The sequence below is a fragment of the Leptosomus discolor genome, chromosome 11 (genome assembly GCF_034619465.1).
Source record: "Leptosomus discolor isolate bLepDis1 chromosome 11, bLepDis1.hap2, whole genome shotgun sequence".
NCBI lineage: Eukaryota > Metazoa > Chordata > Aves > Leptosomiformes > Leptosomidae > Leptosomus > Leptosomus discolor.
The window spans coordinates 14,323,948-14,468,126 of record NC_141401.1 but is presented as its reverse complement, the minus strand read 5'-3'; the positions used below and the strand labels follow the sequence as shown (position 1 = coordinate 14,468,126).

At 40.5% G+C, this 144,179-nt stretch overlaps 3 protein-coding genes across 8 annotated transcripts; 1 reads left to right on the top strand and 2 right to left on the bottom strand.

Moving 5' to 3' along the window:
• Positions 1-28,187: 28,187 nt before the first annotated feature.
• On the top strand, positions 28,188-45,098 carry NRG4 (neuregulin 4). The gene is made up of 4 exons (XM_009955102.1): positions 28,188-28,197; positions 32,145-32,238; positions 40,079-40,228; positions 45,005-45,098. The coding sequence occupies exons 1-4, from the start codon at positions 28,188-28,190 to the stop codon at positions 45,096-45,098; spliced, it is 348 nt and encodes a 115-aa protein (XP_009953404.1).
• Positions 45,099-53,769: 8,671 nt separating this feature from the next.
• On the bottom strand, positions 53,770-58,736 carry FBXO22 (F-box protein 22). Its single transcript, XM_086471514.1, has 7 exons — positions 58,633-58,736; positions 58,381-58,513; positions 58,162-58,249; positions 57,700-57,795; positions 56,496-56,660; positions 55,340-55,505; positions 53,770-54,746 (listed from the first exon to the last, which is right to left on the bottom strand). The coding sequence occupies exons 1-7, from the start codon at positions 58,734-58,736 to the stop codon at positions 54,317-54,319; spliced, it is 1,182 nt and encodes a 393-aa protein (XP_086327640.1). The 3' UTR covers positions 53,770-54,316.
• A 779-nt stretch (positions 58,737-59,515) lies between these two features.
• UBE2Q2 (ubiquitin conjugating enzyme E2 Q2) lies at positions 59,516-110,486 on the bottom strand. Of its 6 annotated transcripts, XM_086471409.1 has the most exons (14): positions 110,267-110,486; positions 91,993-92,097; positions 85,205-85,309; positions 83,449-83,505; positions 83,165-83,251; positions 81,170-81,310; positions 73,517-73,601; positions 68,190-68,250; positions 66,052-66,142; positions 65,667-65,725; positions 64,624-64,672; positions 63,612-63,707; positions 62,527-62,593; positions 59,516-60,534 (listed from the first exon to the last, which is right to left on the bottom strand). In XM_086471409.1, exons 1-14 carry the CDS (start codon positions 110,450-110,452, stop codon positions 60,503-60,505), a joined length of 1,221 nt encoding a protein of 406 aa, XP_086327535.1. In that variant the 5' UTR covers positions 110,453-110,486; the 3' UTR covers positions 59,516-60,502. The 6 variants fall into 6 exon arrangements, 4 of the variants coding, with proteins under 4 accessions (XP_086327535.1, XP_086327536.1, XP_086327537.1 ...); XM_086471410.1 differs by lacking the exon at positions 83,165-83,251; XM_086471411.1 differs by lacking the exons at positions 83,165-83,251; positions 85,205-85,309.
• Positions 110,487-144,179: the final 33,693 nt, after the last annotated feature.

Genomic DNA, 144,179 nt, shown 5'->3' with positions numbered 1-144,179 from the left:
TCCTGTGACAGACTGGGGCTTTTATATACTGAATCTAGTACATAATAGGAAATGGAATTTTGTTTCCTTTCAGCAAAAAGAGTTATGTTCTTATTTCAGTCTGTAAGTTAAAATTCTAATACAGTCTAAAGCTCAAATGCAAGTGACAGCTTTTAAGGTTCCTACTGGGCAATCCTAAAGAGGTCATGGAGTTATCCAGAAAAACAGAAAGGGAAAGGGAGTAATTTGAAATAGGAGTAGGGGAAACACCTAACCAGACATGACCCCATAAGGTTTCAAAGAGAAAGGGGAAGTGCAATTTAGGTGTAGCTATATTTAGCTCTTGTGAATTAGACTACCCAAATTTCTTTCGTGACTGACACCATTGACATCACCCTGAGGATCAGCATGAACATGATGCGATCATTCATCTCTACTAACGCAAGTCACATTCCTCCAAGAACTGAAACTAGGCTCCCCGAGATCATTCAGAATTCACGTATTCAGAAATCAGTAAACAGCAGATTTGAACTTGCTCATGCAGCCATAATTCTATTCCCTTGTGGGATCATCCAGTATGCTGAAATTAAGCAGAATGTTCAGGGAAAAAGAGCATGTAATCACGTAACTAAAGATTGTCTCATTATTCATAAGTATAGTTCATACTTTCCAGAGAGAAATGCCAAAAAAGAAAAATCATAATAATCTCTCCACAAATAAATCATTATCATTGGTTGAACTTTGAACTTTTCAGTACTGCAAATTTGGACTCCAGGACAAATAACACCAGCTGGAAGGAAGTCTTTAGAGAAGGACTAGACCAATACAAACTCCCAGGAGAGCCCAGTCAAGCCCACCCTCTTCCAAGGAGCTCGCAGATGTGCGGCACATGATACTTCCAGACAGAAAGTAACAGGAGGAACCGCTTTGCTTGGGATGGTTATGAAAAGACTTCACTCATGCTCCTTCCCTCTGCTATCTCTTCACCTAGAAACTGGGCAGAGAGGGCAGGGGCTATGTAGCAGGTCTACAAACATGCAAGCGTTCCAGCATGAATGTGCTTTCTACACATACCAGTGCTGCCCTGACAGCTCCTTTGGGCTCTCATTCCAGTTCATGCTACACAGTGCATGCTGGCACTGTTGAAATTCAGCAGTTCTGATCAACTACCAACATTTTCCAGAAAAGGCACATGTCCAGCAGGTACTGCAGCAATCCACAATGTAGCTAATTCTGAAGATGTCATGGGGCAAAGAAAAGGTACTTCTCTGGACTGAGGGCCTCCTGCTTGCCAAATTTTAAACACACTGGCAATCAACAGGAGCAATATGGCATCTCAAAAATCTGAAATAATGAAGAACTGAGTAAGTAGCTAGGCTACCCAATAGAAAGTTTTCTCCTAGCTTCTTATTAAGGAACATGCCTTCATTCAGCAAGATTACTCATTTGATCTCTTACTCTGGAGTAACTCCAAGCTTACCGTTTTAGAAACTGTCCCCCATTTAACTGTAATAAATTGGTGAATGCAACAGTTAGCTGTTCTCTCCAGTTTCCTCATGTTGAAGTGGAAGAAAAAAAACCCCACAGTATAGAGCTTTCAAGTCCAGAGAACTAACAGAAGAGAGCAATCACACATTTGAAAGGTCCCTTTACAGATCTGTCTCATCTTCAAAGTTTAGGCACGCTTAATAAGCATGGAAACCACAAAAGCACACTTGGTGTTTCACATGAGCATTAGGCACAAGGCTGCCAGCTTACACTATTTGTTGCATATCTCAACATCTCCTGCTCTGCTTATGGCTTCAACTGCTGGAGACAGTTCTTTCATTTGAGAAAAAATGAAGTCCTATCTACACACACAAACATAGCACCACTTCAAGCAGACATGGCTCCTAGTGAGATGATCTCTCTTTACAACCCAGCACAGGGACCACAGGCTTGGGTAAATAGCTCTGGCAGAAAGCTGGGTTGATACGGCTTCTGGGCTCACAGTTGGAAAGCTCAGTATTAGTTAGCTTTTGCTATGTGCCACTGCATTGATAGGAATGAGCCTGACATCAACAGCTCCACTGGACTGAAAACATCTGGGTTTTTTTTCCAGTCTGGGAAACCAAATACCTCTGGGCTCAGCCAGCACATGGCAAGAAGATCATTTGGATAAATTTCATAACACAGGCACTCCCCTCCCAACCAGGATTTTTTTTGTGCCACAAATTCTGGTTCTCAAAAGAAAAAAAAAAACCCTCCAATCTCCCTTGGGTTAAATATTAAAATATTAAATTTGAAACCCAAAGTTGGGTTTATATTTTCTTGGCTAACAATTCCGTCTCTGAATTTCAAATGTTTGGGGATGACACTAACCTAGCTGAGTCATATTAAGTCAAATCATTACTGTTGGAAGCAAATCAAGTACCAATGTAGTTTTAAAGAAGTTTGGTTTGCTTGTGTCAAGAGTCAACTCTTGGATTTTGCTTCTAGCTCTTTCTTCCTCCCTGGAACTGCAGCGAAAAGCCACTAACCAGAGACCTGCAGCTGTGTCTTCTGTTTTCAAGCCAAACAAGATAGGTCCAGCCGATCTTTAGAATCATAAAGAAAAAAAATACATACACTTTACAACATGCTTGAATGAGTGTTTTTAGTTCTATATAAATACCTGGCAGGTCTTCTCTGATTAGATTGAGCTAATCACACATGCAATTAATTTGTGCAGTCTGCTAATGGTTTTTGGAAAGTACAAGTCCATTTGAATCGAACAGCAAAATTTATTCGGACAGAGCTGGAATTTCACTCAGACTTTTAACACTGGCAACAGAAACATAAATACTTGAGTCAACCTGCTTTGAGACATCCCTCAGTATGACGTATGTCTCAGTTCAGGGGGACTGACACTGTCAATCTGTCTCAGGGGTCACTTAGTCATGTGAAAGTACTAGACTTTCACTGTCTGCCGTGAAAATGGGTAAAACTCACTACATTTTAATTTCCATCCACAATATCTGCTGCTCATCTTATTTGGAGGTTAACCTTCTAAAATACAAGCTTGAATATCTGCCCACACCCTCAGATTAATGTAACTCGAAGATTGCCTTTCGGCCATTAGAATTCAGCCTTAAGACTCTTCCTCAAGCTATTAATTTTTATTTTCTTCACAGTCCTAGGCCTAACAGATTCTAGATGAGACTCCTTTAGAAAATATTAGAAGTATTCTCTGATTTTCTAGAGGACCTAATGTCAACCAAAATACAAAAGATTGACAACACTACAATACAAATGGGGGAAGTACAGAATAAACCTCATGAGAAATTCTTGGCATTTATTTAATCTCTTGGAGCTGAGGATTTCAGTGCATCTTACCAATTATATCTCTGAGAGTCCTGTAAATATTATATTTCTATATAAGAAGGAGACTGAGAAGAAAGTTCTTTAGACCAATTCTGTCTCTCACAATCAGCAGTACAGAATCAAAACAAACCTAAGTATACCGGTATTAAATCCGGTCAAGCTATTAAACAAGTCACAAACAGCATCTATAAGTAAAGATTCCATTCTAAGAATCAACTATACTACAATATATTTGAGAAATATCTATGTTCTGTTATTCCTGAGAAGTATTATGGGCAACCTTACAGTCAAAATGCAATAAATTTATACGAATTTACAGCTTTACTGTGTACCCTAAAAGCAAGTATACAATAATTAGCAGTATTTCATCCTGATGATGCATACACAGTAAACCTCACTCTGCAATAGCAGACAGATAATAAAATTCTTGAATTCACATCCTGTCCGGTACTTCAGACAAAAGTTATTTCACACAAGTGCATGTGGACACAACAGTTGTACTGTCTGTGGCTAGGAAAAGGTTTCCTGACCACCGGGAGCCTAAAAGACAAGGCTTAACTGCCTTACAGAATGCAGCACACTGATAGTCATTATTTCAATATACAGCTGGCACATTTAACTGTATAACCCTGGCTCCCTCAACAGGCGATGGAATGCACTTTCTACATATTGCAGGCCAGGTTTCTGCCACAAAATACTGATCTCAAGGGACTCAGTCCCAGCTGTGAGTAAGCAGGCCTAGCCCTGACAGTCGTACATACACTCTGAAGGAAGCAGCCCACCCACCACAGTCATGGCAACTGGCCAGTAATTTCCATATTGAGTAGCCAAGCAAGCACCTTCCCTCCACACTTCTAATTGAGGTCTGGAAGACAACATCAGAAAGACAACACACATGGCCAGTGTATGTTTGGAGTCTGCCTAGACTGTCTGGTATGAACTGCATGGTTAAGAGAATTCTTTCCACTGGACCTGCAAACAGGATGGGAAGTGCTTACTCTGTCCTGCAGCAAAAAGTATCTACGGTGCAAGTGTTAGTACAATTATTTTTTTTTTTAGTTAAAAAAGATTTATAGAAGGGTATAAAGGGGAAAGCAAAAGTGGAAACTTGAACAGTTTCTGCAAAAGTCCATCCAGTTGAAGATATCCCTACTCTTTGCAGGAGGGTTGGACTAGACGACATTTAAAAGTTCCCTTCCAACTCAAACCATTCTATGATTGATTCTATGAAAAGCAGTGCAGCAACAAAACACATGCAGAGAGAAGGGACAGCATCTAGTTTGACACCTGTTGCAGCCAAAACCCAGGACATGGCCTGGTGAAGAATTCATACAGCAAAAAGCCAACACTCTCAAGGTCTGGTTCAATATATGACTACAAATGATACACCTCACCAACACTTTTACTTCCACCTTACATTGTGCATTTAAAGTGCATATTTTTGAACCTAGAAAAATCGTATGTTCCTTCAAAAAGAAAAATTTCAGGCACTATCTGTACCTAAATATGTGTTGGAACTTTGAAGCTCTAGTTTCTCTACTTAGGGAGAGAAAAACAAAACAAAAACACATTTTATTGAGCTTTTTTGTTTTAACTTTAGCATAAGCATTAGATTTTCAGAAGTTTTTTAGTAGAGGTAATTGATTCATTAGTTATTTTGTATAGAATACAAGAAGGATCACTGAAGTAAGCAAGAGCAGTAGTTTCTGAAAATGTTGAATAGCATTTGCTTTGCACAGGCATGCAGAATTTTTCCTGCAGGATGAAGCTATTTGCTTATTCATATAAATACATATTAAAATGCATTCAGCTACTGGTCATGCAATACACCACACATGGACAGTAAAAATACTAAACTGATCTTTTCCCCCCTTCAAAAATATATAACTAACATCATCCCCTGCCCAGCCCTCATCTCTTAAACTCTGCAAGAACAGAGAGGCCTGATACTCGTCACTTGAGTAAACGGAGTGCACCACAAGCTACTGAATAAATTCCAACAAAGAGCACAGGAACACCCACCCATGAACTCCCTTTTGTTTTAAAGTGGAGAACTGTCAGCTTGTGCTTTTCCACCGATAGCATCAGTGTGACAGAGAAACTTGAAATTAAATTCTCAATTGCTAAGGGCTCACAAAGTTTACTCTTCACTAGGAAATTAATCTTACTGTGACTTAACACTGTGAGTACAGAAACAGTTCTCCCTGTGGCACACTCATTTGGTGCTACTGCTAACACACTAAGAAATCCATGTTGTAAAACAATGAGGATGGTACTCTGGGATTCAGCAGAACATTAGTGTGAGAGGCCTGAACAATAACAGCAATCCTTCAATATGTTAGAGGCAGATAAAATTCATGCTACGGTTCAAACAGAAGTGTTAATGCTGTGATGCTGCTTCAGCTGTTTGGACTTCAATGCCTGCATGCCACTTCAGGTGCCCAGGTGCTTCCATAGAACTGGACCATGACTTCTTGGACCACAGTTCTCCCTTAAAGAGGGCGGTGGCAGTGCAGAGGGGAACAGTACTTCCCTAAGAGAAGTTTTGATCAAAGATAGCATAGCGATAAGATAAACCAGTAAGGTAAAGAAACCTATGAATCTAACAAAAATGCAGAGGACTCTCACCTCAGAGCTGGTCTTCCTGAAGTGGCACCAAGAACCCCAGAGGTGCTGCACAGCCAACGAGGCTTCTGCTGTCACTGACAATGCAGCAAGAAAGTACAGGAAACATTGCACAGACAGGGACCAGGCACCAGCTTCTCTAACAATGCCAAAAGTAAACTTTTCAGGAATTGTTCTACTCTATATTTACCAAATCATAGCAAAATGGGAAGGAAGAAATAAATAGCATATAAAAACCTCACATGTATAACTAAAAGTCATGTACATAAATTCCTAGGCTGCTCTTAGAGCCATAGTTGTTTATTTACAGACGAAAAAAGTTGGGCAGATTATCTGACCGAGAAAAGTTATTCTCATTTAAAATGCCTGAGACTAACTCTGAATCAGACCACAGTTGCTTGTGCCTGTGTATTAAATAACAAACATTTATTAAAGGAGATAAAAATGTTTCTTGTATCACACATGACAGTGTCTGCTGGAGAAATGTAGCACAATGGACAAGTTTATGCAACACTCTGCTACCCTGGAGTTCAGTCCAGGGAATATATAAAGCAGAAGACCATAAAGAAACAAAACAACTAAACCATACTGGCCCACAGAATTTCTGTTATCCTTCAACAGTCTGTGCTGTTGCTCCTAAGCATCCACCAGAGCAAGTCAGAGGCATTTCTACCTCTTTTGGCACCACACAGACAGTGAAGCTTTGGCCGCTACTGTGTGACCCAACATAGCAGTCATCCTGCCACCCTCCACAGCTCTATTTTAGCAGTATCTTATTTAGCACTTCAAGTCCCATGACCCATATCCAATAAGGAGGTTCTAATACACTGATCAGATAAAAGGATGCTTTTTAAGCAATGGTTATGCAAGGGGTCCATACTGCAATGCAAGCCCCAAAACATTTCAACAAATGCTAAGTTATAAATAAAACACATTCTTGCTCTTAAACCCGTAACACATACCAGCCACCTGCTTGAAACCTAACTGTGTGTTACAGCTGCAAACACAGACTTTTATTAAGATTTATCAATTCACCTTTATTAAAATGTAAAGAACTTTACCAGGATAGTCACTGACATTCCTAGGAAGTAAGGAACTCAGAAAAACGTGTCCAAAGACAGATGACAGCAAGGAAGCTCTATCTGTATTAGCTTCTGGATTAAAACCGTGAAAAAGCTGGTCAAACTGTTCAAAATTTTTCAGAAATATTTTTACATCAACACTGCACTAATCCCTCCAACACAATTACTAACTGCCAAATAATTTATCAATCTCCAACCAAAGACTCACTAGCACTTATCAATTTAATTTTAAGTAAACTAATGAGAACATACTCCCTAACTAAACCCAAAGTCCAAGATGACATAGCAAATAGGGGCCAGAGTCTGAATCAGAACTCACGTTTCTGACTTTTGGTCTGTCTCTCAGTCAATGAAAAATACCACCTCCTAACAGAAAGAAAAGCCTCCAGTATTAGAAGTGTTGGTTGCTGTTCTTGTTGGGGTTTTTTAAATACATATATAATATCTTCCAAAAATAAAATTAATTTTGTTTTAAAGTCTTGTTTGAATCAGAAATATAAAAATGCAAAATCAATAGTCTCCAATCAAACAAGAATATCTGCAAGGAATTAAGATTATACTGGCCTCAGGTCAGAGATTTACTGCACTTGAGACTGTAAACACAAGCAGCAGAAATGAGAGAAACTGTTTGCTGCAAAGACCAATAAGGGGTTTAAAGAGGCAATATCTTGTGACCATTCATTTTTAATATTCATAGCTCCAAAACACTGGTCCTTAATAAAACTGTTATTCTCTTGTATTATTCTCCTCGCTCTCAATACACTGATTCCAAACATGATGTTGACAATTGACAGTTCATGACCAGTTGAGTCTACATCTGAAAAACACAGGATAGAAAGCTTTCAGATGGTATCAAGCATCTGTTCTCAGTGAGAGTTGTCAAAGGCATCCACTGTAAACCTCACTGCAAGACTGAGATGGGAAAGATATCAAGATTACAATCAGAATTCTATGATTTTAAGGATCTAGAAATGAAGAGTCTTTCAGGACAAGAAAAATTGGCCCATACTTATTGTTATTCACATGCTACTTAGAGACAACATTAGGTACTTTAGAAGGTGGATTTCTTTTAAAGTGACATAAACCCTGCTCCAAAGTACTTAATCTAATTTGAGACAATGTTTGCAGTAATAAGATCACACAGTTTTGAACAAGCATATACTAAATAATTTATAAATACAGGTTGGTTTAACAGACCTATTATACTTACTGTGACACTGAACATTTTAGGAAAAATTGAAAGATAGATAACATGAGAAACAGGGAGTGCTTCAGGACAGAACTGTCTTGAACTAAAGATGAACAAGTTTCTGAAAAAAATTTCGTTAACAAGTAATTTTTTTTAAAATGCACATTACCCTTTAACAGCTGGCAATACAGAAACACTCTTCCAGTAAGCACAAAACAGACAGGTGTCCAAACCACGTGTAATGACCTTCAGAGAATACTCTGACAGAAGAAGCATTAGACAGCATCCAAAGGCTAGAAAAAAAATCTGCCAAGTACAGGCAGGCCAAATCACAGTGCAGCCTCATCCAAGAGCAGAACACTTCTGACTCCTATGGGACTAAGAGAATCAATGAGTTTGGATCAGTTAAGGCAGCTGTACACTTTTAAAGCATTTTACCAGTAATTTGTGTACTGCTGCAGATGGCAGACAGAGCACACATTCATAATTTCTCCTCATTTCAACAAGAGCATGCCCCATTTCAAAAGTCCCAAGGAATACCCGTGCTATAGAGTGATATGTAATTGTAGCACGCATCCGACTTTCACCCATATAAGGGGTCAACCCATCCACTCTCCATCACATCACTATGCCTCCCTTTCTTCTTGTAAAAAAAAAGGTAAAACATAAGCCATAAAAATTAAAAACACACACATATTTTTCCCTTCTCTGCCTGTAGCGGAAATGGCTTATGGAAAGAAAAGATTGCTCTGTGTCCAGGCCAATAGTTTTCCTCTTTGGATTAGAGAAGGATTATAGCAGCTCATGCTGAGCTAGCACTGCTGCAGCTGGACTTTGATACTAGTTGCCAGGCTGCCTAGTTTAAAGCTAACTCAGGTACAGCTGTACAAACTGCAGTCTGCAATGCAGCAGCTAACTATTCAACTCAAACCAAAATCCTTTTTCCCTACTTACTGAAAAACAGCAGCTGACAAACTACGGATTTGGCATTCTTTCACATGCAATAAGATTTGCTGCATGTATCTAAAAATATATTTCATGGCTGACAGCCCAAGGAACTGATCAATGGAAGTTCAAGAGGTACATTTTACAGTCCAGATGTTCTCAAACTGTGCTCCAACAACAAGTTACAGAGATGGCTGGTCAACATTATGCTGACTTTTCAGTACCAGTACCTTTGCTGTACCAGTTTGTGTCAAAGAGATGTGAAGTACATCTACAATTCTTAAAATTTTTTTCCTTAAACATTTTCTCCTTTTGCTACGGTTAGCATAAAAATATCACAGCAAATCAATGGGATGAGAGGTTATCCCAGAGACTTTGGTGTAAAGTATGACTCAAACGTGAATCTCTGCAGCAGGATGACTTTAATGAGAGCTCTGAAGGCACAAAAATTATACAGGATCCACATGTACATACATCCACTGTAGATAATGACAAAAATTCCACAAGGCAAACCCACTTTTCCTAACCAGACCCACACACTATTTCATTGGATACGGTGTCAAAACTTTTATAACACTGGGGAGGAGAAAGAGATCTTACTGGTTTATGTAAGGAAAAATCTGTAGGATTTTCTAGGCAAACAGTTTGCAACAGTGTTACTACATCTTAATTTATTAAATACTCATGTGTGAAAGGTTTCCTTCAACACTTAAGTTATAAACGATTATAAAAATGCAAAACTATACCTTGGGGAAAACATGAGAACTAGTTTAAACATGCATTTATCCATGCACTAAACCAAACAAAACTATCCCAAACCTCACAAAAATCTAAGCTTGGAAACAACACTATCATACTCCTTGTATAGGGAATACACATACTCTGGCTATGGACATATCCATATCTTTAGCCATCTTCTCATTTGGCTGTTAAATTAACCATTAGCAACTTGAATGCCAGTGACACAAAACGTCATGATAGGCAAGAAGGGGAGAAGCTAGGTCCAGCACATCGATTCAGTAGCTGTTGCTACATATATCTGTCCTTGCTCAAATCACAAGAATCCTTATAGTTCAGTCCTTTGCAGGTAAAAGGAAGAGAATGCTTAGCCTGATATGAGGAAAGTCATTAGAAATTAAGCACCATGTAGCTTCATTGCCCATAGCAGAGAATTGAAAAACAGGTCATGTACAGCATCTTTATATAGCATGTTTTATTTTGATCTTGGCTTGCAAGTCCTTTCGTTCTCCTTCCCTTGCAAAGGCACATACTTCTCATAGGAGCAAAAAACTGTAAGCATCCCCAGAGCAGCCTCTGAGGCCATTTTGCTGCATTTCCCAGAAGGCAGCCTTAATTTTGCTAAGTCAGAAGAATCACCGATCCATCATCTTTGCTACACGTTGTAAAGCAGACAACTAAAGCAAAGTTCAAGTGTTCAGTGTTTTTCCTTGGAAAAGTGCTCTGCCACTTCAGTATGCTTCATCCTTCCTTCCCTAACCAGGAAAACTTTGACCTTGTTTTCCTGTCTCAGCTCCAGTCACAGGACTGCTTGATGGTAGCAGAACACACATTACATTCTGGGCTTTTTTCTATCCTAAATAATCCAACCAAACTCCCTGCTTTTATTAAAACACTGATATGCATTTGGATTTTTCATTGAATACCAACAACTCAAACTCTTGCCCATCATTTCACTTCATTTTCAAGTAACCATTTTTAATGTAAGCCACACCATTCTATCCCTGTACTCAGTTTCTGGAGTGCACAAGAATTTGTTTTCATCTAGAGGTTCATGTTTTTGCAGCAAAAGTCCACAGCTTCACGCACAGACCACTACACCAGCATTTCAGACAATATTCCGCTAGCAGATTCCTTTACAGACATGCTACCAAATCAGCTCAAATCATAAGTACTGCTGTGAATAAATATGGGGTTTGGGTGAGAAGTAGGAAGTGATTTCCTTAGCTCACCATCAGTTTTGTTGTCTGAGGGGTTACTCAGACCATGGACACTGCCTTCTTTATCCCTATTTTTCACACATCTTTTGACAGCTATATACAGCAAGACAGATTCCTTTATGTATGATAAATGCTACAATCACTGCCATCTCCTTAGGGAAGGCACAGAGTGCTGATCACAGCTCAAATGGGTATATAGCTCACACTGAAAATACAACTTCTCTACTGCAAGGCAGACTGTTCTTCTGCAGGCTAAACAGTCACAGATATAGAACACATGTTTTGATTAACTGAGTATGCTGCAGTTGATAGAATAAAACTACTACTTTGAGTGGGTTTCATCACTTTTGTTGTCCTTTAAAGCAATAATTTTATCATGTTATTGCTTTTCTTTTCAACCCCAGCTTGGGAAAAGGAAAACATGATGCTTGTCTTAAGCAGAATGAAATCTAGAGGAAAAAGGTCTGGTCATCATCACCCATTCCCCAGCCCTTCTAAAACAGAGTACTGAAGCAAGTGGGCATTTTACCAGGCTAATAGGTTACCTTCAAGCATGAGCTTACGTAAGTGAGTGCCCAGAGGAACCTGCAAACTTACCTTAGATCATACTCTGAGATACTTTCAAAACTTGTCGTATCTGTTGACACTGCAGATTTTCTATTCCACCTTGGGATATTAAAGCATTAAAAAGCCTAAGTAATTATTCATAAGGTAGAAATACCTTCTCTTCTATAGATAAGTTAAATAAGGTACAGTGTGTGACAGAGAAAGACGTGCTATTTCTCTTGTAACTCCTACTTGCATATCTTAATCATACACTTGTTCTCCTTCACTACTTATTTTCCTCCCTTTCTGCCCTCAAGCAGTTTGGGAAGCTTCTGAAGTGGGGTTTTTTTCCTTCAGGGCATTTTTTGTTTGTTTTGTTTTTTAATACAGTCTATGTTTAAACAGCCTGTATGGTCCTAAGTGTTGCTGCAGACAACACCCATACAAAATTAAAATCAATAAACCAAAAAAATCTTAGACTTTCAGAACTGCTTGTAGCATACAGTAAGTACAAGTGTGACATGCATGGCAGAATAGACAGTCTTTGCTGTTGTAAAAGCTTTTACTGAACTCTGTTCTATTTAGTTCTTACATCAGTTGGATAACAGATGATTTAAAATATAAATATTCTATGTCATATACTTCAAACCTAGGCTCTGAATGCAAACAGTGCCATTATCTGCTTAACAAAGACCAATTATTCAATGAATAATCAAGCTACTGTGCAAGTTCTGAATGCCTATAATATGTTATTTGATAATATGGTGTCTTCTGACCTAGACAGAGCTGCCTACAGCATATAATTAAAGGTTTCAGATACATTATGTACCTCTCCTGCCAAATGCTGTTCATGCAGTATTCTTTATATACCCAGTGAAACTAATAGGAAAAAGTCTATTTCAGACTGAAGTGCTTTGTTAAACCATTTAAACAAAACAAGTATACACACCCAAGATCAGATGTCCTTCTAGTGAAGAAAAGTATCACCACCACCTGCTTTTCCTCTGATACCAAATTCTCCATTTTATAATTTAATATTTTGAACATTGGCCTTCCCTTTTTCTATCTTCATTCTATGATAAAACACTCTGCATTGCTTTATGATAGCATCATAATCAAGATCAGTATTTCATTACATTAGACACTACCTGGAGAAAAAGCTCCTGTCCCACACAGCCAACAAAAAGCGAGTATGTTTTAAAGTGATTTTTAAAGTCTGAAATACACAGGCACTAGGGCATGTCCCTCCTGACAAAAATTGTGCAAGCCTGTATTTCCCAGTCGCTTTGTCCCATGTACCTTATTTGAAGGTGTGAAGCAGAAGAAAGCTCACTTCACATGTTCACTCAGTCTATGAAATCTCTCCACCAAAGCAATCTGTGAAACTCCTAGTTAACAGTGTTTTAAGATCAAGATGTGGGCCATTTCTCACTAGATGATATACTTATTTCATTTAACCCAGCAAATACCCATCAGATACTAGCTGATGCCAGTCACCTAGGCACTCACAAGAACTGGACTCATTTCCAGACGTGTCAAACAACCAATTAGTCTTTGTCTGCTAGCTCACTGTATCCAGTGCTTTCGTATTCAGGCCTTGGCAGGCTACCAGCTACTTTGACTGCAGTCCCTTCCCTTCCCCCCTAAAAAGGGAAATCATCTTAGACTGAAAGAAGTTCTTCAAAAGCAAGAAGCCTATCTAATCTTCAGACTGAAACAGTGCTTTCAGATTGGGTGCAACGTCCAATCACTAAAGGAAAAAAGATGTTTCTTTCCATAACTCCCAAATTTCAGAAGAGTACAAGGAAGCTGCTGACGAGCATTCTTAAGCAAAAGAGAATGTAATTTAAAAAACCCACATCCTTACAACTGGGTTGTACGTAGCTCAATATGCAAAAAGCTGTAAGAGTCCCTGAGCTTCTGTTCCTCAGGCTGTTGAGGGAATCCTTTGCCTGGCACTCCAGGCCTTCCCAGCGTTTCAAAGAATAACTTCATTTACACATCAAAACTCCTCTACTTTCTGGCAAGATATGAAGCCTAAAAGCAGCACATCAGGATAACCGTTACAGTCTCCTGCTTAGCCAGAACCATGTTATTTTACCATAGCAATCACTTCTTTTTCTATAGCAGAATAATAGATGCAGAAAGAAGGTCAGTATCTTTAAACTAAAGATCTTTAGTATCTTTAACTAAATCTAAACTTTTCCTAATGTTAGTCTCAAGAGTCACTATGGTGACCTGATCCTGACTTCTAAGACCATACAGAAACTGCCTTATCAGTTATTTCTGTCTCACAAGAAGCAGACTACTAAAGGAATTCTTCCTCATTTTCACATTAGAAAACAATAGCAGGGAGCCAAGTTTGGTGAAGATATCCATGACTCTGAGTATGTCACACTTACATCCATCACAGACTCATTCTTCAACAAACTCCTGAATATTTAAATAATATCTTTCAGAAGACTTCAATACAAGTCATACAACACTGTGCATTTGAAAAAACCCAACCACTACACACTAACTAGTCTCTGAAGTTCTCAGATTTCAGGGCTAAAAGCAAACCTTTGGGTTTTCTGTGACCTCCCCCCCCCCCCCCCCCCCCCTTTTGTATTGGTAAAAAATTCCACAGAACACAAGCCTTTCAACAAAGTACTGCAAGATGCAGCTCAGCAGTGATTTAACAGACCCTACCATTCAGTTGCAGAGAGCAGAGCTGGCTGTCCTCAGTGATAGTACTGCTACAGATACTCAGCTATAGATCACCAATAGATAGGCCACAGCTGTCATGAGACTAATAGAAGCCATCAAATATTTCCTTCTCCCAAAAACTACTCAGTATGCCCATTGTCAGCCTAGTTTCCCAGCTGTGTACTGAAGGTTGGCTTTCCATTTTAAAATACTTAGAAGATATACTAATGTACAGAACATCTGTTTAAAAGCAGTTTGTCCAGAGTAAGTCTCAAACTTGGGTTTTCTTGGAAAACTTACAATGACCTTCTCATTGCCTGTTTCAGGACAGGACAAAAGCTTTCTAGAAAGCTATCTACAGTCTTTTAAATTGACTTTTGCAGGAAAAAGAAAGGCAACAAAATCACAGTGCTGTGTTAAAAACTTGACTGCAATTTTGTTCAAAACAAAATAAAAAAGTTAAAGAATGCAGAAAACAAACTCTAGCCAGTCTTCTCCCCAAAGCCAAAACTATTCTTACCAGTCCACAAGCATTTTCATATCACAGCAGGGTCACTGCAGCACTGTACTACATAATAAATACACATGTAACAATCAAGAGTGAGGATCTCTGATCTAAACAGAGAGGAAGACTGTTTCAGGTTCTTGCTTCCAACCCTCCCGCCTATTTTCTCGTTTTATAACCACTTCTTCCAGTTTAAAAAAATACAGGCTTTTCAGTGTGGCTAAATGAAAAACAAACTACCTACTGACAAAGACAATGTACAGAAGTTAGCTATTATATGTCTAAAACGCATTTAAAAATTACTTCTGGAGGTACTCTTATCTTCAGGTACATTCTCAGAATATTACAGTATAAATATAGCCTAATTGGTTTTTTCACTGGTACGCCTTCAAATAACTAGAAGAAAGTTACAATTTCAACATTAGTAATGTGAAATCTGATGACAAAAATGTACATGTGCTCATGCTGCCAAAGGCAATAAGACTTCTCTTTGGCAGTGTTGATCCTTGACACACAGACAAACAGAAATATCTGGATATACCCAAAACACGCAAGACCTAAATTAGCAAAGATTCTTAAAAGTCTCACACTTAACCACTTTAAAAAAAGCAACTACTACTGAACAATGAATTCACTATCTGCTATGCATTTAAAGAGACTATGTTACAAGCTTGAGCCTGGATACAAAAATGTCAACAGAATTTTTAATGATTTATATACAGTATTACCTATATAACTAAGGTTTTCTGCAGCATCTATTACCATTCACAATATTCTCATTAAAATGTATTTAGATTGCAAATCATCTGGGACAGAACTTGTCTCTTACCTGTACTAGAACAGTCTGCAGCATAATAAGGGTCCCAGTCTTTTCAAGTACTAGTGTAGCACAACTATTTTTTTAACATAGAACACTGAAAATACTTAGGAAGCACCCTTTGTGCTCACTCTCTGTGCTTAATTCCCATTTACAGTTCAGAATAAACACTTCAGCTATCATTCTATTAACAGTTTTACCTACTAAGAAATTCAAGATGGGGCCAAATTTGCCTGCATAATGATTTCACAGTAAGTGGCAACCAGATGGACAGTACGCTGCCATATGCTCCCCTTTGCTGAAAGGTGGATAAGTGAGCAAATATAAATCAGAAACAAAGGAAGGAGAGTGGGGAGACAAATATCTCTGCAGTATGCCCATTAATTCAGGCACACACCCTTTCCTACCAAACTTCTCTGTTCCTTGTACCCTAGGATCTGGATTGCAGGGAAGCAGTAACAATGATTAGAGGGGAATCAATGGCTGCTGTCTCCAGCATAATCTTCGCTAGGCAGGTACATACCTGTGCTACATCCAACAGTGCTGCACTCCTAAGAAGGGCCATTGTACAAGCATGGGGAAAAGAACCAGCATCACCATGGCCCTAATAAAGTGAAGGGACAGGAACAAAGACATCACTCCATAGGGTCAGCCTCTCTGGAAGCTGACACTTTTTCCAATGCAGCACCCAGAGCTGAGAGGCTCAGGGGCTGTGCCCACTCTGCAGCCTCCCCTGAACTCCTTTTTGCCCAGAGATAACACGTGTCAAAAACTTTTAAGTAAACCTTGATGCTACTTAAGTCTTGCATTGCTCTTTCAGCTGGAGCAGATAATCTGGCCATATGATAATGTCTCCAAGGAGTACCTGCCCTTTCGAGCCAGTCCTAAAAATAACACCTTTCAAAGTTAAACATATCTATTTAATTACACTACTGCTCCCTGCTCAGAAAGTGCTTCTTAAGATCAAACGGGAGCGGGGGAGAGAGCATTCAGATGTCCAAAGGTGGCAGCTGGTAACAGAAGAAAAAAAAAAACAGTCAATATGAGCAAGAAAAATCTTTGAAGTTGGATTGGATTTTTTTGAGACACTTGTGCAAGTTAACATGTGAACCTTGATCCATATCTCACTTTCCTGTTAAAAAGTTGTTTTCAAAGCTATCTAACTTTATAATACCAAATAAGACTGTAATTATTTAATAATGGTGGATGTAAAATCCAGGCAGCTATTATATACAGAGAAAAACTATGGACTGCTTGCTAGCTGAGACACACCACACGCGTCATATTTACTTCCTGGATGTTTGTCGATTTAATTATTACAGACAGGAGCTCTTTAGCTCACTTTAAGAGCTTTCTTTAAATTTTTACCATCAGATAAATCAACTGATAGTCCAAATGGTGTACTTTTGTATACAAAATTATTTGATAGACTTGAACAAAAGTATTTAAGGCAAAATACTAAAATAATTCAACAGCAAAAGTCTCACCAACTTCAATAAAATTTGTATTTTGCTATTTTTATACATGAATTTTCATTTTCTATTAGTGGAAAAAGCTGGTAGGCATACTTAAATACCAGATACATAACACTTTCCACTACAAAGACTTTTGCAACTTTTTTGAGAAGCTCTGACACTTTCCTCACTTGCAGACAGCCTTTGAAGTTCCCTGGAATAGCAGGGATGCTCTTTGTCTCATAGCAATCCATTCAAGTTAAACTGAACTGTTTTCCTTTGCCTGCTTGCTTTCTTTAATCAAGTATCTGGTGGCCTCAAAAAAAAAAAAAAAATCAAACGGACATGAACTCCATGTACACAATGGCTGGGCAGTTTGCACCTCTGACAGAGCGCTATGGAGCACTTGCAGGTTGCCGAAGCAAAAAAGCAGAATGCCAGGACAGACAGCAGGAAGGAGGATGAAATAGGTCAGACTTTACCCATTGTTTCCCTAGATAAAGCACAGAGGTCCTTCCTCATTCACCAAACAGCAACCTTGCCAAGTAAGGCAATTACCTGAATTAGAAATCACTACTGAAGGCTCAAATCCCACTTAGGGATTTAAGGTCAACAAGGGAAGTTCATACCTCCATATAGTGGCGGTTTGTTTTGTTTTTTAAAAAGCTACAAACCACAACACTAGGAGGCTCCATATTAGAAACTAATTTGCAAGAAGTTTATTTGGGTTGAAAGTTAAGCTCTTGAAAATTAGGAAGCATCATATTTAAAACAGCATATGACTTAAGCTCCATTTGCATTAATCCTCTTTTTAACTGTTAAGATCACATACTATTTTTCCTGCAAATCACTGGCTCATTCAGTGAGCAGGTTGGTTCACAACATAGGGCCCATCTGCGCAACCCTAAATCAAGACATTTTCTGACTTACAGGTCTGACCTTGCAACAAAAATATTCGAACATACATTTTAAAAATGTAGTTTCACTTGTGTGTAGTGCTATAGGTGCACATTATGCTTATATGATGCAAGGAAAGATACAGTAATTGCCAAAAAAAAAAATCTTAAGAGTTGAAATACATCAAAGCAACACTGAACCCTAGATAAGATAAAGTGAAAAAGCAAGACAGACTGAGAACCTCTTTATGCTGAAAATACTATGATTCTGAATAAAGCAAGAAATAAGCCAATATTGTATTTTATAATGCCTAGTTAGTGACAAAAGTATCATTAGCAAACCTTCATTGCTACTTGAGTTTACAAGAAGGCCTGTCTTTCATTACACTCATGCAAAACTAGCAATTTCAACAGGATTACATCGATGTAACAGAGCTCATTGTGACTTTACAACTAAATTAAGAATTAAACCCTAATACACCACTCTTGTCAAGGCAAATGCTAAGCCCAGCAAATAGGTGGACTGAAATATTACAGAGACTGAAGCAAGCCTTCCGCCATCTTTCACCCAGTCTCTGCCTCCAATGCACCATTGAAGAATTTGGGGGGGGGATCTTTCAATTCACTTTGGGCAGGAGCTTCTAGAGTCAAGGAATGCACAACAGCCAAGCTCTCCCCTACAGTGATAACAAATCAACTTTTATTATTTTTCTCCTGAGGATGGGATTTCACCAAGTATCCTCATGTCCACCTACTCTACAAAAATACTCCCAAAATTACTGACAGAGTTCAGAATTTTTTTCAAGTCAAAAAATCCCATTTTCCAACACCACAGATTGCAGACTTACCCTGCGTATTATTAAACCTAACAAGAGCGTGGCAAACAAGTTTCAACAGCACACAGTATCAGCCTAGAACCAGTGAGGAAAGGAAAAGGACAAGTCAAATGACAGTCTTCCTCTCACATAACAACTAGCAATGAAGATTCTGCAAATAGCACTTAGTTGACACTTTTGATGGTAACACACGAGGCAGAACGGACTCCAGCTCGCTCTCCTATGTCAATATTGGTTCTGCAGTGTTCGTAAGGATAAAGTATTTTGCCTGTTAAGTAATCCCATTGTCCAGCAAGCAGATTAATTGAGCACCACTACACCAACGTAACACCCCATTTGTTGCTCTTTCAGAGTATGCAGACAGTTTAACACTACATAACACAATTCAGTTAGTTGTTCCATTGCCACACAAGGCAATCAACACTGATGATATATTACACAGGTAAATTTTAGTTATATCAGGATCTCATAGGGCAATGCAGTTTCTCCTCCTAATTTGGCTGTAATCACACATGAAACCACGCTCTTCATCACGCTGAGGTTTTGCTAGTTCTGTACTTCTGTGCTAGAAGTAATCTGTGATGCAATATTACTGCAGAGTCAGAAACTGCAGTGTATAGACCATCAGAGACAAAACAGCAAGCTGCCAGGTAGCCAGGTTTCAGGGAGTCACCACTGAACCCAAGCTGGAGTTACAGCATAACAGTACCCGGGGCCAGGAGAGGGGAGGTATAATGAGCTGTACACATCTTTTACAGGGCACCTTCAGAATTGTAATTATGCGTACGCCTAACTAACCTTTGGGAACAGACACAGCAATAGGGAAAACAGCTATACTGTGCATTATGTTCTGCACTTATGCTGTCAGTCACCATCTGAAAACACTTCAGCTGAGCAGCAGCCTTGCTCTAGTACTCACACCGCAAGCATACACGGCTCACATCTTAATTTTCTTACTGACCTTTTCATAAACTGCTTGGAGTTAAGATCTTCATCTCACCTACTACTCCAGTTTTGAAGCTAGAATAGCTGATGCCTACTCTTGCTACATGTTCTCTTTGCCCACTGTTGTCTTTGGCACAGTTACTACCTGCTAACCACATCGAACTCTTCGTACAACTTGCACCTCTTTTCATGCTTCAGGCAAAACCCCCACCTCGCACTAAACAGAAGCAAGTCAGTTTTGCAACTCAAATCAAGACAGCCGCAAAAACCCCACTTTGTTCAGAAACACACAGGAATGAGGGCTCTTCACTCATACAGTCACTTCACCGACCTTAAGCATACTCTTCATGGTGTTTAGGAATCATAACCCATCTGAAGCAGTACACACTTGCTTCTTATTCAGCACCCTCTAAATCAGAAGTTTTCCTTCGCTTCTCTGCACAGAGCACACTGCCTCGCAATACCAACGTTGCTCACAAGATCAAGTAACAGCTCGTCCCATACAAGGTAACTGCCGCATAACGTTAATCACAATACCTCGTTGCAGTGCACTTACGTGCTACTATTGTATGGTCTAATTTATAATCCTCCCCTAACATGACCATGCTATTAATAACCCTTTTACAAGTGTCCTGCAGGAACTTGCAGCATCTTCACAGGAGCCACCAGAAAACCATTGAGTATCATCTCACTCGATTCATGCTCGGGTAACAACATTTTACAGCACATTGAAAATATGCAGATTGCTTACCCTTCTTCACTTGTGCAAGTCTTCCGAAAACCTAGGATTCCTGACAGTCCCATCACTAAACAGCAATTTCTCACTGGGTGCCTGTAACATGACAGGTGCCCTGCGTTCAGACAAATGAGCCTTCTCTGCTGGTTGCATCCACAGCTGTAAATACCCCTACATCATTACTCATTTTACTCCTTTTATAAATACAAGCTTTGGCAGCTGTTGCAATGGTGTCAGGTGCATGCTCTATTTAATACAGAGCTTGTAAGTCAGCTTGCTCTCAAATCTACAGGTAAGAACCAAGAAATTCTGCTGGAGACACATTTAGCAGATCCTCTCCATAACTTTGGCACGCTAACACACTTGGAAACCATGCACATCCATGTACAGTTTTCCTTAACTAAAGTTACTGTGACATGCTATCCTGTTACAGCACACCAATCCTCACATCTACAGATTTCACCTCTATAGGCATAACAAAAAAGGCCTATTAAGTTTATAACACGTTTTTGGAAAGCAAAACAAAAACTTCCCGGTTAAGAGCAGTTTAAATGGTTTTCAACTTCAAAAAAGAAACTACTGTTCCTTTTCTTGTAGCAAGCAATGATGCCACTCTAGGACAGAGGGTTCCCAAACAGAGCTGCAGTATCTTACACGTTCACAGCACTCGCACTGAAGAAATCGCTCAAGTGGCCGTACCACAGAGGTACGACACGCTGGGTGGGTTGTCAAGCACAGAGGGAATAAAAGCGACTTTCATGCCAAGGCATTATCGGGGTTATCTGTATTCGGGAACCGCACGCCAGAAGTTGGCAACCCGCGCCCGTCCTGGGGCGCGGGACCCGCAGGGGTCTGGCAGCGGGGGACGCCGCCGAGAAGCGGTGGCAGTGGGCTGCGGGACGGGAGGTGCCCGCCGGCTCCCGGAGCACCCCGCAGTCCCCCCCCCCCCCCCCCCCCACGCCCCCTCCCCTGAGGGAGCGACGCCGCACCGGCGCGCGCCAACGCGGCCGCGGCCCCGCACCACAGGCGGGCACGGCCCGCAGAGCCCCCCTGCCGCCTGCCCGCCCCGCCCGCAGCCTGATGACCCCGCGGGAAGGTGCTCCGGCCCCGCCGCCCCCCGCCGCAGGCCGGCCCGCGGCTGGGCGCCCCAAGACACCCCCCCCGCCCCCCGGCCCAGCCGCCGGGAAGTTAGCAGGAGGCGGCGCCCGCCGCCAAACTTTGTGCGCCGCGGAGAGGCTCTCCGCGCCCCGTCCGCCAGCGCGGCCCCGCCAGCGCGGCGCGGGGACCCCGCAGGGCCGCCCTGCCCGCCGCCGGTGGGGGCCCGCCGCGGCGGCAGGGCGTACGGCGGCACCAGGAGGCGGAGGGGGGTCCCCAGCGCCGCGCACGGCCGCGCCGGGGCACGGCACATACCTGCTGCCCGCCACGGCGGCACCCGCGCAGCCCCGCTCTGCCGACGGTCCGGCGCGCGCCTCGCGCGGAACCGGCGGCGGCAGGGGGAGGGGGAATGCCTGCGCGCGAGCCCGCGCGCGCCCTCCCTTCCTCCCGGGTCGCCTAGGAAACAGCGGGCCGTCGCTCAGGTCGGTTAGCGGGAGGGAAAGGGGAGGGGGAGGCGGTTTAAAGGGGGCGCGCGCGCGTGCTCGCCCCGCATCACGTGGGCACGGCCGACCCAATGGTGGCGTCGAACGGCGGGCGCCGTAGTACTACGGGCTGGGGAAGGTGAGGCGCGAGAGGGCGGGGCGGGGCGGGTCCCTCGCCACAGCCACCGCCCCCCTCCCCCGGTAGGTCCCCTCACGGCGGGAGCCGCTGTGTCGCGGTAGCCGAGCCCCCGGGAGAGGGCGGGCAGGTGGTAGCCCCCGTGTGAGGGGGCCCCGGGGCGAGGGCCCGCTCCAGCCCGGTGGCGGCGGGGCTGGTTTCTGTCGGGGCGGCCCCCTGCGGGGCGCGCCGGGGCCGGGGCTGGGGCATAACGTTATTGTTAAAGTTCTGCCTGTGCTTTTTGTGCTTTGTTTTGTTTTTATAGACACCAGGATTACATAACTGCGTACGGAGAGAGCAGCTGCAAGATTACACGATGCAGATTAGAGATTACGTTGATTCAGCAGATTGTCCTGTGCATGTCTGAGAAAGATTACACCGGCAGAGTTAAGAACACCCATTTGCTGTGGTAAGCTGTGGTTTAAGTAGAACAAATTAACTCAATACAAAATAAATGAAAAAAAAAAAAAAGTTAAAAACCCCCAAAGTTAAGAATGTGCTTTAAATTAAAAAAAAAAAAAAATTGAAATTCAAGTTTTAACAGTTCTCTCTATGGCTTAGCTGCCATGGAATAGCTGGCCTTGACAGCAATCAGTTACTACTGTCTGGATGGTGTTTAGCTCTAAAAAATCAAAATCAGCATGATGAAGACTAGTTATGTTAGCTTCCTGATGACTGCCATGTAAAAGGAAACATTTAAACTCTTATGATATATATATTTTTAGTACCTCAAAATTATTTAAGTGATACTGGCCTGTTTCATTAGATGTCCACGTGCTAAACTGTCTCCTTGTATGCCTCTTTGTAATAGTGATTGTTTGAGTTCTGATTTTTGGATCTGAGTTTGCTGAGATTCAAGAGCTGACATCCTGATGAACACTATGTCTACCACTGAGATATGAATAAAAATTCATCATGCAGCGAGAACCTTTACATTCCAGTTGATTTCTTAGGGAGTTTAGGGGTGAAACTTGAGAGCAAAAGTGCCATAGAAGGAATCAGTAAGCACACAGAATGAAAGAATAGTGTTGTGGGTTTTTTTCCCAAGCTTGATAGTGTTTTTTTTAATGCAAGTGTCTTCTAAAATTAATTCCTCCCCACATAAGCACACACAAGCTTGAGACTGGAATCACTATCTCAATTACAAATACATAGTAGGACTGCAGTAGTTACATTTGACAGAAGCCTCAACTGAAATGTAGCTTTGCCAACTTCTGTATGATTATCTCATACAGTAGAACTAGGGTTTCAGATGGGAATTTGCAGTTGCTTGCAAACTACTTAGGAAGTTTTAGGAATGGAAAGTTTTCCCTTAAATTTACTGTAATGTCTCAAATTGCAATCTCAACATCATGACAACAGTTTTACCAGCTATTTTAGTGTATAATTAATCCTAGACATACTTCAGCAGGTAAAATCAAAATATGACCTAAATTTTTGCTCTAGGCATTCCTAAGACAAGAGGACTCAGTCATTTGTTGTCATTTCAGAAACCTGTAATGGAAAGAATTTTGAACAACTGTATTCAAAAAATTCACCTGTCAATGACAAGCATGTTGAGACTTGCGAACTATTTGGCATCTGCCTTTGCTTCTGTCTTTTGTTAGTGTTCCTTCACATTGTGGCCATCCCATCTTAAAAGAAACTTTCAGTCTGTAAATCAGAGTAACACATTGTCCACATACAAATGTGTTGTAATACGTCATCTCGAATTCTTCCTTATTGAGATCTCCATTTGTTTCAGACAGTTGGTTGGCTTTTTTCTGACGCCTGATGATTTTCTGTGCTAAAATCAGTTATAAGCTTCATATGGTAAGGGTATTAGAAGTTATCAGCTAGGTAAGAAAATAAACTCCTTGTAACAAGACTTCAGGACAGTTCCTGGCTCTTGGAGAAAGTAAGAGGCATAGACTACTAACTGCTTGATAGATACCAAGGACACATCTCAGATGGAAATTTATGTTTAATTAGCCTACTAAGCAGATAGTGCAATGTTTAAAATTTTTTCCCTTCATTGTTTCACAACACAAATATTTGAGCTCAGTATTAGTGCAGAATGAGATTTTACCTCTTGGATTTTAAAAAAGCATCCATAATGCAGTAAAATCCCATTCTTGAAGAGAGCGGTAAGGTGCAACTTAATCTAAATGAACAAACAATGTATATTTGAAATAGCCCTGTGACTGAAATGATCTTCTTTAATTTGGGGGAGAGTTTATATAGAGATTAATTTTAAGAATGTTTGAATAGCAAAGAACCATAAAACAAAACCCAAATCATTATTCAGAGTTTTCTTTTTTTATGGCTGTGCTCATTAAGACTTCCAGTTATCATCTTTTGGGGATACTGCATCTCATGGATGCTTCGAATAGTTAGCCACTAAAAATACACCAAAAAAAAGTGGCAATAAGGATTCTGTTTTAAGTATGTTGGGAGTGAAGCACACAGGTTCCATTTAAAGACAAATCCAATGAGTTCAAAAGACTTGTTTCAGCCAGCCTCCAGTATGGCCAGATATTAGCACATATTTTTGCTAAAGAGCTGAACCCATTGCACTTTTGTGTCCAAGTGCTCAGTTTGCCCAGAAATCCAATAGCAGTTCCCCAAAAGAAAAAACTATATTCTTTCCCCTAGTGTTTTAGTGCTCAAGAAGCACAAGGGTGTATGAATTTTCTTTCTAAACCACTTTAATCTGTGGTTTCTCTGCTACAGAATAGTAACCCAGCATTTCCATCACATTTGCAGCGTTCAGTATGACACACACACACACAGAGTTCATGCTTCATTCAGCAAAGTACTTGAACATGCTTTAACTTAGTGATTTAGGATATGGTTAACTCTTAAACTTGTGATTTAAATCCTTTCCTAAACTGAAAGCCTTGCTAACAGATTCAGACTATGAAAATAAAGATGCCCAGGACTTCTAAGTAATTGAAGAGGCTGAAATATAATCAGTTTATATCAGTATACACGGGTGACCTAACTTTGATGCATAAACTGTAATCTTTCAAACAATGTATTGTCATTATTAATATCAATTTAGATGACAAAGATGTGGGGGAAAGCGTAGAACTGATCTGAAGGTTTTTTTCAACAAGCTGTCACAGAGCAAAATAGGCCGTATTTTAAATTTCAGATTAAAATACTCTAACTTGATACACAGAGTAATCTTTCACAAACTCCCAAGACGCATGCAGGATAAACATTTGAGCATTCATTGAATTGGATTCCTAGTTTCTGTGAGCATAGACTACGTCTGTGTCTTAAAGGAAGACATCAAGTTTGGAAAGTCTTAGGTAGATGCACAAATGGTCTCCTGTGTTTCTAGTACCAAATACACAGATAGATGTAGTAAATTTAGAATCGAGTTTAGCAACAATTTCTGCTATAGCATTTAATTTTCTTTACAATATATCAGCTTACTTTTCTAATGAGATAGAGAGTCAATTTATTCTTTTTAGGACACTGATGTATACTTGAACTTCTGTTCAGAGTGCAACGAGCACCCCAGAGAAAAACATTTACTGATAAATACATGACTACCTAATAATTTACTTTTCAGTCTTTAAAAAAAAAAAAAAAAGCAACTGTGAATGCTGTCAGCAACATCTCTTTTGAAAGTGATCTTTAGACCTTATTCAGAACTTAAAAGAACAGAATTATGCATACACACATATTGTTTAGGAAGGATTTTCACACCTTTCCTTCACCACCCCGTTTCCTTGAATATGCAGGCAACAAGGTTGAAAATAAGCAATTATTAGTCCCATAGCCTCCTTCAAATTGTCTTGTTCTCTGTAGTCAGCTTATAAACAATTTGTAGTACCTGTAAAAATTAGTCCTAGTCCAAACAGCTGATAAGGTGCATAGCACATCCATTTAATACACTGATGCAGTAGAAAACTGTCAGCTCCCTCTAACAAATTTTCTGCTGGATCCCTGGATTTAAGCATCTCCTGAAAAAGTTCAACTTATACCAGTAGCAGTACCAGAGAGATAGTGAGATGCACACTGACAATAAGATGAAGGAAAGGAGATGCAAGATATCCTTTTTGCAGTAGCAAAATCAAGTTATTTTGTCTGTTCAAGGACCTATATCCTAATTAAATCTAGTAAAGGAGCTAGTCTGAAATTTAGGTTATATATCCTATTTATATTTTCTGTTATGAGAGCTATTGGATATTATACAATTTTGTGGAACATTCTGAGAAAAGGGAAAGTAAATGAAAAAGGACTGCTTGCTCCAATAAAATATAAATTTAAATCAGATTTTTGTCTGCTGCATATAGTATTTTTATGATGCAATTTCTATATACTACATTATGTGAATGTTTTTAATTCAGCAATAAATTGTAGTACTGGTAACCCTAGAAAAATATGCAAGTGATTCTGTGAGCATAACGGGGTGTTACCTCATTCTGTACTTGGCCTCTGTATGCATATTTGTCTTTGTTGTAACCTCACCCACATTGCACTATATGTAAATTTGAAGCCTTTTTAACAGCACATACAGAATCCAGATCTTGACTGCTAAAAGTAACCATCTCCAGGATGATTTATTTCTTCTAAAACCAGGATTTTAGTTCTGAAGTGAATCACATTGGTTTCTTTGTGCCACATGCTATGTTAATTGCACTGAGTTGTGTACACAAAGTAGGCAAAAGTTGCGTATCTGTGGGACAGCCCAAGAAGACGGCCTCTGGGTGGGGACCTTGCTGTTACAGCCTAGTATCACAGGGAACTGCCATTTCAGATTTTCTTGTATGGACAGGATACTTGAAGAGCTAGAGAAGTCACCCATGAAAAACAGAACTGTCTGCTTATTAGAGTAAGTACCAATGCATTATACCTTTTGAAGTGGGCCTCTGCAGACAGTTACCTGTCTCTTACTAAAAGCTGAAGTATAAGGCAATTATTTCTGGTAAAGTTGATAATTTATTTTATTTGATCATTTAATGGGAAAAAAAATCTTTCTTCCCATATAGGACAATTTCCTTAAATATTTGCTTTATGTACACTAAAGTATAATTAAGAAAAGAAGAGCAAATGTTAAAAAGTAAGATCTATCACCTTAGGCTTGTTCAGTAACCTCTTTGGCCTGGTAAACCTTGACTATACCTTACAAGAAAGCAGAATATAGCAACCTTAGATGGTTATAGAGTTGGCATGTCTACAGAGTAAGTTTCTTTTTAGCAATGTCAAGTGAAGATTGGTTTCTGTCCAGGCAGAGAGTTTCTATTCCATATTTTAAAAATAACTGTACAAGTCATGACCTTGCTGAGTTCTGCTAAATTCATGGCCTATAATACTAATTTCACCTGACATCCAGCTATGAGAAACACTCCAGTGAAACACACACATTCTCTGAGAAATTACAAATTGTGAAGTTGTTGTTTGCAAAATGCAAGAATTCTACCACTGAGATCTTACCTGACTGAATAATTACCAGTCTGAGGACTGGTTCAGTTGTATGCACTTTTTCAAGGTACAAATGTCAGTTTAATTAGCGAGCCAGAAACAATAGTTTAGATTGCCTAAAAGCATCAGATATTACAATTCTGAGTAAGCATGGCAGTTTGAAAAAAGTATTCCTTGATTAAACGTGCTGTAGTGTGAATTTGGTTTTACTCTGTAATACTGCCCTTAGGAGTTCACTGAACTTGACAGTAGATTTGAATGTTTGCCATTAACTGGAATTAATGGAACTTACATATAATATAACAGTCTACGACTGTCAAAGTACAACACTGAAAGATGCATTCCAACAGTTATTTCTTCAGGGAAGAAAGTCACCAGGATTAAAAATGACATGCTAAATTTACATGTTTGTCTTTAGGTGCCGTTTTAGAAGAATAGCCTCTGACCAAGAATAAAAATTGTTGTCGGAATAATATGCGAACAGGTAATTTCTTCCAAGTCTTTACTTGGATGTGTATACATATATAATTACAATTCATGGAAATTGCATTGATTTTGACAGCTGCCTTTGGGATTGTCACAACTGCTCCGCAGGGCTGTCATCAGTTACTAGTTAGCAAACTAGACTCCACCAGTCAGTGGTACAAATTCTCTAAGGAGATGTTTGCTTTGGTCAATCCTAGTACTTCACAGTGTGAGACTGATTAGCATACAGTTCAAAGTTGCTTATAAGTGAGGAAGCAAGCAAGCATCAGCCCCGTTATCTTCTGTCAACATTTCCCATTCCTCCCCCTTTTTTGTTTTAGCAGACTTCAGATTAGACAGTCTATAGTATTTTAGCCTCTGAACTAGACAAAACAGCAGAGTCAACATGTGGTTTATCAAGGTTGGCTTGGTTTTTGGGGGATTAAGGTGGTGTTGAGACTTTGTGTTTTTTTTAAATAGATAGGACAGTCAGGTTACAAAAGTTTAAATGCAGACAGACAAGATAGTTTAGGGACAGGTTTTCAAAAGAATAATTGAGAATCAGTGTATTTAGAGGCTGCTATTACCTCTGCCAGTTTTAAGTATTCAGAGTCTAGCGTTAGAAAGAACACTCTTGCTTCATTCCTCTTCACTTCTCTTCCCACCAAGAACTAACTTTTTTTAAAAGTAACTTTTTTGTCCTACTTCTCTTTATTTAATCTCTCACATAGAAGGATATATCAAAATACATATATAGATTATGTAGAGCATATGTTGATAGAGTTTCTACAGTTGTATTAGCTGAAAAGATACATCTTTTGTATTTTTTTTAAATGCTCATCGTCACTTGACTTCTTAAACTTTCCTATCTTGATTATGGCGGTCTGAATGTAGTATACATTTGACTTTCAAAGCATACAATTTGCATTTTTAGATTAATATAATGTATTGACTTACCTCATGAAAAATCATAACACATTCACCAATGCTAATGTAATTCGGTTTTGGCTTGTACTGAACCCCTTCTGATTCTCCAGTATACTCTTTTGCATCGTTGACTATAAATTTAAAGGGATAAACTATTGCTTTCATACTTTCCTGTCTATAAATAATAGAGCTGTAGCTTTCAAATTTGATCCAAACTCAGTAAAGCGGGTATGGAGTACAATAATATATGGTTTTGTATGGGGTTTTTTTAAGTATTAGAGCTTTTTTTTTTTTTAATATTAGAGCATCCTGAGTTTTCTTTTATTCTCTTTTATAATTCTGTCATCTCCTTTATACTGTGTTACTCTGGTACCTTCAATTAGTAGTAGTAAAGTATTAATACACAAAGTAGAACTAATGAAAAGCACAACTGGATGGAAAATGGGGCACCTGATTTACATGGAAGAGGTTACTTCAGATATCTCATTGCTGGTAAAATTAAGGTTACCATTTTTCCTTTAGCACTGGAAAGAAGATTAGGTCTAGAAAGAAACAGCTTATAGAGAAATTGTCTATAATTACAATCAAAAAGGTTTTGAAGGCTTCCTAGGCACTTTTTGCTCTCTCTCTCTCCACCCCCTCTCATTTTTCTCCAACAGGCCTAACACAGAGTGCCTGAGGTATTTTGCCGGAACAGAAGTGTCTAGTTGGGCTGCAGAGCTGGTCCTTAATACACAGATCACACCGTAACAGTGAGAGAATCATTCTTCCAAGTGTTCTGAGACCTGAATGACTTCAGGCATTTAGTTTTCTTCAGTACTTTACCACTATGCCAATGTGAGACAGGCCTATTTCTGCATAAAGATGAAGAAAAGAAATAGAACCATAAGGCAGGATTTTAAGGAGGTTAACAAGTTCTCATTAATTCTCATGAGAATTTCTTTGAAGGCTTTCCATGAGCTGTCTAAAGGGATTTTTCTGTGCGGCCTACCTTCTATCATCCCACTTTTCCATCTAGTAGAATTTCAACAACACTTAACTCCCTCAGATGCTTAATAGAGTTGAGAACAGGTCAAAGTTGAGAGTTTTGCTTTTTCTTTCTCGATTCTTAAAATTTTAGAGATATCCTGATACACTGTATTCAAAACCCTCTCTTCATTTAAGGAAGGATGTAGCCTTCGATTTAATTACACTGTCACAGAAGTTCCACTGTTATGCTTGAATAGAATAAAATAAAGTAATTTATAGTTCTTGTTTAAAAACCTCCTAGGTTTTTTTCCTGTTACCATTTTATTCCTATTGCAATTATACTGTTACCCATGCAAAATAATTTTAAGTCTTTTAATAGTGACCATGCAGTAAATGAATTGCCAGTAGACAAGCACAGAAAGCTTCAGAGTTAAAAAAAAATCCATTTAACATCTAACAAGGTAGGGCAGAACACACATTTCTGTTATGCCACATCCTGAGCTAATGCAACAAGGTCAAACATGAACAATCTTTCCAGCCTTATCTCCCCCGTCCTCCAGCTCCCTAATTTATCTGCACACGTGCTAAAAGGTCCATCTACCATTTGGATGGTAGCACTTTGATAACATGAACATGAAACTGAGTTCCTGTTGAGCTCTGTGGTATAACTGCCTTTGTCTTAAAATACTACAAGGACTTTACTCACACTTGTATGTCAATATGCTGTCATAGAAATAGAAGACTGTATGAAAAGACGGGAGAAGAGTGGAATTACAAGAGGTGGTCCAGAGCATAGCAGGATGCATGATATTTTTGTTGCACAGGGTTAGAAGTAGCCAAGGTTTTCTGCTACTCTTAGAAAAGTCAGGTTTATTTTATATACAAAGCTGTAGAAGCTCCCCCTAGGGTAGTATGTCTTATGGCCACACTTCTCACGTTTTTTTCTACAGGAATAAAGGGGAACCCTAACTCTTTTTCCTGAAGGACAAATAAGAAAATTTAGATCTTGATTTCTCTTATACAACACTATATTTTGTATATAACATGTCTTCTATACATACATAGTGAGACAGCAGAATTCTTATTTTCAGAACTTCTGGGAGAAATAACAGCAAAAACAACACCTAGGGTGCGAGGTAACACAGCATTCTCATGCTTGTGATGTCAGAAGACTGCTCTATTTTTCTTTAAATTGAGATATTGTGGTTTCGTAAGATTGAAGAAATATATAAAAATATTTGCATATATATAAAATGAGTTACTGATGCATTAAATGTATCACAAAAATATGCAGTCCAACTTCCAAATTTAGACTGCTTTCAAAAAGAATGAAATAGTACAGTTAGATAGCGAGTTAGGAAAAAGCCTTTTTGAGATCTGTGGAAATTACATTGTAACAGGCAGTCTTCCACATAAGTGACACTGCATAGGCGAGCTCCTCCACTGGCTGTCAAAAATTGGGGTGGGAAAACCTGGGGGTGTCCAACTGCACTATGATTCAGCTCTTAATACAGCCTGAAGCAGTCTTAGAAAGTCCTCGTCCACACCTGAGACTACGCTGGGTTTATTGGTACTGACTCCGATTCTCTCACAGGAGCTAGTTAAGTTAAAGACAGTTTGTGCCACTGGAACCTGACAAACCAGACTTCATACAGGTCATGGTGGGAATCACTGTACTCAGTATGGTTTGTGGTCATGAAAGGCAAATGAAGTAACAGAGAATTCAAAAGTTCCCTTCACTGCAAGAGAAATTTATTCATATAATTTAGGTGCTTCACGTCTGATACGGTGATAAATCTGTGATCTTTTTGCATATTGTTACATGAAACAATTCTGCAAGATAGATGGTGGTATATGTTGCTGGCCTGGAAGGCAAGACTGATACCTTATTTGTTCATAAGGTGTTGTTTGTTTGTGTGTGATGGTTTGTTTTGGTGTGTTTTGGTTTTATTTTTGTTTTTTAAGGAAGCCACCCCCAGTCCCCCAAAATATAATTAAGATCTCCTTTTATTGATAAAAATACAGAAGTCTCTATTTTTCCTCTGTGTTGTTTTTGGTCTTATTTTCAAGATCATGAAGAACTCTGTGGCACCAGTTATGGATCTTTTTGTCTAAATGGAGGGATTTGTTATATGATTCCTACTGTATCCAGTCCATTCTGCAGGTCAGTGAAACTAAAGTTTGTGTGTTTTAAGTATTGGACAGTAGCTGTCCAAAGCCCACTTTGCTTCTTTAAGAAATTACTGTTAAGGCGTTATATAAAAGAAAATACCTATTACCTATGACTGTTCCTCATTCAGTAATTCATGCTCAGATTACTTACTTAGCTTGCAGAGACAGGACAATATGAGAAAAATAAACGTGTGTACTTGTTTGACAGGTGCAACAGTACTCAGTTACGTGTGCATTCAGGATATCTATATTTAGAGCCCTATTTCCTCCCCTCGTTACAATACAGAAAGGAACAAAGTACCCTTTGCCTCATGGAATACACACTGTAGGAAAGGCATTCAGAAAGGCAAAGTACATTCCCAGTTTTTCTTCCAGATGAATTATATTGCAAAAATTCTTATAATATAAAATGGCCTGACCCGAACACAATGAGGAGGTGCAGAAAGGAATATAATCTTTTCAGGGAAAAAAAGAATGTAATTCAAGACTTAGTATGTTCTCTGAATCTAACTGACATACTCCAAGGGCAGCTTTACAGTGACAGCCAAAGACCACTTGATAATGATACTTCTTACACCATTTGTTTATATGACCATTCAGCTCTCTGAAGCCCATGTAGCACACTGGAAAAGAAGCTCTTCCTGGTTTTGCATGTGGATAAGTTTCCTGCATAAATAATGCCCCATCCTTTTATTTTCTGGTTTACCAAGACATAAGATGATGCTAACTTAAATTCTAACTTTTCACGGTTCTGCATTTACTAATTCTGAGCTACTGTTTATCAAAATAAATTACGGTTAATTTAATGGGTTTCCTTGACACAGTAACAGGCATTCAGACATGTATTACATACCTTTTTTTTTCAGTGGCAACTTCTGTTCCCCCTTCAATCTTGAGCTATAACTAATGATAACTGGATGAAACAGTTGAAGAAGGAAATAAAATCTTTTCTAAGATGCCTATCTAAAGTATTTCTTTCTTTTGTTTGGGACAGTTCAATTTAAACATTTAAACTCAAGCATGTAAACTCATCTAGTAGATGAGGAGAGAAGCAGGAATTCTGTGGTAAATGCTCATTGAAAAAGTATACACAGCATAACCCTGTCGTTAAGCATACTGCCCAATGTCATACAATGAGTGAGATCCAGAAGTGAGGATAAAGCTCGGAAGTGCTGTATGATGATGATTTATTCTAACTGCTAAACCTTGCAGGCTTATGCAATGTGAAATGAATACTGCACACACAAAAAGTAAAATGTTGAAGTGTTTTTTTCTAGAAGGAATCCCATATTATTGATATTAAAATACTTAAATGAAAAAAGAATGGTTAGACTAAACAGCATCACTTACACAATTTCAAAGCATCCTCTCAACTACTGCTAGACTGTGTAATGAGGAAGGTGTATTTGATGCAATAACTATAAATATGAAGTAACAAATACTCAGAACAATTCATTCTTCAGGAGCACAAGGTAGCCAGCATAGATAATTTCCACTTTAAAAGGGCTCCAAATGAAGCCATTTGTAATTCACATTCTAGAGGATTTTATAATCTGCTGAAGCAGAAAAGTAACATCTTAAGAGCATTTCTGTTATACTCAGGCGATCTTATTGCATTTAAATTATCAAGTATTTTTCTTCTGTATCTAGTGGTTGATTATGAAGTTATATGGGTTTAAATAGCCGCATTCTATTTAAGCATGTCCTCATTCTAAGCATGTTCCTTAATCAGTCAGAGAAGGCTAATTATAGATGAGAAAGGTGTTGTTTACACACAGATATCTTGGTAATCAGCAGTGATGTGAATAGAAACAACAGAAAAAATGCATCGCTATTCAGCAGAATTCAGAAAAATATTTGGTGCTTTGGAACTTCCAAGACTGGCATCATCACACAGTTGCACAAAGTTTCTTTGATGCAGGTTTCTGCCAAATCCCATGTAAAGCTTCCAAGTGTTCTCAAATGATCGTCTCCCACCAACAGAAAAATTGATTCAATTTCAGAATCAAAGGCTGAATGATCGTTAGTACAGCATTGATTAAAAGGGGGAAATGGAGCAAGAGCAGACTAACAAACTGTAAAAATACCTTAAAACACATTTGCCTTGACATGCTACTTATTTACACAAATGTGTTGTGCTGAACAGAGTCCAGATTACCTGATGCAACATCACTGGAAGTAATTTCACAATGTAACTAGGAAAACTGCATCATTCTTCAGAAATATTTTATAGCATGTGAACAAATTAAAAGCCACTGTTTACTTTTCAGTTTCAGTTACTTTTAACTCTCAGAAATGGATATGGATACAAGGTAGAGATTAAACAGAAACAAAACATTAGTTGAACCCCTGTGCAACATTAGCAGATTTTAAATACAGCTGATGTGTGTTAAAACATGAAGTTGCTCAGCTGCCATCTTCCCTCATTCCTTTCCTAACAAGGAGTTAATGTTCTCAGCAGCAAAAGGTGCACCTGTCACCATAAACAAGATGAACTTCAAACCCAGGAATGCTCAAATGCACTAAATAAATATGCAGCAGAATGCAGAAGGATGGAAAAGCGGCTGCCTCAGGTGTGTCATAAAACATGAGGCTGAAAGCTGTTTGCCTCAGCACCTGATGCACAGCTGTCCCATAATCATTAATTAATGCAGAATTAAGTGAAAATTTTGTTGTCTGAGGGGAAGCTCTGGTACTTCCATTTTGTCTTACACATGGCAGATTTCTGAGAGCCTTCTTTCAGTATTTCAGACGAAAACACAGATGGTGTAAGATCACACAAACACAGCTCCTCTGCTTCTGAGGGCAGTACACCCAGAAATTAATAGTAAATGCTCTGCTTTTGAGGAAAGGATCATCCTCTGCAGAAGGCAGTGCATTCAGGCTAAGTACTGCCAGGGGCAGAGGAAGACCTTGGAAATCTCCTCCCTGAAATTCCTGTGATGGTTAAAGGATATCTCTACTTTCCCCTCCCTTTGCTTCTACCCTAATCCAATCTCTCCTCTACCTGTCCTATACTAATCCAATAAATCCCATGTAAATTCCTTCTATCACTTTCGGTATACCCCATCCTTGTCTGGCTCTTTCCCTGAGATGGGTCCTTCATTCTTGTTTTCAAATGTCCCCGCGACTGATAGACTTGCTGTGCCATAAGCCTTCAGAATATACAGACTGCAAGTTGCCACTGAAGGGCTTCCCACTCACCTGGGCTTTTCTTCTTTCTCTGCCTCCAAAACTATACTTTCACGTAGCCCAGGCTTTTCTGAAAACAGAGCGTCCAATTAGTATTTTTCAATTCTGCTTTGAGCTTGAAAGGTAGGAGCGAAAGCTAGAATACACACCAGAAATATAGCCAAAAAATGTCAATAATTAAGATTTCTTTTTAATGGGACATAAAATATAAAATGCAACATTATGTTACGTGTTTGAAAAGTATTAGTGATCAGAATTAGTATCGCTGCCAAATATGGTAAAGCTTGCCATATAAACACATAGCTAACAGAGTTCTAGGGGAAAATAACCCCTTCAACTTCTCTCCAGTAGTAGCATGAGTTTTGTTTTACTCTCTATCTATATGAATACAGCTTCAGAGTAACAGCTTTGAAACTCGTCTGAATACAAAACCTTTTAAAGCGCTGCTTAGGGCTTCCAATTAACTTTGCCATTGCTTATTCACTTTGGCTTCAAATTCTTTTTCATACTTACTAGATGCCCTTATAGCATATGGATTAGGACAACTTCTTGGAGCCTGTTGCAGACCAAAGCTATCAGCCATGTAATCTGAATTGCATTGACAAGCAGCTAATTTTTCAGCTCTCTTTTTCTGAGAGCTTTGTATATACATGCAAGTAATTTTTATACCAAGAAGCATCTACGTTTTTCCTGACTAAAGGAAGACTACATGAAAACTAAAGTCAAGATTCTTATAGTATAATACTAAAGCAATGGGAGTCCGTGGGCATATTTGACTCAAATCCTACTTCCATTTTTAAAGTTTGTCAGATACTTGCTTATTAAACCCACCTTAATGGTGGTGGAAGAGAAAGAAACCTTACCTTCTTACCTAAATCAGGCAGTAATCACTTGCATTGTCTCACTAACTGCACCTGCAAACAAGACAGCAGTAATGCTTTGTGTTATTGGAGGGCTGTTATGCTTATATTTTAGTTACTGATCAGATTGTAAAGGATTAATATAATTGCAGACCCACTGGTTATCTCCTGACATCTTATCCAGTGCAATCTATTTCCTTCCACCTTGTATTGATGCTGATATGGGTAGTTTTGATTAATATCCTACGTTGAAAGATTCTGTGGATTTCTTTACATGTATTATGTTAGTGTTTTGTCTCCAGCACAGCTCCTATAGTAAGTTTGATTACAACAGTTAAGGCTGGCTCATCTCCTCTGACAGGAGGTGTGGGTGTGTGTGCATGCGTGTGCAGGCATCTAGGAAAACAGAAATCTGGATGCTATCTGAAAATGTGAGTTTCTAGTCTCACAGCTTTTCCTCAGATGTCTGAAGGCTGTTGTCTTTCAACTCTGATTGAATTAGAAATTCTGATTTCTTAGAAGAGGAATGACCTTTTTTCCATTTTAAAAATCAACTTTGGAATGCTACATACTAGGACCATTTAAAGCCAATAGACAGCATGTGCTGAAACAGCAGGCTAACGGCATGCAGCCGATGTTGTGCAACAGCAACACCTGGCCTAGTGACCACAAGGCTTAATTAGTGTAACTCCCTCTTAGTATAGCCTAGAAGCAGGCTTCTCGCTTTTGCACTCATTCATTCAAGTGCAGAAACACAGTTGCCTGCTGTATTAACAACTGCAAGTGTGTCATGCTTCACTTGTGCACTACTTTTAGGCGTCTGTTACAAACAAGATAAACTATGAGTTGCTACTGACTTTTCAGGCTGTGTATAGTAAGACTGCCTACCTCTAGGAGACACTATATAGATACCATCGGTCTGGATTATGTTCATAGCCCACATGCTTGTCAGGGACCACTCTTCTGACTTGCTTGCAGTCACCATGTATTTAACTCCACTGAAATTATTAGAGCTCTGCTAATGCAACAGGATAAGCAGATCTTCTGAGTGAGTTCCACTGCTAATTATTGAAGTCTGCTTAGTTTCTTTCCCACCAGTTTTAGGAAAGTATTTAGAGTAGAAACCTTTCCCTCTCTTGGTCGTCTTAAAGCGTCAGTTGCTTCTATATTTAACATAGTCCTTCACCTGTTTGTACAGCAGCTCTGATGACTTCATAAAAGCTTGTGCAAGCCAATATTTGAACATATATACCCTAACTGTAGCAGAGCCTGTTGGTAGGGTCACATTAGCTATAATTTTGTTTATTTAAATGTAACCAACAGATACCTCATCTCAATTTTCCTGATTCTATGAAAACCTCCATAATTTTTAGGTTATATGACAGTATTTTCTACATAGCATGGAATCACTTTCAGCGAGTGTGTCATCAAGTGTGTCAATAAGATCAGCCTAGAGAAAGTAGATGGGTAGCTTTGTAATCCCTAATCCATTGCACACAGTTAAACAGATATTATCAAAGTGGCGAGTCACGGAAAACACATTTCTAAAACTTGTTTTTGTTACATCCAGGAAGAATTAATAGGTTCAGCATCCAGGATGTTTAAGTTTTGTTTGTGCTTTTTTTTTAGTGTAGGCCTTTTTCCCTTTGCTATAAACTTCGATTCATATTGGCTATAGTTTTCCCCTTACAGCCAGGCCTTCTGGCTCCTTTCGCTCTTGAAGACTTGTGACTACCTTAAGCATCTGGTTCTGTTTTCTATTTAGTAGCAAGTGGCTACAGTCTCAGTGACCTTTTTGCTATAGTGTCATCACATTCCAAATTTTTTTCCATGGTCTTTCGCAGAGCATGAATATGGCTTCCATGCACCGTTCATGCCAACTCACTCTGCTGTATCACGACAGTTCTCTAACCCTAGCCTTTTACCTAATCCCACATGCAACTCTCTTCAGGTAGAAGGACTGTCTTTTCTTCTTCCTGCTTAATTTTTCTCTTTAGGCTACTGACTTGCTCCCTTTATGCTCATTCTCTAGAACTCTTCCATGAGCCTTAATTTGATGCCAAAACCTATTTATTTTTTCTTCCTGTATCATTTTAGCCTTGCATTATTCTCCAGTTTTCACTGGTATTCAAGAATACTTCTATGAATTTTGTATTCCATTTTCTATCCCTGTTACTCTATTCAGCTCTCCAAAGCATTTCTCCCTCACTTGCTAGAGAACAATGGTCCATTCAAACTACACTTCTATTCTTGAAGTATTCTACAGTATTTCAGAAATAGGCCACTGAAATGCCACTATACTTACAGTAAATATCTGGAACATTATCTCAAGCAATCAGAGCAGTCTGCCTAGCCTTCCTTCTCCCAGCAGTCAAACATAGTAACTTTGAAAAGTCTCACATTGTCCTTAGTAAATGGTGGCTGTTTGATCAGTTGCACAGCTTTAATATATGATGGTAATTCAATCTTTTTGCTAGTGTCTAAAGCTTCCATTTTATTTCCAAAGGTAAAGAATTAAAAGAAATAGTAGTAATTCTTTATGCAATAGTTTAGACCAGTAGTGCTGGAATAGCAGTCCATAATCCACAGAAAGCAGTGCTGGGAGTCACATCAAGCATACACGTTGGTATGCTCACGGTGATCCATTTGTCTTGTTTAGCTATGCTAGACATCTTTCTTTTTTGGCAGTTCCTCCCCACTCCGCCTTCTTATCCCTCATCTGAAATTATACCTTGCAGCTGCCAATGACAGTTGAGAACTTCAAGTATGTTACAGAGTTCAGCCCATTTTTCTCAGCTGGAGTCTGAAATTGCTTATGTCACAGATTATTATGACTTCAGGGCCAGAAATAGCAAGAAGGAGCAAGATCTTTAGCAATACAAATAGAGAGAAGCAAATTTACATACATAAAAGATACATGCAGAATGTAGTTATTGAAGTGCATTCCATTTTCTCTAACGCAATAAATTCTTTAAGAAAACTATCAGAATAAGTGCAAAATATGACAAATGAAGATTAGTTTAGCTTCGACCTATCTATTTTTTACTCAATATGAATTACTAAGCCATTTATTTTATTTATTTTTAATAAAATATCATACCATTTTACCATGGTAAAATACCATATTAATTTTAATCCTTTCTTAAGAAGATATGAAAATAGGCATAGTAGAGAAGCCTTTTAGCTAGGTCTCTTCAAGAGAGGGTCATTCACCAAGCATGTAACATGTTCTGGCATGAATTATTACACTGCATAAACTACTTTTGCATTTTAAGGTGTACAGTATGTCAGTGAATTCCCATTTCCTTGATCTATTTAGCTGACAGTACTAACTCTTCAGCAAAGCAAGCCAGAAAGTTACATGGTAGGGGGAAAAGAAAGCATGACTACTGTTGAGAACCAGTGGGATGATGCAGTTAAATGACCCACTGAAGAGGTGGATTTAATTAAATCTGCCAGTGGAGGAGGCAGATTTAACTGCAACGTACACCACTGTGAAGTATATTGCTAATCCAATGAATGCATTATGAAAGGTATGTTTTAATATATAAAAGCAGTGTGGATCAGAATGTAAACTTGATGCCCAACATGCCAAATTCTCTTTGTTCCAGAAATACGAGGTGAGTGGAAATTCTGTAAGAAAACTTGCTGTGAAGCAAATATACACCTTGAATTATGCCGTAACAAGTTCTCTCCCCACCCAAGACCAAAAGAAGCCTTTGTGCTTTTCATATTAGATGACAAGTTACCATCTAATCTGAAGAAAACTTGGTTTCCCAGGTGTATTGAGAATTACACAGGAGCCCGCTGTGAGGAAGTTTTGCTGCCCAGCATCAAGTCCCAAACAAAAGGTGACCTGTTTGCAGCTTTCTTGGCTTCATTACTTCTTCTAGGAGTTCTCATAATTGGAGCATTCTACTTCCTTTGCAGGTAAAAGTGCTTCAGATTGCTGAAGCTATTTAATCAAGTAGAAATTTCTTCTGGTAATCATGTACTAATTATTTGAATGTAAAAGTATGTAATGAATTATCCATAAGGTTGGTATGGTTATTCAGCATAATTAATGTGGATGTCTCAACTTGTTGCTTGTAATATTTTATTTCTTGGCTTGTAGTTTTCTCAATGTCTTTTCTGAGCTGTTACTTGTAGTTGCTTTGTAAAAAATACATGTAGTACACTCATTTCTGAGAGATTTTACAGTCTACCTAGAGTTAGTGCTAACATTTTAAAACATTAGTCAACCCTTATGTTGTTGAAAGATTGAGAAGTAGAAGCAAATTACCAAAGTGCTTAGGGATCAGAAACTGTTCCACTGCATTGAACTGGCAGCCACACCAACTGGTGCCATTAGCTCCCAATTCTTTACAGCTCCTGGTTTAAAAAGGAAAACTAAGGAAAGAATCAAATTCAAGAATAATCCCAGGTAGATGCTTATTAACTAACTAACATCTAGAACAAATCAGAGGGCTAAGCCGTTTATTCAGGATGATCCATGTTTGAGTAGTATGAAAATGTCCGTGCTAGAACACAGGTGCTGCAGGTTTGGTTTTAGTAGCATATTAGGACTTCAAATGAAAACACGTAAGCAGTTACGGGGATCAAGTCAGCTATTTGATGCTGTACATGTATCAGTAAAGCGTATCAGTACACTGACACCTAACCAAAACAAACTTACTGTCCACTTACTCTCTGCATTTATGTACGCAAGTCAACTTCCTACGCCCCTTCTTGTTTTTAAGAGTACAGCACTTTTTGTAAGAGCTCATTTTGTCATATACTGTTAATATGTATTTATGCCTTTATGAGGCAACTTACTAGCCCCTGTAATTCTTAGCCATCACAGACTTGCAGCCTCTTCCTCTTCCTCCTATGCTGCATTTCTCCTTGGCTATGATAACCTAAGGTTCTTGCGATTCTGTTCTTTGCTCTCCCAGAATCACATTGCCAAATCAGCCTCTCTGATCAGTGCCTTTCAATGAGCAACCTTTGGAATAGCTGGTCTAGTTTTACCTCGGCTGCTGTCATGGAAACCCACTGAATGCCAGTTTTTCCCAGAGTTTGTATCAAAAAAAAACTTGTTGTAGAGGATACCCCCTGCCTTAGTCATTTAGGTAAATTAATCCTGTCTTAGCAGTGGAATGCCACAGCAGTTGCTCACTAAAGAACATTTACAGATTGCTCTAAAGTTATTAGAATAGAATACAGCTTTAACTAACTAAAGAAAAATTCATTCAAGTCTCACAGAGGTAGGGAGAGTATTTCTTTAGAAGTCAAGCTTGTCTCCGAGAAGAGAAAAAAGTCTTCAGAGAGCAGAGAATTCAGAGGGTAGGCTGTGAAACGATCCCTTTCCTCTTGCATACAGTAAAATTAGGGGAAGGCTGGAGACACAATCTACTGAGTTTTATGGTCAAAGAGCCTTGCATTGCAAAGTACAGAAGCTTAGAATAACAGCAACGACAGGTCTGTGCAAGTCTTTCATTAGACAGTTGGAAGATGAACCTCAACTACTCGTATTTCTTTATAGGAAATCAATTTACTGAAGCTTTACCTAACTGGCAGAACAAGTAGGAGGGCCTCTTTATTAGAAAAGAAACAAGGGCAGCAACTCTGTCTTAACATAGATGCCCTTGAACCTATCTTATATACCTGACTAGCTTGGGAAATCTCATAAAATCATGATCAACTTCTTTAGTATAAAGAAAAGAACGTAACTGGCTAAAAATTGTCTTGTCTTACGTTTACACTTCGGAAGCTGAGGTAGCACAATCATCTTCTGCTAGAGAACTAATCAGTGAAAGAAACACTTTTCATCTAAAAGTCCTTATCTCTTGCCTGAAGTGACCAACATGTAAGAGGAGTCTCAAGTGGATACTTCAATCTACTCCCCTCTTTTCAGCTGTATAAACAAGCATTATTGCTAGCAGCTGTCATTAATACGATTCTAATTTTTTCCCAGATTTGATCTACCACCCATATCATAACTTACTGGAAGAAGGTGGAACTGGGGCTTGTAAGGGTTAGCTGAGAGTTTGTGTCATCCTTGACTTGTCCTTTTAACGGGATATATTAAATTTAAAATGTAAAGAGAAATATTGTGCTATCAAGTTTCCACTATTACACTTAATATGTTTGATCCAGAATCAGAAAGCAGAAAGTTTTCTCCCCCATATTGTGTGTTAGTAAGCATTTCTGTGGCACTTTCGGCAGAGGATTCTAGTGTGGTTTTAGTTTAAACAGTAATGCAATATGGAGGGATGCTGAAGAGATGATATTAATTGCAATTTAGGATACGGAAATGGAATCCCTAAAATTATACATCAAATCTTTTAGAATTTAGCAAATCAGTGCTCTATTTTCTTGTCCCTGTTGTCACTTGTACCCCCCTTCCTTTCCAAGTTTTCTTCCTCTCAGGCTGCTTGGGGCAGATTTCCCTACCAACAAATCTATTCAGGATACAAGGGTGGAGAGAAAGGATTTCATTGCTCTGCTTATAAAACCAAATCATAAGTAACAGTGAAAGTAACCCGTAAAAGAAAGGCGCTGCATAGGAAAAGCTCTGGCTGAACAGCGGGAAAAAAATTCTCCTTTTATATTTAGATGAGTCATCAAATTTTTATCAGCTGAGGATTTATTTTTTCCAATCTGCCAGCAATCTGCTGTTAAGCTGATTTCATGCTGTATTTGATTATTTACTACGATTCATCAAGATGGTATGGTTTGGGAAAGCAAACCTACAAGGAGAAGGAGGAGAAAGAATCAAAGATGATTAAGAAGCAGGCAGTGTTTGAAATGGCTAGAGGGCGAGAATGATGGAAAGTAGAACAAAATAAAGATAGAGGAAAGGAACTGAAGGTCTGAGTGAAAGGAACAGCAGAGAATGGAGGGAGGAAAGAGGGAGAAGTGGGCAAGGACTGGGATGAAAAAAAAACAGCTTAAAACTGGAAAAGATAAACAGTAGTCTAGGGTTAAACCTCCCACTGTTGCTGGAACCTGCTGGAGGAAAGGCTACTGTAGAGCTATCTTAGTCAGTCTCAGGTTGATACATAGCAAAGTGAGTAGCTTTAATTTATTTTCTGAAAAAAATTATGAGGAATGTTGTTGCAAAGAAAAGACTGCGCTTTTATGTCTCCTCAAAGATGAGTGTTATAAAACAATTTTACATCATGTTGTAGGAATTCATAAGAACAGTACTGTCCTCACCCAAAATTAATGTGAAAACCAGTTCAGTACGTTAACTCCCTATGTTATTTTATCAAGTTTTGTCCAGGAATGTGTAGTTTCATAGTCAATAAACGTTGCTTCTCTGGCAAAGGGGGAGTCCCGATCTTTGAAGAGCATGCTCAGTTCTGTTCACTACATTCCTGTAAAAGCTCAGCACATAAAACTATTGCTATTTCTAACTACTGGGATTCACTGGAAGATATGGCATCATGCCAACAACTATTTTAGCAAAGATAGTAAAATATTTACATTGTGAATGTAAAACTAACCTATCAATATATTTTTTAAATCAGAACTGGTTTTATGAGAGTGATTTGCTATTTAACACTGAAAAAATGCCTTGGATTAGAGTAGGCTTCTGTGTGGCTTTATGCCCAGGAGCTGCATAACCTGTTAGCAGAGCAGAGTGTATGCAGGTAGAGCGAATCCAGATCTAACCGCTTCCCACCTTGAAACAAACACCACCACCACCACCCCCCCCCCCCGCAACAAACGGTACTGATAAAGCCTGTTGTTTTGACCTGGGGGAAACAGGAAAGTATGCAAAAATCCTTGCTGTTACATAGTTACTGAGGTAACGAATGGCATGTTTTGCTACAAGCAATTCACCTTTCACTACAGGTCCATCTGGCCTTCTTTCTCCAGAAACATATCGTACAAGGGTTACTGTAAGAAGGTAGCTGATTAGAATAGATTCCACATAATCCAGCTTTTATTTAAAAACAATGTAGAGACCTGAATGCCACACATACAGCTTAGAGGAACAGAGAAAACCGTAGGGAAAACTAAAATAAATCTGCAATTCATTTGTATACTTCATTGTAATTCCATGTTGAAATGCCAAATTACCTGTAAGTAAGTGCATCTTGATGGACAGGAACTCAGCCAGCCAAAACAACAGGGTCTAGGAACAAAGCCATTTAAGCTGTCCAAGACAACAGACTTTGTGGAGGCGTTCTATCACCGCAGGACACAAACTGGACAGAAAGGAGAATAGCTCATGACTCTTCTCAAGAGAGCAGATGTCCAATTACTATTAAAAGAAAAGGAAAAAGACAAGAGATCAGCTCTATTTAAAAGATCTGTTTCTCTTCAAGAAAGTGTGGAAAATATCACATTATTGATATTTCACTTCCAGATGCTAAGAGAGTTAATGATAAATTAAATAATTTTGTGATATCTACTAATTGCTTAAATAAAGACTTGACAAATCAGACAAACAGGAACATTGACTTCAGGGGAGAAGCCATGTAGTTCTGAATGCTGTTCCTGCCTCTGATCTCTGTTCTTCTCCCTCAAATATGTGCTTCTCAAAAATGTTTTGTATTAATTAGAAAGTTATTGCAGAAGATCCATGTCACTTTTTTCAGTGGAAGCGTCATTGAATTAATTTGTCTTTTCACTGATAACTTTTTTCACTCTATGTGTGTGTGTGTTTGTTTTTTTTTTCTCTCCCCGTGTCTGTCTGTGGTTTCCTATGGTCAGGAAGGCTTCCATTCCAAGAACAAGTTCTTCAGAGTGTGGTGCCAACCTCGTTGAAACTACAAACAGCAATGGCTGCAACAGTGAGTACATTTAGAGTTACATGACTGGAGTCCATAAGGCAGGCAGGGGAGGAAGCTTTCTTTAATTAAAGTGTGTTTTGTTTCTTTTTCAGAAATAATAACAGAGTAAAGCATTAGAGTGGAAGAATGGTGGGAAAACAACATGCAGAGCAACCCTAAGAATACAATAGTTGTAGAGAATGATGTGGTAAGCAAGATGAGAGAAGAAAGTAGACTGAAATAGGAGGCTTACTTATGTGTTGGAGAAGACTGCAACTAAGACATAAAGAGAAGCAGTTGCACTTATTAGAGTTTCTATGTATTTTTAAAGGTGTATCAAATTATACAGAAATCACTATAATCACTATAATTTATGTTTGAATCCTGTGAGATTTTTCATGACAAGTTACTGTTTTCAGTAATGCACAGCTAGAAGCATGAGATAATGTTGGGTTTTACTGCATGGGAAATATGAAATAATCCTTTTTTCACTACACAGAGAATATGAGACAATCACAGGGTTTTTAGCATGAGGTAATACTATGAAATTTTGATAGGATTGTCCTTTTTCACAGGATCGCCCCAGAGCAGTTAAGGAGTGTCTTGATTCAATAGTTTCAAAATTTATACCTGTGATACGTGTCCAGAATTTGGCTTGTTTCAGATACACTTTCCAGATGTAGGGAACCAAAAAAACCACCCCAAAAACAACCTACATCAACAAAAAAAGTACCTTTCTCCAGGTAATACTTTTTTTTTTTTAATAGTAAGACAACATGAGGATGAGGTGATAATACCGCTGCTAGTGTATTGGCCAGCTTCCTGGCACAAAGTTTTAATTCAAATTAAAAGAAAATATTAAGAAAAGAGATTGGTGATGGTTAAAATAAGTTTACTAGGCAGAGTATTTACCCTTTGTTTGGTGTACATCCCTACTATTAAGCAAGACACCTCCCTTGATAGTTTCATTTTTTTCTTGCTTTCTTCTGAAAATCTCACTACTGAGGGAGATTTAAACCTTACCTTACATTTTCCAGTTGATATTTCAGATACTAGAAGTCAGGAATTCTATTCATCAGGTCCACTCCTGACACAAAATATTATCCAGGCAGGTGTCTTGGCTGAACAAGTGCTGCACTCACTAAAGATTTATTTGTTTTATTCACATAACCATTTGCTGATCACACCAGTATATTATATATCACTATCTGGTTCCTTACAGGATTCTTTTACTCAGACGAAGAGAGGCCAAATGACATGGTCCATCTCTCTTTCTGCCTTGACAACACAAAGAGACTGTCTGGTTAGTCAGAGGCACAGAAAATGTGAACTGAACCATTTCCTTTTCAACCCATTTCTAGCACTGGAGGTTGAAAACAGCAAAAATCAGATATGTTTCCATAATGGCACATTACCTAGCAGCTCATTATATGGGATTTATAAGGTTGCATTAAAGAGAAAATTCATTGAGACAACTTCAGGAATTGAAAGGGAAGAAAACACAGAATGCAGATTTCTTACCTCTGAAATAAACAATCTGGAGGTGTGTAAAAATATAGGTGCAATGTTGAATAAGCTTCTATTCCTAGGGTGTCTACTACATGCTCTAGTTTCAGAAAAAATAGTGTGTATTTTATATCAATGTAGACAAAAGTACAGCAAGACAGAGAAGAAAAGACATGCTGTTACAGTGTGTAAGGTAAGAAGTCAAAGAGAAGACCGTATTATAATAGCTACTAGAAAACGAAACAGAAAAATACATCACCTTCTGAGGACTCATGTCAGAGAAGTTAGAGTCCAAGTTAAAGCTCAGCATCTGAAGGGAGAATCTGAGGGCACCAAATCACGTAGAGGACCTGACCCAGAGATTAAGTTATATAAATCACTAAAAGATCACTTTCTCCCCAAATTAATTGATCTTATGTATTCTTTTCTGGTTTTCAAACCTTCAGCAAATACTGTGAAGGAAGCTGATACTGTTTTAAAGGCTAGGAAAGATGAAAGTGATTTTTCATCACAGAGGGACATAGCACTGTTAAATACAGAGTGTAACAGATTTGTAGCAGTACTGACAGCTACATCAGCATCAGTATTACCTGAAGTACTTCGCACAGCCTCACTGAAAATTAGTCAGAGACGACTGCTGTTAGATAACTTCCGTATGTTATCGATCATGAGATATTCGGACTTCATAATGTTAATGATTGGTATACTGTTTCCATTGAAGAAGGAAAAGGCTTGTGGTCATCGTAAGTGGAAATTCGGGAAGGAAATATTGATAAAAGATGTCAGAAATAAATGGACTGAAGTTGTACTCTATAAACTCTTAGAATCCTCTGAGCTTTCTAGACAGACATGGAATAGTTATTCACTGTTACCAATCTTGTTTGCATTATTCGGGAAACAATTTGTACAAAAAGTGAGGATGAATAAACCAACATCATGTTTAAATGCAAACAAGTTGATTTATGAAACAATGTTATCTCTGAAGGAAATCCTATTAGCGATTCAGACTGCTTCAAACCCATTGCGTTTGAGAACACCTCAGCTTCTAAAATTAATTATTCTTTCAATTCACAAGCTTTGTGAATATGATGTTCAGGTCAAAATGAGATCAAGCTACAAATTTATTTTAAGGTGGTCAAATGCCACAGAAAGTACAGGATAGACAACATTATGTATAATTTAATAAAACAGTATAACAGTCTCTAAGCAAGTAAGTCCTGTGAGCAATAAAGCGAAAGAAACACCGGCTCCAATGGATCAGATCTTGTGGTTGGAGTCACTGGAGTCTAACAAAAGCGTTATATGCAGGGATGACTAATAAGGTCTCCCTTCTCTGCTTGACTCCTGCTTTTGTGAAACATAAGATCTCATGTCTTTAAAATTACCCCTCCCACCAGTGGAAAGGTTATGGAGGGAAGGAGAAGAGTGATTTCCTAGGAACCTCCACTAATATGATTACACAACAACTTATTATAGTGTTATGGCAAAAATTATTTTGTACCTGAGGATCGTATTTTCCTTCCAGAATCTTGTAGTAAAGGTTTCTTCATAATGTGTTGCAAAGACCTTTTGATCACCTGCAGAAAGAAATGCCAGCCATTAGCAGGAAATCTATAGACCTAAGTAAGAGGTTGCTTACATGTTACTCGGTATATATTATTTTTTCATTAGCCCAAAAAAACTGGGGCAAAGTACAATGAAAGGAGAAGGAGAAGTGGCTGTTCAAAGGAAACAAGAGGATTTCTCTCTGCTGCATTGTCTTTTGATTCATATTGTTAAATATTAAGCAGGAAGACCAACGGGAAGTCCATTTATTTGGTAGCACTTCCCATTTTAAAGGTACCTTCAATGTTGTGCAAGCCCTTCACAATTTACTACACTAAAAAAATTATTTTCCTCCTGGCCCTGCATTTTTCAAGACCAGTAGAGGGGCTCGGATAGTACGACTCTGTTATGTGAAAATGGAAAGCAGAGAAGAAATGGGAGAGAGAACTCACCATGACAGAAATGGTGTCTGTGCCATTGCGTTCTGTTGTGAGTGTTCTGAGTAGGAGCTACGGAACTGACCAGAGTCCAGGCAGGAAGGGAAAGCAGTGAGCTTCCCTGAAATCCTAAAAACCCCTGTTACCTGTTCAGCAAATTCTGTAGCAGGAGGTACAGCCCTAGAAGGGACTGCCCAGGGGGAGGGAGAGCTTTGGCCAAAGGTTATAGATTTGACATGGGACACCCAACTCTTCTCCATTAAAAAACAAAACAACCCCCTCAGTTATGTTCCTTTAGTATTTAGCATCCTTTCAGATTTAAAGGACATCAAGCTATTTGCAGTAAAAACTGAAAAGACTTTGGATTGGTTTGGGTAAGACTTTTCACTTGTACTATGACCGTATTCAAACCCAGGGATATTAATGAAGACATATCTGTATGTTTGGGGAAAAAAAACCCTCAAACTAAACTGTGTTATGATTCTCTGCCAATGTTATTTAGATTACCAGGATGTGTGTGTTCACTGTACTTCTCTCAGTTATAATGCCTTTTGTTGACATCTGTATACTTTAAATGAAGAGACAGAATATTCCTATATCTCAGATTATAAGGAATAATCAAAAGAATCCAGACAAATGATTTGCTTTTTGTGGTTAAGATTAGTGCAAAAAGTGCTTCTTTCAAGAAATCACTGCAGATTTCCTGCACTGTGGGGGAAAATGAGCAAACAAAAATGCTTTGAGACGTGTAAAAAAAAACCACAAACCTTTTTTATTATTGTGTGTAACAATATCTGCTTGTGCTTATCCAAGGTCTGTTCTTGCTCTTCTTGTCATTGTAACCTGTTCAAAATAATCTGTAGGTAATACAAGAGATCAATTTTTTGATAGCAGAGTACCAAATACAAATTTTATGAACTACTGATAGTCAGGTTGCCACTCAGTTCCATGTTTGGGACTGATACTCCACAAAAGCTTTCACCAGAATTATTTCTTTAGCAAGCTAAAGGCACGTAGACAGAACCTGCACTGTAGAACCTGAAGTAACAAGATATTGCTGGTTTCATCCCCCAAATTAAAACTACAACCAATTTCTAACACTTCTAAATGCACCTCTATGTCAGTGTGTGTAACATTTGAACATTCTTTTTGAGTGTACCTTAACAGAGACCATTTTCAAATTATCCTCTCAATATAAGTAATGATATTTTGACTACAACTTTTGCACAAGCAAATGATGGGCTGTAAAAATGTAGCTGAGCATCCACTGGTGGCATTTTCAAACAGGGCTCTAATTTGAATCTGTTATATGTTCTCCATCACAGAATTTGCTGCTGTTTCAAACTATTAATTTTCACCAGTTCTGGAGATTCTAGGAGGGTTCTTATTTTGAGGGGCTTAGTGTTTGCTCTCACTGTTGCCATACTGACAGCTCAGCTAAAACGAGCTTATTTTTAAAAAGCTGTTTCTAATTCCTATAGCTGTGAAAATTTATCTTGAAAAGGTGACACGACTGACACTGATTCAGTGATGTGAATCACTGAAACATTTATTTTGAGAAGTTTGTGCTACCTGCTAATCTCAGTGGGGTTTCTAGCTGTGAAATGTAATGATGGCCATTTATAAATTGTTTTTTAAAAGCATTTAGAAGCACTGATCCCATTGATTTGGGAATAAAATTTTTGCTCCTAAATTATCAAAGCACTTGAAAAAAAATTCCTATTAGCTATTTCTCTGCTAATAATTCTAACGTAACTATCCAGGTAATATAATTTCCAAGTAACTCAAACCCATCTTATGCCTTTCCTTTGGAAAAAAAAAGTTTCCAGTTTTTCACTATAGCTATATGTTGTCTGTTTAGAAAAATACCCTGCGTTGTTATGAAATGCTGGTAGGCATAAAATAATCACTGCGAGGGTCCTGCTACATTTGAACGCGTATTTGTTTGACCTAAAACTGTGGTACAGGACCAAGGCACGCCCCCACCCCCCCCCCGAAGGGAGCTCAGGTCACCTCGCTGCACACCTTGAGCCTGTAGTTCAGGAGACACTCCTAGACAGAACACCCTCAAGGCTAATCTGGAGCCCCTGGGAAACAGCCTCTTCTGGAGCCTGTCTGGCTGAGAAATGGTCTTAGGAACAGGAAAACCTTCCCCACAATCTAATCATGAAAAATAATCAGACAGTGGGGGGAAATAATTATTTTCTTAATGTTTGCAGAGTGCTCAGAGATTATAATAGAAAAGACCCTATAAAAGACCATTTAAATTTACGTTTGCTATCTTTGTAACTTCTAACTATGCAAACTTCCAAATAACTAAAATGTTATTTTCTTGTATCATTCCACTGAGTAAAACAGAAGTAGGCATCTGAATAGAAAATGGTTTTTTAACTTGTTCTCTCACTTGGCCAGACACTAGGGTTTCAGAAAACTTAGGTCGATACCAAAGTTAGTGTTGTATATGAAAGCTAATGAACACCAGTCCAGAGTCACTTCCAGTAGAAAAAAGTTCTCAATTTTTAGAAAGACAAAAATAAACTAAGAGGGGCAATGACACCGAGTGAATTTTGAGGTAGACTTTTATCAAAGAATTAAGAATCGTATGAAACCAAACTCAATAATTCAGTCTGGGGTTTAACGTCCTTGTCAGCCTTCTCTGCCGCATGCTGCAAGTCGAAGTTTGGCAGCACCATTTACATATCTTGGTCTACCGTTCCCTGCCAAGGGGGCGTGATTCAGTATGACTCATTCCTCCGTTAAAAAAAGGCTTGTTCCAATAGTAAGCTGGGCCAAAACAAATCTGACACAGAGTAACAAACCCCAAGTTCACTGTCTTTGCAGTTTTCTGCAGTTTTTAACCAAAAGTGCTTTCTGGCAGTACAGTTGTGACAATTTAGCATAATCTAGCTCTTCTTTATCAAATTATCCCCACCGTCTTAGAATGTTATAGAAACATCCTATAAGGGGATCTTCGGATTAGTAATTTTAAAATTAAAATGACAGCAATAGTACCAAACATAAAACTATCATACACATCATACCGCGTGCCTATTACTTTTTGTACTTTTGAAACCTACAGTCCACTTAATTGAAAGATGTATTAAGAAAAAATGTGCAAGGAAACATTATTCATATTCAAAACATGGGGAAAAAGAATGTCTTTTACCTTTTGTCAGCAAAACCATCACTCCTCCCTGCAGGGCTTGGGACTTTGAAGGTTTTCTTTTTTCCTTAACGAAAACAAAATCTTGTTGTGGTCACTTAGGGATTATATTCTCTGGCTGAAAACACGTTACCATCAGCACTGTAACTGCAGATAATTATCTTTAGAGCAGTCCTGTTATTCACATTGGCCTCAATTCCTGAAAAGTCATTTAACTTTGTCTACTTTAAAACCTCATGGTTATTTTTTGAGTCATAGAGGTATAGATCATTGCACTGCAAAACTTCCTGTAAATTAAGAACCAGCTCTGCCTTTTGGTAGGTGCATCTTTTAAGCAGATATATTTTGGTTTCACTCGGTTGTGGTTGAAGAGCAAATGAGCATGGAGGGAAAATTAATTTGGGTAGCAAAACACTTTAATCACAGATGTTGCAATTTTATCAACTAAACCACTTCCACATCACTTGGACGACACGACACAGTCTGGGAGAGACAGCGTAACGGTTCCAGCCATGCAGGGCATGCTTCTGGGGTCCCCTGGGCTCATCCCCGCTCCCCGAGGTTGGCCATGATTGATCCTGGACTCTGGTGCAGGCTCTCGGGGTTCCCCCCCCAGCACCTTTTCTGTGCTATGTTTACCTCTCAAGTGTCCTCAGCTACAGGACCTCGCTGATGATTAGCCCCTTCAAACCACACTCTCATTTCCCGTTTTGCTGTGCCATCACTGGAGCTCTCACTGCCTCTTCGGACACTTCTGGACGTGCTTGCACAGTCAGGACACGTGGTTGGCCATACTCCATCTACTTCTACTGCAGCAAAAAGTTAAAAAGTTCATGGGCTTATGCTAGTAGCCATGCTGACTAGCCCTAACTCGTGCTAACAGCTATGGGAATTCTGTCTGTGTTACAGAAATTAACCATTTTCTTTGCCTCCTGGTTAAATACGTAGCTTATGCAGACAGAAAGGGACAAACATGACATTCCAGTTATGCTGAAAAACATGTATCCACCTCCCACTGAGAGGCTTCTCTTAAAATACAAGCACACTCCAGTTCCAAAGAGCTTTCCTTCCAAACGCAGCAACTAAACGTTTCCCAAGTCACACCCACTCTCGCTAATCTCCTATCCCTAGAAGGCCACTGGGAGTTCACAGCTCATCCCGTCTTCCCATTAAAAAACCCATCACCAACACAGCCACGAGCAAGTGCTGTCTGTGCTCAGCACCAACTGAAACCAACAGTTAACTCTCGGGACAGATATGCTGCTATTGTAACAGGTCCAGGAAAAGTTTTAACTAGATGTGGGCAAAAAGTTGCCAACTGTACTCTCGGTTGGTACATTCGAAGCAAAGTTACCGTTATTCGGTCGTACAACAGACAGCTAAGCTAAGCATTTTCTTTTTCCCCACACTGAAAACAGGCCAGCTGCCTGACTGGGCATTTAGAAGTGTGGTGAAATGGTGCAAAATTAATCTCATTTCTTGTCATTCTATTACTAAGTTAAAGTAAAAGGGATGAAAGAATTTAAAAGGGAGTAAATATATTATTAGCTGTACTGAGACTATGCTGAATTTACCTTCGTGAGCTTTGCAATACCGCACTCCAGCTGCAGCAACCAAACCCGGCGACTGCATGAAAAACAGGCGACCGCGGGCGACTGCATGAAAAACATGCAAAAGCAGAAGTCTGGTTTGAAGGCTCTATATAAAGACACAGCCAGGGCTTGCGTGGCCCACAATTTCAAATTAAGAAGAAAACCACTTTTTTAAAGGAACTTAAAGATACGAGGTAGTCTTAATTTTTAACACTCTAGATTTAGAAGTTTGTAATAGCATCATGCTACAAGAGAATCTAAAAGAAAAGGCAGCCAGTGCATTTTGATTGTGTAAACTTAAACACACAAAGATGAAACTGCTGGTACACCCAAAGTATCAGGTATTACTCTAAACCAGGTATTTCTGACAACTGAAATTCAGTTCAGGATGGTGAGACAAGTTGAGCTTGTAGCTGGACACCTCTTTAAATGGGAGCTTTTTCTCCAAGAACAGAAGGCAAGGTACTTTTACATATTTTCATCTTTATTTAATGAGCACTTTGTTATTTTTCTCTAAAGATTTTCATTCATTTTACCTAGTAAAACCATTCAGTTCGGTAAATAGGACTAGAGTCTGGGAAGATTGTGCATCTCTCTTGAAATAAAATCCAGGAAATGGTGGATTTTATGCATCAGTGGTTTTTCTAGACCATTCTACATACATAAATAGAGCACATCAAAGTAGTGTTTCCTTCTGCGTGTTGATACTTGGGACTCCAACTGCCGTTTGTGCAAACCATTCTCGTTTTGGAAAAAAGAGGCCTTCTTCAATCGTAGAATCCCATCAAATATCATTTACCTGCAATTCTGATGTGCACAGGGGATTACACAAAACGCAAAGCTTTCTCGCAGCTATGATATTAAACTCTATTCCGGCTACAAGATCGGTAATGTTACCAAAAATGGTGTTTACATTTTGGAAGGGGCTTTGATTGCAAGATGTCCACTCTTCCAGACTCCTCAGCTTTCTGGAATGAGACAAACAGCTTGCTGAAGCAATAAAAACGTATTTACACTTGGTTTGCTTTAGCTGAACCAAGATGAATGAGAGTCATAACGGTAGTATAACCATGAAGCAGGTCATCCTTTATGTCGTTACATTCTCTTAATACGAAATTCCCAGTAACTATTCGATCGCATCCTATTTCCCCATGTCCAAAAAAGCCAAAGAGGGGAACGTTTGGAAAAAACTTCCTAAATGCATCTGCTTCCATATTCCTCTTGGTTTTATAATGCCGATATCCTCTGCCAACACACGCAAACATGAAGCCAATGGTGTTATGCTCGGGGATGTTTGCTGCTTTGAGACGCTGCATGGCGGCTTCTGCTGTCCTCTCATCAGCTACGTCCTGGTCTAACAGAACGGTGGCACTCTGGATCTGGGGACCGCTGAAGGCCAGCCCAACCACGCCGCAGGCATCGCCGGGCTGGGCATTGTTGCTGAAAGGCAACAGGCACCGAGTTAGAGAACGTTCCAGGGAGACCGCCTCCAACCTGAATTAACTTCTGCTCTGGCAGAAGTAGGTTTTGAAGCAGATCAACATCCCAGTGACGAGATCCAGCCCTGTCCTGTGAGTGCCGCGTCCTTCAGCAGCGGCAGCACACGGGCGCGCTCCTGGGGCACGCTCCTGCTGGCGCCTTCAGCTACCGCTCTGCAACGCGAACCAAAATGAGGCCGATAGAGAAACACAATGTTCACATATATGGTCTGTGTCTCAACAAGTGACAATTTATCTGCAAGACAGAGAGTAAACACAGACTGCGATAAACACCCATAGGGTATCTGAAGCCGGAAATCTCCTCCGCAGTGGGCTTCTCCTAGCTGCGTTTCCAGAATCCGATTTGTAACACTGTCATAGAAAGCTTCCAGCTTTTCTGGCTAGATCACACTGTAGCAGTTGGACTTTATTCTGTTAAAAAGATTTATCATTTTACTACTGCTAATGGGCATTTCTAATATGACGTCACTAAAAGAGCCAGTGTTTCTTCCATCTTAAATCTTCTTTACAATTTACCTTGAAAAAGATACCTACTTCTCAGAGGTCAGTGATGTAAAGCTCTCCACTTGTCCCCCAGCCAGGATGATACTTTTCTCATTCAAAGGATTGACTATTTGATGAAGAAAACGAGTCGCTCCAGACTTCCAGGAATTGTAGCCAAACAGAAGAACCACCCGAAGATCTGGGTTATTCTTCAGACCTACAAACAAAACCAGAAACACCAATCCTCTGATTTTTAAGTCCTGACCCCTGAAGACCAACCACTGTAGCCTCTCCTCAAAGAACACATCACACCTTTAGTAATGGCTTTCCATTGCTGCAAGTGGAAAAAGAAGACGCAAGTTGCCCAGGCATTCGGGAGCTGGGCTGCATTCCCCATGTAAGCAAGAATTTCTGAAAAGAATCTAACAAGAAAAGCAGATTGACATCTGATTCCTCCAGCTTTCCACTTCTTTAGCAGAGCATTTGAGTTTTACCACAGCCTCCAAAGGCACAGCTCTTCAGTTTTCCTTGGCAGCCTTAATTGTCCATTTACAGATAAGAACCGAGCATATAGGTTATTCAACAAGAACCACAACGCAGTAAATACCTTTACCTGAAAATTAAATAAACTACATGCATCAGCCAGTTGCTTACCCCAAGGCAGAAAACCCCCAGGTTCCTAGAAGACTCAAGAAACCCTCATTAGGTTACTCTTCATAAATGATCGACCCTGCTGAGGACACAACGTGAGGAATGTAAACTGTATTTACCGAAATATGCTGCCTTCTGTTCTACCTTTCCTTGTACAACACCTGACTTAGGATCTAAATGCAAAGTCATTTTGAAGACAGGCAGCTCCTCTCCATTCCTTTCTGAACTGTAGTGACAGGAATCATTCCCAATGGCACAACTGAGAGTTTCATTTAACCCATCAGGGGCTGCTCGAAACCCAACAGCTCCCTCTGAACAGCTCCGCTTGGAACCTGAGGTAACCCAAGATCAACACTCAGGAAGACTCAACCTTAACACTCGCAGAAAACAGCAAGAACAGATGCAGTTACCGGCTGCAGCCCCACGGAGCCGCAGCGCGCTCTACGAGAGGGGTCAGCACAGAAGCTGTTGCTTCCACGCTGACACCTAGAAGAGCAACGCAACACTTTGCAAATGCAAAAGCAACTTGCAAATAAAGGGGAGAACAAGGACATACCTGCTTCAGCAAATTTACTTTCATCGAAGACCCTGTTCTTCAAGTCTTTTGAAAAATGGAAGGTGTGAATTTTCACCCCATCGATTTTGGGAAACAACAGAGCAAACCCAGCTTCGCCCTCTTCAATTTCTTGAGGCTGATTGCTGCTTGAACCCATAGGGGTAACTACAAAGACACAAAACCAGACATCTTGTATCCAGTGGTTCTAAGGCTTTCGTCTACGCTGTAACACAGATGAGAAGAGGCAGGATAGCTTAGGTGATGTAAAACGCGACAGCTCATTTCCGTAACAACGTATCTAATTGACAACTGGCTTTTTTTTTTTTGTTGATGTTTTGGAAGGATGAAGCCCACAGGAGCCCTGCTGGCTATAGAGCACGCTGAGGTCACTTTGGACAAGGAGACATGGATATATTTGGACACTTGCCCCCTGCCACACCAAATACAAATCAGCTGGAAAACAAGCCCAGTGCAACACCGCCATCTCAAGCCCCCCTGCCAAATTCTGCAGGCGCGCAAACACACTCAGATTTTTAAGGCCCACAAGTAAAATGGGGAAATGTGTTATACAAGCTCATGATGACAGCATAAAGCAAACTGACACAAACATTGGGAGTGTATTATTGAATCATGCTAGTGACAACAAGCAAATACCCTACTTATGCTGAAGAGAATTTTAGGCATGAAACTAGGAAAAACTTTCTAATGATTAAAAAATGAAGCACTAGAAAAAGGCTGCCAAGGGAGGCTGTGAATTTCCCATAGTTACTGCACATGCCTGCTGCTCGACCAGAACAAACAGGTACACACTGAGGATACCCTGTACAATTAATCACACTGTGACTCTAAAAAATATAGATAAACCCAAGAAACATTAAATAATTGCATTAAGGTACCAGGAAGACCTGCAATATGCTGCCTGCTCAATTAAATCAACCCTTTTAATTATATCTGTGTCACACAAAGTAAGAATTTAAGCTCCACATGACTTAGCAATAACACTGTGAACTCCTTAAAATTGAAGCTAGCAGTGACCAAGGTGGGAGCAGAACATGTGATCACTGTGTGGGAACTTTCCCATCAGTGTGCAGGACTATGCTTTCAAAACCGTATGAAAGGGTGATAAACAAGAGCTGGAGTAGATGTGTGATACACTGGACACCTTCAAGCTGATCCCTCACAAAATCACACGTCTTCCTCCTACCTACAATCCCTGGGGTTACCAGTCCAAGAACCTGACATCGCTTTGGCAACAATTTTTCGAGTGCAATGGCTGTTTCTTTACTGTTTCTTTTCCTGGCTGTTGAAAAAAAAAAAAAGAAAAAAAGAAAAAGCAAAGACGTAAAAGCGAGTTGTTCTGAACCAGCCCCGCCGTTCACTCCCATCCTGGTTCGCCGCGGCTGCCCAGCTAACAGCGGCACAGGACTACCGGCCCGCAGACGGAACCAGCGCCCTCCGGCCAGCGGGAAGCAGCCCGTCTTCCCGCAACAGCGGGCGGCTGCGGGCCGCGCTCCGCACCGCGAACGTGCCCCCTGCGGTCAGGGCTGCAGCGAAGGCCCCGCCTTCCCCTGAACCCACCTTCAGAGCCCCCCGCCAGCCGCCCCTGCCCCCCGCGGCCCTCACTGCCCGGCGCTTCTGCAGGCGGGCGGGGCAGCCCCGGCCTTACCCTTCTTCTGCTCGTGGCACTCCTCGTGCCCGCTGAACGTCTCCGCGTCAGCGATGTACAGCACCGTCTGCGGCAGCACGTGCACCTTCTGCGGAGAGACCGGAGAAGCGCCGCGCTGCCGAACCGCCCCGCCGACCCCCGCGCCCGGGAGGAGGCGCCGAGGCAGCCCGCTCCGCTCCGCTCCGCTCCGCGCTCCCGCCCGGCGCCGCGCGCACCCACCTCCAGCTCGCGGGCCAGCGCGCGCACCAGCGCGTGGCTCTCGGCGGGGCCCGGCTCCAGCGCCGACACCCAAGCGACGCGCTGCCGCGCCCGCAGGATCCGCCGGGCGCACTCCCTCCACAGCCGGCACACGCTGCAACGCAACACGGACACACCGCGTCGGCGGGGCCGCCCCGGGCCTCGGCCTCAGCCCCGGCCCCGCCGCCGTCCCGCCATCGGAATGGGAGCCGACCCCCGCGGTCCCCCCCTTACCAGGCGGCGCGCAGGAGCGCCTTGGTGGGCAGGAAGCCGAGGACGCGCTCCACCACCTCGGCCAGGTTACTGAGCACGAAGCCGCCCTTGGCTGCGGCCTCCATGGCCCCGCCGCCGCGCCCCCCCCCCCGCCGCGGCCTCCCCTTCCCCGCCGCCGCAACGGCGCGCTGCGTCACCCGCGCGCCGACGCGCCCGCGGCGGGCTTCCTGTCACGCGGGGGCGTGGACAGCAAGAGCGACCGCACTCCCGCCGCCTGCCGGCGGGGAGGACCCGCCCCGCTCTCCTGTGTGTCTGTGTGTCCCCCGCCCCCCGCGCCCCAGCACGGACACAGCGCACTTCTCAAAACGGTTTTTATTCATAAACTTGATGCAAGTTTACAAATCACTGTACATTGCCGAGGAGCTGCGGCCGGGGGAGCCCGGCCCAGCGCCCCGCCCCGGGGCCGGGCGGGCGGGAGCCGCCGGGGCCGGTCCGGACACGGTACAAGCGCGCAAGCAGGAGGGCGGGAGTCGCCCCCCGAGGGGAGCAGGGCGGGGCGCGGCCGCAGCCCCCCTCCGCTTCTTCCGAGCGAAAGCCTGGGGAGCGAACGGCGAAGGGCCCGCGGGCGCCCGAGCGGCAGCCGAGCACCGCGGCGGGGACACGCTGCGGCGCTCCCACGGTGCTACCATCCACGGGGCCTCAGCTCGGCCCCGGAGGGGGGAGAAGGCCTGATGAGGGGGATACAACCAAAACAGAGTCGGTTTAGGTAAGGCAATGAAAGAGAGTGAAATTACACAGACCCAGATTCATTTGCTAATAAAGAACGAACCTCGGTTCCCATCAGCCTTTCGATAACAAAACCACCATGACTATGGCCACCTTTCTTAAACCTCTGAAGCGGACGACGTGCTTTTGTACTTTATTGTAGCTTTTATATAAAAATTTTTCATTCAAGGACTTTCATCTCGATTTGTGCCAATCACTTTACAAGTTCATTAGTTTACAAATGATTGCAACAACCCGTTAATAAAATGGAACACCTAAAAAGGTTTTTAGTATTTTAAATAACTTCAAGCTTCATACTGCGGCTCTTCTTGTTAAGGAGGTGGAGCCAACAAGTAGCAGGAACAGCCCAGCAAGTTCTGATGCCCCAGTGGAAGTGACTAGTTACAAGGTTTCATTGGCACAGCCTTGCTCTGCTGAAAAAACAAAACAAGAACAAAAAACCAAACCAAAACAAAAAATTAACATAATCTAAACAAAGAGCATCTTTTCCAAGAAACAGTTCATATTCTCATACAGCCATGAAAAATGTTTAATGACTTAACATACATGTGTTTCTCCTATATCATTAATTTGGAAATACTACAAATGCTGTCATTTTAGACCAGAAAAAACTACTGTGATTTGCAAGACCTGACATTTCCTAAAACAGTATTAAACAATGTATTAAACTTCTTGGCTTTAAATGAAACGATACAACGCAAGTCTCTGCAGCCTGCATTTTGCAAAAGGTAAGAAATACACAAAAGTGTGTGAACAACTCACTCCTATCGAACGATCTTTAGTAGCTCGGTAGCCTGCTGTGAGGAGCTTACACTTCAAATAAAAAAGGGAGGAGGGAGGGCGTGGCCCAAATATGCTTAATCCATAAGAACAAATACGGTAAAGGCCCAAACTGCTCAGTCCAGGTACCTAAGAAGAGCGGAATGGTAAGGCTGTAACTTATACTTTACTTGTCAGTTGGCAGATTATCCACTAACTTATCTAATAGCTAAAGTCTTCAGTACAGCTGTTACAGGGGCACTCATAGCTTCAGTCTGTGTGTTGGAAAACATAAAAAAGAGCTTGTTTTGTTGACATTGGTCCAGGTATACAACAGCCCTCAACGTTAGCCGTCTTCTTTCGGAGGAGTGTACCAGCCTACGGAGAACGGAGAAACGCGTTAGGTACCGGCACTGCTACGTCAAGACGATCTTACCGCCTCACTCCCAGTCTGCAGGAGGCGGAAGCCGAATCTGGCTCCTTCCTTCCCTCTCAAAGTAGCCCAGCTCGGCCAGACCCGGTGCCCTAAACACTGCAGGGGTGTGCAGTGGGAGATAAAGCATGCGGCCGATTCCAGGACCAGACACAGTATTTGGGTGTGAAAATTCACTACTTCCAAGTCTGGTGGGTTTTTTGTTTTGTTTTGTTTTTTTTTGGTGGCAGCAGCTATCCTGAGCTGGACAAGCTGGGCAGAGGAAGCTGTTGAAGGAGGAACGTTGCTGGAACAAAACCAAACAGAACAGAGGTAAAACTCCCAAGCCTTCATGCCACTTAATGGACAGACATACAAACATGACTCCACAGGGATACGGAGATATAAATCCCGTCTTGCATAGTGAAGTTAGGCACGCACAAGCATTCGAACCGTTTATCCTACTCCTGAAATCTTGCTGTAGAAATAGGCTCAGAAATGTCAGTTGAATAACTTGTCTCCTGATAGGATTTGGCATGTTTAGCAGTTGAATCATACTTGATCAAGCGTGCATGGTTTTTTCTAGCCACCTCCAGATCTCCAATCATATTCTCCCAGCCACTATTGTAAAAATTCCTCTGAATTTCCGTACAGTGAACACAGGGCCTATTTATGCTGTCCCAGAGAACAGGCAGCAGCTCTAAGCCAAAGACGCCTTTTGCAGCAGCAGTAAGTGCTGTGAATGCTTTGTGCGCGGCTCCTGACGCAGCAGCAATCGCTGAGTCAAGGCTAGCACGTCGCTAGCAGCGAACAGCCAGCCGTGCTGGCTTTTGTAGCCAACTAAAAAAGCAAAAGACTCGGTTAATGGCAAGATCAAAATTTCATAAAACTAGAAAGCATTTTATAGTCGTTATCTTTGATCTTCCTGGAACAGGCTGCCCAGAGAGGCTGTGGAGTCTCCTCCTCTGCAGACATTCAAAACCCGCCTGGACATGATCCTGTGTGACCTGCTCTAGGTGGTCCTGCTCTGGCAGGGGGGTTGGACTGGGTGATCTCCAGAGGTCCCTTCCAACCCCTGTTGTTCTGTGATTCCTCCCATTAGCCGAGAGGGCATTATGCCAAATTTTAGCGGTAGGGAAACTGAGGTGCTCGCTACAGTCACGATGGAATACGCTCTCATGTTGTCAGCAACAGGAACTCCCAGGGGACACTGTGTCCAACCTGGATCAAAGAACACCACAGACACGGCCACTGGGACCAGCTCCCTCATCACAAGACCAATTCTGCTGACTGCTTTTACATAACACCTAAGCCACTTAAACCTTTTAAAGTCTCAGGTCATTTGTTGTCTTCTCATCCTGGCACAATGAATGCAATTAATACTGGAAGCACTTGAATACTTGTTTTTTGCAGCTGAGAGACCATTAACTGGCTGTAAATAAGGTAAAAAAAAAAAAAAAGTCTCCCATTTCTATTGCAGAGTTTTCCAGCCAGCACACTTCACTTGGACTTTTCGTATTTTTTAGTCTCTGGTCTTTCTTTCCACTTTATCTCTTCCTAAATGACTACTACTACTAAGGTCTTGCCACACTGAAACAAAGCCTTTCAGGGAAAGAGGCAAACTTCCAGCAGGTACTTCGCTAACAAGTAAGACACTTCAAAAGCTACAGTATCAATGAAGTTCCTAGATCAACTGGCTGGAAATGAAATGGCACCACCTCTCAACAGACAGCGGGAACACGTGGAACACTGATGCAAGCTGAAAAAATTGCAACGATTGTTAGTCACGTTACTTTAAGCGCTATTGCCTTCCTAGTGCAAGATGAGAAAAAGGAAACAGCATTTATGGCCTTCCCAAGCCTGTATGAGACACTCTGGCACTTCAAGTTGTACTGTGGCCAAATACCAATTCCCAGGTTGCTGTGCAGACAAGAACAAAGCCACAAGAAAATACATACCATTCTTCTCGTGTATTTGTACTAGGGACTTGTACGACTGCTGTGCTCTTGCTAGATTATATTGATTCTGAAAGGAGGAAAAAAATAGCATAAACCCCCCTGCATCTAGACACCCGAGACTTAGAAACAGTTTTACAAAGAAACCCTACAGAGGGCTTACAAACAAAAACCATGCAAAACGTTACAACACTCCTGGCTTTAAAGTACAAGATTTTCAGACAAGTACCCTTATTTTCTCATTTCTCATCCATCACAACAACAATAATTTGCATACCCCTGCTGCTGGAAAGGCCCCTCTACCAGAAGGTTCAGAACCTGAGGTACATCAGAAGCGTGTGCGACCGGAACAGTGGGCTTCAGGCCATCCCCCCACTGTAACTCTCTCTTGCTCAGCTGACCAGCTACCGGGTCAGACAGAACTGGGATCATAAACCGCTACACCTTACCTAGGCTCACTGTCCTTGAATCAGTACTTAAAAACTGGCATCTAAGCGACAATTTCAGTGACTTTAATATTTAAACTTCCTCTGAAAACAGCATTTAGTACTTCAAAGTCTTTTAAGTTATGGTCTGTTACCAGCATGCACACTTGAACGGAGTTATGATTTCGATTACTGCTGAATGGCTCGCTCAGCAGTACTTCCATGGTATTATTTCTCACTCTCTCATGACACTTTGCAGGTGTCCAGCAAAAGGAGGAGGACTTCCTAACATCAGTGTGTGTGATCCTGGCAGTCAGGCTGTTATCTACAGCCCTTCTCAGAGCCAGAATTTCCAAATCCTCCCGATTCCCAAATCGGAATTCTCCTTCCCTCCCCCCCTTGCCAATACGGGGATAGTACAAGTCCAACCACGTACACACCCTGCCCATCCCAAGGTTTTATCCTCCTCATACATTCATCATTTCTTAAGAAACTCATAGTTAACTGCCAATAAAATGCTCATGCATGCACCAGACAACAAGGTAAATCAATCCACAAATATATCTGCAATGACAATTCCGTCATCAAGCACCTTCTACGCACATCAGCAAAGAAACGGAAGCCTCGCAGTAATCTGTGGGATTGATATAACAGTGCGTTTACCTTATTGGCTCCAAACTGTACTCTGGCTTTTCCTTTGACTAAAGTGGCATTGATCTGCATGATGACTGATTCTATTGAATAGGCACTGCTCCAGCCCTGGAGGAGGAAGGAAATATTGCCATGTAACAGGTACTTGCTTCTTGTGCTCACCTTGCGAATCTAATTGGCAATGTGTCCTTGGGGATTTTTTTTTTCTGCATTCCAGTTTTAGTTTTAACTACTTGTTTTCAGTTAAGAACTTCTATTTTCCAGAAAAAATCTGGAAAAGTATATACAGTATTAGTACTAGGAACTCGTCGGAAACACAAAAAGGCTGAATCACACATTTCCAAAATTCAGCAAGACAGAAATAAGAAAAGCTCCATTATTATAGAATTTACACATTTTCAGCCATGTCACAACAGAAATTTCAGCTTCTTGTTGTAAGAAGCAGAAGAGACTGCTATCTAGTGAAGCCATTGAGTGCACTATGACAATTTTGCTCCCATGAAAATTAGTGCTCATCTCTGGCACTGCTTTACCTTCCAGGGTTCACCAAAGTTTCTGCCAGAGCTTGGAAATAGTTACTTGTTGTATATCTACTTATTTTAAGGAGAAAACCAATCACTCTGTCTACACAAGACACATCTATGCTTAGAATCTTCTGCATTCCTCACTGTTCCAGAGCGGACTTCATGCAGTAGCAGAAGCTTCTGGAAAAGACAACCGTGCCTTGCTCCTCAGAACTCACTCTTTACACTGGCTCCCTCCCAGAAATTCTGAGAATTCAAGGTTGACGTGCTCTCAGTTCTTGCCTCTTCCTCAGACCTCTTGTAAGCCATCCAAGGCAGAAAAGAAGATCTCACACAAGATCAGCAAGACAAATCTTGTGGGACTGAGGTTTATTCCACCACGTTCCCTTTGGAGTGTGTAACTTATTCCACACAAGGATTCTTCAGCTGAGGGGAAACATCTATTTTCATTATTTTAAAGCATGCTTTGTTATTATCCAGATAACAGAGCCCATGTTCACCTGTTTAGTAAGAAGTTCCATGCATAATGCACCTCCACCTAGGACATACCTAGAAACAAACATGAAAGAAAATGTATTGGACATCAGCAGTTAGCAAAACGATGAAAACTGTTCAGAGCACTTCTAAGATTTTGCAGGCTAGTTTCTTAAATTTTTCTTGGCATAAAGCTGAAAAGCCTTTTAACCAGTAATATATTGTAACTAGTTAGCCACATTATACTTGTGCAAAGATTGGCATTGTGAGAACAACAACAAAAAAATTCCTTTGCTAACTACACTGAAAATCAGTGACTGAGCCAGTCTGCACAACTGCTTGCACAGCCCATGAAAAAACGAAGGTTGCTTTTTATGGCTACACTATGTATACACAGTACTGATGGGTAGTTGTAAAAAACCAAACAAATTCACTTCTGTAAAGAACTTTAACACTATTCCAAACAATGTGGGTGCACCTATAAATTCAAGATGTAGACAAATGGGATAAAGCAGACCCTCACTTGCTCTTTTCCTACAAACCACCTTCAAATTTCAGTAACCCTTCATCATGCACTGTGCTGACGGACTCAGCAGTCAGGACTGGTCTGGTCACCACAAAACCTGGAATGAGGGAGTAGAATTTACCACTCCAAAAACGCAGTCTCCTCTACGATCAAGACATTCAAGAAACATGGATCTGCACGACATTCACAGGGAAAACGATCACCGAAAACCTTCTGGGCCATTCTTTCTTTTCATTCTACAAAGAAGTCCCAAGTACAACAAAACAAGAATCCAAATGAGTTTTTTTGGTGTCTGGCACTGCTTGTTTACTTTTTTGGTAGCATTAACCCTCATGAGCACTGTTTAACTGTACTAACCATTTCCTGAATGCAAAAAAGACACACAGCAATTAAAATCAAATCAGAATCAGCACCAGCTCTGACAGACTGCATTTTTGAATGTGCAGGTAGTCTCAAAATGCTCCCCGCAAACCCAGTCAACCAATCTCAAGCCGTAGTATTTTTACCATGAAGTAAAATTTCTGTAAGGCAACTCAAACCTACCCTCCTGTGAGCACAGGAGATACCACTCGCACAAAGGGAGGATCAAAAGGGAAGTTATCCTGAAAAGCATAATAAAAAACAGGTTAAGAAACATACTGTGACACTCTTTTCCTAACCAGGAAGTATTTTGATAGCCTTATTTGGCAAATCAGATCTAAAGCAGTACAATTTTTCATTTTTGTAAAAATCACTTTTCCACAGCACTAGCTAAAAAGCAAGTTTTGGGAAGCTTTAGCACCGAACTTAAAAGTTGCAATTTTTTTTCTAATTGTTATTTTTTTAATGCTACAGCTCCATCTTTACCCAAGTAACAGCTGAGGGTCATTTCAGTCACTTGCTAGAAGCTACAAATTTCAGCCCAGCATTTCTTCTAATAGACACATACCTTAAAAGAGAAGTTGAGTAAAATGTATTCTACACCTTCTTTTTCTTTTAAGACCTGAAGATCACTATGCAGTGGGCTATCAGGATCAACCCTATAAAAGAAGCAGGGGGGGAGATCCTAGATGAAGTTAATATTTTCACCACGTGTAATGTAATGTAAAAAAACCAACCCTAAATAATAGTAATTACTCTTAAAGAGCTCCTTTATGGTTTGTGGTTTACAAACTGTAATTTAAGGTGAACTGTAGAAAACTCTTGCTCCCTTTACAAAGTAAACACTTCGCTGCGAGATCAGCATGAAAGCTTGCTGCAACACACTACATTCCCAATGCTATCAAGTTGAACATAGGTAGCACAAAATAATCTGTTTATTAGAAAACAGCAATTGTAGTTCTCTTCAGTTCACCAGAAATGCATGTTCCACAAAGGCAGGCGGGGTGTGTGTGCAGAATTTAACAGGATGATTGTAGTGATCTATTTTTCAGTGCACAGTGAATCCTTTATGGACTATGATCGTAGTTCTGTATCAGCTGTTAAAAGTAATCTGCATCAGCAGAAGTACTAAAGCCAGTAGCTTCTACTCAGCAGAATTTCAACAACTGTTTGTTGCAAAACACTGGTGGTGAGCAGCCTAGACATTGATTCAGACACGACTGGGTTAATCCCATCCAGGCTGTGACAACCCCAGCAGCTTTTAAAAGAGACTAGTCAAAAACTGCCTGCAGCAAGCCAAAATCGTATGTTAAAGGGACTGGTAGCCGATTAAATCCAATCCTCTGCTAGAGGTGAAACCACAGACTTACTAGATCCTATTTCAGAATTACTTGGGCAGCCTGTCCCCATCCTACCAACAAGAAGCTGTTTCAGAAGAAAATCTCCCAATGCTTAGAAACCTATCATTTCCAGCCATAGCTTGTGCTAGGCCAGTTCAGAGTTACTTGTTCTAGTAACAATACTGTTCCTTAGTCAAATGGGCTCTTTTCTCCCTGACGTTTACCCCCTCAACTAGTCCAAACACAGTTCATTTGTTTTCGTTTACCCCCTCAACTAGTCCACACACAGTTCATTTGTTTTCAGACACTTTTTGCTGGGATAAACACAGTACTTCCTATACTCTCTTAGCCATTCTGGAAGCCGTTTGCTGCATGCACCCCATTTCCTCCTTTTTGGAGGCAGAAAATCAGACCTGCTCACAGCACTTTGGAAGAGGTTTCATATCACTGCACAGTGGTTCGAGTACTTTGTTACAGAAACGCTCAACAGACAAGGTCTCCTGTAATATGGCACAGATTTTTATGACAGACATCACTCCTGCCACTTTCAGCTTCAAAACATTCATGTGCCCATGATTACACTAAGAAGGAAACAAAACAGTATTTCGGCCACTAGGATGAGGCAACAAATCCTACAGGCAGGTCAACTGTTGTGCTGAAACCGCTTATGTCCTTATACACATGCACCACGACATATCTGAACTAATGGAAGTGCTTTCATCCATTGCCATCTTTTGCAGCCACCCAGCATAGTTGAGATAACCTGTAGGAAGGAAAAGCCTATCTTGTAGGACGATGGCAGATGATCCTGTTAGCAGGAATGATTTCAATATCATACCTCTAGAACTAAAGTTACCGGAAAAGCAGTACGTAAGAGAAGCCAAGTAATATAAGTCATAATTATGTTACACCTAAAAGTTTCAGTCCTATCTGTCTGCTCAACTGCAAAAATAAAGAGCTAATGACACTAACGCCGTTCTGTTCTTTCTTACATCTTGAATGAAACTGGAAGTTGCATTTTCTTGAAGTTAAACAAAACTAAAATAAAACTATCTAGACAAAAACGCTAGACAAAAAAAATTTCATGGTTTAAGGTTTCATATTTTGCAGTAGTTTTGGCAAGAGAATTGAACAGCAATGAAAGCTACAGTAATACACACTGTGTTGGCTGTGCAGAGGGATTGGGTTTTTTTTTGCCAACTCAGTTACTGCAGTTCGATCTCTGTACACACTTCTGTAAACCACAATTGTAGCCACCACACACTATTTTATATGCTCTCGCTAGAGATTCTCATTTATCAAAACTAAGAATCTCTGCAGCAATAAAATAGATTCTTCAGAACATGAAAAAACATTAATAACTTACTTTAGAAGCTTAACGTGCCATTCATACAAGCTGTCATTTACCAGTTCCACTGAGTATATCCCTGTAGAAATATTAGGTAGAATTAATTATGCACTAAAAGTTTAACAAAGTAAAATTTAGCAAAGACATTCTTTGCTTTTAAGTACAAATACTGTCAGTACATGTAGCAATAGATAAGATACTGAGGCACATTCTTCCTCCAATAGTAGAAGCACCTCGGAGCAACTACAAGGGAAAAAAGTTCTTTCGCTTTATTTAAAAAAACACTCCACAAGAATCAAGATGTTTTTCTGACACTTAACCATTTCCCCCCACCTTCCCAGTTTTCCTTCAAACTTACCACAGCTACAACTCCGGCTTGCTTAGTACTCAGTATACTTCACACCCAGTACACGACCATCAGGCTTTTAAAACACTTAACACATAGCCTGAGTATGCAGCACTGTATTTCACAGGTTCTCGTCAGTATTGGTAGACCAGGACAGGACACTGGATAGTGTATGGAGTAGAAACCCCAAAAAAAGAAGATACTGCATTGCATGAAGCACATTCCCAACAGCTGACCAAGAGAGGTAGAAGATGCAGCAAAAGAATATTAGTCTCTGGAAGCCATCTGGTGATTTTCAGTGGTCTATTTGTTTCAAGCATGTGAAACAACAGTTATGCATTTCACTTCAAGGGAAGGATGAAAGGTTATCTGCCATTTTCTTGTATATTCAAGCTTCCTCTCTGTAGAAGTTCACAAGCAGCCCAAGAAAAAGCAATACATCTTTAACCATAAGATCAAATATAGAAACTGGTATCAGTAATCTTCAAAAGTCTAATCTCTTCCCCCACAGACTATTCACGAATATAAACTAAACAACTATGATTAAACTTGCTACCTGGGCTAATGTTTAATGACATATCTGTTGCTGACACAATTATTTGGAAGACATAAGCAAATCAGGAATCTGCCTAGGATTTCTGAAGGCTACAGAACCAATCGACTGCAGTCACTACATTCTCTCCAGGGAATTACAGTATTCATTCTGGGGTTTATTATTCTAGAATACATTATCTTGCAGTTGAAACTTTCAAGCATTAGTACTTGGGAGTACAGATGACATTTCAAGCTGTCCACACACATTTATTTCTAAAGCATTCAAAAACTCGGTAAAAAAGGTGAAGAAACCATGCCTGTTTCTCCTCACCACAGTGCCACAAACAAGCGAGTACTGCAGCCAGTATCATGATTTCAAGTTTTTTTAAGTCTAGGACAACAAAGTACATCTGGAAACTTACTCACTGTGCTCTAAATTACCCTTTTAATCAGCAGCTAGTTCAGCAAAACCACACATTTCTGTTCAAAGATGAACAGAAGGAGCTTTATTAAGGCCTTTTTCCAATTTCCCAGATCCAAGGACACTATTTTCTAAATTGCCTTTAGTATAAGTGGAAGTCACTAATTTTAAGAATGTCAATTTGTATTGCTCTGATGTAACAACAAAAGAGTTAACATTCAGAACTCTCCTCATTATCAACTCCTATTAATGATGAATCTATGTCACCATTGTATCCAGATTATTTTCTTCCACTACATCCCAAAGGGGCCAAACACTGGATGAAGCAGCCTCTCAGTATTACAGCTTTGGAAAGTAGTACGAGTATAAAATACTTGTTGTGGACCATAGATCAAGTCACAGTAAGGATTCTGACAATATCCTAAACGATCACAACAGAACTTCCATCAGCTTACTTATTCACTAAGGCTTTAGCCCTCCCTATTCCTGCGTTCCTTCCACTACCCTAAAAGTCCCGCTCTTACCCAGAACTCATGTACCAGTCCTTCAGCTCCAAGGTCCACATGTTTGACTAGCTTCCCCAAAGGAGTAACTTCTGCTGGTCTTAAGAGCTGAACTGTACCTAAGCCAGAAGTTGTAAAAGGGTTCTTCAGAGAGTTGCGCACAGTTCAGGACTGACAAGAATGCGCTTTAACAGGACAGCAAGCTGCTTAATCAAACTTTCAGGTACCCAGATTTTAAGCTAAATAGTATCTCTATGTCCTCACGAACAGCAGCAGCATCAGGGTTGCTTGCTGTCTTGATACAGAAGCTTCTTAACAACAGTATCCAAAGTTGAGGGGGGTTTTGTTTGGGTTTTATTTTTATAGTCAAGAGGTGTTATTTGGAACCAGCTCATATGCTTTTTCTTAATTTAGGCAGTAAAAGGGAAAAAAAGTTACTGTCAAGAATTATTTATCTGATAAGTACCTGTTTCTGAGAGGTCCTTAAGGTAGGGAAGGGAATCAAGCTAGGTTCCCCTCTCAAACACAGGAGGTTTTTTGTTTTATTCTTCTGAGAGGCCATCCATAGAGGTGGTGAAGTAAAAGTAAGCATATAGAACCACAGAGCAAGCAAAAAATGAAGAGATGAAAAGGTAGGAAGAAAAATGACCCCTTCCAAAATAGAGGCAATGTCTTACAGCAACTTTACTACAACTAGAAGTAAATCCCATACACTCTTTGGATAAAAGCAGTTTGTTGAAGTCACTACATATGAACAACACAGATGCTAAAGATATCAAATGAAATCTTTTCTGTTCACATTTCCGAAGTCTTTGTTCCTTCCCCTCCCTCCCTACCCCCCCAAATCATGTTAAGACCTTTGTGAATTCTTCCATATGTGCTAACAAAATCTCCAACTTTGTATTTGGAAATGAGATCACCTTAGTTTGGAGGACCTGTGGCTCCTATTATCAAAATAGGTTAATTAAATTCTAATTTATAGCAGAATATCTTAACTTGCTGTAATACGTTTTGATTGTTAGCTCATAAGAAAATGGTTTTCTGTTTCTTTTTAAGGGTAGTTCTTAACCTAGATTTTCCAGGTAGGTAAGCAACTTTCCTGTTGACAACAAGCTTGTAGTCATCTTTTGCTTGTAGTCCAACAGTAGTATTTCAATCATCAAAGGAATTTCAGTTCTAAAATGAATACTAGCTTGAATATACACCCACAGTTGAAGTCCCGACAGAGTTTTTTAATGCTACTTTTTTATAAAACAGTTTATCAGAAAAGAAGAAAGCTAAAGGACTACTGCTACAAGTATTGTTCACTACAGAAATAACAGTGTTGTCCTATCGTTAATCCTGAAAACATGTAACCTCACATACGCTAAACACAGTGATACTTATGCAACTAAAAAAAACAGCCTTGCAATTTCTGGCTTATATTACAGAAAATGAAAACAATGCTAAATTACCTTGCACAGTTACCAGAACCTTGAAGTTTCACAATGGTTCCCTTTGTGTGTTAATAGTAAGAAATTAAATTAAGGGGAAAACGGACCATGGAGCAAGTATTCAGGACAAAGATCACATAAAAAAAAAGCCAATTATCTACCATGCCCCTGCTCACAGGGTGACAGTTACCTAACAACAAAAGACGGAACTAGGCTATAAAAGCGGGAATTTTATGCAAAGGAGAAGAACTGATATGTAAATTTGCTCAAGTCCTAAGAGTAAATGAAGCCATACGGAATGAATCTAGGTAAGTCATAACAAACAGCATCATTTACTCACAAAATTCAATAAAAGTATCAGTAGGACAGTGTTTCAAAGCAGGATTACCATCAGTTTTATAGTGTCAACCTTTGCTTGACACTTTATTACCATGTTTTAGAGATCGACAAGAGGCACCCAGTTGCAGTCTTTTACATATTCTTGACTCATAAGCTAATAAGTTACTATACTCACCCTTTAGTATCTCAACTTTCTTTACAGTTTAGCAAGATTTACTTTTCCTCATCATTTAGAGTATGCTTTCCTACATCAGTTCAGTCTTTTGCCACTAGTTAAGACTTGTTATTAAACTAAAGCCAAGAAATGGCATTATTAAGCAACCCAAATCCTACACCTATTATAGGGGCTCCTAGTTGTGACCTCCAAGCAGTACAACTATGTGATTAAGCACCACACAGTCTTTATAGTCAAGTAGATTTGTTACACCGGATCTTTGTTCCGGCCACAAAAACAAACTCTGAAGATCATACACGGGCAGTAAAGCACACCTCAAAACTTAATACAGATCTATTTCTAGACCCTTCCTTAGACCTACTAATCCATTCTTTACCGGATAGATGGTGATTAAGGCATACTGGCAAGCACTCAGTCACAATAAAGCCTAAAAGAAGTGGACTACATCAGGTCAACCCTAGGTTACCTAATCAAATTTATACTGCAGACATTTTATTACTGTTCACAGTACCTCAGCACATAAAACTATCTAAAAGTTAAATATTGCAAATCAAAACAGGAGCCTCTTGTCTCTTCAACTCTGTCCTTTCACACATGAATTAAAAAATGCTATAGCCACCAAGTGAGATTTAAGCCCACTAGAAATAAAATAGAGAAGTTCAGATAAGCAAAAGATAGAGGATTAAAGTTTAGACTGACTTTCTAATAAGGCATTCCTCCTGTTCCCATTCTGGCCCACACCAGCTTCTCATACCTGGCTGCAGTGATGGAGTTATCTACTCAGCTGACCTACAGGAATACAACTTGCCTGAAATCTATGTAATTTCTATTTCTTGTATGGTAACACTCAGACAAATATACTGATCCCTTTGCTGAGCTAGTTTAGATACAGCCCTTATATGGAGTAAGTAGAAAGTCAACCACCTACCTACCTAAAGCTAATCAGTGTTTGTTACTCAAACAAAAGACAAGCTTGTTTTCTATTGCCATTCGTATCCTTATTCTAAGGAATACTCAAAGCTCAGGACCAGATTAACACCATCACAAAATAATAAAAGTAACAGCAGTGTAATTAATGTTAAACCCTGTATAACAACAGAATCTTCTGCTGTTGAACACATATCCCTCTACAGCAAGCATATTCTTGTGGGTAATACTACCCACTGGTAATGGTCAAAAACTTTTGCCCTATATTCCTGGAGAGCTGAATTTCAGGTAGTTCTGAAAACTCAAGAAGCCCCACAGGAGTAATCTTGAGTTGCTCTTTGTAGTCATGCACCCCAAGAGCATTCTAACAGTTACACCAATCCTGTTAATTCTTGTATGAAGCTTTGCATAACAAAAAGGAAGAACATTTTAAGGCTACATATCCTCACTTCCTCCTTCTCCACAAACACACTATTTTATGTAATGAGATCATATATAATGTATGTATCTATATATTTTTATATACATGTGCACACATATATACACATACACACATGTACATACATACATACATATGACAACAAAACACAGAAGGATTAGCAGGAAGTATTTGCCAAGAGAATTCTTTTGGAGTGTATTTTAAGAAGGGAAATCTGAAGCATTTTACCTGTTTTATAACTCTGTGATCTATATATATCCCTGAGTTCTTTCATAAGTCGATCTGAAGCCTGAACTGACCCAGAGACTGCACCCTGCAACAAACAAAAAAGATGCCAAATAAGTAAAAACTACTATTTACATCAAACAGCTTTATTTCCATTACGAAGTTATACTACCTAGAACATATTAAGAATATATTAATTTCTTTACTAGGATTAGGTTTTTGAAAAGTCACGTATTCCTATGAGCAAAGACTACTGAAAAGAAAGAAGACACTCCCTCCAAAGTAGCACATTAATATATACTACTATATGGCATAGGCCATATAAAGTTATAATCAAGGTACAACAGACATTTTTCTGTTAATGAGTTTAGTCTCCGGCATTTTGATTTCCAAGATGGGTGCACAGTAGACTTCTAATAGGGAAATATTTCTGTTTACCTTCTGCTCTTACGCACTGGAAAGAAAAGTAAGACTAATCCTAAGAACAAGCTTCCACATATAAGGCTTTACTGGTTTCTCAGAAGTGTACTTTTATTACAAAAAAAGGTACAGCGGCTGTATCCACTATAGAACAGCAGCTTCCGGATGAAGTAACAGCAACCAACATATTTAGAAAATGCAGAACGAAAGCAACGCTATTACTTGCAATAGAGTGAAAAAATCAACACCTACATAGAAGACGACTAACGTTGAGAAAACCTTAAAATACCAAACATTCTGTTGTGATTTGTCATAGTTCTTGCGGCTTATGCAACCAGGGCAGAAATCTCTTCTATTCTTTTAGAACTACATTCTGTATTACTCAGCATCTCAAAGCAATAGAAAACCTAGAACTTATCTTACAATTTCTGAACCTGATATTACAGCCTGCGATACAGTGCTAAAGCAAAAAAAAACCCAAAACCCAACAACCAAAAAAAACAAACCAAAAAACCCCCCAAACAAACACACTACACCACCTCAAACACACCCCACACCCCCCCCGACCTTTAAGTGATGCATATAAAACATAGCTGTCTTTAAAAACTCAAAAAACCAAAGAAACCACCCAAAACCCCACTACCACCAAACACAAAAATAAACCCCACCTAGAATAAAGTTAAGTTCAGCCTCTCTATATGAAGCACTGAATGATTAGTTTATGGGTCTGTTTTTCTGCTCCATCTAAAAATTTGAAGATATTTGTTTCTTCAGTTTCATTTCAGACACTAAGAACATCTACAAACAGATCCTTTTTGGACAGAAGCGTCAGAGAAGTATTTCTGGAAGAATCTGAAGCAGGTAAGACCATTGTCTAACATCTGAAAGATATCCCTGTTTGCCTGAAGTCAACAGTGGTACTATGTATTCTACAAGAAGGATTAAACATCAGTAAGAGTTACTTGATGCTGAAGACACTCCTCTGTCTTCTCTGTTCAGGAGCATCATACAATATGCTTAGCTTCACACTTATAATCTGCGGACTGCTCTTTTAGGCTATTCATTTTCATATTCCACTGGATTTAATTATGCAGATTACTGAAATTCCACTAGTTTTTCTTAACGGACTGGTATGAAGAATGAACTTTGTAATTAAATATGGAAATAAAAGGCAACTCCTTTCATCTGATTAAACAAAAGCTACATAAAGACAGGGCTCCAGACAAGTAATTTCTCAGTTTACTGAAGCCCCTTGTCTATGGAGCAGTATCAAAAAAGGGATTTCTCTTTCTTTAACGCAAGCAAATGAAGTTTTACAGAAAAAACCTGGTTGTTTATATACGTTATTTGCAGATTACTACTATTTATGCTCAGTATTTGCAGGTTAGCTGAAAAAGGAAGCATTATACTTAACAAGTTAACACAACGCAGTGTTAACCACCATTCTCTGCATAATAATTGCTATGCTTTTTCAGACCTGTACTGCGAGTCTTGAGGTTGAGATTCATGAATGTGTTGAGCCTGCAGGAAAGAAACTTCACAGAGAAGTGACAAGATTTTGCCTTTCTTCTGTGTAGAGCTGTGTGATATCCTTGCCGCATCTACTGTATTTCTTACTGAAAGAAGTAATTTTCTTACATTTTTCGCAGAATATCAACCTCTAAATACAGGGCATTTAAAAACAACTTAGATTCTCAAAGACATCCTGTTGAAAACTAGTTTCCTCATTGCATCTTTATTTCCATCAAATTAAGCTACTGAATTTCTGTAACTTCTGTACATAATACGTTGGAAGCTCTGCATGTGAAAATTTAAGTATCTTCTGTACTGTAGTAATTTAAAAAACAAAACTTAATACACCCACATATTCCTCAGTGCCATTATAACTGCTGATAAACTGAAGTGGTATTTAAAAAACCCAAAAATGTTAAATTTTAGCGAGCATAAGCTAGTCTCAGTAGAGTTCATCTGTAACAGTGTTTTTTCACCCTTTTTTCCTAGGAGTTTCTAGTTGGGCTGCCCACTCCTTATATAGCAGTATTTAATATAGTTAGACTTGCTACTCTAAAGAATCAACAGACTGCAAACCAGTAATCTATGATCAAGAGAAAAAGGCTAGCAAGCTTAACCTAAGACGTTTAGTACAGGTGCTCACTTTACATGCTCTGAAGTACCCTTGGAGGAAGCTGAAGAGGAAGCCAGCAGAGATTAACTGCTATACCTGATGGTCACCTTAATGCCAAACACCACTGCTTTGAAACAGTCTTCATTCTGGCATCACTTTTGGTTTTTGTAACTACTGTTAAAGTGCAGTTTAGAAGACAGTACTAATTGTATCACACCATTGCATGACATAGCAGAGCTGTGAGTTCAGCTTTGACTGTAATCACACTAAAATTAAAAACTTTAACTTTCAATAACACACTATATGCAAGTAATATTTTCAAAGACTGAATTCAGATATAAACAACTCTGTATCCTTCTGGAAAAGTGGGACTTAGCACTGCAAGGGAGAAAAAGGTCCCATTTCTCCAGTTGTGAGATCAAGACTTACAGTCAGAAGTGCCTTAGAAATAAATGGTCAATCATGGGATCTGACAGGTATTTGTCATGTAGGGTTGATGCCAAGAGCAGAAAAGCATAGTTATTTGATTTGTAAACTGAAGTAGTTAACAGAGTTGCCAGAAAATCCTCAAGTGACATTCTTCCTATTAAGTAATTGAATAGGCACAAAAAGTCTCATTTGATCATTCTCTCCTGTGCAAGAATACTAGTGGTTCTCCAGAACAATAAGCAGGTAAGCTGGAGAAATCCCTGCTACAGGACATAAACATCTACGTGGATAACATGCCAATGGCTGAGTTGCAAATAACAGAAACACCTGGTTCAGAATTCCCAGAGCCAAAACTGCTGAACACAAAAAGTATTCATGAGATGCATCACTACAAGCTTGTCCTGTTCTCAGACTCTTCCGCCCAAGGACACGCTTCTGCCACTGTCAGAAACGTAAAACTTTGGTCCAAATCAGTATAGGCATTACATTTTTCAGATGTGTTTCTATCCTCAATTAGTATTTTAGTGTGAATGTATAAATTTGAGTAAAATACTTTATAGAACAGTTAAGCAACTTCTAAGAAAACTAGGACTTCAGAACTGAGCTTCTGCATTCTCAAGTCAGTAGGGCACACCTAACTGTGCAGAAATCAGCCCAGCAGTGCCACTGCCCTAGCTGTCTGCCACACCGAATCACCAGAGATATGAGGTTTTGCAGCCTCAGCTTTTCTCCTTTGGACATTTTCTTTTCCCCTTCCATCCCCCAAAACACAAAGACAGTCTACTCCTTAAATGAGTTATCTGAGGTAGGAGGTGCAGTTCACTGCAGTTTTAAATCCAAAGACCAGACTGTCTGTTTTCTGTCTGATCAGAAAGATACTGTCACACATCAAAACAGTACAGTAAGTAGCCTCACTCACAATGCATTTTAGATAGTTCAGCCACAAGACCAAAAATTACCTGCTAAAACAAAAAACATGAGAAGTGGAAACTCCTCCAAGATACTAAAATATAAAGTGACCCAAAAAGAGCTAAAGAGTACACGTTTGCTCCATTGTCACTGAACTTGCTCAGTATTTGGGTGGAAGTACATTTATTCCTGGAAGTTAAAGTAGACTCATAGTTGCTTCAAGTATCAGACTGAAAATGGAAATAACACCTTAGACTTCATAAAATCTGAAGATGAAAGGGGGGACATTTGAGACTTCTAAAGGAAAGTGCATAAACTCCTCAGTAGGAAATGGAAAAAGCTAATAGCATTATCTAAATAAGTAAAGCATTAATCTCTAAAATGACTATGTGGGGAGAGACCTCTGAAAAGCAAGCAGCAGCAAGCTGTTAAATATTTGAAGTTAATGATTCCAGTTCAAAGACCTTTTTTTACTCCCAGTAAGCAAGTGGTTCTTTAAAGTTATTACAACGTTAAGAGGAGGATTAATTCTTGCTCCAAGTTACATACTGTACCGCAAGCCAAATTTATTTCCTGATGCCAGCAAGAAGGATTAGGGATACTGGAAGAGAACTCATTTACAAAATTAGTAAGATATGTACTCTTGTATAAAACACAAATCCTGAAAACTCCTACGACAAAAGTCTTGAGCAGCAGAAAAGGGTCTTTAACCTGTTAAGAATATGTGAGAACGGGACTGCATGCACTTTTTTTCCTACGCGAAAACCTTTACCTTCAACCTGTATTTCAGCCAAGGGGAGAGAGGATGACCTATGGATCTGGGCCAAAGAACATGTAAAGAAACAGAAAGGTCTTCTGGTTGCATTGGGCAGTAGTCAAAGCCCTACATTAGGTTTCACATTCCCTCTTCTAAGAGGAAGCATGTAAATAGCATTGCTTTGTTTTTCTTACCTCTGTGAGGAAACAAAGTATAGCAAAAGATCTCTGTAGTTTGTGTGACAAGCAGACTACATTTAGCCACCACAATTAAGTCTGTGAAACTCATACTGTCCTTTAAGAAAACCCACTGTGAAGGGCTGCAGATTTAAATTTTGCTTTGTGTTAGGATACTGAGCAAACTTCAGCTATCTTAAAGCACGTTTAACACGTTCTATTAAAAGTCCCATGTTCCAGCAGCATTAAGGGGCATTTAGGTGCTACTAGGTTAGCTCTTTCCTAGGTCAGTAGTGCAGCTGTAGTTTTCAGTTCTCAAGCACTTAAGAGTAAACCCTCACAAGTCCTCTGAGAATTATTTAAGTAGCACAGCTATTTCTGGCAACCCACAAAAATACCACAGTTCCTCAGCAGCAGCTGAATACCCTGTTCCCTGTACTCAGCTGACCTTGTTTATGCACCAGCATCAACGAGTGTCTTGGCATGAGAAACAGCTATTATGTAAGTTGAATCTGCTGTTGTCAAACAAAAAACCAGCAGTGTTCATTTCAGCTCCACTAGATGTGGAGGGAAAAAGCAAAAGGAAAGGCAGTATTGGCCAAATGGGAAAGAACAGTTTTAAGAGGCTTTCCACACCAAGGAAGAATGTTGACCCTACAAATCCTTTTTTCAGTTATACCAAGTTTTTAGATGGCTGTAAACCAGACCATGCCTTTCAGGCTGCAAGAAGATATATTTTCTTTGACAATTAAGGAGCCTTTACCATTAGGTCTGAGTTATAAATACAGAAATATACAGAATCTCAATAGGCATTTTCTCAAACCCTGAGCAAACATTTAAGTTTAAACAAAACCAGTACGTGACCTTTGTGTTTCAGACAACTCGATAGGTAATTACTGAATTCGTAGACAAAGCAAAGAGCAGTCTCCTCTAGCCAGCTATCTCATGCTGCCTTTTTCAGCAGAACATAAGTCCAAGGTATTTTTGACAGGTTTGCATTCAAGTCATATTAGAACAGCACTGGGACAGGAGCAGAAGAACTCTAGTTGAAGAACTCTGGTAGAAGCATTTCTATTTTACTTCCTTTGCACAGCAGATGGCTACAAAATGAAACTCTTTTCCAAGTTAAAGTGTCAACAAGCAAGAGGAAGAAGTTTTTTTTTCTAAACCAGATAAAGTTATTTAGAGCCAGTAATTCATGACAAGAAATAGTCAAGATTCTGCTAACTGAAGAAGCTTCTTCTCTTAATTCTTATGATAAACTAGATTATCAGGAGTGCACCCAGTATTAAAAGCGGATTGGCCTACCTAGCGCCAAGTGCTTTGAATGTACACAGTTCTCACTACAAATAAAAAGAGGTTTACAGCAGCAAGTCTCTTGAATCTAACATAATTTTTAAGTGCAACTGAGGCTTTTTAGAAAACTATTTACTGGAAAAATCATCAAGTATATGAACTAGAACTAAGCTGGCTCTTTGGGCAAAACTCCAGGTGTTCCCTACATACCAATCCTAAATCTTATTCATTCCCTAAATACAGGTCCCTCCCCTGCACGTAACTACTGCTCACATCCTCAACTATTAGCTTAATGAGAAACAGCACATCCTGTGTCTGGCATGATCTAGATGTCTGCTGACTTGCCAAACAGCATACAAAAAACCTAGGAGCTCACACAGTAGTGGGCACCAGTTCAAGCACCTTCTTTCTGTACAGGCGACTTAGGAAAATTTTAGAACCCTTACCTTTGGTTGAAATTGGTCATGAACAGAAGCATTGAATTTCATGCATTACACATTTCAAGTCTCTGTGAAACAAAAGTTTTGATTTCTTTGGAAGGCAGGCTAAATAAAATTAAGGTTGTATGACATCATCATTTCCTCCTACATGCACCTTTGAGAAGTAGAAGCTTCTCTGGAACTTGGCACTTGTGACAAAACATTTCTAAGCCTCTGGAGAACAGTTTTTTACAACTGCCTCCTGGCAGGATCAGTCAGAAAACTGCGATAATAAAGCTGCAGAGCTGCAGAAGACCCCTTGCTTTATGTCTGGCAAAAAAACCCCAAACACCCTTCAGCAATCTCCACACAGTGTAGATATTACTGAAAAATAAACTCATGCATAAAATGGATTTAAAGCACAAATTCCTGGGTTTACTAAGTATGTTAAGTCGCCCATGACTTTTAATGCAGTCAGTTTCATATATGGCTTTATTTCTTTTAATAACTGCTCAGCAACAAAAGTCATGCTTACAATCCAGATGCTTTCTGCTGATTCTCCAAGGAGGACTACTGTTTGTATCAAAGGCATCAAACAAGAGACAGAAGGACAACAATAGACACCTCTGGAAACTAGACAAGCAGTTAAATATCATTAACAAGTGTGAAACATGGATTTACATGTAAGAGTTGACTCTAGTGAAAAGGTAAAATATGCTTCTTCATCCAAAATGTCAAGAATACCCCAACCCAGTTTGGCAAAATAAATTATGATAGCATTCTCCCAGGCTGAATGAGAGTGCTTTGAAGTAGGTTTTGTGCCTCTCTGGGATGTGGACCGACAACTAACCTCCTGTGCCAAAGATTTTGATTAAAGATGAGTCCATTTACTAAATGACCTTGGAATTTTAGCTGGCCTATTCAAACATGTCTGAAAAGAGCTATTTAGGTCCCATAACTTGAGACATTCGTCCTGCATATGCTGGAAGTCAGCTACAAGTTAACTTATGTCTAGGCGCATAGCAGTAGGCTTTATTTGCTGAAAACCATTTCTATTTTAAAACCAGAAGTATTGCAAAAAAAAAAAACCAAACCACCACACCACCCCAGAATTCATTAACTCACATTTAAGTGATCTTGCCTTTGATTTTTTCTGATTTTTTCTAAGATTGCAAGGTTTTCTTTTTCAATGCCTTCATCCTCAGATTTCTTCCCATCAACTGGTTCCTCCTCCTTCATATCATAGTGATCCAGATCTTCAATGTCCTACAAGATAAAGGAAAATTAACTGTACATAACTATGCTCTTTGTTCAACAAAACCCTCTCCAGTGGCATTTAAGGATACAGTCACACACTGCACAGCACTATGTATTAGTGATTGTTGGATGCCATTTCTATTTTGCTCTACCTTCAGTCTCCCAGCCAACAGTATTCACTGGGAGTGTAGGGAGTGTTCACAATACAAACGAGACGCAAATTCACAATATGTTTTTGGTCACAGAAACAAGCACAATAAAACCTCTGCGAGAAGTTAAGATTGTTTAACTTTTAAACTGTTAAACTTAACTGTTTAAGCCCATTAAAGTAGGTAGAAAACAGGAAGTTAAGGCATTCTGAACAGGGCTTGAAAATCCCAAAGTACCCAAAGCTAGGGTGTCTCCAAGGGGCTTCTAAAAGCAGACTCTTTTTTTTTTTCCAACTAGAAACCTAGCTATATTACACTTCTGGCAAACAATAATTAACATATCTGGCAGGGCTACAGGAACCCTTCACGAAAGTTAAATATTAGAAAGCTACATGTACTTTATTCAAGGTGAACATTTCAGCTGAAGATTAGATGCAGCAATTTTGGAACTAGGACACGAGAAAATTATGTGGTCAAGTATTCTGATCACACAAGCCAACATTTCAGTTCTGAGTTCTAGACTAAGACACTGAAAAATCTCACACTCTGTATTCTGAGATGGGGTTATCCTGTTGCAGAAGAGCATTTGGAACTTAATGACAACTGCCCATAAGGTGATTCAAGTGCTATTTGCGGAGAGGAGGGGAAGGATGTAAATACCTTGGAGGTGAAAAAGGAAGCACTACAGCAGCCACACCAGCAAGCTATGAGTACACAACTATCAGGTGTTCTCCAATATGCAGTGCTCCACCACACTGCGGCTACTCTTTATGCACCATCTGTTTGCATAGCAGGAAAACCTGGCCATAAATACAAATTCAAGGATGTCTTACATAGCAAGAAACACACCTATCCAGTGCCTTTGACAACAGTTTCCTCCAACTCTAAAAGATTTTAGATTGCGTATTCTTTAAAATGCTCATGTTTCTCAAAATATCAATATAGCCCTAGGAACCATAAGCTGCTTTTCAGTTGAGAAATTGGACTAGATTACAAGTTGAAGATATCAGTGCCACACACAATGCCACCTGACAACTTATAAATAACGACAGACATGACAGGCCTTGTGTCTAAAGTAACCCAAACAGAGTGCAAAGGGCTACTGACAAGTCTGCAAGCAACAAGAGCCTTGTGGCAGCAGGATATGGGACCGTACACACCACCTCTACAGAAACTCTGGCTCCAACAAATGTGGTCTGGATCAGGCTAAGTATGGTGCAAGAAAGGCTGCTTCAAATTACTTCCAAAATACGGGTAACATTTAGACCTTTTCTAAATTAAGACCTTTTATTCAGAAAATGAGTTGTTCCTTCTTACTACACACCTTTGTTAAAAAAATCTACATCTGAAGTAGTCGGAACAGTTCTCCTACAATAAGGCTGTTTATACTGGTTTAAAAAGCAAGCATCTTGGAGCTATTCTAAAACATTGTAAAAAAGTAATTCAAAGGGGTGGTTCTCACACAGTAAAAAGCTCATTAAAAGGAGCACCATGTTGCCAGACAGCAACACAAAACCCTTAAAGTTTAGCATATCTGTTTCAGATGTCCTTCGATTTCCTTCAATACATTATAGTTAAAAACTAGCTCACCTGTTTAATGAATCAGCAAACTGATTTAATCTTAGCCAGTTTGCTTCAAATTGGGAGGCACTTTCAACTGTATCAGAGCCAGTTCACATGCTGCTTGAAATAGGAGTTAACAATACAAACTTACTGATTTGGCACACAATATTATGTATTGTTTGACTAAAGCACAGACAGATGTCCAGTTCTCTGTATCCAAGTACCTCACAGCTGAGATCTACGTTCAAGAAGAAAATTTCACTAATTTTGTGGATGAAGGGAAAGCTGACATTAAGGTAAACATCCAAATTTTCAATTATCTTTTCTGTTGAGCTCTAGGGAGATTACATTTCACAGTTTGGCTTAATAATTAGCCAGCTACTGCAGATCAAAATGTAAGAATTCTACTAGATTAGGACAGTCTCATACACATACTTCACCCATATCTTCTTCTTCCTCCTCTTCTGATGTAACTTCTTCTGTTGTTCCATTCTGCAATACAACAATGAGGTTCCTGCATAAATTGTGCGTATGTTCCTTTCTTTCAAAAACAGGAAATGTACTATCAAAGAGAAAGCAGTATATACAGACGTTACACTTATCAAGGTCTGCAAAGGACTCAAGTTTAATGTGACAAATGCACAAAGATGCTTTCCTGGAGTATGACAGTGAAGAGATTTTTGCACCAAGCAAAGATAAACAGAATGTCACAATTAATTTCACATTAAATTCTAAGTGGAAATTTAAGATTCAGATAAGGATATCCTATTCTGAGACAGTGACAAATGCAATAAACAAGTCAAGTGGGTTATAACTCATGATCTCTTAACCATGAAATCAGATCATGGCTCTGACTAGAATCCATATACATTCTAGACCTCTAAAAAAGAAAAAAAAAACCAAACCCAACCAAAAAAAAAACCCCAACAAACTTTAGACCTCAAACTTAATGGATTTTTGTCTCACTACCTAGAGCTTCCATGCAACAACTACTATCATCATGTAGCCATTGTTATTAGATCATTTGATAAAATACCAAAGCAATACATTGAGTTCATTTTTCATGGCTTTCCGTTCCAGGATACCACTTCAAGCTCAGGAAGTCTGAGCTGCAGAAATACTCAGGAGCATTCTGATATGCTTGTCCTCTGCTTACTCTTGCTTTGCCAAAGAAGGAATGCCACTGCTGTAGACAATGCAGAGGACTAGATACGATCTTTGGTGTGACTTACTAAGGCCACTCTTATTTAACCTGCAAATCATCTCACATTTCTGGCTAAGAAACCCTCCATGAGTTCGTTTTTGAGTTTCAGAGCATAAGCAAGACTCTTTCAACAAAGCTACTTCCTAATATTACAGGCCTATTGCCTTACAGTTGCACTGCTACGTGGGTGGCTGAGAAAGACCTATAGGATTACAATTTGGCACATGACCAAAATTAAGCAAGTTATTTGTCATTACGATAGTACTGTCACCACAGGAAAACCATCTGTTACACTACAGGAGTTTTTCAAAATCATATCATCTTAATATATATAAGCAAAAGAAAATACCATAATCTTATTAAAAATACAAAAACACCCCTCAGTTACTATCAGTTACCGGTTCAGTTTTCAGCACTATACAAAACATTTTAGTTAACCAGAACACTTCATAGTCCTTTACCACTCCTAATTTGTCAAGTGCACAAAAAGTAAACAAGGCACCTCAGATACTCCCTACCCAAAGTAGCATATGGTCTCGATATCCCATGTCTCTGCAAGGGATTCAAGAGGAAGGAAAACATCAACATTAGTTCATCCAAGTGCACACTGTAAACATACACTCTTCAAGAAAAAGCAAACAGTATTTAATCACATTTACATTTTGGAAAAAAGTAAATTTGGGAAGCGCTAGAAATGCACAGCGATTGGCTTGAACAGTATTTAGGAGGGAATTAAACTGATAGCATTGGTATCACATACACACCTTTCAATGATACAGAAACTCCAAAGAAAATTATGTAATGTTATCACACCATTATTAAATGGATTCTTCAAACAAAATTCAGATTGAGGACATAAAGCAACAGTGCTTCATATCTCAGTGCTGGCTTATGCAAGGTTTAATCATTCCTACCATCTTGATTCTTGGAGTTGAAAAAACAACTCCTTCACTGCCATGAGGAGGTGTCCACAGCTTTTTAACTTACCTGGCCAGCTGGTAACGGCTGATCTAACATTTCAACATCTGGATGCTGAGGAAGATTATATAATCTGCAGAGGTCACATATTAATCGCTTCAGCTGTTGAAGAAGCTATAAAAAAGAAAACATAGAAACATTATTTAAACCAAAGCACAGAACAATACAGGTTGAATTTTCACATGTTGGTACTGAACTTTCAGTCGTGTACAGCATTTAATTCTGCACGCACTGGAATAAAGTTTAAAGACCTCTCTTTTTCTCCGTAGTCATTGTAATAAAATCCCCACAACAGGAAACCAAGGACATGGCAAGTTAAAGACAGCTCCCGTTCATCTCCTCATGTCAAGTGAAGAAAGCCATGAGCAAAAGGATAATGTGCTCTGGCAGCATCGTCCATTCCAGGCAGAGGTGTGTCAGCCACAAATCACCAGGGAATAATCAAATAGTCATATGCCATGAAACAAGATGGTCCGTTCCTGTTTCCTAGGCTAAAGAACTATGTCTTCAAAAAAACAAGGAGGAATTGTCTGATGTTCCACATCCTGAATCCCATTTCTAGGGCACGCTAGTGCCCTAGAAGCAAGACAAACAGTGTACAAGACATAGAAACTAGCCAACCTCTGAGCTAGAGCCCAAGTAGTCTGTTTGCCATGTCTTGCATCAGGCTGAAGCACAATCTGTTACTACTACTGATTTCTGTTTCCAACTTTCAGTGTTACACTGTCTTCTGTTAACTGCAAAACATGGAACACCTCTCACTCACTGTAATGCTACCCAGAAGAGAAATTTAGTTCTGCAGAAACAGAGAAACATTAAATTTGCTTCTTGATCACCACACTAACTAACCGGATTTCCATAGCTGTTAACTTTCTCTATGCAGCTTCAGATGCCTAGTTAAGGCCAAGACCATAAAAGACTGTACTATGGCATTGCCTAACTTCTCAAGGTCTTTGCATAGCTGTACCAGAAAAACAAAGGACAGACTGAGGAATACATTTGCAAAGTGGTCAACACGTCATCATTTGCAGAATAGTACCCTAGATGAAGCTTGCAAAAGTTATACATCCATTTATGGACTTTTCTTCTAGATACCAAAGGAAGTTTTTGTCTTGACACCTGTAGAAGGCAGTGTGCAGGACAGCCATTTCTGTACACATATCCTTCAGCACTATTAGTAGTTATGCTCAGAGTGGCAACCCCCGCTCCCCTTTAAGTATCTCTCCATAAAGGCAATGTGGGCTCACCCAAGGTACAGCATAGACTCTATTATCCTGAAAGAACGATACCTCTACAACACTATTTATTGTTTGTATACTGTATTTCTTCAAATATACAATAAATTGAAGTATCTAAGAAAAATCTAGCCACTCAAAACATTCTATGGATAAAGCCCTGCTATTGGACTGTTCAAATGCTCTTACTGTACCCTACTACAAATGAAAACTCAGGGTTAAGAACTCATTTCCAAGCCCAAATCACTAGCAGTGATATGCAAATGTTGCCTTTACACTAGCTGAAAGCTTCTGTGCTTTCCCCTTCTCCAGCAGAATTAAACATTCTTGATTAACAGGAACATTACTTATTCATCGGTGGCCACGAACTGACATACCAGCCTGCATTACAGTAATTATGATGTTCTCTCCTATCATACCATGGTTGCTGTTTCTGCATCATTCATGACAGACATCCTTAACTCAAAAATAAAGTAGATGACACCAAAAGAACAGGTCTATCAGCAACACATTTCGTGTTATATACATGAGATACCATAGTTTATATTGCCAGAAGCTTTCTGTAACAATCACATTCCTTATCAGTGTTAAGATTCTACACCTGTTTGAAACTTCCCGGGTGTCTGAAACGTCAAGAAAACTTTCAGCAGGCAGAAAGCAGGTTAATCAAAAAGTTAGTCGGTAGACAGAATCACAGGTCTTAGAAGTACTCTTCTCGATATGTGCAAGATGTTTAAAGTTGCACTGCTACACATTTTGTTGAGACAATTTTTCTCTGCACAAACAACACTGCCTTATGGAGAGTTGGAGCATAAACTATAAAACTGCAGGAATTGTAATTTTTCTCATGTAGCTACATAAATCTAGGCAAGCCATTAATTTGTTTACATCTGTGGCAAAGCATACAAAAAAAAATATCTAAGTAGTGGGGGAAGAATACAACCACCGGCATTTGGCTGGACCAAAGCTTGGAAAAGCAGCTGAAGACAATATTATCTATCTATCTACAGAGACAGTAAGAGCTGGGAAGAGAGTTAAGAACTGCTTCCTGCTCTGCTGCTTCCACTCCTCATCCTCTTCATGAGAAGTCCTGTCACCTGAACTGAAATTCAGAAGGAATCTTCACAGACAGGACATAACCTATTGCAAGTTTCTCTCACTTCCTTCTGAACACAGAGAGGCACATAAGCGCTCTCAAAGAAACAAATGCTGGCACAACCTGGACCAAATTACACAGTGGCTGTGCCTGAAAGGGTGTCTCCGTGCCTCCAGCAGCACATTTTCACATTTTTCATTTGCACTGACACCAGAGATCACCCAACCATGCAGCAGCTTACAAGCTTCGTGGCAGATCAGCTCCTAATGTGTTTCAGCACATAAGCACCAACTTCACCATAAAGGTGGAGGCAGGAATGCGCAGCTGAGAGCAGGGACCACCTGCCTTGGCAGCAGTCTGCACTTCGGGGTTAGCTTAATGCAACTGTCAGACTGCAGTTTCATTTTTATAGCTAAATTGTTTTACCTGACAGCAGTTTCTACAAGCTGCAAAGGTGGTGGCAGAGCAAGAAGCTGTCTCTAGACAGCTGGTTTTTTCTTCACAGGAATTCATTTCATACCCTTGATCCTTCTGCCACAGATCACCATCACCATTACCCCTTATGCTCTGCTCATATATATGAAAAATCATAGGATAATTTGGGCTGAAAGGTAGATCTGGAAGCCATCTGATCCAACCTCCTGCTCTAAGCAGGGCCTAGAATGATTCGGTGTATGTTAACAGTACATGAATAGACCATATCAAAAGGGATAGCAGATTTCTGCCATGTATTAATAATTTAAATGTATTTCCAGCTAACTTCACATGCTTGGCTAATGTAAAATGAATACTTAACACACACACTTTGCTGCTACTGAAGAAAAAAGTGGACTATCCATATAGCAATAGTTTCCCTGCAAACTGCCTAAAGCAGAAACTAAACAGCAACTAGAATGCGTAATCTACAGGTCATTAAAGGAACAATGTAAATAGCCTGCATAAAGTAAATGCTCAAGTGACCAAATACAATAACAAATTTATAAATTCATATTATAATACAAAAACAACAACAAAATGTAAAAATACAATATATACATCTAGACTGTAACTTTCAATGCTTCACAAGTTCTGAGAAGTTGGTAGTTCTTATGGACACCATAATGCTGTTTTAGAACACCTCTTAGAATTTTGTTTCCTTTGTTAACATCTTACAGATCTGAAAACAGTTTAGAAGAATGTTTCTGAAACCTCCTCTACATTAGGAGGCCTTTTTATGCACGAAGAGATCTTTCTAAAGCAGTATATGAAAGCATTAACAATTTTAGAATACCTTTAATGATATTAATATACTGCTGAGTTCACTATGAAGCACCTTGTTTTCCGATTACCAAGAAACGTGGACTTAAGTATAGTCTAAGTGTGCACACACTTAATCTTCTACATTTATCTATCTACATACACACATGCACACACATACTACATCTATACAAAAATAAATGAATCAATAAATCTTAGCCTACTAAGGGAACTGCTGAAGGCTACAAGAGGAAACAGAGGGAAGAAATAACTATCAGGTAGTCACTAACTGGCCTCACGCACATTCAGCAGCCTTGGGCAGTTTCAGAAAGTAAAGCAAAGCTTCTTTGTGCATTCTGTCTCTATGACCCCCAATACACAATTAGTTGCTGCCACACTGGTAGTTTGCAAGAGCCAACATTCCTTCCTGAAATGCTATCATGTGGGACTAAATCTAAATTCTTAATACAGAAGCAGTGTGCTTAGGAACAGCAGCTTATCCAAGTTGCACACGTACTTAAGCCAAGAATTCTGTATTTTTGACATCTTCCATGCAAATTTAAGCCCTCAAGGTTTGGAGAATGTGAGAATTAAAGCTGTGCATCTGAAATTAAGTCCATTTCACTATTGTCTTTAAAAAGCAAATCTCAAAATCATATTTAATAACCCATGAAGTAAGGTTTGAGACTTTAAACTTCCAACTATAACTTCCATTATATTAAACAGAACAACGAAATTGAAGTAGGATTTCTCCTTTATACGGCACAACCACTAGAAGGCAGCTGTCCGTTTCAGCTACCTACCAAGTCTAATGTAATGCCGACTTTCCGGATCTGAAAAGAAATTCAGGAGACACTAGGGGTCAGAGAGAATTCTGTAGCCCCTTTATCTGCTGATCAGGACCCATTCAAAACGAACAGTCAAGCAGCTAAAGCCTCCAAACCTAATGCTGTTCTATGCTGATCATGTTCTTAACAACCTTTCAACATTTTTAGTGTTTCGACAAATTTTCATAGCAAAAAAGCACCATGCTGACGCCAAGGTAACAGTTTCAGACCCACAGAAGATTTTTCCAGGAAACATGTGCATGATTTTAACGTAGTAAAACAGTTTTCCTTTTACCATGTCAAATGACAAGGCTTCCATATATGTAGCCCTGTCAAACTTTTATGCCTGAAGAGCACGTCCTTCAGTTTTCCAAACAGCTGATACCTGTCAAAAGATACAAAGCAAGTAGAAAGGACAGAGTAATACCAAAGAACGCCAAATTGGGGTACATGTGCTAACAGTGCTTTTAGCACGTGTTCACTGTGCTCAGTTGAGCTCCTGGAAGAGTCCAATACAATTTCCCATTCAAAATCTGACTGTTCAATAACTTTATGAGTTTAGAGGAACAGGGCACAAGTGATCCTTTAGATGCAGTAAATTAAATGAAAACCGGTTTGGAACATTCTAAAAGTCTAAATTGAACTAAGTCAGTTTTTAGGAGATTGAGTGATAAACCAGAAGCCTCTGGATTTCTACAGGTAGTTCCTTTTCTCTTCCTACCCTACTACTAGAAATCTGCATGTGAGTTGCTCCAACACCCTTGAAGAGGAGGGAGGGAGTTGCACAGGGAAAAGTTGCAGGGAGAAAAAAAACAAACACAAAACCCACAAAGCCAAGCCTTTTGAGCAAAACAAGTCAGATTTTGTAGTGCAAGTATTTGTCTCTTTAACCACTCCCATCTGTCTTCATCTTGGCATAACATGATGTGGGCTGGATTCCTGAGAAACCAATAAGCCATCCTCAGGTGTCTATTACATCAACCCATCAGCTTTTACATGGGCAAGTACAATCTTGATATCAGAAACTGTTTTCTTACAAGGTACATGAGCAGTCTATGTGCATATGCAATTCAGCACAGCAAGTCCTATGCATGTTTCTAAATGTAGTTTAGTCTAAAGTTTAGGTTGCAATAACAAAATACACAACTGATACGTATGTCTCCTATAATCAGATCCAATATAATATAGAAAAACTTTGCAATCCCCCTTTGTTTTAAATTATGGTAAGGCCCATGAAGACTCTCACTTGCTTCATTAGAAAACTTGTCAGTTTTCTAATTATTTCTGCTAGAAGTCAAATACATCCTAAATATTCTTTAGAAAAAGAAATTTACATATCCTTATTTAAGGTCAAGTATGCTTGATTGATATTATCCCAGTAAACACATTACAGGTAAGGTATTTCATGCGTAAGAGCATTAGCAATTTTTTCCAAAATGAGGCAAATACTAAGGCCAGTGCATAAGCCATGCAATAAGCAGCAATCTGCAGACTGATTCATTCTGCATGCATCACATACATGCATGGTTCCTGTACACAAAAATAAACAACAACAACAAAAAGCTAAAATAATCTGTTAATAAAGGTCATCCTTAAGGGCTATTTCATATCTATAAAGCTGAATTTGGAGAGGCAAACCAATACTTTTAATCACTGAATTTGTCAGTAGGCTGCAATACTGCACTTTGTGGAACAAAGTACATTGTACTGAAATTTATCTCCAAGCAATATTCAAGGACACTTACTTTCTTGCATAGAACAGGAAGTTAATTTTATACTTATATATTATACAGCTCCTACCACTACATCAAAAGGCTAGTCAGGTAAGATATAACACCTGATAGTTTTCTGAAATACAGAACTACCATTAGAATCCGCAAAGATTTTCTTTAAATAGCAACTGTCCAAAGTTACAACACTGTTCAAACTTACCATTATTTAAGGAACTTTCTGATGAACCAGAAGCTATCAGGTCAGGTGTTCTTTAATGAAGCCAGGAATTCTTTGTATTAGTTACCATTATAGCCATGTTTTGGCAAATATATGTTCTCAAGAACACAAAGGTTTTGCCTCCATAATTGATTTCTATGCAAAGAAAGCTCCAGAAGTGCTGTTTTATTCAGCAGTTTAAATTTCTCATGCATTTCACTGTTTAACAACTTTTGAAAATGTTAAACTGCGTAATTATTGGGGCTGAAACTCAACTGCTTTTAAAGAGCAAGCATTTAAGTCATCTCTTCCTCGCCCCAAATCTTCTAGATTATTTTTGATTCATATGTTTTTAGAAAAGAAATTTGGGGTTACAAAAAATCCCACAAATAACCCCCAAACCGAACTAATTTAGTTGCTTGTTAATGTGACAAAGCTAAATACACACCCAAAACAACCAAAACACTTGCTTACCAGAGTATTGCTCTTCTTAATATCTTCTAAACGCTCTAAGACTGAAGTCAGGTTTGGGTCATCTGATTCTACAAACCATATTGGTGATGAAGAGGGGTAAGACTCCTGTTTAAAAAAAAAAAACAACAAAGAAGACCCAACAAATAAACAAACAAAAACCTCATAAAGCTTTTAAAATTCACTCACCCCCAACACAGCATTAACATCACCTTTTCTCTCACTCCAAGTCAGGTAACGTAGAAGCTTTTAACGCAGCATTTTTAGGCAACGCAAGAGAAGTGGAAAGAAATCCAGTCAACCAGTTTTTCTAGTATTTCATCCTATTTCCATCTTGATCAGATGACGGACATACATACATAAGCAACAGTGCTGAAAAGTTTAAAACCCTGGGGGCAGGCGGAGCAGGAAAAATTTAGAAATGCAGTACAGGTGCTCATTACCAAAAAAATGGAATCACAAGCAGTCCATGTCAAAGAATAAAACTATATTGATGCCAACTTTTCAGAAAAATACAGATTCTTCCAAATAAAAGCTGTTGAATCAATAAAACCTGGAGTCTTCAGATTTCCTCCTCAAACAAGATTATTCAAACTGTTCTAGCATGGCCCTCAAACTGAAGCAACATAGCTCAAATCTCCTGCCTTGGAGGACAAGATAATGGGAAGATCACAATGCCAAAAATCTGCAATTTTATCTTTTGAACCATCAAGGCTCATAGAGGACTTTCCACTATTGAAAGATTTCTCAAACAATGTATTGCATACAGCCCTATCAAGAAAGCTTCCAGAATAACTTTCTTCCATCAACAGAGTCCTACAGTTGTTAAGGCAGGTGCCAAAACACAACCTAGTGACAGCAAGATCGAACGGGTTCACAGGATTAGAAGTGTACTAGATTTTCCAGAACAAGCCGTGGTTAGGGCACATACAACACACAGAACAGATGTGGCCCACAACTACTCACGCAATCCATGACAAGTTATTTTTCTGTCACGAAGCTGCCACAGCATGCAGCTCTTCAAAAGGTGCTAGAAAGACCCTTGCTATGGAAAGGTAAACAGAAGTCCTTTGCCTCTTGTTTAGATATTTGAAAAAGCAATTCCAATTTTTTCCTAACACAGGTTTGGTAACATTGTTAAGACAGACGAAGCCATGTAGCTTCCGACTCAACAGTAAGTGTCCCTTATCATTGACAAGTTTGTATTTTTTGTTTTGTTTTAGTTATTTAAAGTGTTCCCCACTTCTCACCCATCCAATTAAATTCTAGTAGCTGAGAACAAATTGCTGAACCTCAGTTTTACCACACAGATATTATCTTCATATCCCAGGCCTTACAAAATAACATGAGGGAATTTTCATTCATTTCCCTCACTGCAGTTTAAAAGGAAAAATTCTGTATTTCTCATTCCAGAGTTTATAAATCATGCTTCATTCTTCAGCACTTAAAAGAGTCAAGGTTCCTACTGCTACTATAACAGGTGACTCCAAAATGTACACTATGCTTACAAATTTACACTCTTTTCTTGATAGTATTGTATATTTTTTTGTTTTAGTTTTCAAGACAGCAGTAAGAAGTTTCACAGAAGGAAGACATCATACCTGTCTGTCAGTATTACTGTCTGGTCTTAGTTGATTCCCAAGCAAACTTAGCCTTAGCAAGCTCTCAAAGTGAAAATCCCAAAAGAAACCCCCAGACCTTCCTAACTTAAACTAGCTTCTTTTATTTCAAAGATACTATTGGATTTATGGAATGCCAAACACTATCCATTTGAGAACCGGAAAAAAATACAAGCATGTCAGAATGGGCTTTTAATAATATGAAGCTTACTTCCTAACTGACCTTCTATCTGAAGTGCTGAACCTCATAAAAGAAACCATGTGACTAGGTAATGGGACATCAGCTTTGATAAAAACAGACTATCACAGCAGAGTTCCCACCTGGGAGCATACTCCAGGGAAGTTCTAGCTCCAGAAGTCTAAAATTCCCACCTGTAAACTGAAGCGTTTGCATGAACGTATTTTTAAACATGCTCAATCACCCTCCCAAGTTTTTATTTATTTTTTTGAAATCACAGCTAAAAATAACTTAGAAGAATACTTGATATTCCTAGTATCCTTGTGAAAAGACAAACTGTTTACATCTTTCAGCTTCACTTCGAAGCATACCATACACAAAGCAGAGACCTTGGAATATCTATTCTTGATTAACTAAGGCCTAACATCTCAAATGTCTGCCAAGAAAGTCCAGTGCTCAGCTTGCCAAGATTTTAAGGCTAAGGAAGGCAAACAGATGGGTTGTTACATGTGCTTAATCACTTTCTTCCTTTAGCTTTCTTACTTACTTGGAAAAGTGTATTTTCTCCTCAGTTTCACTTAAGACACTCTTGAAAGACTAACCACTATCACTGCTGAAGAAACAAGGTTGAATACTCAGCTGCCACTGGGTTCCCAAACTATTATTTTTAAGAGCTACACTTAATTAAAGGTATCCCAGGTTCTGTACTGATAATATCTCCCTCATTTTCAATAACATTTAACCTACCTGTAAATTCTTCTGCAATAGTGCAGTATTTTTACCTCAAGACTTCCATACTGCACCCTGGATCTTTACGCATAGTGGGGGAACATCAGAAGGGAGATTCTTCTAACTGGCCCTACTGCCTGAAGACTTGTTTGAACCAGCTGGTTTTAAGATCTGAACTTCACTGGCCAGCTCATTAAGGTAAGAGAAAGGCAACAGAGTAAGCACTACTACCATGACTTTAGATGATGCCAACATTCCCATCAGAAAATATAAAGCACAAGCAAAATTCCTTCCAAGACCCATCTGCTTCTTAAAATCCCCAGACTCATTAGAATAAAAATATTCTCCAGATACAGTCAACATTTGGACTGTGTATGCGCATTCTCCTAACAGTATTTTTGGCTTGCCTTTTTTTTTTTTTTTTTTCCTTAAATCAAACTTTTGTTAATTATGTTAGTCCAGGTTCAAGCAAGTCTGTTAAAAGCAATGATTTACAGAAGATAAACATCTGTCAGTCCACTCTTCTAACCCATATCTGGAATCTGAAGCTTGCTTACAGAAGGAATCTCAACTCTTCACTGTCTATATTCCTCTTTTCTGACAATTCTATTTCTCCTTTCTCCACCAGCAGGATTTAATGAACTAACCCACAGTAGGACATGTGTTGGTTGCCATCAGTACCTATCCCAGTCTGGGGGGCCTACATAAAAATCTCTTCCCAAAAACTTGCAGCAAATCCTCTGCCAGACAGGGACATGACTGATAGTCCAGATTTGATGATCAAGCAATCCCACTATGTGTTTAAACACGTAACAGTGGCCACCTGAATGTGCTGGTGCCTTCTGCACTGAATGTCAGTCCTTCCTCACTCTTTGCTCTCATTCCAACTAATTCCATTTTTTGCAATGAAATCAAGTCCTGCTGTATGTGAGAAAACATACTAGGATTTGATACTGCCTGCATTACTAGTGCCTAGGACACATGAATTACTACACCCTCAACATTATTAAATATTCAAATGTTTAGTCTGCTTTAGATTTTGAAACATGAATGGAAGCAACATATTTATCAGAAATGCTTTTCTTAAACACTGTGTGAGCACATTCACTCATCTTTAACAGAAAAGATTTCAAATTTTAGACTTCTGGAATATGGATATTAAATTGCATATTCCAACTTTTTCACAACAGATGCTTAATATTAAAAACCAAGTTCAATCAAACTTCCAGTTTGTTGCAACACTTTTTAATTATTCAGACTTACCAACAAAGATGTTCATTTAACTTAAAAACATAAATGGCACTAAGTTTCTCTAGATCTGTAAGTAATCCATATTTTTGGAACAGCTGAGTTTCATGCGGATATGAGTCACTGTATTTTGAAATACAGAATTCACACACAAACTTCAAAGATTCTGATCTTGAGCTATAAACGAGCTCATGAGTTCATAACACCATAGCATGCAATGAAAAACCAAGTTTGTGGTTTGTGAGGTCAAACAACTGAACTTCACACAAGCTAATTCTGCTGAAAGAACTAAGTCAGCTTTTTCTTCCATATCTGCATCCTATGGAGAGAAGAGATGGATTTGAGTTATGTCATGCAAGGAACATAAGCTCCCCAAATATGAAGACCACATTTCATGAGAGGAACCCTAGAACAGCAGTTATTCTTACTAATAATTCTCAGGGGCTAAAACACCCCATTATTTTGGGCCTTTCACTACACAGTTGATGTGAAGGGGTTTTGTATAACCTAGCTTAGCTGCACAGGTATCGCCCACATTAAGTGTCTGAGATCTTTTTTGTAACTGCTATAATATGACATTTTCCTGCTCTCAACAAGTAAAAGCAAAAATTCATCACAAGAGGCAAAGGCTACAATGCTTAAATTTGGGCAGCTTTCACAAGCTAATGCATGCCATACAGCTTGGAAAGCTACTGCAATTGCTCAGTAAGACATGACACGCTGAGATGACATCACACCTAGCATGTACTGAGGCCTGAGGACAAAGGCTGAATGTTTACAGCCAACCCAGATACAATTACAATTCATGGGATCATCACTTCTAGAGAGTCTTTGTATTAACGCCAGGACAGATTAGGAGCTTGGTCAACACAAACGCTTCTGTAGCTTCTGTAACAGAATGCAGAAAAAGAATTTAGCCTACTAACAAACAGACAAAATACAAAGAGAATAAAGCCCCGCACTCCTGCCTCTGGAACAATTTCAAAACCTATCAAATCATTTAGGGAAACCACAGCATATTAGAAGAATACACAGAGGATCTTACTGTTCAGACATTCCGTTGCATCCTCTATAAGATGGTCTACTTACATTTTACTAACAATTTTGCTTATCAAAAAAAAGGGGGGTGGGCGCCAGCAAAAAGTGACAGAAGATATCAGGAACACAGAAAGGCAGCTTTTCCTGGGTAGAGATCTGTCATCTAAGTATATCCTATCTAAGCTTCCTCATCCTTAACAATAAGGCTGTTTTACTTGCAATGTTATATAATCTTTATCCTGTTCTGTAAAGCTATAGCGACACAGTTTTGATGTTACTAAGAGACTTTTAAATGAGCTGTTTCTAAATTACTACAATACTGTTGAAATTGTGAAGTTGCTAAATTAAAACAACACATCTTGCTCACGTTCCTAAGACTAGAACAACCTGTACACACAGTTTACTATGAGGTAATAGAGTAAGCACATCTCCTTGTACACAACGGAGCCATTTTATCATGGCCAAATGGTACAAAAATACATTTAAAAACACATGTCTTCAGCATTATGATTTAAAATTGCAATTACATGCTGACAGTTATTAATATTCTTTAATTTCCAGATCATCTTAGATTGAAAAAGTGGGGTTCTTTTCTTTTAAAACTCCTTGGCATACTGGCTGAACAAAATTAAATCAAGTTTATTTCTTTTCTATTTCTAAGCTTTTGCAAAAATCTCCATCACTGACAGAACCTAGTTCTGTTCTCTTTACAACAGATACAACTAAAACTTAGCTGATATTCATAACAGCACTTCTATCGTCTCAGTCCCAAAATTTTTTGACCACCCCTGTTTACTTCCAAACAACACAACGTCAAACCCTCAGATCTTTTAAACAGCTTAACTGCTTTGAGAAGGCTAGCAAGAGACCACTCTAGCTCACACAAATCTTGGTAATGAAGTAAGCGAATCCTAATGTAACAAGACATTTCAGAGGGCTAATACAGTCTTTTCAAGGTGAATATATTTGCAGCTATAAACACAGATCAAGTAATTGATCTTAAATCACAGATGGCTTTCCTTCAGCAGCAACCTTGATGCTACCAAGTTTCTTTGTTTGAATTAAATCGCAGAATTAGATTTTAAAAAAAAAGAAACAAAACCAAACCAAGTCCCACTGGTTAGAGATCATATACACATCCTGTACAAACATTCAAAAAAATACCTGAAGACTGAACTATACAATTAGCTACAACTGAATACATACTATTTCAAATTGTTAGTTAACCATTCACTACTTATGAATTTTTCCCCTATGTCAACCTGCCTGTAGAGGGAAAAAACCCCAAAACACATTAAGAATATCTTCGAGTCCTGATATTTTTGTTAAAGCTAAAGTTTAGCTTGATGACCATAAAAACAGGAGTACTTAACAGCTTCTTAAAAGAGTATTAGCTGTGATTACACAACTGACAGACTGCTTCCCATTATTAGGGGCCAAATTTTCCAAATGCAGCTTAAGATGCAGGTGAGCATTTTCCTACCACTAGGTACTTGAGTGCCCATGAAATCTACAGGCTAAGAACCATTAAAAGTCAGGAGATTGTCATCTGCCCTCCCATCCCGTTCTTTATAATATATATATATTAAAAAAAAAAAAAAAAAAAAAAGCAAGCATGGAAGGTCACTTTTAACTCAAGTTTCTTGGAAGTTCATTAGAAATAATCCAAATAAAGCCATTTCCCAAAAACCTCAAGTTACTAAAACCCTCAAAATTTGTATGTTCAAACATCCAGACATCACCTTTTACTTTTGTACAGACTGAGTTATTGAACACATTACAATATTTAATTTCCAAGTTCAAGTAAAAATTTGCACTTTTACATACAAAAGAATTGTCATTTCCTTAAGAATATAACAGTTCAGTGATCCGGAGTTCTAAAAGTTAAGAAGAAAAGTGTATGCAATGGAGTTTTAAAAATAAAATTTAATACTGAGGGTAGGGAGAAAGCAAAGTGAATTTTACCCACCTCTACCGAACAAGGGGAAAACTTCAACCTGCTTTTCCTTTTGAATGTTAACACAGTATACAACAGGCTACTAACTTGCTCAATGCATATAAACAGAAGGACATCTTTTATTTAGCAGAGTTCAGTTAGACAGAGATCTTTAACTATTTCTATAACACTGAAAGCAAGCTTATATTAGCTTTAATTTTCTTAAGACTATTGCTGAAGTTAAAGCCTGACATGGTCAGTTCAGTGAGGATACTTGTAACCACTCATACATTTGGTAAGGTAACAAGTTCAACTGACTAAAATACACGTATCTCTCAAGCACAGAAATTACTGTAATTCTACTCTCAAGTGTAATGACTACCTTGATAGGTCCAGCCCACACAAGACAATCCCAGACGAAGCAGTATGCTTTGGTCAGACCCCTGGAGACTGCAAGAGCTTAATCACCTTGCACCTTTACAGGGAGGTAGGTGAAAGAATCCCTTAAGCCTGTTCTATGTAGGTTCTGCAAATACGCTCATCACTGCAGAACTAAATACCTTCAGGAGCACATTAAAACAATACAACTAACAAGGTCATGGTTTTCCTCTCCCACACACTCTCCAAGGAATAAGGCAAGCGTAGGAGAGTACCTTGGTTTAGAACTGTCTATGTTATTAAATACAGCCATGATAAAGAAGGAAGGGTCAAAGACACGTACCTCACCGAACAGCAAGACCATAAACCACAACTCTACAGGTGCCTGTAAAATTCACTCTACAGTCACAAAGGGTCACAAACAAAAATAAACGTAGTTCTCTGTACAGCCAAGTTCTACCAATTGCAAAAGGATACCACAAAAGTAACCACAAGGAAATGCTTCTGTTAAGAGCATACAGAACAGTTATGGACATTACTTTTGTCTTCACAACAGACATCCTCTCGGGCAGAGCAAAGCAGCTCCCCTCCTGTCACATCAGGCTTTTACAGACACCCACTTTGCCACTTTGCACCTTCCACAGCCACTTTCTGTACAACTGCACATGGATTACAGAATGTATTAAGTGAACTGAAAGCCCAGATTATGGAACACTTTTTGCAATATACAGCTTCAGCAGCATCCGCAAGTGCCTATACTCACATGATGGTGACCACAGCATAGCTAAGTATGTATGAACAAGGACAGTTCTATGAACAGTACTTCAACAGCAATTCACCTGTGTAAAAATTATTCCAAAACCCAAGCAGCCTATAATTTGCAGCTTCATCTGCACAAATCCATTTGTTCAACCCAGGACCATAGAATTCTCTTGAAATTAGGGAATCTTCAATTTTTTTTTTTTTTTTTAAAATTTTTTTTTTTTTACTTTGGATACACCCAAGACAGAAAATAACATTTCAAGAAAAAAAATAATCCTGGAAAAGGCTTAAGCAAATGCTGCTTTCAAACAGGCACATACAGGAGGCCAGTAACATCAACATTTGTGAAATAACCTAAGCTACTTCTGTGTTTTACTTCCATGTCTCTATCCAGGTACACACATTTAAATCTTCCACTGTTCAAACATCACTGCCTTAGAAGGTGGCAAAATGCATACACAACCGAAGGAGCAAAGGCACAAAAAATCACTTCAAGTGGTCACAAACATGAATGCAGATGTGGCATCATAGTCCTTACACTTCATACAGTCAAGTTCTTTCAGTCAAGTTTTACAGCCAGTCATTCTTCAAAATATTTAATCTACACAAAATGTCCCAACTGCCTACGCTGACATGTGAAACTGCACATTACCCATGGAAGAACAGGTTTATCAGTGGCCACAACATCATCCTCTCCTCTTGGCAAACGAAAGGCAGCAGGCTACTTGTTGTCCAGTATAACATAACTGCACAGAATTACACTACAAACTTCGAGCATAAAAGCAAAAAAGGCACTTTTCTGATAAAGACACAGTTATTGATCTTCCCTGTGAAGCAAGATTTTATACTCCAGGTCATCATCATAATGCAGCATGCCATCTATCCACTGAAAGCAATACATTGACAAGACAAACACCCCAAATACTTTTGTATGGACCCAAAGTAAAATCCACCAAATGTTGACGTAGCGCTGCTCAAACACATCTCTTCAGTTAACAGTAAGCGTGATTTAGGTAACAGCACAGCAGGTGACAGTTGTTGAAGAGCAGCGTGTAGTCTCTGAAAATGAAAACTGCCGAGGGCCAACCCAGTTAAGTGAGCTAAGGAACATTCCTTTGCCAGTACTATTAATAGCAACAAATAAAGTTACAGACCATCCACACTGAAAACTGAGCAAACAACACAGCATCACTGAAGACTAAGTGACTTGCTCATCAGTAAAAAGGCTGTAAAGCTGAGATCAGAATCCAGATTTTTACCATAGCACCTCACAGCAGTCAGATCAACCTATCTTGCTCCTGACACACAAAGACCCCACTATGTGCTTGTCTTCTGACCTGACGGTTGTCAGAAGGTGGTTGTTTCAGAGCCCTCAGCCATAAGGGGTTCTCTTCTTTAACGCATGCATTATATATGCACTCAAGCTGGCAATGGCTTACCTAATAAGCAGCTAAACACACCTGCTAAAAAGAAAGGTATTTTGCAAATCTGATTCTCCAATACTTTTTTTTTTTTTTTTAAACCAGCAGCACAGTATCTTATGTACCCAAATTCATGAAGGAAGTCTGGTTACTTGAAACGAATTATCAACTCATTCTAATCACACAGCTATTAATTACCTAGTTCTGCAACTATACAGACAAGTACATTCAGAAAAGGTATCATGAGCATTAGTGTCACAAAGCCAGAGTAGCAAGAAATGGCTTCTAATATGGCTAGAACTGAAGAAGTGGTTATAACTAGAAGTTGCAACACGTTGCTCTCTCCCCAACTTAACCTGAAAAAGAAGTTTCCTAGCAGACCTGCTCTTGCCTTTATGACTCAGACACTTACTCCACAGCCTGTAAAGTCTGATGTCACTCTGCTGTCACCCAAAAATCCAAGCTTCCCCTTCATTCTCTTTACCTTCAGGAATTTACATCTTTGAAGTGTTCAAATCACTTACCTCCACCCCTTCCACCAAAGGCACTGTGCCCTTTCCCCTGTCTGAGAACAACTTTCCTCTTTTCCACCTTTTCCCTTTATAAACTTGCTGTGCTCCAAACACACCTGCAGATAGCAGGATTTTTCATTTTCACCCACTGCTAACAGAGGTACTGCTGCTCTACTGCTCTTACACCTGAGTTGCACTCCAGCCACTGCCCATCAGGTTCCCGAGCTCTCCCCTCGTACACAGCTGCCCTAACTGCTGCCTAGTCACCGGTCTTCACATTAGAACCATTCAGATGGAACTTTGTCCCCTACATGCAAGATTTCAGTATCACGGAGTTCAACCCATGTTCACTATTAGTAAGTTAAATACCGCACTCTCACCACGGTTACTTCCTACTTCAAAAACTCAAGGAAGCCTGTGGTATCTTGAACACCCCTGCCCAGGAACACTTCTATTTTTTTTCTAATGCCACTATACAAGTTCTGACAGAGCTTATGTTTGCCTTTCTGAATACATACTGAAGAAGCTGTTGCAAGATCTGCAACCGCACTGAACTCTTTCTCTCAGAGGGGTTAAAAAATTAGAGGTCTGCAAGAAAGGAGAAAGCAGCGCAACCTAAATCTCAAGTAATCACACACTACCTGTTCTACAGTAGTTATTACATCAAGGTATCTTGTATGCACGAGATAACAAAAAAGAAACAAAATACATATGGCCATTATTTTAACACCACACTTAAAGATTACAGCTGGAAGCAAGAAATCAGTAAAACACACACTAACTGGTATGCCCGTTTCCAGCAAAGATCAACTGAAAACTATTCTGATCATATCAGCTTCAACTGTACTGAATACAGGCAGGCTGACATAAGATCTAAATGTTAAATAGCCTCTCCTTACTATAACTGGTCATTTAATTTCCCAGTTATCTTCTACGAGCTAGTGACAGGTCATTTTCACTTCTCCTACAGAGTCTGCAGCTGAAGAGATACAGTGGAATGCTGTACGATTTAGTAAATCATAACTATCATGTGTCTTAAAAATGGCATACTACCATTCATGTTCTAAAGAAAAAAAAATTTCAACTTCAGCCAGGAATTCAGGGGTTTATGACCTTTCAGAACTACATAAAGACAAACAACCTGACAGTACCGAACAGTAGTCCACACTGAGGCATAACTAAAATAGTAGTTATTTCTGTTAATCAGCTTCTACAAACATTTGTTCCTAATCCAGAAGTTTCATCCCTTTTTTTAAAAAAAAATATTATTTAAAGAACTGTCTCCATTTTAGTCTCTTCCATTCTCCTGAAAGGAATTTGATTTTATAAGTAAACAAACTACTTCCAGTCAGTCTGGTCCAGTTGTCCCTATTTAGCTGTCACTGTAACAAACCAGGCCCTTATGCAGGCCCACTGAACTGATGCCAGCTCGGGTATCCCACACAGAAACGATCGATCCCAAGTGCCACCGAGGACTCAGCCAGCACTTGGCAAGCAGCTCTGTCAGCAATGCTGGCTTCAGCAGTCTTCCCCAGCGCCGTCTCATTGCTATGCCCTCTGTTGTGACTGTACAGCTGTTTGTGCAGCCGTGCAGCGAACCAGACTGGGAAGTGATCCAGATTAACAATAACCCAGTACAGAATTTTTACATGCCAGCCAGGTCCTTAATCCAGTAATCTCGATTTTGGCCTCCTCACAAGGCACATAGCCTTTGCTGGTCTGCAAGCTACAGCAGTATTACAGACTGCACAGGACACAACACATTTTGTTCTTCCTAGCAACTGTAATTTTTAATTCATGTTGAGGGTATCAACATGTCATCAATACACAATATCCCCTGGCATAACACTGAAAAAACACCTGCAGATTCATTCTAGTCTGACAAAGCCCGACAGAATGAACATACGTTTTTTGGGGGAACACACTTGATCAGCTCCATTAATAACTTCCGATTGATTTCATAGAGTTCCTTCGCAGACAGATTGACACAATTCATTTGGAAGTGTAACCTTATTTTCCAAAACAGAATACCCTTTCTATACTTCTCCCTTATTTTTCTCATGTCATTGACAAAAAGCTCTGAAGAAAAGCCAAAATCTTAGCATGCCACCACCACCTCCCAAAAAAGCCAAGAGTAGCTATACATACTCTTGCTCTCTTCTTGCAGCATAAGAAAGGTTTCTGGTAAGGAAAACCTCCAGTACTTCAAACTGTGACACAAAGTAAATGTCACTGGCAACACAAATCAAAGGCAACTATCACACACCATCAAATGCCTGTTACGAAGTAGTCCTACTCTAAATTAGTGTCTTAAAAATTAGTGAATATAAAGAAACATACAAAGATTACCAGGTGTCTTTCAGTCTTACAAAAAACTCCTGAACAGTTAATGTGAAGAAGCATGCTGAGTAAAAAGAATATAATTATTTTTATAAAACTTCTTTTAATTATCAAAGTGCAGGGAGAGCTCTTTTGAGGACCACAACAGTCCCAGTTCTGAAATTAAATCACATGACGAACCCATTTGAAATAAGTGCAATTTCCTGTACATTAAAACCTCAACACAAGCCAGCATTTATATTTAAAGCTCACTATTGTGACTTGACAGGATATTTTAGGAGCATTTCATACCTTACAGAGGGGGACAGAACAACTGCCTGCAAGGTCCCAAAGTACTGGTTACAGCCTTTCACACACAGCACAACCAAGCTGTGCAGTCAGAAAGTAAGGTCCTATGTCTTCCAGACACAAAAGATTCCTCCTACTCCTTTTTGCAATATTCTTTTTCCAATTACATTCTAGGCACACAAAGAGAAGTCAAAATCCTCGCTCTTTTGTTTTTTTTTTTTTTTGTTTGCTTGATTTTATTTTGCTAAATAAAACAAGACTATACTTCTCAATTTCTATTGCATAAATTATGTTTGGTAATAGTTACCTGAGTGCCTTTTATAAAACACCAAGTATATCTAATTCTAGTTAGAAAAGTACATATTATCGAGATAAAGCTGTGTATGCTTTTATTTAGTCCTGGTATCCATGCTTCAAGACAAAGGTCTCAATCTCACTACAGAATGTCTAGTGATCTAAAAAAAAAATAACAAAAACCATCATCACAGGAAAAAAAACTGTGGTTTGAACAGAATGCCTCACTCATTATGCAGTTAGTTCTGTGTACAAATAAATAACCTTTTTAAAAAGGTTATCAGCTGTCAAGGCATTAGCTAGGAGCGTGTTTAATATTAAAATCTTACACCTTTGAAGAACTAATGTATGTTCTAATACACTCACTTTCTGTATATACCCAACTTGTCAAAAGCTTCCAAGTAGTATCTTTCCATCCATTCTGGTTTAGAAGGGAAAATAAAGTCTTCTCCTGTCAATTGCAGTTATCTGTAGACAGCAACCTTTTCAAGTCTTTCATGGTAGCTTTTAACTCCAATTTAGCAGCATGGTATTCTTCAGTGAAAGCAGAAGATACTTCTTTCCAGCAGAGAAGCAAGAGTATACCATACTCAGCCATATCACCTGAATTGAACTGTTAATGTATGAAGGATATCACTGCACATGAGAGCCCAGTATCTGTTTGGGGCAAAATCTGCTCCCACTCAAGAGCTGGCACAAACTCTGTTCTACCTGTAAGTGCTACTTGAGGACACAGAATTTCAACAGTCGTTTTGTGTATGGGTGGAGAGATAGTAATATCCAGTTTCTCTCTGAAGAGATTATATAAAAAATAAGAGATGTTTTACAGCGGTCCAAATCAGTCCTTTTTTCTTGCAATAACAAGGAAAAAACTGAGTAATTCTAACACACCCTTTGGAATACTATGACATAAGTCTGAGGAGGCACCGAACTGAAGCCACAGATTGCACTGAAAGACACTTAACCTAAAGTCATGATCAATAACCTCACTCCTCTAAGTAAGGCCATTGTTTTGGTATTATTTCAAAAACCATGCAGAACAGGACCACGATAAATACATATATTTTGTAAAGGACACTGGTTTATTGAATTTGATTAACTGGAATACTGCTGTAAGATGAAAAGGAAACTTGAGAAAAACGGAAATAAATCTCCAGAATGCAGACACTGCTGTTGGCATAACGAAACGGGAATGTGAATGTACACAGCCCAAACAAGTTCAGTAATTAGACAGTTCTCAGGAATAAGCAGCAATGTTTCTGACAGGGATGACTCCACCCTAAAGTACCTCTTTTAAAATAATCTGATTAACCATTTAAGTTCCAATATGGTTCACTACCAGAAATAATGAAGGACAGACTTGGACAAAGTTTGCCTGTCGCTTCATAAAACAGAAGATCTATTGAGTAAAATACATCTTTCTTTAATTTCAAGCATTGCTCAGTATCACAGGTAGACTATTCCTAGGATGCTGCAGCAATGCTTAACTTTGACAATTCTACAAACTCATACTGCAGACAATCAGAAAATCATCTCCATGGGAAATTCCAGGGCAGACTTCCAATCTAACTGTGGAATTTTATCTAGGAAACTTATGGAGATCCATGCAGTTGCTAAGCAGACATTCTCCCTCACCTCTCCAGGAGAATGTTTCCTCTTTCCTCTGCCATGTCTCTCTAGACTGGAGAAAAGAAAGACATCTGTTGTGAAGATCAGAGCAACTTAGTGATCAGGTCTCTTTTCAGACTTATGCAGAAGCTACTGGAAGCTTCCTTCCCTACCAGATTTTTCTCCATCCAGGAACTTCAGCATCTGTACACACTGCTAGACAGCTCTCATTTTAGGTAAAATATCAAGGTACCCAAACAGAACCACAAAGAAGAAAGTTATTATTGAGCTTCATGCTTACTCTTCCACTTAGGATTCTTGAGCATCCAGATGCACAATCTACTGTAAGTTTTTGTTGAGTATGGGAAATATCCTGGCTTCATCAGTATTGTAAGGGTTAAACTCATTAAAGAAGAAGCAAACAGCTGAAGTTACATATTGGCACTGCAGATCCAGAGGACTAAGATAGCAGCTTCTGATGCAGAGAGCAAATATCTCCAAGAAAACATTTATCAACAATTTCATAGCCTTACCAGCTTTTGCATGCTACTACTGCTATTTGCAGTTCTAGTTCCCACAGTACCTGCAGATTGACTGAAGCACAGTAAACAAGAGTTATACTTTTCTAGTTTACTGTACCTACAAAAAAAAAAAAAAAAAAGAGGGCAATCAGGAGACTGAGCCAAGAGACACCATTCAGGAGGGTGGGAGGCAATTCACTTTTGTCACACTCAGTTATAACACTTGTGTCAAACAACGAGGACAGAAGTCCAGAGGTCAGTTTTCTCTTTTTTGCTCTATCATCGGCTGCCCAATTGTTTCAAGAGACCCACCTCTGTATCCCAGGTGGCCCTCCCCTATTTAATTTTAACAGATAAGAATAATAGCTTCCTACCCTCAAAGAGCCAAAAATTAGTCAACATTGGAAAGCACCAAGCTGCTTGCATGCAACTCTGCAAACAGAAGTTTCAAGAAGCTCGGCCACAGCCTTTTTTCAAAGCAGAAGCCTTGGCTCTAAGGTTTGAAACAGCTCTTCTCCCGTTCTTTTTGCAAGTTCATATGCCACAACTCTAATAGCACGCGAAAGACCTCTTGACCTTTAGGGCAAGCATCTGTAATAGCAAATTGCAGACACTGTTCCCTCATTAATACATAAAAATGCCAAGAGTAACCTAAGCCTGTTTCTTGCTTGCTCAAACACACCTCAACCAAAGGCCTACAAGTACACCTACACCTCAACTTCAGGCCTTACTACTGGTTTCCCTGTTAGCTGTTTGGCCTGGTTTGGGCTAAACCATAACTATTTTTGGTTTAGTGCTTTAACTTTTCAGTTAAGTCTCTTCTAACTAACGGCACTTTCTGAAACGAGCAGCATGTTTTTCCAGACAGTGACTGCTTCTAGCAGTGATAAGGCCTGATGTTTATAGTTAGTACCAAGGAACGGTATGCAGAGAGGCCCTTGCTTAGACTTGTTCTCATAGTGACCAAGGTCACTGCTAAATCTTGTGCTCCATGTCGGGGTGCTGTGAGTGAAAAGGGTCACAAGCACATAAAAGGTTGCACGTGCAGGGAGAAGCGAACCGGAGAGGTGACCCAAACCTGACCAACAGAGCATTCCATCCCACGTATGTCATGTTCAATATAAAACTGAAGGATCATGAGGGTCAACCTCTCTTCTTCGATGGTCAACATCTGAGGACTCCTCTGTCTGTTCTCCTATCTTCGATCCCGGTCGTGCGTCCCTGAATCCAGTACCTGAGTCCAGCTCCTGTATTCAGTTCCCGTTTGCTGCCGAGTCCAGCCTGGGACTGCCCCGGTGCCAGTCCTGCAGTGTCGGTCATGAGGTACCATCATCAGGGTGGGGGGAGTCAGGTTCAGTATTTGGTTTGTATCTATTTGTATGTATTTTATTATTTCCTTATTCTTATTATTATCTTTTACTGTTATTGTTTCATTAAAGCTGTTTTAGTTTTCTTTTCCAAACCGTAAAGTCTCTCTCCCTTGTTCTCTCTCCTTTTCCCTTTTGGGAAGGGTGAGGGGTTAAGAGAGTGCGTCTGTCATTCGTTAGTGGCTGGCCCAGCCTCAACCCGTGACACTGTTACTTGACAAAGAAGAAATAACCCATCAAATTCAACTGGCAACTGAGGGTACACAATCATCAGGCCTTTTATTTTACTCTAGGGAAAGACTTATCAAATAGATCATGTTGCGTGTAAAGAAACAGCCAGACGTCTCAGCACTGAAATACTCTCTACTGAATAAAAAAATATTTAAAGGCAGTCACACAATTCATCACCTGATAGGTCATGTCTAAAAAACCAGAACACCAAAGCATCTTGCTTATTTTACCATAGAAAACATCTTACAGGTATATACAAGTGTCCAGTAAAATAAACATGTCTCACGACCACAAAATTGACTTCTCATGACAATTACCTGTGAAACCTGAAAGATCCTCTTAACAAGTCTCATTTAATTTAATGAAGTTACTTTAAGGCAAGTAAGGATCCAATCAATATCATTAATTTGTCTGGTTTGCATGCACATTTTCATCTTTCAGTACTCAAATATTTACACTTATGCATGTTTCTTCCTCCACCCTATCTGCTTGAAACTTTCATCCTTTTACAGGCAAAAGACAAAAAAGCTCTAGAGATTATCTTTCTCAAACCCAAATGTACTAACCCTATTTTCACCCAGTTAAATTTTTTCAATACTCTACTCTTAAGCTGAATCTTGATAAGGCATTTAAATTCATTTATAACTACAACCTGTACAATAAAAATGAACCTCCAGCACTTTGCCGTACATAAGTCGCTGACACCAATATATTCAACTCCTTCGGCAAGTTTAGGACCCAAACTTTTAAAAAGACAGAGGAGTTTTACCGTGGCACACAATACTGAACATTTCATTTCACTTCCCTCCTGCTCGTTTAAAACAAACAAGCCCCCACGAACTTAAGGGCGGGAAAAAAAAAAAAACAAAACACACACAGAAATAAGAAATCTCAAAACATCCGACAAGACTGCTTATACTCCTTTCACAAGTTTAAATACCACCGCTATGATAAAACAACTGTTCGGCAGAAAACTACAAGTACTGCTTCATCTCTCCACGACGGCAAGAATAGAAAGTTTCCCCGTCCTTCCTACCGCCGGGGACCCCGGAGCGGCCGCCCCGCCGAGCCTCAGGGGCTGACCCCCGCGGGGGGAAGGCCCGGCCGCCACCCAGGCCCGCCCGTGCGGCGTTTCCCCGCCCGGGTCAGGGCGGGCCGCCCGGCTCCAGGCCGCGGCGGTGTGGCGCACTCAGTAAAGCGCTCGCCCCCGACCTCCCTCCCGGGCTCCCACCTCTGGGGCAGGGAGAAAACGCTCCTCGTGCCCTGCCCAGACACGCAGGGACGGAGGAGGCAGGGAGGGCCCCTCTCCCCTCCCCATCGCCCTTCCACTGTCCCGGGGGGCGGCCCCGCAGCGGGGAGCTGGCCCGGGAGCTCTCTCCCCTCTGCCCCAGGCCGGCCGCCCTTTGTTCCGGCTGGCGGCTCCCGACCCCGAAGCAGGCGGCGCAGCGGCCCGCGTCCTTGCCCCGCACCCGCCGCCGTGGCTTCCTCGGAGGAGCCCCCCAGAGGGGCTGCCGGGCCCCTGCCACGGCGGGGAGAAGAGGCCGGGTCGCCCGCTCCCTAACTTTTGTTACGGTCGCAGCGCAGACGGTGCGGGAGGAAACACAGAGCCTCGGGGTGGAAGCGGGCCCAGGCGCCCCGACAGCCCCCCGGGCCCGGCCCCCGCGGCGGACGGAGGCCCCGGTCCCCCCGGTGCTGAGTCACCCCCGCGGCGGGGCTGCGCCCTCTCCCCGCGCCCCGCAGACAATGGCGAGGGCGGGCCGTGCCGCGGCCCTCCCCCGCCGCCCCCGGCCCCGCTCGGCCCCCGCACCGTGATGTTGCAGTGGATGGTGAGCGGCGGCGGCGGCTGCGGGCTGGAGCCCGGCGGCGGCGGCAGGAGCACGAACTGGCAGTGGAGCTCGTCCAGCTTCCAGGAGACGATGCGGAAGCGCTCGTGGTCCTTGTCAAAGATGGACTCGAGGAACTTCAGCTCGGCCTTGAGCCCTGACACCGACATCCTGGCCTCATCTCCGGGCCCGGGCCTGCGCCGCCTTGCCCGCTCTGCCGCCGCCTCCCTCCGCCTCGGCTCGGCCCGGCCCGACCCTGGCCCCGGCCGCGCCTGCGGGGCGGAAGATGGCGGGAGGGCGGGGGGGCCGGGGCAGCCCCAGCCGGCGGGGGGACGGCGAGCGCGGCGGCAGCTCCCTTTGTACCAGCCTCCTGCACCCACTCGCTCGCTTAAAAGGGCAATAGCGCAGCCTGCTCCCCCTTCCCTTCCCCTTCCTCCCCGGCGGGCTGGGCCAGGCCCGCCAGCCGCCCCGCCCCCGCCCTGCCCTCCTCCCGCTAGGCCGGCCCCGCTCCCGGGACACACGCAGCAGGGCTGGGCCGGGCCCTGCTCCTCCCCCGGGGCCGCCCCCCGCCTCCCCGCGCCCGACCCAGCGCCCTCGGTCAGCGCCGCGACCGCCTCCGCAGCGGCCCCCGCTGCCCGCCCGCCGCGGGCGCCGCCAGGCTGGCCCGAGGGCTCTGCCCCGGCCTTCTGCGCCTCCGGGCCCCTGCTCGCAGCAGCCCGGTGCCGAACCGCGGGGACCGCTTACCCATGCTTCTCTTTCTCCCCTAGTGCTCAGCCCTGCGGAAGGGCGCGCGGTCTTCCTGCTCACCGCACTTTTATTTTGCTGAAAAAACTTGCAGCTTGGGGTTGCCCTTGTCATCTCCGAGTCCTGCCCGTCCTCCAGTCCTCCTAGAGGTCAGCCAACACAAATCAGGAATTCCTGTCCCGACATTTCTGACAGATCAATACAGATAAAACCAGGTATCAGTCGTTGCAGGCTTGAAAGCAGCAACAGAGAGGCCAAAAAAACCTGCTAGTTGGTGTATGTAAGTTCCTCTGCAATTGTCTGTACAACACTTTACCCCCTGAAAAAGCACCGCGAAGAATGAAAGCAGAGTAAAGTGAATACTCACTACATTCAAGGATCAAGAGGTACTGCCTCTCTTTATCACTTCCTGGCACTGGAAATATTGTCTCTGCACCTTTATTCGTCCCTTGCCATCTTGGTTTTGTCTATTGCCAGTTGACAGCTCTTTGGGAATAAGGGTCAGCTCTGACAGGGCATAGAGAGATTACTTTTACACAAGTAGTATCATTGCAGAGCATCTTCCTTGTTTCCTAGCCAGATTTTAATTAATGCAGTACATAGATGCACACATACAAACCTGGAATGGGGAATTGCCTTTTTTTTTCTTGCATTGATATTTTATATAAACCTTTAATTTCAGAGAAACCAGCAGTGCTTCACAAATAACAAACTGAATCTTGTCAAGTAGTGAGAACTCTAATCTTGATCCAGAAAAACAGTTATGCACATGCCCAACTCCAAGCATATGGAAGTCTTACTGATTTGTGGGCTTGAAATCTCTTATCCTTCCAGCAAAGACAGCTGCAAAGAACACACTTCACTACAAAAGAAGCCAGGAAGGATTGACACTGGTTAAACATGCTGAAGGAAAGATACCAGAAAGTCCACAGAGTTGAAAGACCTCGTTTTTTCAGGTGCGATTTGAAAGACTCCTACCATACAGTGTGTGCAACTTAGCTTTCCTAGAGGGGTTGAACTGTGTGTTGGCTCAGACTGCATGGCCTGCAAAGTGAAGATAGAGTAGATATGACTGTTGTTTGTCGATGCATCAACAAGCAAGGTGAAAACCTTTGAGAGATAAGGGAAGATCGAAGTAAAAGGGCAAAACAGCTACAAGTAACCAGCACAAAATTATGACCATACCTATTAGATAGGGAGGAGGTGGAAGAGCCTTCCTGTGGGAACACCAGAGACAAAACTAAACAAATCAGGCTTTGTCAGGCGTTACATGGCGTGGCGCGTGAAACAGCAGAGGCATGAATTTGGTGACTCAGCCCTATCTCCCTCATATGGTAGGATTTTGGCCTAGAAAACCTCACTGCAGCAGGCAGGGGGGTAGGCTTAGCAAGTTCAAACTGCACCTTTCATCATACCTCACCAGAACTGCCTCTATATCTCTACCTCTGGTCTTCTATCCTCCTTGTCTTCTCATCTGCCTGCCCTTTTCTCTACCTCTCCCTTGACTGTGACACCCCACTTTTTTTGGCAGCTGAGAGGTGCATGTGTGCTGGCTGGGGGGGATGCCTCGCCTGCACTAGCTGGCAAGCTGGTGGAAGGCATGAGAACCTCTCTCAGGCACCCAGTGATCCAAACATCATGGTGTCTTCTGATAGTCTGGCAGACTAAACAAAATTGCTTAAATCAGCCAGGTGTGTCCTGCAAGCCATATATTGTTTAAGTCTGGTCTAGAACTTTCCCCAGCTCCTTCATTCTGCCTTTTTCATTGCAGGCTTCAAGAATCAACATGCAGCTGCACAGCCACCACTCCTCTGAATTCTGTTGCACTTCTCTGTGTTTAGTAGGCATTGTGCAAGCTGTGACATTGCCTGTGAATTCATTTCAGTGATAAGACCTTGAGAATACATTGAGGCTGCCTTGCTCTCTGGCATACAGAGGCTGCTTCAGAGGTATAAAGAGTTGTTCATCACGTCTGACTCATTTCTGTTTCTTCCTTCAGGGACTTGCCATGGGACGTTGACATGAATCTCACACCAGTCACAAGACGACTTGGGAAATCCTGAGTCTCCCTAAAGACCAAAATGAATGCGTACAGGGGAAGACCAGACATCTCTGGGTACTAAAGGAAATTAATCCTGGTAAAGACCCTCAGGAACACTGTATCAGACTCTAGTAATTACAGATGCTCTTAAGTTCCCTTCATCTATATTGCTGGTAAGCACCATTTTTTCCTACCTTTCTTCCTGCATGTACATCCTCAACATCATGGGAACCTCTCTTTATCTATCATACAGCTAGATTTCCTCTTCCAGGAATCTGAACATGAGCTGAACCTCTCTGTTGTGAAAGTAACATACCTTCATAACCTTCTTTGTTTCTTTTCCTACTCTTTCATTTAAACTGAATAAGTTTTATAAGAGTCTTCAACTGAAATGCTCAGAAAAAACAGATTTCTCATTGCTTTCTTGGGTAGAACTTGGAAGAAAAAAGGAGGCGAACAGTTTAGACCAAAGTTTTGTTTCCCATTAGCATTTACTGCCAGTTCTGTCTCCAACATATCAGCTAGGCATGCTCTTGGAAAGACAGAAAGCCAGCAGCAAGGGGCAAAGGGAACTGAAGGAAAGATGAGTTCAGGATGAGCTGTGTTAAGAAGGAAGCGAACAAAGATGTAGGATGGATGGGTTTTGATGAAAGCAAGAATTGTTTGGGGCTTAAAGAAAAGAGCACAGATGAATTTGAGTTCATATTAGTCTCTTTCTTCCTGTGAATGCCTTTTCCAGCTCTACTGTATTTCCAGCTTTACTCCTGAGTGAAGCTCCTGTACGTTCAAGTTGAGCATTTGTGCCTAGTAAAGGACAGATTTGTTTTTCTGAGAACAGTTTATGGTTTTGTTTTTTCACCTCACTACTCTTGTTCACAGCCTAGCCCTCAGAAAGTGTCTTTCTGTTTAATTCTGATGTCACTTTCCTGAAAGAAATGGCAGGCACCAAAGAAGGAACTGCCATTTCAGAAATAAGAAAAGCCCAGATCTGAACCTCAGCAGAATGAGAAAGAAAAAGGAGAAAGTTAAGGAGATGTGAGGAAGTGTAAACTGGTTTTAGCGATGGATGATACAGATTGATATTAGCTGATCCTGGGGTAGGACAGACACTTAAACTTTCTCACAGGTAGCAGCAGAACCTGAAACTAGAAAAGACAAATAATACCTGATACCCATAAAAAGGATAAGGCAGGAACCTTACCTGAAACCTTGGGCAAAGGCAGAAAGATTCAAGAGGATCCTGCTTTTCCAAAATACTGTCCAAGCTGGTTTGCTTACCAAAGCCAGGCTTTCACATCAACTTGCGAGCTCACAGTCATTGCTTCAATAATGAAGTCACTTTCAAAGCATTTTAAAAAAAAAACCCACATACATCAGTGCATAAAAGCTGATGAAATGGCTGGGCAATGCAGTTTCAAGCAGCATGGCATGCAGTGGACATATACCTATTCTACTCTTAAAGGCTTTGACAGTTAAGGAATGGCATTTCAAAGCAAACCCATCCTAGAGCAGCTTTGAACAGAGAGTGACACTGATGCTCAGATGTTTGGGGATAGGGCTCAAGGAGGTGTCCACAGGCACTCAAACACTATGGCCGTGAGTTTAATACAAAAAAAAAAAAAAAAAAAAAAAAGAGTAGCATGGCTTTACCCAGAGTGGTCAGAGACTAGTTTTCAGTGACAGTTCCTCTGAGTCCATCCCTGTGGCCGTCAGCAACTACGTCAAATAGGTCCCTTCTTTAGGGTGTTTTTGTGCAGCCACTGAAGAGGATTTGTAATCCTAGATGAGAAATAGCAATAACCTTCTGGTGAAGATTTCATTACTATTTCTGTGGTTCTGGCTATATTTATATATATTGCTGAACAGTGTATGTTTCAGAACAGTCAAAAGCTGAATAGTGTCTGCAAAGCAAGGTTAATGATATGTTTTTGTTCCATATGAAAGTTGTGGGATTTAATTTATTAGCAGAAAGGTGCCACAGGAAAGCAAAGCTGTATTAATCACAGTCTTGCAATGCTGCAGATGGGGATTAGAATCCACTGTACAAACACATCAGAAACCAAACTCCTTGTGCATACTTCAAAATGCACAGTGAGGGAATACGCCTAGTGTTCTCCTTTATGGCTCGCATAGCTTCTTAAAAACAGATGAAAAGCACGTCTATGAAAGCAATAAGGAATGAAGCAGCCATATCCGAGCCATACCACTTAATACAATAACAGAACAAGCTAGAGAGAAAAAAAGAAAATGTGATATCATTTTTCCAAACCCGGCTGGGTGAGGGAAGATGTAGCTGCATGGTGCACATTCGGAGCATGGTAACACACCTCCCCTGGATCTCTAGGACTTGCACCCCTTCCTTGGGATACACACAGAGTCATCAGCCTTATAGGGCTCAGCAAGCTTATCTTCCGTTGCCACCACAGAAGCTTAAAAGGGATGGTACAGGAGCAGGGGTCAGATGCCAGGCTCAGTCCTGCTAAATACATTTCTGGCTGGAAGGGGAGACAGGGAAATGGGCAGATCCCCAGGTCAAGCACTCACAGTGCTGAGATGCAATCTTAATCACAGCTGAATATGCAGCTCCTTCATCCTCTTTATTTTTTCTTATTTTGATAGGCAGTGAAATAGTTAACTTTGTCTACATTTAAAATATCAGCACAGAGCATCTGAGTTGGCAGGCACTGGGCTAAACTGGGCAGGTCAGAGTTATTGTTTCAGATTCTGCAAGTGCAGCCAGACATCACCATGTCACTCAGCCTGGAAAACATAAATCAAATGCATCTCAACAACCATACCCATCCAGGGCTTCTCATTTACTCTCGGTACTTTTTGTAGACAAGTTTAGATTTTGGGGAGCAAAGCAGTACCTGTGACAGTACTCTCCCTGTTCAAACCCTCAACAGAAGTGCTGCACAAACACCAGTCCTACCAGCATCACACCAAAATAGGCATAGGATGCAGCCTCATTTCACATGTGGGGAAAGTCAGATTTGGGGAGGTAGTGTTACTGCAGAACAGGGTGTACACACAGTCTTAGAACCCAATCATGGTCTAGCACTGCAGTAACTCAGCTTAATTTCTGACCCAGACTTGGAAGAGATTTTATCAGTTAGAGAGTGAGCTTCTGTCAGTGCTGGGATTTGTCCTGCTTCTGCTGTTTGACAACAGTGCTCAGCTGTCTGAGAAGAGGAAAGACACCCTGAGTCTGGGGTCAGTTCTACAGCAGTCCTGTTCACAGCCTTGTTGCAGACTGAAACAGTCACAACTCCACTGTGTCTAGCCATGCCCCATCCTGTCCTAACACCCTCTTTGCTCGAGGGGAGCAGGCAAGGTATCATTGCAGCTGTCAGAGCCCACACTTCAGGTGTTTTCCATCCCTCTATGCTGAGAAGGGAACGTGGAACAGAGGAGTGGAAGGAGGCTCAGGGCTGGCAGTCCCTGGAGAAGCAGTATGAGAGGTGCCATATCTATTTGAACTGCTGCTGAAGGTTTTATGGAAATCTGTTAATCTCAGATCTTAAGTTGCTCCCTAGTGTACATCATAAGCAGCTTTTTCTCGCTATCACCACAACAGGACCAGCTATGCTTTACCAAGATCACAGAGTACTCACAGGAATTAAAATATTAGTGAGCTAGAACAGTGATTTCCAGCCATTCTCTGATGGAGGTCACAGGGGTCCATAGACTACAAGTCAAGATCTACCAAGCTCTGATACGGGATGGGTTTTTTGGTGGGTTTTTTTGGTTTTTTTTTTTTTTGGTTGTTGTTTTGGGTTTTTTTGTTTTGTTTTTGTTTGTTTGGTTTTTTTACATACTCTGTATCTAGTAACTTTTAAATATCAAACACACAATATCAAGCTTGGTATGTACAGCACTGGGAAAAAAAATGGTGAAGGACATCCGGAAAACTAACCCATGTATCTTTATGGGTGAAAGGAGGACAGAAAAGATAAGACATTTTTTCCATTATAAAGATGACTCAAAGTGTAAAGAGTTGCCTGAGAAAAAGCCACAGAAAACAGCAGTCTCAGAGAATCAAATGCAAGAGTAAACCTCAGAAAAGCTGGATTTTCCTGCTAGAAACAAATTCTAAGTACAAAAAAGCCACTAAAACAGATTAAGGATAACAGACTCACAAGCAGTTATATTTGCCCTGGAGTTTATAACGGAGGGAACCTCCTATAGGTTTACAACATCAGTAAGTAAAGGGAAGTAGCAGAAGCAACATTCTCGTCTTTAACTAACATTTAGAATCATTTTGGTTGGAAAAGACCTTTAAGATCATCAGGTCCAACCATTATCCTAACACTGCCAAGCCCACCACAAAACCATGTCCCTAAGCACCACATCTATACATCTTTTGAACACCTTCAGGGATGGTGACACCACCACCTCCCTGGGCAGCCTGTTCCAAAGTCTGACCACTCTTTAAGTAATGAAATTTTTCCTAATGTCCAATCTGAATCTCCCCTGGCACAGCTTGAGGCTGTTACCTCTTGTCCCGTCATTAGTTACTTTTTTGAAAGACTAAATCGCATAAGTCTGGATAAAACATTAGTTCACATATCTTTTGACATAACAGCACCTACAGAGCTTGAGAACTGGCTTAACAATTGCGAACAAGGAGAAAAAAAAACAACCTTAACAAATTACTGAGCAGGGAAAGGTACTTAACATGTTTAAAATGGATCATAGTAATGCTGAGTTAGAGTTGAGGTCAAGACTTTCATAGTGATCTAGAAGAGACTGTGATTGATGAAATTATCAGATGACACAGAGAGGCATTTTGAATAAGGACAAGGAAATGATTCCAAGAGGTGCAGAAAAATCAGAAACAGTAAAAAAACCAAACCAACTCCTTGATTTATAAGCCACAAGCCTAATGAATCCTGCTTTCCTATAGATTACATTTTTATAACACTGTCACACTGCATCTCACTTGTCTCATGCTATAAACCCCCTCACCCTTTCCCAGTTCCTTCCCATATCTCCACACTTCTTACTTTCCACAGGATTCTCCATATTTCCACCCACATCCACCACCTGTTTTGGCTAGGAAAGACAGAGCAGATGCTGTGGCTGGTTTCAGAATCTATCCTGCCTGGTATACTCTATTGTATTCTTTACTTCAATCTGCCTATTTAAGAAAATGGTTTTTTAGATAAGAGTCCAATTTTTGTCCAGTATATTCTATGTATGCACAGATGAGCTCTGGTTTGTGGACAGGGGGTCTTATCAGTATTTCCAAAAAGAGGAACAGTTTCTTTCCTCTAGTTAGTCACTGATTTTTAGAAAATTTGTGGAACGTAATATTTTGCTGTATGTTTCTACCAAATTTAAACAATCCAACAAGAAGCAGCAAAGAGCAAGGTCAGTATAACGTTACATGGTGTTTGCCAGTATCATTCCATAAAGGAAAGCTCCTTGATAACCACAGGAGGTAAAACTGCACCTAGAAAACTGCAACTGTGATCTTGGCAAATAATCAAAAATTGGAGCAAAGTGTGGGACTCTGAGGACAGATTTCTGAAGTGGGACTTAAAACCACTAAACACGAGCTAGCTTCTCAGATGCAGCAAGCGTCCATTAGGATCCTCCTTTATCCCCCCCCTCCCCGATCCTAGATCTCACTCATACTCACTTTAGTTCAAGGCACAACACAGAGCAGCCTCAGAACAACACAGCATCTGTGTGACACCTATAGGAATGCAGAGCGTGGCAGTATGCTCACCAGGGTGATTTTTTTCTCTAGGCAAGAGTCTTAACTTGTTCCCTGCCTGGCTGAGGAAGATTTATCTGGCTTGAAGAACCAGTGTCATACAAACACTTTAGCTAAAGGGTAGTGAAATAGGGATATGCTACCTTCCCACAGGGGCAGGAGGAGAGGAACACGGCTGGAGGGAAAGAGTTAAAGGATCTTTACCACACCATCACTGCATTAGCACATGGTCTTATCATATAACCAACAGTACAGGCAGTTGCACAGCCCTGCACTTGTGTTCTGGCTCCAAATATCTGCAGGCTGTGAGCACTAAGTAAAGAAAGGGATTATTTAGCATGGATATATGGAGGAAGCTGGGGATTTAAGCAAGAAAAATGAAATTAAACCAGGAAGAAGAAGAAAACACAACCTGAATGTTAGCCCAAAGCTTCCTGCCACAATGACGTAAGGGACTTTCTAGAAATTACTGATGAAGCTATATCATAGTTCAGAAGAGCTGCCAAGAGTGGCCACCAAGGAGGGGACAAGGGTGGCCCCAAGGTGGGCACGATGGGGAATGCCAAGGGAAAAGGCTGTGATTTCATGGTGGCAAGGCAAGCTGGCTAAGGTGAGCTGTGAGAAAGAAATATTCATTAGATACTGCTTAGAAACCTCCTGCGGCCCAGATGTTTCAAAGTCTTGTCACACTGGGAACGCAGTTTTAATTTCTGCTGCTCTCCCGACAGCCCTAACAGCCCTGACGAGGCTGGGCTGAGCGAGGCTCTCCGCCAGGTCCCGTTAGCAAACCCGGCATTTTTCAGCGAGCACACACTACCACCTAGCGCCGAGCGATTTTGCTGCAGGAAGAGGACTGGAAACAAGTGTTCCCCAAAGGGACTTCGGTCCCTGCGGCTCCAGGGCTCTGCCGGGCCAGGCGGTGCCCTTCGGGTGGCCTGCCCGACTGCACGGACTGGGAGGAGAAGCAGGTACAGACCCACCGAGGCGGGCAGGTTTTAATAGTTTGTGTGCTTGAGAGGAGAACAAAAGACCCTGTAATGTCAACAACCCTGAAGATAAGAGATACCAATAAAAGCAGGCAGTGGCCCTTTTCTGTGCTCTGAAATTGTTTTCAAGCATTCAGGACAGTCATGAGTGACTGAAACAGTGAGACTCAGATGAGCTATGTCAAAACTGAACACAAGTCTCACAAGTATAAGAGAGAAAAGTGGTTTACTGTTCCCTTTCCCTGTCTCATTCTCAGCTTCTTGACAGCTGACCTGGGCTTAACTTAACTGAATGTATAAAGTAACACAATTAATCTGGGGAACTATCCCCCTATGTGGCTGTTGGCCTTGTGAGTGAATATGGCTGACCATAAATTCCTATTAATTCTTCATGATAATCATGCTATTTAATAAAATGTTTTTACAGATGAGACTGTCTTTTTGTCCAGGCACTCTAGAATCAGCAAAATCAATAGCATACTCACTGATTTACCTTTGCAGTTATACAAAGGCTTATACCTTCCTTTCCAGGCAAGTAGATTAGCCAGTAACATTTTCAAACCCTCTTTCCAGTCACAAAATTCTAACTTTTTACAAGAAGAGCTTTTAGAAACACACAGGGATTTACCAGCTGTCGGAGCTAGTAAATAGCAGGAAAACTTGTCCACAAGTATTCTCTGGATTGGAAGTGAATTGTGACCCAGCCACATTTATTAACCTTTTGCTTTCATTTCTACAAAAGCTTATGCCTTTGGGTTCTTACTGTTTTTCGCTGACAGAAAGCATCATGAATGCACTGAATTCACTGTGGAGTTACTACCACCTTCACCTACTGAAGATCTGCAGAACAAGTCTCCTTGGCACAAATACAGACTGGATGTGAATGTGCAACTTTCTAGAATAGCTGTTAACAGTTGTGAGTAGGTCATTATCAACTGCTGAAATTAGTCAAAGCATTAACTTTTTATGGACCTGGTGCGGCTGAATTCATGCTTCTCGCTGTTTTGTTACCCAAACTGGCCAGCCAGAGCAATACCAGCAACTCCATACAACGCATGGGAACAACAAATATGAATTATAAACTGGGAATATATAGACCAAACCACCTGTCCAATTCTAATAAACATCCCATTGAGCTCCAGTGGATGCCTGCCCACCAAGTCCAGCAAGCTTTGAATGAGGCCCTATCTGAGGGCAACATTTACTCACTAAACAGGTACCCCAAGTATTTTGTTTGTACTATGATCTGAGGAACAAAAGACTATAGTTGACATAAATGACTGAAATATTACATATTATCTTCCAAATGTGTTTGCCACAGGAACCGAATATTCCACATTGACACCTAGTCAAAGAACCATAAATCATAGACCCAACTAAAAGATGTTTTAAAAGCCCCAGATCTTTGAACTAAAATACATACAGAGTTTTATTAATTTGTCTCCAGTTTTGTTTATTTTCTTGGAGACATAGGGATATTTTCATGCTTTTCCCAGGCACTTCGAGTGCTAAAACATACCTTAAAATGAAAACATCAATTCTTAAATACTTAATCCAGAAACTGAGTCTTTAAAGAAAAAAAATACAAAATACCATGTGAGCAGCTATATTAAAATAGGTACTTAATTTGGGAGCATGCATGCTTGTGTTAGACTGAAACCTTGATCAAACTTCTATATTTCCTACAGTCAGTTAAAAAAAAAATTCTTTACATACAATCAATAGAATTAAAAGATGTCCAGTGTCCTAGGTACTGGAAGGAATTACGAATAGCATTATCCTAATGCCTTTTCAGGTTGCAGAAGGAGAAACAGCGATGTGACCTAATCAAGCATTCAATTTCCAACATATTCTTTTCAAAAAGTTCTGTTTGGACTCTCTTTAGACCATTCCTGTTCTTTAGTTTTTATGACTGTGAAACACGCATGCTCTTTGGCTTAACTAGAGCAACCAGAAGGTTTTACTGGGCCACATTGCTCTCGTCTAGGAGAATGTTAAAGCGTAGCCTTTATTCTAGGCACACAAGCAGTGCCATAGAAAATAACTGGGATTTAAGCAATACTTTATATTAAAAGCAAATGCTCAACTGTTTTGCTGGATCAAAAGCTATAAGTCTTAGTGATGCCATGGTTTCTATGACAACTACGTGTGATATTACATGAAGGATTATGATTTAAAGTAACACTGTTACATCTGTCCTTTTCAACTGACATGGCCCTAGTTTATCCTTTATGCACCTTGTGTACAAATCTGCATGTCTCTGTGGAATCACTGGAATCACTACAACCAGAAGGGGAAGGCCTCAGCAGACCAGGCTGAAAGTGAGTGAAGGACACTGTTCCCCTCTTTATTCCTGCAGATTCCAAGGAGAAAAATTGAGTTCAGACTCAGGGCTGCACTATCCTTTCAGGCATAGCTGCAGCCCAGGAGCTTGCTGATAGCTGAGGGATACTGCAGCTGCAATGCAAGAAAACAAGAGCCAGGCAGAGAGTGGCAGCACACGTGCTGCAAGCCCAGGCTCCCTCACTTTAGAGCCCTCACAGCCCTGGCGCTGTTCCCTGCACCCACAACCTATGGGGTTGACTCCAAATCCTGTTGAAGCCTTGAGTACCTGTAAAATTGCTAACAAAACTCTAGTACAAGCAGGTCTCACTTCCAGAGTATCCTTCCTCCATCCCAGCAGTGATGTTTGAAGACTGCAGAAACTCCACACTACCCTTGCTTTCCAATTAACTCATTCTCCATTTAGCTCAGCTGCGAGCATGTTTTATGTCTTGGACATGTCTTCCAGCTAGCTTCACAGTCCTCACCCAATGATCTCTACAAACATAACCAGAAAGATATTTTCACCCCTTAGGAGCAGGTGCCAGCAGCAAATACAATCTACTTAGTACTAAAAGCTACCCTGGACTAGCTAGTTTGGAGCAGGGTAGGAAATACCAAGAAGAAGTAAATACTCTCACTGTCCTTGGTGTAGTAACAGCAGCCTGCTTTTTAATCGAGAACTATTAAACCCACACCTGCAGACCTCCAGCACCCAGAAGGCTGCAGTGCATTCTCAGCTGCTCATATGCTGTTGCCTACATTCATCTCAGCTAGTTGCAGCCATTTTGGGTAGGAATATTATCTCCTCTGTCTCACGGTCTCATTTTCAGAGAGCAGTCTGGCTCTTGGGCTGCTATGCATTCAGGACACACCGATTCACCTGCCGCTTTTACAGGCAAATGAGAGCCAGTGTTGCAAATTTGTTCAATGGCCCTTTTAAGTACATGGCTGGCTTTGTAGCAAACAGCTCCCTTTAGGTTAGGATAAACGCTTTACCAAGGAGATTAGTGCCACTGCGCTTGTGAAGTCTTGATATTCCCTACAAATAAAATCAGTGGCTATAAATATCCAGCACATCTTCTATCCTATGAGATTATGAGTTTCTTCTTGCAAAACAGATGAGCTCACTGAGAGATAATTTTGTGATAGCCAGATAGCTTCAACATAAGATTAAGCCCATCATCATTAGTCCAATTAAAGCTCCTTCTTATACCAGTAAAATAACTGATGCGCTGATAAACTGCCTCAGTTCATTGTTACTGCAATATCCACAGCTGCTCCGAACACATCCATGTAATCAATATGGCCTACTAAAAGGTTTCTAAATGAGTTAACTCTTCCAGGAACTGGCCAGATTTCTGAGGGACTCCCTGTGCTTATAAAATCTCATGCTTTTTGTTCTGTTTCTTTTATTTACAGAGGCATTAAGTCCAATCAGAAGCTGATCACACACACTTGAGCAGAGCATAATATGAATGTCGCACGCTATTACTGTAATAGAAGTTGAGCGAGGGAGCCTGGCCTGGAGGCTACTTTTCCCATGTAAAAAAATACTTAAGTTAACCTGCCTCATTCTGACAGAACTAGGTTAGGGAGCAACTATATGCGCAGTTGCACTGGCAGAGCACCATGAGGGATGGGAGAAGGGTAGCCAAAGACAGTAAGCTCTTACTTCAGTTCAGCAGCAGCCAGAACAGCATCTCTCGCAATAGCCTCAGTAACACAATCAAAAGGGCCTATTTTGCCACCATGCCAAGCTGCAGGCCATCATTTAATACCAACCGGGTCTCTAGTGTCCCTGGTTTCTTTTTCGGTGGCATTGCCCCCACTCACTCTCCTGCAGGTGCAAACCACTGTGCAGCTCCCAGGGCAGCAATCTTGTTTAAAGGGTGAGGCTGTAGCTACAGTCATCAGGTTCCTGCCCTGTTTTCTGGGATAGATTAGAAACACTCCCAGGAGCCACACAAAATCTCTCTGAATGTCTAACTTTACTGTGCAAACAGGAGAAACAATTCTCTCAGGTCATCCTCTCCCTGCCCTGCTTCAGGGGAAGAACTGTGTAGAAGCCAAGCCTGCACACACTTCTCAGAGCGTTTGGAGCTTTTGTCATTGGCTCCAATTAAAAACCCCAACTAAAACTGCAAAGCCTTTTAAAAGCTTTGTTAACCATCTATGAAGCAAATGCTTGAACTTCAGACTTAGTCATCCACAAATCTCCTTTTCGAATCCGACACTTTGATTTCATGCAAATGCTGCATTCTGGAGATACAGGTTTTCTAGCAGCTGCAGATACCCATGCAAAAGTGATCACTCCTACCTGATGCCTACAGCATTACATGAGAACTTCACAGCCCAAAATGTAACTACTGAGTCTCCTCTGAAAGTCAACTCCAGGCAGCCACGTACCAAGCAATAATGCTGGGTGCTGTATATGCATTAGAGGAGCTACAGAGAGATATTTTTTCACACTTAAAAGTACTCATCACATGCTTATTGCCTATTATGGGGGCTAGGCAGTGAATTCTTCTTGACCTAAACAGAGCTTTTCGCTTGTTCATTGCTATCTGCTGCTGGTGGTGCCACTAGAAATGCAAAAAGCCAACTCTGTTTCCCATGCTGAAACACAACCCTTTAATAAGTTCATTTTGAGTTGTGCCTCAAAGACCAGACAGAGATGGTAGCAGGTTGCATAGCTTGCACTAACTTGTCAAAATCCTTTTGGGAGACAAAATAGCATGCATTTTTTGAGGTGTCCCCACCTGTCTGAATTTCTAATTTGTTTTTTGCAGCTAAGACAGATCAGATGGGACCTAGCTGAGAAAACATATTCTGAACTCACATTTCTGAAGTTTTCTTCACACCAGGATACCAGGATGGTACCTTCATAAGAAAATTCGTAAGCTGCAGAGCTGCAGCTCAGGCCCAATGTCTCTTCTGCTTTCTTCAGATAAGGAGGCTCACCCAGATCCCAGAGGCAGAGTGTTCCTGAATAAACCCTGCAGCAGTTCCTCACTGCCAGGTGCAGCTGCAGGGGAGCAGTTGGTGACAGGGATACAGCACTGAGCATTCTGGACTGGCTTTGACTGGTTGATGCCTCTGGCCTCCATAGCACCCCCCATTCCTGTTGGTCCTGGTGCAGCTCAAAGAGACCCAGTAGCACTACAGACCCAGCTATCATCTGGCCCACGCGGTCAGCACCAGGGTTTGTTTGTTTTGAAATCCCTTTGGAAGTTGTTTACAAAGGCTTTGTGGTCCATGAGAAGCACAAGGGCCACTTTGAAAGGGTGGCGGTGTCCCCAGAGGCAGTGAATTCTACAATACTTCAGCTGTAGAACTCTGCCTTACAGTCACCATCCAGGGAAGTGAGCCAAAGATAGCTTCATCTTCCAAACAAAGACTTTGTGGAAGCTGCATCACTCTCTGATGTTTTGAAATTTCCAGTGGACCACATCAGCCATGGTGCAGTGAGAAGCAGCATTTAAACTCCACCTTTCATCAAGAAGTAGAACCTCATCTGTGATGGGGATAGTGTCATCTTGTTTTAAAAATCACACATCTGTCAATCCTTTTGGCTCCTATCACAACATGTATTGCCTAAAAATAATTGCCTGTTTTCTGTTTCAGTTAGTTTGCCCTGTGTGCCTGACAGCATTTTGCAGAGTTTTGCTGTTTCCCCTGTTGTTTGTGTGGGTTTTTCACATACCACACAGAAGAGGAAAACTTTTAAAAAAAGAAAGGAAAATGTGATTGTAAACCACTTAAAGCAGCAGGGGCAGCAGGATATGTAGTGCCAAGAATTCCTCTAACTTTTTTTGAAAAGTGATTGTATTTCAAATTTACTGTCCCTATTTAGCTGTAAAAGACATAGTCTTTTTCTGTAACAGAAGAGCACAAGTTCTCAAACTACCACTGTCTCTGGCAATTTCAGAATCAGCTGTGGAAACACAATTTTATCCATGTTGATTAAATGATGCATGGATACACTGATGAAATGAGCATAACTAGTCAGTGATCAACATAATTTCTGCTTAGTACTTACTTACATTTTTAGAAACATAAAGTTGGGTAACATATTATTCTTTTTAGGATGGAAAAAAATCCTGTAATTATTAAGACACAAAACCCAGAACTCTGGGGTTTTTTTTTCCTCCCAGTAATCGATAATTAGCTCTACTAATCACAGATCTTCAGTTCTGCTTTTGTTGGTTTAAGGAATTGTGGGCTTCAGTCCTCAAAAGTAAGATCTACACCCCTCCAAAGAGGGGCACCTACTTTCAACTTTTCTCTCCCAGCAGCTCAAGATGCTCCTCTAGACACCAGTCTAATCAAACAGGCTGCGACTGAGAGCTGAGTCACAGGACAATACATAGCACTTTGGTGTGAGCAATGATGAAGAAATTACCTTGTTAAACAACTTGCTGCTAATATTTGTCACCATTTACAGAAAAGCCTGCCTCAAGAAGGAGACTATCCAGCACATTTAGTGCTTCCATCTAGATAGGGATGGAGCTCATAGTATTTTCTGTGACTTCTGTGAGCAGACTTGATGTTTAATACAGCTTTCTTCAACACACTTACTCATAAGCAAGTGCCATCTGTGTCACGTGTTTGCTGTTCATCACAAGCCAGGGGAAAGCAACAGGAAAGACCACGGTAATACTGTCACCAAGCAAGAACACCTTATCATCTTGATTCACCTGTGGGTAGCAGACCAGGGAAGGTTTAGAAGGATCTCTCAGACCCAGGTATAGTTAATCCCAAAGAGCTGACCAGAAGGTGGCGGGAGAGGAAAGAAAATCAGCTGTGGCCTGCTGGCTGCAGCCGAGTGAGCCATAGCGGGACCCTGTCTCCCAGCCACTCAGCAGCTCCCCCCGGGCTGAGGCTGGCCTTGTAAGCAGGGAAGGTGCCCATTCAATGGGAGACATGGTCAGTAGTGGATTTAGCTGGTTAATTAAAGGGATATTTTTGTTCTCCAAATCCAGTTTGCTCTGGAAATTTGACATGTTCTGAAATTCTGAAAAACAAAAAGGAAATAACATTTGAAAATCTTTGGGGGGAGGAGAGGAGAAAACAATTCTTAATATTCTCAAGACATCATGATTGGTTCTCAGAAGGCTGTGCAAACACTATGCTCTTTGGCAGGTATCTCCACACAAGAAGCCACTGACAATCAGGTGAACTGGAGCATTATTATTAAATCACTGCAGCTACTATGGGTCAGTATTCATCCAGAGGAGACCAAGAATCTAGACCTTCAAAGATAATTCCCTATGAGTTGCCATGGTTCTTTTCTTCTCCTACCAAGCTGATGTGTTAGTTCAGGTAATAATTCTTGAATTAAACTGAACTATAAAGTTCAGGCAAAGAGTACTATTTCTAGACAACTACTTTATTAATTTAAATTATACCAATTTTCCTGCTCAGTATCTTGGGAAAACCATATGGTATTTCTATATAATTACTAACATCCTTTATATTCTGAAAAAGCATCTGGAAATCTTTATGTGTTCCTGAGGTTCATACAGCCTTCATCTGTTTGCCAACATTTGCTTTGGCTCAGACTTAAGTTGACCAGGGAATTAATTTTGTATTATAGCCACACAGAGCTGTGGTGAAGCATTTTACCATCTGAGTACAGCACAGGACACAGTTTGATGTACAGCTTCCAGTGCAGAACCATTAGCAATGGTTACAACTTAATGTTGTAAAAAGAAAATTTGTTCGCATTAAGGTTCCAAAGCTAATCTGTTCCATTTGATTAAACTGCCACGTTTTCCCAGGGGAAAACCTCACAGGTTGGAGAAGCAGTGACACTCAGTTATCCATGACTTCTTCCCATTTTTAACATTCCATTTATTTCACTTTTCCCAAACCATTTTCAACTAGGAATCCTGGAAACTGCTCAAATCTGTCCTGATCAACCCTATGTGCCTATCTTATGTATGCTAATACATTAAATGCTCAAAATAAGAAGGGCTTTGTATGAATGCGCCACATTATCTGTCAAACTGTGATCTTCAATATCACCTGCTTCAGTTAGTTACTCAACCTCCAGTGGCACTTCTACTGCTTCTGGGCCCTTTATCCATCCATAGAGATTCAAACGACCTCAGTGTTAGTCACAGCCCAGACCCTTGTATTCACTATCACTTGGTTGTGCACACGAACACTGCGGGCCACACAGGTAAAAGAGTGCCCAGGTTCATGGAGGAACAAATCCAACAACTGCTGGAAGCTCCCTCCTCTGTACTGGCTGCATTGGATCATTCTCAACTCATCTGACACTTTGGGATGATGCTTCCTGATTGCATGTCCTGGAAAGTCCTGCTCTGAGTAACTTTGTGAGGGTAGCTTTGGGTCTCTTGGAAGCTAGGCAGAGCCACTTATCTTCAGATGGAGATTAAATGACAAGTAAGGCAGTGTTACAGACTATGTTTTCCTCTGTACTTCAGATGTTGGCTTTGGTACCTGGGATCCATCTGTCACACTCATAATCAAACCAACTGCTTGGCAGACTGCTACAATGCACTTAACATTTGTTTGAGATTAACCTTTTGCATTACTGATCTAGCTGTCAATTGACTACAGCTTCTTCACAATATGTGGTAAGAAATGCTTGGAAAACACTCTGCCAATGACCTAACTACACATCATTTCAAATGTTTTTTGGCAGTACTACCTTACATAAGTAGCATGCAAACACTCCTGTCTTCCTCCACAAGGAAACTGTTGTAACAGATGTGCATTTGTAGCACAGGGCCCCTAAATGACAGAGATGAGGTGGGAGACTCATGCTAAAGACTTTTCAATCACACACTAGCAAACAGTTAAAAAAGAACCTCTCTGAACACACAAGGTAGGTAATGAGTGGGAGAAAAAAAAGCATATGATCAGCTGTGAGCTACAGAGGAGGAACAAAGACCAAGAAGAAAGACCGAACACAGTCTCCAGGTAGGTTCTCTGGGGAGGTTCAAAACTCCATCCATATCAGCAGGCACCTAAGCACCTTTAAAAACAGGCTCAGAGCCCTCAGTGGCTCACTACAATCAACCTGTGGTTCTTCTTGGCCAGTTCTGAGTCATGAGGTTTCCCCCACCTCAGCTCTGATTTTGCTGCTCAGTGGTTAACATTAATACTTCACAGTTGTGTTGGCCACCAGCCATTTCCCATGCCATCTTCTCCTGGCACTCTCCCTGATACACCTTGAAAGTATTTTAAGGCAGGGGCAGGAGACAATCCTGCACAGCCTCAGCTTTGGGTTTTTTCTATTGTCTGCATAGAAAAGGCAGCAGGGACAGAGTTTCATGGTTTGCAAGGCTCACCAAAGCATGCAGCATGCCTCAGGGAGACAGCTGGCTATGTCTCCACCGATTGTTGCCCTTCGACAGCTTCCCCTCCTGTAAGTCATACAGAGAAACAGTTGGCTGGGAGGCAGCTATGAATATTTGACAAGGGGTGAAAATACCAAGGCATGCTGAATAGCACTTGCCTCTAAGAAGTGCAGAAAAGCAGAAGTACAAATGCACCCTCCAGAAGAGCAAACACAAATTCCAGCGACCTGAGTACTAATACAATATATTGATGCTGCAGTGAAAATTCTCTGGTAGCTGATAATCTCTTCATCTTATTTGAGTGTGAAAGCATTCAATTTCCTAAAAACCAGAACGTGATTTCAACTCCATCTATTCCCTGTATAGCACCTCTTCGCCACAAGAGTGCATCCTTGCCGTTTGCACTGGGCCCATCCCCTCTTATCACAGTATCAAGGTAACAATACCTTAAATCCAGTTGTCTCGTGCCTTGATCACAGCCTTTGATAAGTACTTATTTTCAAATGCTTAGTTCGACATTAGATCTGGTTTATAGCACACCAAATCAATGGGAAGGTAACAAAACGCCTTTTAACCAGATTTAAGATAGGTATTGTGTCTTAGCGCATTAACAAAACACTTCTGAATATCCAGAAAAACTGTCTCCAAAGCAATGTAGTAGTTCTTTCTGGCCATCTTTCTCTGGTTTCCATACCGTAGTACCCTTTCCCCTACCGTACTAAGAACAAAGGAAAAAACACTCTAGTAGTTTAACTCATAATTCCTTATCAGGTGCTGGCTATGTCTTAGTTAGCATTGTAAAAATGGATATTTTGCAAATTAATCTTCACAGCAGATGATCTCAAAGCACGTCTCTAGGGGTAGGAATGTAGGTGATTATAAATAATGCAGTATCTGGAGTATACAGTCGATATTATGCAAACTCTCATAAAACCAAGACTTTGAGCCTTATGTGTAAACTGGGCAGAGGGAAAGCTGACAGAAATAGAAACCTCCTCAGGTTCTCCATTCTAAAAGCAGCCGTTCTATCTTTTTGTGGATTTTGCTTTTCCCAGCTGTCCTTCTTCATGCCTGCTTTTGCCCTGCATAGCCGGGTACAGAGTTGGGAGCATAAAGTGAATGATGATCTGAGTGTTTCCTACTTTGGTCAAAGAACATTCTTGCTGAGACCCTACCAATTAACAGGAGCAGTGTAGCTGATCCCCAGACAGGCTATTTCATTGCCACAGGCATCTTTCTGGAACTTTAATGCTGCCTTCTCAGAAACCACTCCCTCTGGGAATGATCTTGTACTTTACAGAAGTAGATGCATCACTGCTGCGATTTCCACAATTTCTCAATCACCGCTACCCTTGAAAGAAGCCAGTATAAACCCCTAGTAATCCTATTTAAGACACAAATAATCTACAGATTATACACTTATTCCTGATAATTTTTCATGGGCTGATAACTGTTTTTACTGTTTTGATTTACAGCCACACTGCACTGTTAGACTATTTGTAAGGTTTGACTACCTGACACTTTGGGAGACTGTCTGGTCTAGAAGATGTGCCAAAGAGACAAGGACCCAGACAACTGGATTATTTTCCCAGCTTTGTCACAGGCCCTGCATGTGAGGCCTCACAACAGCCACACAAGGCCAAGCAAGTCACACAGCCTGCTGGTGCCCTCGTTTCATTTTCAGCTGTCATCTGTCTCATTTATTTAGATTGCCAGCTCTGCAGAACCAGGGCAGCTTCTTACAATAAATACATTCAAGATCATCACAGGTGTGGTTTCTAGACACAACTGCAGTACAATAGAAAACAGGAAAGCAGAGCTGAGCTATTCTGCAAGACTGTCCACAACATTAGGCTACTGAGGCCCAAGGAGTACTGTCAGAAGGACATGTCAAGGACAGAATTCATGATAAGTAAGATTGCTTATCTGAATGTCTAAAAGCAAATAAGAGCACACATTACAGTCATTAAATTCACTTAAGAAGAGGCAGACAACTACCATGACACACACTGCTGTGGATAAAGGATAGACAGCATAGTCACTGAAATGATCTAACTAAAATACTGGAGGCTTGATGGAGGGAATGATCCAGTTTCCAAGTTACCTCACAGGATTTTTGTTTTCAACTTCTTAAAAAGGAAGGAAGGAAAAATTCTTGCAGAAAAAAGGAGGACTAAAAACAGGGAGATAACTTATCAATGCCTTTGGATAAGCGGATACATGTTAGAGAAAAATACTTATTGTGATGAGGGGTCGTTAGAAATATGGAGCAGTCTAGGATGTGAAAACAGAGGGAGGATGTTGGTGCTAACTAGTGGCATTCCTACTAGGAAGCAGATAATCAATACCTTCTGGATAAAAAAAGAAAACAGGGCAACAGAGAACAGCACTTAAAAAAATCCCCACCAAAAATACCCCTCTCAGACTGCAGAGGCCAGTACTGGGAAATATGAACAAGGGTCTGATCCCAAACCAGGTAAATATAAATATGTCCCAAATCTCACACACGTAGCTGATTAATAACAGCCCTGAGCAAGCAGGGACTAGTCACCAGAAAAGAAAATTAGATCTGAATATAAGACTGGCCATGGGATGGAGAAGACAGTAGGGCAACAAGCCTCAGGTTAGTCACGAAAGGCCCAGGTACAGTAGGTTTAATGATTTTTTTTTTTTAACTGAAGATCTCAGTTCAAAAATTATGAAACTGTGACCTTTCACTAATCAGATGACAGATTCTCCATCAGTAAGACAGACAAAACAGCCAGTGGAGGATGATGAAGTACTCTAAACTTAGAGTAGTCTGATTACCAAAAGGAGGATTTAGTCCGTCTCAAATTAAGATACAGCTGCTACAGCCGGACCTGCCAGTTACTGTGTTTGGATTTTTAGTAATTTTCTTCCACTTTGAAAGCTTTCTCTATTAGAAAAGAACAAAATATCTTTCAAGACCTCAGAGACCCTCCCACCATGGGTTCATTAAGCACAGCCCTAAGATGTGTTCAAGCAACACCCCTACAACAAGGAGTGTGGTGTCTGGCATTTTTTTTCCCTCACTTGCGTTCATTCAGTCCTTGTTCTTTCTCCCTTCTCTATTTCTTTGTTCTCTTTTCTCCTGCTCTGTCCTACCATTCCCTTCTACAGTCTTAGCTATGGTATTATTACAAAAAGGAGATACGTGATATAAATATTAATCAATGTATGTCAATAACTCAGAAGTCTTTAATACAACTAAACCTAACCTCATTACACAGTGCTGTACACTGCCTGCTGAACAGCCACAGTCCTAAATACTGCTTTTCTATTACACAGTAAAATAACAGATTATGTCCCAAATTTGGTGCTCTTTGCAGTTTTACTGTTTGCTGCAGAATAAACCCCGAGAGTCACTTATTTACATGGCAACATCAACAAGCTAGAATAACAGAATAACTAAAGTCACACAGTTCTTGGGCTTCTGTTTGACCATTCTGAGTCTGGTCTCTCAGTCCTATGACATTACAATATAGATTTTTTAAAATTATTTTTATTTATTTTTTTTTTTACAGACTTTGAGCTGCCCCTAGCGCTGGACAGTGGAACTGGCACGAACTCTGACAGTGACATTACCAGTGGAAATTTCAGCTGGAAATAGTTCGCAGTTTTCTAAATATCAGTGCTGGGGGAGGAAACTGAGAACTTAACTTTGACTATTTTGGGCCTAGTCAAATGGACAGAAAGAAGGGACAAAGCATTAGGTTTTTTCCAGTACCACTACTGATCCACACATAGCAGCTGGGTATCTGGGTTGGTGATTCAAGTGGCTTTCCCTTGGCAGAAGGGCTCTGTCCCAGCACTTTCCTGGTCTTTTGCACATAGGGAAGCCCTTGGCACCTGCTGGCAGAAGCTCTGTGTCACAGGTATGGAAAGCTTCATGTCAACTGTCACCTTCTGGCTTCCCTGGTTTCTAGGGGAGCCAAGGAAGACAAATACCTTGTGGAGCCAGGTCCTCCATTGCAAAAAACAGAGGAGGACAGAATTTGTCCTCCTTACCCAGCCTACCTCTACCAGTAATTGCTGTTAGTATCGTTTATATCCAGGTGGATAAGGAATGACCAGGCAGCACAGAGAGTTCAAAACCTAGTCGATTTTTTCTTGTAATCCAGGTTTAAGAGACAGCCCAGTCCTCCTCCGGCCCCTACAGCAGGTGGTTAAAACAGACAGCAAGCAATGAGTCATACCACTAACAGCAGAAGAATTGTATTCATTATTTATCACTCTCTGGGGTCTCTGTGCTGCTTGGAGACAGCCTACATCTCCTATCAATCATTTAACATGTTCCAGTTCAGTGCAGTTACATACGGCTCAGAGCACAGATCTTGTCCAGAAGAATCTCTCACTTAAGTGTTCTTGTTGTGCAGCCTCCTCCCAAGTCTCATGTACCTTTCCCAGCCTCATATCTTCTTGGCAACGGTTCAGCTCTTTTTCACTTTAAAAATTAATTCAGCATTCGTGAAAGGTGCCATACTGCCAGCACTCAAAACTGCAGCCTGATATTTGCTTACAAAGCAGGCACTGCCCAAGCAACAGGAGATTATGTTGGGTGACACTGACCTGATGATGCACTCAGTCATTTTTATGGGGGGCAGTCTTTAGAGATCAAACAGTTACTTTTACAAACTAATTCACTTCTCACCTTCTAGCTGAGAAGATGCTAGGTCCAGCCATACAGGCTTGGACTAAATATCCTTTTGGTCCTAGTATCCTGCCTATCCAGTGACCAGTCTAGATGCACAGGGAAGAAAGCAAGAGGGAAGTATTAGCCCCAGACACTCTCCTACAGATTGCAGCTCAGACTTCCTGGTTACATGGTATTTAGTGCTGCCTAGATAGCACGAATGTCTCTTCCACAACTTTGTGAAAGTCTTCAGCATCTGCAGTCTACAGCAGTAATTCCACAGCTTATCTACATGTTGCAATAACCCTCATATTCTTTTCCCTGTTTTGAGCCTGCCACATGCTGCTAGACCAGAGAAGATACCAATCCTTCTTGCCTCATCTGCCGTTGACCTACCACAAGATACAGGACAAAATACAGCATCTCTGCAACTCTGCTTTACCTGGTACAGAACAGGAGTTAAAACAAGCAGGCTTCTCTAAGAGATGTCTAGACATCTCTGAATGAAGAGCTCTGTGACATGCATTGTTTCTATGAGGTGGATGAGGGTTATAGCCCAACAGATAGGCAACCACAAGGTCATTAAATGGTCACTTTTGGGTCAAAGCTAATCTGGAACAAATACAAAACACACCCTTAGAAATAGGCTCTTTTCTGATTATCTGTATTGATCCAAGAGTAACTGCTAATGCAACAGTGCTACTGTACCATGATCATCCCTCAGAGAAGTAGCTAAAAACCTTCTTCTGTCCCCATTCAGCATTTCTGGAGGGAGGGCGTACACTGAATATTTGCAGCGACAATTTAGCAAGCAGTGCAAGGTGGAAAGTATTTAGAAATATTCAAAATTAAGACAGCTGGAGAAAAAATTCTATTAAATGTTTTCCAAACACAAACAAGGTTTCCTGTGAAAAGTTTTGAGTTTTCACCGCAAACCACAGTTGTTTAAAGCAAAATTGTAAACATGTGATATTTCAGAGTGTTCCTTCCTCCATTTTCAACAGAAATATGACCGCAATAATAGAAAGCTTTTTTTTCTTAATTAAATAAATCTTTGGCAAAATGAATCTTTGCTGAAACAACTCAACCAACCTTTCTTAAAAACCTTTAACAAATGGAAATGCCAACAGATAACAAGAGAGAGACAAATTAAAACGAAATTTTTGGCAATAAGAGGATTTGGTGAGCTAGAAAGAAGATGGAAAATGAGTTATGGCAGAGAGAAAGAAATTGGAAGAATTTTTAAAGGCAAAATCCTATAGGAGGATCAATGTCAGCCGCTGGGTTTCAAAGGGACAGTTGTGTGAGTGAGCACCTTGGCACTGATTTGCCTGTACAAGTTAAGCTGTTGCTCTCGCTCTTGATGCAATTCCAAATTGCTTAAGTTCACTGACAAGATTATTGGTTGGGTTTTATCTAGCCAGATTGGAGGAAACTGACAGCAAGTATATTTATAGTTCAGTGCTTTGGACAAAGCTAAAGTGCTTTAGACTGTATGAGAACCAGGGAATACATATTTTGTAGATGATGACTTCTGGAGGGTTGTCTCAAGAGAGGCAAACATGGAATACTCAGTATTTGACGACCACAGAAAGCCTCAACAGCTATTTCCTTAACTCATTTCTACAACAAAACAGAGCAATGGCCTTCAGGCAATACCATGGATTGGTATTTGCCTGGACTAATTCTATTCACCCCAGCTTAAGCACTAGCAAGTGTTACTACTTGTGACAATTTTCTATCCAAATATTTTAAAGAATTCTTGGGATTCTGGTCTATATCTTTTGCAATATGTTATGAAAAGATAATATTTTTTCGATAGCTCTGGCATATTTCTCCACACTGTTGTCTCCCAGACTTTTTCACAACTTATTTATGTGCAGCTATTCTTAAGTCAATGCATTCCTCACAATTACACAGGAGACAGACTGGCAAATACACTATATGAAGTAATCAGTTGCAGTAACTGTGCTCTTAATGTAACACGACAGCTCTTCACTCAGCGACTTTGCAATAGAAACCCTGGTATTTAGAACTGTTATTTTTATTTTGATTTTGAGCTTACACAGCAAGAGATTAAAACCAAATTGTCCTCAGGCAAAACAAACACAAAGTCTACGTGCAATTGTAGTATATAAAACTCCGCGTGTCTCTGTTTTCCTCTGGGTGAACTAGGAATGACACCTACGTAGCCAATGGAGTCCAGCTTGGGCAAGTTCAAATCTCTTGTGATTTCAGCCAGCTTTAAGTTACAAATATCCAGAGTACTCAGATGGCATCTTTGATACAGTATTCATGAGACACTAAGTCAAGGAGTGTAAAACAGAACAGACATTTAAGTTAGCTGTCAGACTGTGCTTGAGATGACAGTAACTAGTGAGAGGTACTGTCCATATGCAGGTACTTTCTAGGAGCCCCTAAATCACATTTCAGCTGTAGAAGAAAGGGGCATGTCACACTTCAATGCTCCACCCATAACAGACAAATTCCTACTGTGGTCCAACTAGCCTGGTCTGGATTCTGACTCTTCAGTTAGGAGCAGGCAATAAAACTTCACTTCTACCCACTTTCAGTCCCCTCAATTATCCAACGCTACTCTTAGCGGTAAGAGCCAACATGCCATAGGTTCTTCGATGCTGTTAGCTGGGTTCCTTATTTGTACACACTGTTTGTGAATATCCTAGCATGAAGAAAACACAGTAATACAATCTACTTTAAGAAGCTCCTGGAACTTCTACTTTGGACTGTCACCTCTATCTAAATCTGAACACTTCGATCCAAGTTTACATATAGGACAGAGCTGAAGGAGGTAGTGTCATACCCCTGCTACAGATGGAGGTGAGGTACAAAAATTGACAAGACTTCCAACAGCCACACACAGTGACAGTGGCAAAGTCAGGGACCAGTTCCAGTTTCCTGGTCCTCAATCCACTGACTTAAGCATAATGGTCCTTTTTTTTTTTTTCCCCCTAAAACCACGGACATGAAAAGCTTTACTGACTTGGATCCAAAAATATACCACCTTGCTCCACATGCAAAAATATCAACTATGACCTATATTGTCCTATTATGTAGAAAAATACATACGTAGGTATCTTTGCACAACAAAAGACGGAGGAGATTAAACAGAATGAATAAAAGCAAAATATTAAAGTAATTAAAGAAGAAGGGATCTCATTGCCCTGAATACCTGTGATAAATACAAGATATGAATGCAAAAGAAAACACCCTGCCACATAAGGCTCAATCTGAGCTGCGTTTGCAGTCTGGTGAATGAGCTTCGTGTTACCTCCAGAAAAATTCACGCTGCACTGCCATTCCACATCATTTCTTCAGGGCAACAGCAGAGTGACAATACTCATTATCATCATAGCTCTTTACATGCACCTGCCTGCTCTCACAGGACTGCCCTGAATCAGCACACTGCTAATTTTTACAGATAGACAAACATACAGAGGTTTCTGAACTGGGCACAGCAACCTCCCTTGCTGCTGGGTCAGCGTTGGTTTCATGGGGTACATTCACCCTGCAGACCACAGTGCAGTGCAGTTTTCTCAGCTACCTTCCCACGAGCTACCTTTGGTGCCCGCAGCAGTACAGAACCCTATATAAGCCGCAAACTACCTAAGGAGCTCTGTGCTGCCAGACTACAGTCCTACCACAACCTACAGGAGTGTACTGAAAGCCAGCTTTGGGGCAGGCCTATGGGGTAGGTCTGTTTTGGCAACCAGGACACACCGTCCCCAAATCTGGGAGAGAACTGAACCGGACCATGAAGCTTTGGGCTGTACCAAGCTGAAACTTTGCTTCTCGGTGGTTTTTCCTGCCCCTTTGGTTCCTTAGAAGCAGCTCCCCAAAAGCTGCCCCATTCAGTGCTGTTCCTGCTGGCTGCTCACTTTGTCACCTACCATTCAACATTTCCATCCGGTTTGATGTTCCCCTGAGGGGAGACCCCTCTCTTTCCATGTCTTGCTCAGTGCTCTCCTGCAGACCTGCGTAACAAGCTGCAGAGCACTCTGCAGTATAAACACATCAGTGTTCACAATCGCTAAGTGATCTAATGCACATATATTGTCACTCAGCTTCTTTAGCACTGTGCAAGAAGTGAACTCAGCAGACTTTTAAAAATTGGATTCCATGTTTTGATATCTTACCTGAGTTTATCATTACATCAGCATGAGAGTACTTGCTTGACTGATAGCTGAACTGAAATGCATCTCCAGTTTTTTTGGCTGCAGGCATATTAAGAAAACCATGAATACTAATATAATTTATATAATCAGAATGCATGGACCAACTCACATCTACGACACTATTTAAACATTCTAAAGAACGGGAAGATAGTATTGCATTGAACAATGCAGAGATGGCCTACTTCACGTAGAAAATAAATTAGTATTTTCATACTTCATGACAGTAGTTTGAAATGCAGTGAAGCGTTGTAATAGATAAGCTAGAACTGCTGACATTTGCAAGCAGTTAAATGGTTCAGTATCTAGTGCTGCAGGCATAAACTCAGGCTGACAAAAAAATTTCTCTCTAGATTATTGAGAAGGAAGTTAATACAGAATGGATTGTGATGATATTAGTTTTCAGGTTCAGCCCTTTGTTGGAAGGTCGCAGCCACAAGCACAAATATGCTATAGACTCCACACATTGCCACTCTCACTGCCATTTAGCAGCAATGGTAATTACAATTGTTGCACCTTTACAAGTGGAAGTAGAGGCCACAGGTGAGTAAAACAGTCTCATGAGTTCTTGCTGAATATGCTATTTTAGTTCTTTCATAAGCCAGGCTTAAAACAAGAACAGAATGCAATCACACAAGCATATGCATAGCGCCCAGGTGAACGGTTTTAATTTTGTTTTGTGGGGTTCTGTTAAATAAAATACCCCTCAGAAATACTAGCTACAAGTATTATTCAAGCCTTTGCCTACCCACAGTACTGAGCAGAATACTTCTTTGCTATACTTGGCATCTCACGACACCCAAGAGAAAGAAAAATATTTGGTTTTACTCCTCTCCAAAGAAAAGGAAAACATCTTATTCCAATCCTCAGGTACATACATTTTCCTAGTTCTCACTCTTTCTTAATTCTCCCACTCAGAAATTTAAATAATAAGCATTTATTTTAATAAATGTTGTATATAATGTACATGTAATTAACACCACATGGAGGTAAACATACGCTGTCCCAATGGGTCCTACTGATTCTGATGGCAAAGACCAGCAGAAAAGGCAAGGTGAGACCTGGGAAACTTGGACCTTTGGTTCTGAATCCTTTGATTCAGATAGATTCTGGAGTGTTGCACAAATTGCTACCAACAGATCACTCCTCTTTAGTAAGTTCTGAAATGCATAACCAGGTTATAAACTACACCACTTACACAGCAAGACAGTCAGTTTATCTGACTATTACACTCATTCAAATCATCACTTCTATTTCAAAAGTAGTTGCTCAGGCTGGGAATCTGGGAGTGACAGATTGAATATCTGCTCTTAAAACACTAAGTTCTTGAACCCAAACTTCCCACGTCTGAAAATGAATGTCCTTTTTCTGGCTTTTACAATAATTTCCATCTTGTGGCTGAGAAATTTCCTGACAGATTTTGACCAAACTGACATGCTTCCAGTAAGATGCAGAGTCAGCATTTTCCAATGAGAAAGTTTTCACCAAAACATTCACAGCCAGCTCTCCTTTTAATATTATTTGTTCAGTTAATCATCAAGCTTTTCTCGTATCTCTAGAAGCAAAGACTGGTTGAGAGGCTCAGCCACACTCAGACTGTAATTTCTTTCCACCTGCAGCCACAGTTTTGCAGCTGTGTCCAGAGACAGACTCCAGAAGATCCCAGGCCCAAGGCAGGTCTTGGAGACAGCCTGCTTCGAGGGACTGAGGCAGAAGCATCCTGACATTACAGATATTTGGGCTCAAGGGCGCAGGCTAACTGTGCCCCAGCTTCTCTCCCACTGTTAGCTCTGACAGAAAAAAGCAACAGGGCAACAGCCATACCACAGGCCCACTCACAGAACACAAGATTTCTTATTTCTCTTGGAGGTGCTGCCTTGAAGAAACACAAAAATGAATACATCCATTCTCCTACCAACCCTCTGACACAGGAAATCTTCATTCAACTAGCAGCAGACACAGAAGGAAGAACACCACCACAAAAGCAACTCCGAATTATATCTCAACTATAAGAGGGTACAACATTGTATTAGCACACAAAACCTTCCAGAGTCTCCCAAGATTCACATACTAAAAGCTGCTGAGGAAAAAGAGTGAGATATATTCCTCCTCATAACAGTGGTGTTTGGCTTCTGCCCAGCAACAAGGGAGAATTAGCCACAGCAAACTGCCCAGTTTAGTTTGTGTACCTAGGTGCCTACTCAGTGGTGCACCTTCCTGGCAACAGAAATAAGAACGGAAGGGTAGACATTTGAAGATGTCATGCTCTTATGCTGACTGAGTTAGAGGTGCTTTCACTTAGTGCTGCAATGACACTGGCAGAGTACTAAGACGGAAAGACAGACATAAGGACCACACCACAGGAATGCAGACTGCAAGGCAGGAAAGCTGAGGGAAGAGGGATGTGTACAGCCAAAGCAGTATCAAAAGTTTGTCGGGCCACCCACAAAAGTGGCCAGCAGTGATATTAATATAGTAAGTCTTGTGCCCAAACTCAGAAGCCCTTGTTCAGCCCTTTATAGCACCTATATCTTCTTATCAGGTCCCAAATCGGAGTCTGAGCAAAAGCTATATAAGCAACTGGAGTTTGGTCATGTGACTCAGAACACAGCAGCATTTGGGATCAGGGGAAGCTTGCTAAGACAGAAGTGATGGTGAAAATGCAAAGGCAAACCTCTGTGCAACTGTATAGAAAATAGGTAAATGAAGCATAAAGAATGATCCACGATCTCCTTCCAAGAAAATGGCATTTGTAACTCTATGACTTGAAGAGATGACAGCCTAAGAGATTTGCATTTAATGAGCAAAGTTTAGATGTTTACTAGCCAGACTTCAGCATGCCTCAGGCCTTGGGCCAATATCACTGAAGTCAGAAGAAGTACTAGCAATCCACTTATAAGTTTCAAGCACACAACAAATAGAAAGATTTGAGCCAAGATAAAAATATCACCTCTATAGCCCTTGGCACGGGGAGAAGCAGAAGAAACAATTCCTCTGGAAAACCTTGTAACTGTGGGAAAGTCAAATGACAGACACTGGAACTAAAGAAAGCGCAATTTCTTTTCCACCTGAATAGCCTTCCAAAGACCAGAGGGCATTGGCAGTTGCTATTCTCAGCCACCAGGAGCCAAAGCTGAAGAGGCAAAAGTGGAAGAGAGAAAAAGCAAAAACTTTACAGGAGTAAGTACTGAACTCCCAAGGAGAATGAACCGGACTAGAGACTTAAACTACTTCACAGTATATAGGAGTAGCTGGCGCCTATACATGCCAGAAAAACATCATCTTTAGCTACATTTATGATAGGCATATCCAGCATTGGTGTTCAAAAACCTATATGCTACCACACTTGTCCTAGTCATTCCTAGTGGTCTCTAACCATTGTTGTTTTTCTAACAATTCTATCTGTACTCACCTCCAACCCATCACCCTTGTACTTGCTCTAAAAATAAACCAGCTACGGTCATCTCTGGATGATTGATCAGTATTAGATACGTATCTTCCCCATGGGAAAATCTCTGTAATGCTTGCTTGCAACCCCACAGCTTCAACCACAAAGTACAGAAGATAAATGAAACTCCATCACCATTAAACATATGACCTTGAAAGTTCATGAGTGCCCATAATTCCATTTGGATTTCCATTTAGGATTAGACCACTTTTCCACAAATTACACCACCTATCAAATACACAGGTTTTTAAAGTGACATTAAATCTAGTTTCCTAGTACTCTCTCAGTGATTTCATGCTATAAGTACAAGCACACAGAGACTACATTATAGAGGAAAACAGGGAAGGAACTTTTCGAAATCCTCTTGATGATTCCATTATGTTGCTCTTTCTAAGAAAAATACTATAAAGTTGAAAACCAGTCAATCTGCATCCTCAATGTCTATTAGCAAAGTCATTAGGGTTCCATTATTATATAAGTTTACAATGGAAAAGCCACTTCAGTGCAGTGCAGCAGAGACCCACTGATGATCTTTCAGCATGAAATAATAACAAAAGTACACGCAGCAGCTTCCTCTGAAGATGAAGTCCCAAGGAAAATGGCACAGTTTTAACACAACTTCTACAGCTTTTCAAAGTAACATAAAGAATTAAACACTGTCATTTAAACTAATACTGTATTATGGACAATAAAGCCTACTAACAAGTGAACCAAGTACTTTTGCAGCTCATTGTTTCCAGTCTGCCCACGTGTTACCATTTAAGTGTCTATTACATAGTAGATTACAACACCCGAACAAAGCAATCTCATTTGTGTGAGGTGAACATATGGCTGGATAGGAACTACCTGTGTCACGACATTCCAGTTCAGGAATGCATCAGGACAAGAGTGATCACAGAAATGTTACAAAGCACCAGCAAGCAAAGCTTGCAGTTGGCAGTACAAAACACTGGTATGAAAGGATGCAGTACAATATTTACAGTTCCCCATGGATCACCAAAAGGTTTAGACCCCAATTCAATATACCTTCCCAAGCAGATGTTTTGTTCTAAGCACGTATCCAAACTTCAGTACTTTTCCAGAAGCAGGTGGACATTTGTACCAGGTCTTAACACAGGTGGAACAAATGCTATGTTTACTAGTTACATCAATCCGAGAAGGCAAATAACATTTGGGTGATTTAACCATGAAAAGATTGTTCTTGATGAAATATTTTTCTTACCTCTTTTGAAACAACCCAAACAACAGCCCTTCCATTTCCTCTCGGTTCCACTGGACTGCAATAGCAGGATTATTTTTCCCCCCAATATTCACCCTGGTTTTCCATTTGCCCATTTGCTTAACCTTCATCCACTGGCTAATCCTTGAAATAATCTACTATCCTCTTCAGTGCTAGTATCCTCCAAAATGATTATATGACAAAACACACTGCATATCTATTGTTTATATATTGTGGATTGCATCCCTTTAGAAAAATAAACCCATGCTAAGGCCTACTTACTGCCACTGCCGAGGGCAGGGTTAGACTCACAGAGCTCAAAACAAAACTAATCTTATTCCTCTTTTTGGTCTCAGTCTAGCTTCCAAATAATGCAATAGCACTGTCCGCTGGCCTCAAATATAGCAGAATTGGGTCAGTTGATATTTGAAATGCTAAAAAGGGGTGGAGGTGGTGAACACAAAGCAGTGACTGTAAAAGCTACGTTTACTCCCCTGATTACAGAAAGAGAGAAGATTTGTTTGAAATGACAAATGCCCAGATAACCATCTTTCATCCAAGCATGCAAAACAACTTATGCATCAGTAAAGGTCTGAAAGGACAGCATCATGAATGTTGATAAGAAAATGCTTTGTATGTTTTCAGCTAAAACATCTGTAGCAGGTATATAAATAGAAAACACAACTGAAGCTGGAATGACTATTCCAGAACTATGATTTGCTCTTCCAAACCATTTCTGGAAGGAATTGCTATATGAATATAATATATATATATGGGTTAAAACATGACCCAATAAGGTATGAAAGGCTGAATTCAGCTTCATATGAGTATCTAGACAGATGCTTCAAACTGTATCAGGGCTTGTCAAGAAAACCCTTAAAAATAATTTAGAAGGAAACAGGCGTTATGAAGTCAGGGCGAGACTTGTACCTTCCCATATGAGAGATCTTCATTCTATACCACACAAAGTGAGGTGCCTTTGTACAAGGCGTCTATGTCAGGGTGTACAGCAGTGGATCACCTTGTAGGCCAGAGGTGCATTTTGAGCCTTACAGATTTCCTGCCCAACGCCCAGCAAGTCCTGAGCTTTGGGCATAGGTGTCTGCACAGTGAACATGTCGGACAACTAAACAGTACACTCCCTGGTTGTCAAGGTTACTCAAGTGCAGTCCTTACCACAAATCCAGCAAATCATCACATCCAGTCCTATCTTCTAGACATCCCAGATAGCTTCAGA

Bases quoted from the DNA above. Each gene is read 5' to 3' on its own strand.
- NRG4 (XM_009955102.1), top strand. The intron at 32,239-40,078 runs GTCAGTGAAACT...TTGGTTTCCCAG, and splicing joins GTATCCAGTCCATTCTGCAG to GTGTATTGAGAATTACACAG. The intron at 40,229-45,004 runs GTAAAAGTGCTT...TCCTATGGTCAG, and splicing joins GCATTCTACTTCCTTTGCAG to GAAGGCTTCCATTCCAAGAA.
- FBXO22 (XM_086471514.1), bottom strand. From the start codon at position 58,736: ATGGAGGCCGCAGCCAAGGGCGGCTTCGTGCTCAGTAACCTGGCCGAG. The intron at 58,250-58,380 runs GTGGGTGCGCGC...GTCTCTCCGCAG, and splicing joins CGCTGGCCCGCGAGCTGGAG to AAGGTGCACGTGCTGCCGCA. The intron at 54,747-55,339 runs GTAGGTATCTTT...GTTGCCTTTCAG, and splicing joins ACATCACTGACCTCTGAGAA to CAACAATGCCCAGCCCGGCG.
- UBE2Q2 (XM_086471409.1), bottom strand. From the start codon at position 110,452: ATGTCGGTGTCAGGGCTCAAGGCCGAGCTGAAGTTCCTCGAGTCCATC. The intron at 66,143-68,189 runs GTAAGTTATTAA...CTTCTTTTATAG, and splicing joins TGGCACGTTAAGCTTCTAAA to GGTTGATCCTGATAGCCCAC. The intron at 64,673-65,666 runs GTAGGTTTGAGT...GTTTGTTTCTAG, and splicing joins TCTCCTGTGCTCACAGGAGG to GTATGTCCTAGGTGGAGGTG.